This window comes from Strix uralensis, chromosome 4, assembly GCF_047716275.1.
Source record: "Strix uralensis isolate ZFMK-TIS-50842 chromosome 4, bStrUra1, whole genome shotgun sequence".
Classification (NCBI taxonomy): Eukaryota; Metazoa; Chordata; class Aves; order Strigiformes; family Strigidae; genus Strix; species Strix uralensis.
The window spans coordinates 79,658,237-79,802,415 of NC_133975.1; the positions used below are offsets into that span (position 1 = coordinate 79,658,237).

Sequence of the window (144,179 nt, forward strand, 5' to 3'; positions counted from 1 at the left end):
TAAGTACTAATGGTAACACTTTTACACACTGTGGCATAATCACTATTACCTCATGAAGTGCAGGTACAAACACAGCTGTTCTGCTAAAAATTTGTAAAATGACACTGAAAAAGATAAAGTAAAAATGTGATCATCAGTCTTTTTTACTTAGATTTGTATTTACGTAAAAAAATAAATTAACAATCCATTCACGTATGGCAGTTGTGACATAGTGCCACACATAGGGCGTACAGACAAATTACAGTCTTGCTGCTTTAATTAAGTAATTCAGAATTCTTTGCTCCATGTAGCTAAATAGGAGGTGATGGGCAGCTCTCTAGCTTTCGCATTGCACTGTGAGCTAAGCAAGATTTTTATCACAGTGAAATTTAAGCTCAGCTATAGTAATAGACTGCAGCAGTCAATTATATATATGTATAGTAGTCTTGCAAAACTGCTCTGGACGAACCTTCCATTCCCTCCTTTACTATAGAGGTTTGTGTCACGAAAAGCCTAAGGATTTGCTCAAGAAAAAGGTATAGCCATACGGTATCAGTGTGCAATTTTAGAAAGCAATAATATCACTTAATCTGTTTGGATATTTTACACCTATAGCTCTTAAGAAGCTAAGCGCTATCCACAAATAAATTTAAATTTGGAGATTATCCTCCATATTTCTTGCATCTGCTCTTGGCCTCTGTGTATTGTACCAAACACCACTGCTTAAGGTTCATTTCTTGTTGTTTGTCTTATTACATGGGAATACCAATGTGGTCCGTGACCACAAAAAAATAAAAATCCTTGTCCAGCAATTAGTGTGATAAATGTTCCACAGAAACATTTGTGTTGATTGGGTGTAGGTGAACCAAATACCTTGTTGTGAGGAACAAGCAATTTGGGTGCAGATCTTAACCTGATGAGGTGCACAGTGGAACAAAACAAAAAGGTGTTTGAGATGGTTAAGAACAATGTCTTTGACATTAAAAGTTTCCCAGTAGAGGTTTATGGTTCAGCATCCTTGATGTTAATTTTCAGTAACAAAAGTGGGAGAATAGCAGGTATTGGATGCATGACTAGTTGAAAGTCTTTTGCTATGTCGTTGTTAGAGCTAGACTGTTCTGATGCCAGTGGTTTTCTTTTTAGATGGTCTTTAAAAGAAAATTCCCATGTTTTATTTGAAAGGGATGATCTATGTTTGCTTCAACTTTTTTATAAGAAACAAGTTAGCTGAAGTGTACAGTTGTGTAATCTGCAGTGTACACACATAATTTAAGAAACACTAAACATTTTGGTAAAACCAACTTGCAAAATAAGTACCTCACTGTGATGCCAAATTTAGTAAGCCAATAGAATTATTTTTCAGTTTCTAAACCACAAGACATGAGCCAATCGATGCCTTTTACTTCTGCGTGTAAGAACAAAAAGTAAATGTTAGAAGAACTTACTAATTTTGAAATATTTTAGTTTACTATGGTAAAGTGGAATAGAAAAAAATCTCATACAGTTTAGAATATAAAATACGAAGTTGTTAAAATGGAGGCTCTCAAAATTTTCTGGCAGTTATAAAATCAGCATTTGTGGTAATCATTGTGACTTACTCTTGAAGATTCTTACAGATCCATCATTGTTGCCGAGTCTTTTCCTGGTAAGTTATATCTGCAATGAAACAGTAAGAAAATGTGTGTCATCAATTTTGAAAAAGGTCAATCCTACTATTATAATAAGGTTTGATTAAATGCTGTTAGAGGTTCTTTTTGGCTGGTGTTAGAGTGTGTATGTGGGGCTTGCACAGGGTACCCAGATGACTTGATGCACTTTGGGAGAGGGTGTGGCAATCCAGTCTTCTGAAGGTATTTAAAAGGTGCCATACAAAGTAGAACCGGCTTTAGTATTACTTTTAGAATCAACTGAGTGCTTTTAAGTATGAAATAGTATGCTTTTGATTTAGAAAAATAAAAGGCTCACGGTAGGGCATCTCAATATTTTATTCACGTTTAGCTGTAGACATTGCAGGAGAGTTGAGCTGTTCTTGAACTAGCTTGTAACTAGCTAGTGACTAGCTGTATAATTGAACAGTGCCACTGGATGCCCAAGGAACAACTTAAAGCTACAGGTGAAGTATAGATTTCTATTCTAAAAACCCTGTTTACAGAAAATACATTGATACCTGGAAAGCTGATTATTGGTACAGAATGCGAGCAAATATACCTGGGCAGCTGAAAGTTGCCTTTACTACATTTTTTTTCAATCAGATGGCCAGAATAGGAGGAAAGTATAAACATGCCTTATTTTTCCTGAATTCCTACCTGACTTTATATAAGATTTCATATTTTTATGCTATTTTCAGGGAATATACTTTAAAGGAAGGAATCACTACTTGTTTCTTTGCACTTGTGCTGTGGATTTACACACTTGTAAACTAGGCAGACTAATTGAAATGTGGGGTTTTTTAAGGATTTTTTTTCCTTTACCTGGGAAATCCATTGTATTCTGAGGAGCAGACTTTAATACTCAAAGCACCAGTGTATCCTGTTTAAGTAAGTGGAAGTTCCAAGAACTTTTTCAAAATAATCTCATTTATACTCAGGTATATAAATATAAGTTTAGGAACTAACTTCTAAAAATACTGTTTGTGTTTTAACTATTTTTTTTCTTGCATAAATGAAAGAAGCGGTGATCCTGAAGACATTTTTACCATTAGCTCTCCTCACTGACAGCTCAATATGAGGGAGCATGGCATAAACTTAACTCTTAAAGAACTTTTTTAAAAAGAAGAAAAAAGGAGCCAACCAGGAGCAGGATTTAGCCTCTGATCTGCCTTGCTCCCTTCCCCTTGTATGCTGTGGAGTGCAGCTACCCCTGATTCCAGCGCTCAGCTTAGAATTGGGGACAGAAATTGTGTGACCAGTGCCAGAGAGTCACCAACGAGCTCTGGAAAAGTGGTGCACTTAAAAACTATAAGGAGTTGAAGCAAAAAATTAGTTTTGGAGAGGGCTGGTGGGTGGTGGTTTTGTTTCCCCCTTGTAAAGGAGTAAGATAAAATTTAGGATTGGGATGCAAGTACCATGGGTACTAGCCTTTTCAGGCTGTGCTGCATCTTTCTGTGAATTTAATTGTTCACCCACATTTTTTTGTAGTGGTATCTGTGGTGTCTGTTTTTTGTAGAGTATCATTGTATTTGGTGTAGCAGGAGGAGGGCCATCTTTTAAAGTATGGGACTAAGGGTCAGAAAATGTTGGCTGCCACCCTTTCTCGAGCCAGCCATCCAAGCTGCCCTGGGATATAGTCCCATCAGAAGCCTTTGGCAAGAAGCTGAATAGGTGCTAATTTATGGTCAGGTCTCGTCTTGAACTGTGAGATGTTTCTGTGCAAGCTTATTCTGGACCTAGTTCTGTGATAACACACTTTGTGGTGTGTGACTGACCACACAGATTCATTAGTAGTTTCAACCTTTTTTTGTCAAGGTGTACTTGAATAAAAGTTTAGGGATAAATTTCCAGTTGATAGTTCTAAGATCTTTCCTGAGGTTTTCTTTTAATGGGTGCGTTGTGTAGAAAGATGGAAACTTAAAATTAAACAAGCAGTTACTGTAAATGGGATTAAATTCTGTTTTTTTTTAAAAAAAAAAAAAAACAAACCACAAAAAAACAAACTACCAGAAAAAAAACTCAAAATAACCACTCAGCACTCAGAAAAGAACTTGGGTTTCAACTGTTTATTTAGTATCTTCTATTTATAGGTCTGACTATCTTCAGGTAAACCACAGCTGTGCAGACCTTTTCTGCTTCCTTCAGAAAGCTTCCTTTCTGAACACCATCAGTTCTGTTGGCTGGGGCTTTCTGCTCAGGGCTGCTGAAATACCTTTGCCTGCCTGACTCCCTTCTGGTCAGATAATTCTCTAAAACTCTTCATTCTGGGCACACAGTCTGTCAGATTTTTCTTTTTTCTTAGCAGTTTTTATCTCCCCTGTATCATAATTACTACATGATCTTGAAGGTCCCTTCCAACCCAAACTATTCTATGACATTCTGAATACACGCTGTTATGTTTCCCTGAGACTTTCTTCGGTGAAGTCTTACTTTGTTTTCCTATGTCTTTCTGATGTTTGGTTTTGTTTTGTTTTTTTTTTTCCCCCAAATATTCTGTTTAATTGAAGGAGGTTTGGAAAAGAATTACTTTTATAATAGCTGCTGTGTTTTTCATGAGCGAGCGGAAGATTTTTTTTTTAACATATCGAATAATCTGTTATACACAATCACTAATGCAGAAAGGAATTCAGATAATGTATACAAACTAGTAACTCAAAAGAAGTGAATATAGCCTCACACAAAATGTGTATTCATGTCTGATACCAAGGACTTGGAAAATAGATGTGACACAAAGCAAGCATAGTCTACAGCACTCATAAGAGCACACCATTTTTTGCAGTAAAAACTGCATTGAAAGCCCCTATATGTCCTAGTTATTCTGATACTATAGTTACAGTAAAGTAGGGGGCAGATATTTGTCAATATGAGTTAAGTGTCTAAGTGTTTTTCAAAATCTTTAATGAGTATTTGTTTAAATACCTGAACGAACACTATGGAGAAAATTGGCCCAGGTGGCAACTGAGAAGAAACAAAGCAGGATAAGAAAGTGTTGTGGTTTAAACCTGGCTGGCAGCCAAACACCACACAGCTGCTTGCTCACCCTCCCCTGCCCCGGGGAATGGGAGACAGAGTTGGAGGGGTAAGGAAACTCGTAGGTTGAGATAAAAACAATAATTGAAATAAAATAATAATGTCAATAATAATAGGAATAATAGAAGATACACGAGTAATGCACAATGTGATTGCTCACCACCCACTGACCAATGCCCAGCCCATTTCCAGCTAGTGATCCCAGAGAAGAGAGGATCCTGAAACCACCATCCCCAAAACCTGAGTGGAGCTTCCTAATCCACCCTTATATATATATACACTGAACATGACATTACATAATATGGAATATTCCATTGGCTAGTTTGGGTCCGGTTCTCTGGCTGTGCTCCCTCCCAGCTTCTTGTTCACCTGCACAGAAGCAGGACATGGGAAGTTGACAAGTCCTTGATCTCTTAGCAACAACTGAAAACATCAGTGTGTTATCAGCGTTCTTCTCATACCAAATCCCATATTGAATCCAAAACACAACACTATTCTAGCTACTAAGAAGGAAGGAGAAAACAAAACAATTAGCTCTATCCCAACTGAAACCAGGACAGAAAGGCAGGAAAACCATGAAAATCAGATTAAAATGCTGTGGCAGAGGCCTTGCTGTAGCAGAGTTGGGTGTACGGGCAGATAAGATACCTGTGTATAAGTAGAATCCCACTCGAACGCTTACTTTCATGGATAAAATTACAGATGTAGTTTAAATAGAAAAGTTAAAGCATTGCTTAAGAAAATTCTGGTTTTGATTTATCCCTATCTATCAGTGAAATCCAGGTTTATATTCAACTAATCAAAATCCCTTTTTTGCTCTAAGAATGACGGCACCAGGAGGAAGTCAGGTGGCTTAACTGCAGTGCCAGCAGATGGAGGAAGTGACTTTGCAAGGGAGCCTCTTTGCTTTCATAGTCTCACTCTGGTTGCCGTGCCACATGGTGAGAAGTGAGCTTCATGGGTGCAAGCAAGCAGGGTCAGGGGAGAACCCGACCACTGAGAGGGAGGAAAATACGGAGTTTTGAAAAGGGAAGGATCTGCGTGTGTAATGAAGTGTGTGTGTGTTTTATACATTAAAATGTTTTTTACGTATTTTTTCAAAAAAAATGCATTCTGGTTGAACCATTTCAGTCAAAGCAGCATGCAAATAAAACCTAAAAGCATTTTATTTATTCTGCGTTTCTTCTGTGCTGCTTGTCACAGAATCTTCATTCTTTGAGGATTTCTGTGCCAAGCATGAGCAGTTGACACTATAAGAGGCTGTTTTTTTACATAGGTAAACTTCAGTGATCAAAGGGCTTGTTTTAAACTGGACACAAGCAGAGTCTGGCATGCTCTGTGGATGTGTTGCTGTTACCAAGTTTTCACTGGTTTGTGGTTGTGCAAAATTTGGAAGATTTATAGTCTTCACGTGTCACTATTGGACGTTTGTTTTTTGATAGATAGACCTAAAACATAGTAGGCTTACAAATGTTTGTTACAGGTTAACTCAGTGCTGTTTCTTTTGTCCAACCGTTAATTTTGCTAGGATGGTTACACTGTAACTTGAACAACTTCAGTGTCCTCTTCACAAGTACTCTAAAGAGCACACAGATAGAAATGTATACACTTAGATGCGGTAAGCTCTAAAACATTGTTTCCGTTGCTTTAAGGAATCTACCGAAACTAATGTGACTTTTGCATGTGTTGATTTTGGGGGTGGGTTACAGTGAAAATCAGTGTGTTACCAGTTTTGATGAAGCTGTACCTTTGATGATGGGCAGAGATTTTTTTATTTTTTTTTTTTTTTTTAACAAAGCATGATTTTGATGACTGATTTCACTGCTGGTTCTCTGTGTGTGTATATATAGCACCTGTTGCCTGCAGCACCATTGATCTGAGACTGGAAGTAAAATAATGGTGACAGAAAAGTGATGGCTTTGAAGTAGGCCTAATTATATTTAGCTTTGTATGGAGTAGTCCAGCTCAACTTCAGTGTTGTGTGGGGCTAGAAAAACTGGCAGTATCTGATCTCACTTGTGTAGTATTTTACTTTTGCATTTTAACCAAAATTTTAAAAAACAACAACAAAACCCCCTCAGATCTGAATGCAAGCCAGGCTCTCTCCCCTCTCCTACCTTCTAGAATCCAAATGACTGTCATGTGTCTGATGGTGTGACCACAAACAACTCTATTTCATTCCTTTTGTTTCCCAAACTTTGGGAAGATTTACAGTGTTGATACATGCGCTGCAATGCCTATTATCATAATTGCTGCACAGTTAATAGTATCATTTAGAGCTGCTCTCACTTGTGGTGATTCAATTTCTTGTTTAACAAGAAGTCATCTAAAGAATATTAATTAAAGTTATGATTACACAACTAGGCAACAAAATTGAAATATGTCGCCTGAGAGATTTGACAAAAATCTGTAATTAAAACTGTTCTTTAACTTCATAAGCATGTTAATAGTTAGTTGTCTCTACAGTTTAGTACTGGCTGAGGGAGGATTTTTTGCCTTACTGAGTATTTGACCATATTTTGGTGTTTTCAGCACATTAGTAACCTTTCTCATAAGCTTCTTTATACTTCTTGTTGCTTTTAACTTAAGGTCTCTATATTTGGGCTCTGTAGGGACTGTTATGTTTTTGTGTGTTCATGAGCATCTTCATGTTAACTTGGAAAGTCCTCTTTCCTGTTTGGGTTGGGGTTTTTTGTTTGGTTTTGGGGGTGGGGTTTTTTTGGGTTTGGGTTTTTTTTTTTTTGCATAGTCTTCTGCTTTCAGGACTGTTATAATTTCTAAAGAAACTTAGAACTTTTAGTCTTACTTTCCACTTTTGACAAGAGATTTTATTATTATTGTTATTATTATGTCTGTGCTCTGTACTTGTTGGAAGTCTTAAGAGTTTGCTTTAATTTTGCCTCTAGTTGAGCCTTTTCCTCTGAGCATGGCGGAGATTTCAGTAACTCTTTCTGCTGTTTCTCTTCACTTGGAAATAGCTTGTCTGAAAATTCTGAGGTAGGTGTTGACTCCTAGTGATATTGCTCTCTTGCAGTGATATAGGGTCCATGGCAACTTTGAGTAATACTGAATAATGAAATAATGGATGGATTAGAGCTAGAGCTAGGATTTTTGCTGAGAAGTGAATCATCTATTCAGAAGCATTTGGGTCTATAAAACTGTATTTCATTTCTATTCTGTTAGGGTTATCCAAAAATACTCACATGATATTGGAGGTTGTATACAACTGCAAGATTAATTTTTTTCTTTTTTTTCCCTACCTCTGACATAGAGAGAGAGAAAAAAGTATATTGCTGTTTCTATTGTGGAATTAAGATTTTGGCCAGGAATATTTTTTGATAATGTTTCACCTTTTGTGAATGAAATATTTGGGGCTGGTATTTTCTTGCATGTTAACTTTGAAATTTAAGTAAAAAATAGTTTATGGTAAAGGCAGAGTTTCTCAGGAGTAAGAGGAACGGAGAAGGTAAAGCAGTAGCCAGGAAGAGAAGAGAAACAATTTTCAAGTAGAGATGAATGATAGCATATTAACATTTTCTGATACCAGGCATACAAGTATCTCAACACCACCCACTGATGTGGTGCTGTTTTATTTTGCTGGATGGCCAAATAAATCAATGAGATTTGGATGGAGGTGGTGCTTCTCTCCCTTCTCCCCTTACTAACTTTTCTCACCCCCTCCACCAAACCAGATCTTACCTGGTGATTTTAGTCTGATTATAAAAGATGGTGTTGAAGGTGCTGAAACATCCTCACCTCTCTTCCTAAATGCCTGACTTCTTCCCCGCTTTTCTTCAACCAGTGATCCTCCACCTGTGGTTTTGTTTGAGTGCTTTGCAGGGGAGACAACAGAGTGCAAAATGGGGGGGGGGGGGGGGGAGTGTAGCTTGCTTCCCGTGCTTGCTGACACTCCACACCATGCAGACAGCACTGCATCACCTGAAGCAACTCTAGAAGAGGAGAGGGGGCAGAAGCTGAGGCAGAGCAGATTAAAACTGGACATAAAACTATGCTGGCATAGTATAGGTGGCTAAGCTAATACAATTTAGTGTATAACTTGCTGCTGCATATATTTAAAAGTTAAAGCCGTCTCCCTGAATGCAGAGAAAATCCTTCAGCAAAGCTCAGGGATTGGGTTTTCATCTGTGATAAGAGATGACAACAAGCAGTGGGAAAATATGTCAGTAAACTTGTTATTACTTGAGAAATCCTATTCTAGAAGAATTGAGATTTTTCTGGGAAGTTATTCTGAGTAGTTTTGGCAGAAATGAAGTGACACAGTCTTTTGGAAATGTCAAAGCTAATCATTTCAACTTCAAAGAATTGTAAAGGATGTCTGCAGTAAAAACAATGGAATGAAGAGTTGTAATAATCATTGCAGAGATGCTGCTACCTTCATGGTTACAAGAGTTTCTCAGGACGTGGGAGACGCAGCTTCACAAACCTGTGGAATACACTCACTGCCTGCATCTACATTAACACTCCTTGTGATTGCAGATATGGATATAACAAAAATATAACAAACCTGCAGGAGTAGATCTGTAGAGCAATTCAGCTGATGTGGAGTACCCGTTTGTCCACACCGTGTACCACTCGGGGGACTTTTGCTTCAGACTAGCTCAGGTCAGGCCCTTTGGACTCAGCCTCTGTTAGCAGTTGGAGCGCAACAGTGGTGCTTTTAAATTTACCTTCCTGTACAGTTTCGTCCATTTTGTGCACTCCAGGGTGGTTCTGGGATGTGCACCCTGGGACGTGGTACCTGGCAGTGTTAAGTGGGGGTGATCAGTGAGGAGCATTCCTCGCCTGAGCAAAGGTTTGTGCTCAGTCATGCCCTGAGGCAGGGGTCTGCAGCCCCTGCTGGCTTCAAGACAGGAGCAGATGCTGCGTTTTGTTCAGTTGGTCTATAAAACCGTACCTCTATACCTGCCAACCTTGTCTAGCGAATAAAGTGAGGGAAGGTGACTTGAGCAGTTAGCTCTGGCACGCTTTTTGGTGAACATTCAAGTCCTATTCAAAATTCACGCTTCTTCTGGAGAGATGTTCTATTGCAGACATTAAAAAAAGCACTTGTTTTTATGAAGACCTGCTCTTTGGTAGCAGTGGTGTCCTCCTTGCATTGTATTTTAAAGAGCACACCAGTTAAATTTTAATAACAAGCCTTTGTGACCTTGTCAAGAGAGCAGCACTGTGATGTTAATTAACTTCAGCCCATCTCTTGCTTTTAACAACAAAAAATCGTGATGAGGAACATATACAGTAGCACAAGTGACAGGAAGTGATTTTGACTTTGCACAAAGTTTCCCTTATTGGTAATGTTCCCTTAAAACACAGTGTAGTCACCTGCTTTAATTACACACTCTTGCAGCTCCAACACGGGTGCCAGGAGGCCGCAGAGGGCTTCACCCCGGGCCCAGGCCCCACCGCGGGGCTCCCGCTTGCGCGTCGCGGAACGTTTCTTGGAGGCTCTGGGGCGGCTGGTTCCTGGGCCGCAGCCCGGCCCCCGCCATGCCCCCCCCCGGTTCTCCCGCCACCCTCCCTCAGCGCTGGGCGGGGCTCCGCGCTCCCTTCCCGCGCTTGGGCGGCCCCTCACCTCCACCGTCGGGCGGGCGCGCGGGGGGAAGTGACGTCACTGAGCCCCCTCCCGGCGTCGGGGGGCGTTGCCAGGGCTCCCTCCACGCAGAGGCGAGGCGGCGGTTGGCGCAGCGCACGCGCTCCCGCCGCGCCGGCCGCGGGGCTCTCGCGAGAGCGGGGAGCCGGCTCGGTTCCTGGTTGGTGGGCGCCCGCCCGGAAAGCCGGGGCGGCAGCGGCGACAGCAGCGACGGGCCTCCGCCGGCGGCCGCGCACCGGGCTCAGAGCCCCGCTTCCCCCCAGCCCCAGCGGCCCGGCGGCCGCCCTCTCTTCCGTCGGACGCGCAGCTGGGCGAGAGGGCGCGGAAGCCCGGGTCCCGGCGGAGCATCGTCTTGCGGCGAGGATCATGTCCGCCGGGCAGCAGGCGCCGCCGCCACAACCGGACGAGCTGCCCGCGCCGCCGCCACCGCCGGGCGCCAACAGCGGCGAGGCCGCGGGGACGGCTCCCTCCGCCGCCGGCCCGTCCAGAGTCGACACCGAGATGGAGGTCAGGCGCCTTCCCCCGGTGGGGACACCCCCCCCAAACACACGCGCGCACCCCCCGCCCCCCCCCCCCTCCCGAGGGCTCGGGGGCGCAGCGGCGGGGGCGCGCCCGGCTGCGCGGCGGCAGGTGCCCGCCATGAGGGACGGCGCCGGCGGGGCGTCCCCGGGCTGCGGGAGACAATGGAGGGGCGGGCGCGGGGCTGTGCCGAGCGCGGCGGCGCCTCCGGGGAGCTCCCGGGCCCGGGCGGGAAGGAGGGAGGGCCGTGGGGCCGGGACACGGCCCGGCGGTGGTTAGGGAGGGGGTGTGGGGGGCTCCGACCCCCGTTCCCCCTAACGGGCGCCGCAGACGGGCCGCGGGCGTCGTGTTCCTCCGCCGGCTGTTGCCGTGGGGACCAGGGGAGGGGAGGCCTCGCCGCCAGGTCCCTTCGTGTGTGAGTATCTTCTTTGAAGCGGGGGGGGGGTGCTCCTCTCGCATCCGCCCGCTTTGGGGGTGGGGGCTTCATCCTCCCACCCCTCCGCACACACGCTGCTTAAGCACAGAGGTTTTTCTAGGTTCGTTACCCGCTTTTTGAAAGTGGCCTTTTCCTCCTCTCCTCCCTCCCTAAAAAGCCTCCTCATCCCAGCCGCAGCCGCCAGCAAGTCCATCTTCTAAAAAACTAACGTTTTCTGTCTGCCGAAGTGGTTCAAAACTTTTTTCATTTGAAGGGAGTTTTTTTTGGCAACAGGTGCTTATTCCCGAAATTTCAAGGGATTTGAGCGATTGCCTGGAGATGCTAATTTTATCGCAGCATTGTTTCTTTAACGATCCGAGGAAACTGGTTGGTCCTGCTTTCAGCGCTGGGTGTTTTGTGCTCTTGAGTCACGCTGTATAGTCCAGCCTACTTGATCTAAATAAATTTGCAAATACCATATTTCTGGGATGAGCAAGTAGCCAAAGCACTGTGGGTAATAAGTCCTGCTCGAACCTGCAAAAATAGGGCAATTCCGGGCTGGGTGAAGCGCATGGAGGCTGTGAAACGCGTGCTCTTGAGGTGCTCTCCGTGCAGGCTGAGTTAGTTCCTTTTCCCGTGGGGAAGGGGTTACCTTGCATAAAGGGAAGTTGCGGTAGAAATAGCTGCTTGGAAGTCCTGATCACCTGAGAGACTGCTTTTCTTGCTCTCCAGCTAAATTGCAAGGTTTTGTCATCTTTGTTGCACGTGACGAGATCGGGTGGGTGCTGCTGCGCTTCTGTGCTTGGCGCATTAGGCATTTGAGGGGAAACGTGAATTTTGTACAGAAATTCAAACAGTCCAGTGCTTATGCTCTCTGGTAGGTGGGTGTTGGCCGAGTCCAGTGGGAAATGAGTAAGAAGATTTGGGTATGAGTTTAAAAGATCTTTAGCCATAACTTGTTATGCTTAGCTCTTTCTATTTTGACTGGTGAACAAAACGTTTCTACTAGGGTTCTTCTGTTTCCACATGCCTTACCTGCCTGTTTTATGAGGAAATGCCCACCCACAAACATCCCGTGTTTTGCCTGCCTTTGTTTCATGTTGTTTCTTACTTTCCTGTTCCTTTGTTCTACACTGGCCAGTAAAGATTGAATTTAGCTCAGTTCTTACTTGGCTCAATTAAACAGACAGTTAATAATGAGTTTGAAGGCATCTCGTTTGTTTCCTTTTCTCACCCTTTCAAGAATTATTTTGTAATAACTGCCTTAGCGTGGTTCACTAGGGAAGGATCATCCCGTTGTTTTTTGTTTTAAGAACAGAAGACAAAATTACACGTGGGACGTGATGGGGAAAGAGTTAACCTAGTAACAGGAGAGACAAGGATAAAAAAGCCCTGCTCTGAAAGAATAATTGAAGGCAGTATGTCAAGGATTTGGCAGGAAGGGGGGTTGAGGGAGGACTGCCCCCTCCCAACCAACTCATTTTTCTGTTAGTAGTGGTACAATTATTTGATTTAGTAAACTAAATAGGGGGAAAATGCAGTTTGTCTAAATTCCTACTCTGCTTGCAGTCCAGGTTCTTACTTAGACTTGTTCCCTTGATACAGAGTGATGAAGGATTGGGGTAATCTGGAAAAAGGAAAAAAACTTGAAACTACTCTTGCTTTGGGACCTGAGCTAGTTCTTTCACAGCAGTCTCCAGAGCTAGCTTTAGGAGGGTTTGGGCTCAGCACCCCAGAAGCGGCATGCTGAGCTCCTGGACCACAGCTGTCTGTCTCATTCACATTGATGTGATGCTTTAGTGATGGAGCTAAATCGGATTACAGAAATCTAGCTCTGTCCCCCACCCTGTGGCAGGGATCTTTGATCCATCTCCAGGTAATTTTACGGTAAGTAATAGAAAGCTGACTATATCAAAGCAGCAAAAGATGGCTGTGCCATCTGATGTGGATAGATAATAATTTGAAACAAGCTTATTTTCCTTTTCATGGGTATCTTCCCGTGTTCAGAAAATATTTTTTTTCTAATTCTTTTTCATCTCAGGAATCTTTTGATGATACATCACCAGGAAAACAAAAAGAAATCCAGGAAGCAGATCCTACGTACGAAGAGAAAATGGTATGTAGTATTTGGGACTGTGTACAGCTATCCAGTACTTAGGCAACTGCTTCAAACAGAGTTTAGTTTTCTGCTTGTTTGAAATCTCTTAACTAGGTTTATAAAACTTTGTCTAGTTACTCAAAAATGTTTAAGTAACTTGAAACCAAAAAATATCCAGAAAAAAACCCCTCAGACCCTCCCTTCTCCTTTTTAGCATTTTGCTCACTGGTCCTCTACTCTTTCTCTATTTCCACTGTAGTCATTTGTGGGAATAACTGTTAAATGTGTTTTGCTGTTTCTAGGAAGTATAGCCCTAGCAGTTCTGAGGTGCTCTAGATTTACAAGAATGGTGTAATGGGAAATATTCAAATGTTTTAGGGGAAAAAAATGTAATGAAAAGTTGTCAAGATGCTTTTGAAGTTATCTATAGAGTTGTCCTTCCTGTAAGCAAGGGGGATTATGAAAATTTGAGTATTCACTTTCTCAGTCAGAAATGGAAGGATTATCTAGGAAAGCGTCCATGAATAAAGGGCTACTACCTTACTTTCTAAATGTATGGAATCAGCTGAAGTCTAGGACATTTTTTATATCACTGTTGAATATGGGAAAATAATTCCAAACTTACTTTGAACTGCAGGAGTAGCGGTCCTTTGTAGGAAAAGTATATTGATTTCGATTTGTGGGGGTGAGCAGCAAAAAGAAGGGTTTGGCGTAAGGCTTTGAGCAGGAACTGCATTTTTCAGTTGAAATATGCTTTAGTAGGAGGACTTCAAAATAGGCAAATTCTTTCAAACAGTACGGTTTATGAGTCAAAGTAAATAAAAGTTAGCTTTCAAAATTCACAGGAGGCTGAGGAAAGGTTTGCTGTTTAGGACAAGTGCTGACTGTAAGCCTTGGCCAACTTTTCAACACTTTCACTTTGTCTAGACTGAAAAGGAGTTTGTTAGCTTTTTCTGAAATTTAATTTGTTCTTTGTGAAGCTCTAGTTAGAGTCCTCGAGCTTTTGAAGACAGGTGATTCTGTGCTTCATGGGTTAGCTAGGAGAAAACTTACTGTTTTCCTTATTTTTAGTTTTTATAATATCCTGAATGTAAGAGATGGAGTCGTTCACTCCTCGCCATGTCATTGCATTTTCTTTCTCTGTTTCTCCATTTTCCTTTCTTCCTGTTTGTAATTCCAGTGTCTCTGACTGCATGTGGAATTTCTTCATAGGAAAGTGAAACTGTTTCTTATAATTTGCTGCTTCCTGTGTTGTTTCTTCTTGCCGCTGAAAATAACCCAGCTAATTTCTTTGTGCTACTTCCTGGCAAACTGAAGAAAGTTGGAGTTGTCTCTTCTAGTCTCTAGACAGGCATGATTACAGGGAGGATTGTGTTTTATTGTCGCAGTAGTTGGAAGATGCACTGAAGAAAACGGGGAAGGTTCCTCTGTTGGTAGAATGATAGCTCAAGGTTGCAGAGTACAAGCAGTTCTTGTCTGTGTCCTGTCTACAAGATGCAAATGTTTGTTTGTCTCTCAAAGGAATGTAAATGTTTGTTTGTCTCTCAAAGGAACGTATGTTCCTTTTTACTAAGAAAACTAACTTCCTCTAACTGTGCAAGTTGCTAAATACCAGGTTATGTTGTGGCAGTTGGCAGAATGACAGAGTGGTTGCTGTTAAGCTCAGAACTGGTTTTTGTCTTGATTGTCTGTTCTAAAGCCTTGATGTGGCCTTGGGAAGGTGTGTTGAATCCAAATGGAACCTTTCTCAAAGGAACTGAACCTTTTAGATACAAATATTGTCTCCTGTGATCTTTTTTGCACAGCAGAAACAGCAGCCTATATCAAAGGGGGCAGTCTGACAAGTTAGACTGAGCATATCTAAGAGGTCTCTGCTGCTGAAATAGGCATTCTGGCTTCTACTATGGGCTCTTCTGCCCACTCCACCCCCTTTCATGCCAGCTTTTTGCTTATCTGACACCGCAGTGAGGTGGTGTATCTCACTGAGCAGGCAAGAAACTAATGTGGTAGAAAATATTTGTTGCCAGGTTGATGAGATGAACGAGTTCATTGAACGATGTTGTGTGTGCTGGGTGGGGTTAAATTTCTGAGAGTGGGACCATCATTTTAGATAGGAAAGCGTTGTTAAGGGGACTCTGGCCTTGTCTGGTGACACTCATGCAATCTTTGTGCCAAAGTCAGATTTCAGTCTTAGCGCAGATCTGTCTTGCAACTTTGATCTTACTGTGGAGCAAAGGCTAGCCTTGACCCCGAAAAAGAATATTGGATCTGTCAGCAACAGTTATATTGTTGATGTTAATCATTTCTTCTTTGTTGTTGTGGCTATTTATATACAGAAATGTGAATCTGTATTGTTTAAAAAGCATTTGTTAGCTTTTTCTTTTGAATGAATACATACTGTGATGTCTCACACTTGTTCCACTTAATTTTTCTTGTCAACAGCAAACAGACAGAGCAAACAGATTTGAGTATCTGTTGAAGCAGACTGAGCTGTTTGCTCATTTCATTCAGCCTGCTGCTCAGAAAACTCCGACTTCCCCTTTGAAAATGAAGCCTGGACGTCCACGAATAAAGAAGGATGAGAAACAGAATTTACTGTCAGTTGGCGAGTGAGTGATGACATGTAGGCCAGCTTGTACTGTAATTATGGATTTTATTGTACTTTAGAAGCGTAAGTTAAACTTGCTAGTCTTTTGTCCTATTTTTGGTGTGTGTTTTATGCTGTATAATTGTGGGGTTTTTTTTTCAACTGCCCACCTGTAAGTTGAGGGTTGTTTAAGAATTCTAGGAGTTACAAGAATTTTGTGTTGGTGGTAAAGCACTATCATGATTAAATGTATTCCAGCATGAAGAGAAGCGGGGGCAGAAGTGTAGAGCATTTGTGGCTGTAAGTTGTAAGAGTTCACGGAGAACATCAGTATGCTGATACTGCATCTTAGAGGCAGCTTGAAAATCAGAAGTGTAGAAATTTGGATTGCCTTCATCGCAGCTCATATGGCTACAGTATATCTAGCATTTGGCAGATGTTCCAGAGCTCTTAAATACAGTGTCATTCCCTGTCCTGTAGTTAAAGGCCAGCACTGACGCACACAATTTATCCCTTTCCCGTCACTTTGCTCTAATATTTGAGCCTGCTAAAAATGTGCTCGTCTTATTTTATTAAAACGATAGTGGCTCTAAAGAGTTAAAAAGCAGCATTTCAGTTGATCAGCTGCAAACGAGTTGTTTTGAAGAATCTTGCTGGAAGCTTCTTTGGGTGTTTGCATTCTGTACTGCAACGATGTCATATTTAATTTTGGAACAGTTTCACATCTTTTCAGTTTAGCCAGAAACTTACTTCTTTCTTGCACTTTTTCAGCTACCGCCATCGTAGAACAGAGCAGGAAGAAGACGAGGAGCTGTTAACAGAAAGCTCCAAGACAACTAATGTCTGCACTCGATTTGAAGAATCCCCATCATGTGCGTTTCGTCGTCTTCTTTTTTTGCCCCTGTTCTTGTCCTTCAAAATGTTGTTCAAAATGAAGTTTATTTTTATCCTTCCTAAGGACAATGAATCAATTCTGGGGGACGGGAGAAGGAGGAAAAAACCCCAGCACCGGTCTAATGGGACAAAACGTATTGGCGAGGGACTGTTTATTTTCAGTCAGGCTAGAAAGATGGTCCAGTGAGCCTTGCCCTTTAGCAATCCAGTTGCTATACTTTAGTTACTAGGAAAGAGCTAGCTGTTTTTAAGTCTGCCATCTTACAATTTTTATATATGTAACCTATCTTCTGATACAATTTGAAGTACCTAACAGCTTCCAGTTCATTTAACAGAATTCAGTATTCTGTTGTTTTAACGTTCGACTGTGTTCTGATTTGGGGGGTGGTGATAGAGTTAGAATTTCTGTGTATTTTGGGTTCTTGCAGAAAATAAAGCTGTTAGAGCGGCTTGCAGAAACAAAATTAACATGTCACTGTCTCCAATCTGCATTGTCCTTGGAATTTACTGCATGAAATTTGCTACTTGGTTTTGTTCTGTAGCTTAGATAATCAACGTCAGCTAGCAGGCAAGGGATGGTGAAATTCTGTGTTAAGTTTTTACAGATCTTTTAGTCTGTATTCTTTCATATCTTGTAGATGTTAAGTGGGGAAAGCTGCGTGATTATCAGGTCCGAGGACTGAACTGGCTTATCTCTTTGTATGAAAATGGCATCAATGGTATCCTGGCTGATGAAATGGTATGCACCTAGCCCATGTTTCTGGGGACTTGTGAACAAATGCGATACAATACAATACAATTTTAGTTCAGCTGTATATATGGGGGTTTTAATAACACAAAATGCAATGTATAATTTTCCAAATCTTCTAGTGTATTTTAAGTCACTAATGTTAAAAGTGTCACAGGTATCTTAGTATAAATAAACTGTGCCAGCAGTTTAAGAAATAGTCATATCAAAAGGGAATCTGTCAACCTTTAGAAAAGATAAAATTTGTTGGAGGGGAGTTGTCCCATAGAATGACGTGTCCTCTATTTTTTTTTCCTCTATAAATTGCAGCTATTCTGTAGTTATTTCTGCAAAAAATACATGTTACAGTATTCTCAAGCTGCCCTTGTGAAGAGAGTGTCGTGTATGAGAAGAGCAACAAATGTGGGAACACTCTGTTGTTGTTAGGGTAAAATGCAGATAGCAGGATATGAGTGTCCTATATGGACTGATCTCACAGCAAGGGCTACTCCAGTGGGAAATCTTCTGCAAAAAATGATGCAAAGATAGATGTAGCCAGAGAGCTGTGTTAAAATTTCTTTCACACCATGACCATGGATATTTCAGTCAGCACTGGCTGTAGTAGCTTTTGCTTCTGATTTTGTTCTTCTTCCCTGAAAGAGAAGGGATGAATGCAGAAGAAACTGTATTGGTTCATCAGGCTGATATGTTTTTGTCCTCTCAGTGATTTTAGTCGTATCTGTTTTTCATAAGGAGCAGATAAGGAAAACCAAAAATCTACTTTTATTTCAGTATATTGCATTTCTCATATCTTCTGGTAATTTATTTTCTGTGTAATAAAACCTCTTCAAGATAACTTAGAAACAAATGAATTTAAATTACTGTTCAGTAACAAGTTAAATTTCAAATATTTTCTTTGACATAAGTGCTTATGATTAGAGGACTTTTTTTTCTGAGTGCAGTTTTAAGTGGAGCAGGCTTGTTTTAACAAAAACTTTGTCACTGGATTTGTCATCTTCCAAAATGCATCTTGCGTTGAGGAGTTTAAATATTTACCATTAAACGTTTTTTGATTCGTTCTTAAATATTAATCCTTTTGAACTTATTAATGCCTTTCACACAGCTTGTAAACAGTTTTCCACATCTTACACTAGGTGGAATGTGGTTATTTTGAAGACAAAAACTTGAACTTTAGAAGTAAAAATAATGTGCACTGATGGTTTTTGGGTTTTTTAAATCCCATGTGTTTGTGTCATAATCTTTTTGAATTACTTAAATGATATGAGTGATCTGGTTTTTGCATGTCTTCCTCAGTTTTGTTTTAATTAAAATTATATGCTGAAGATAGGAGGTTTTAAATATTTCTGTTGAATAAAGAACAGAGCCCTTAAAGTACTTCTAAAGAAGCTTAGTATTTGTTTTCTTCTTTGACATATGCAGCTGTTTACATTTATATTGGGCTTTCTTCTTGCAAGAACTGACATCATGTCGTAGCCTATAAAAGCCTCCTTACAGGGTTCTTAATTTATTCACTTTATTTCAAGTTTAAGAGAATGCATATGTCCAGCTTGTAAAGTTCGTTGACCTCTAAATAAATAATATGAATACACCCTAGTCTACAGAGCAAAATTTTATGAAATAATGTTTTCTTGCACTTCTAAGAATGTGTTTTATTTGAAGGGTGAGGCAAAATTCTAACTTTGTAATCCAAGGTTTGAGAATGTTACTTTTAGTTGTTGTTTTGTTTTGGGGTTTTTTTTTTGGTAAATTAAATGGGGGAAGCCATAAAAGGTTTTCCTAACCAAGATTTTGATGACGCTTGTGAGTAGCACTGTTTTTAATATATCTCCTCACTTGTTCAGTCTGATGTGTCTTCCTTGTTGTACTCAGAGCTCACTCTTGGGTTTCTTTTAAAGGTGTTTCCTGAGAGATTTTTTTCTTCTGACACGTTAATGTCTCTTACAGGGCCTTGGAAAGACACTGCAAACAATTTCTCTCCTTGGGTATATGAAACACTACAGAAATATTCCTGGTCCTCACATGGTGTTAGTTCCTAAGTCCACTCTACATAACTGGATGAATGAATTCAAGAGATGGGTACCTACACTTCGAGCAGTTTGTTTGATAGGTGACAAAGACCAGCGAGTAAGTTTTGATACGGTTGTTTTTCCTGTGTAAATCCACCACGTGATCTTGCTGTACTTCACCTGTACCTTTCATTCACAGGGAAGGATATTACTTGGATCTGTAGTGATCAGATAGTAAGACCTATGAGTGCTACCTACTTAAAATATAACCAGTTTAGAATTCACACATATGTTGCCCAGATATCGCTTCATCACTTTACACTCATAATTTCTTGTCCAGAGATTTTCCCTCTCCTTTTGTGAAGGCAATACACTCTGTACACCAACAAAACCTGCTAAACCTTAACATAGGAAAATGAAGCGTTTCGTGTAAAGTGCTGTCATTTGTATGAATATCTAAATCTGTAAAAAAGTAATTTATTTTCTACTCGACATAGTACAGTACGTTGTATTGACTGTAACAGCAGCTCTTAAGAGGATTATGGGGTCTGTCACTAAAGAACTGTTTTCTGAAAATAGTTGTCAGCTTAATGATGGAGGGGGCAAGGTCGGTTGGTTGGTAAAAGTGGTATTCAAATGGATCTTATTTGGTGTGAATTTTGTCAATTGTAAAAGAAAATATTGTTCAGTCTGTTATGGCCTTACTATTTCAAGCATTCCCTTCTTGTAACTTCAGTGTCTGTTCTTTGCTACTTTTTTTTTAGCACGGCAAAGAAAACTTAAAAAACATGGAATATGATGATACATCTGTAGATTTGTCAACTGGAGTTACCCATTTATTTATGGAAGGAAGAGTGCCATTAAACTTCTGCTTTTGTCAGCAGACTTTCGTTTGTTTTTTTATTCTAAGGACATCTATCTCTATTTTCAGAGTTTGTTGGGTTAGAAATTTACAAAATATTGATGAAACTTTAAATAGTTCTGGAGGTCATTGGTCCAGGTCTGATATCTTGTGATTTTTTTAGTGCATCTTTCTGGAATCCAAAAGTTCTTATTATTTCTTCAGTATATTTCCTGCTTATGAGTTAAGTTCTGCATTTCGAATTCTGACAGATTACCATGTCCGCTTTTAACCTTGGATGTTAGCATTCTAGAAATCGTTCAGTTAGCCAAACAAAGTGTGCTTGGATTTATTTTTTATAATCAAAACCTACCATTTTAAAACTTAAAACAAAAAAGAACCCAAATCGTACCTACAGAAAATTAATTTTGAGTTCTGATCTTCTAGTTCAGCTTTTGAAAACCTCACACGTGTAGGTAGTCATCTGCAGTTTCCAAAGTCAGAAGTTAGAGCTGAAATCCTTTCTCTGCTCTGCCCCCAAGGGTTTTAGCATCTTCAGCACTGACAAAATTGTCAAGCTTTACAATGGTTGTGTGTTATAATGCCTCTCTAATTAATTTTATCTTTTCTTTCAAATTTAGTAGCAACATTGTTTTAAAATTTTAACAGTGCTAGTGTGTTCCTTTTGTTTTAGATTTGACAAAGCCTCAGTAACTGTCACCTTGTTGTCTAGGCTGCATTTGTTAGAGATGTGTTGCTGCCTGGAGAGTGGGATGTCTGTGTAACATCATACGAAATGCTGATCAAAGAGAAATCGGTATTCAAAAAGTTTAACTGGAGATACCTAGTTATAGATGAAGCCCACAGGATTAAAAATGAAAAATCAAAGGTAATTTATACTTTCACTGAAAGAGAGATTTGTGGGGGTGTGGGGACTAGTAATTTTATATTTGCTCGTGTCTCAATGTCCTTCAGTTATCAGAAATTGTGAGGGAATTCAAGACTACAAATCGGCTGCTATTAACTGGAACTCCACTTCAGAACAACTTACATGAACTCTGGGCACTTCTTAATTTCCTTTTGCCAGATGTCTTCAACTCCTCTGAAGTAAGTCTTCATTCCTGCTAATCAAATTAAATTAACTTTGCTGGTTTTCCAGACTTGAAAATAGACCTGAATATGTATAGTTAGGAGTATCAGTTACTGATAACGGTAGATTGACAGTTAGAAATGTTTCCAGAATTGTGAAGTATAGTAGGGTAGACTATTTTTCTCAGCTTGGCCATTTTTAAGGGCTGTTGTGAGCTTAGCAGATGTAAGAGGTATTTAAAATCACAATGTGAAGATGATCCCCACTGCATTTCAAAATAGGTTTAAACATTGAATGGCTAAACCAACTAATTCTGTTCTTATATTTAACTATAAGTTACCTTATTGTTTATCTTAAGACTTCTTTCCTGTGAGTTGGGAGATACGATATAATGAGCAATAGACTTCACAAAGTGAAGGATGTGCTTAATTGTGTTGATGAATTGGGAGTGTAACATCTGTAGAAAGGGAAGCCTTGTGGTGCATTACACCAAAACTTTACTTTTTCCTTTTCATTTTTCATCAAATGCTGCAGTAGTATGCTTCTTCCAGATGGAATTTGTCCAGTGGAGTGATATGAGTGAATCTTTTTCAACAGAAAAGGACTCACATATTGAGTAATTTTTTTTTTTTTTTTTTTTTTTCCCCCCCCCCAATGGTGTGGAGGTTTGTGGGTTTTTTGTTCTGTTGGGTTTTTTTTGGAAGATGGTCTGTAATAGAGCTTTCCATAAAAATAGACTGAAGAGGGTAATTTGTTCTTTTACTTATCGCCTGCCTAAGAGAATCACTTGAGTTGTATTTATTCACCATTGTAATGACATTGCATCTTGAAAGGAAACCTCTTACATACCAATGATTTTGTTGATACAGGACTTTGATTCATGGTTTGATACAAACAACTGTCTTGGGGATCAAAAGTTGGTGGAACGTCTCCATATGGTAAGTCTTTCTGCTTTTTGTGTGTTACATTTACCTAAGTTAAGTTCTAAATAATTCTTCTAATGCTGCTTGTGACAGAATATTAGGGTTAGATAGCTTATTCCTAAACTATGGTAGACTTACCTCCTCATGTGAAAGATGATTTTGGCCCAATCTTTGAGTCTTCCAAAGAAAGCACCCATATATACCCATGTATAATAAATAACCTGTCCATATAGACTGCTTTTTCAGATGATCTGGTAATAGGTCCGGGGTTTGAACATTCAAGATAGAGAATATTGGCACTGCTTTTGTCTGTTGACCCGTTCAGTGTTTCAGTTGCCAAAGTACGTTTTACGATTCAATCTCTTTCAGGTGCTACGACCATTCCTTCTACGTCGCATTAAGGCTGATGTAGAGAAAAGCTTGCCTCCAAAGAAGGAAGTTAAAATTTATGTGGGTCTCAGTAAAATGCAACGAGAATGGTAATTCGCATGCTTGACTGTGCTGTGGTTAACGCTCAGAGGGAATGTGCTGCTTGTGACTTGATTATTGTGTGGAACTTAATTCCTTCTGGTGTACTCCCAACTCATACATGTTTCCTTGTGATGCTTTTGTGATGACAAAACCATGCGTATCGGGGAGAGCTACCTGATGAAATGAGGGGGAGCTTTTGATTATACTTATCATTTAAAGAAAGGCCAACTTTGTTTTAGAGTTACAAAAGTTTTTTCTTTCTTTGATGATAGGTATACGCGAATCTTAATGAAGGATATAGATATACTGAATTCCGCTGGGAAGCTGGACAAAATGAGACTGTTGAATATTCTCATGCAGCTGCGAAAATGTTGCAATCATCCATATCTGTTTGATGGAGCAGAACCTGGTCCACCTTACACAACAGATATGCATTTGGTCACCAACAGTGGCAAAATGGTAGTATTGGACAAATTGCTACCTAAGTTGAAAGAACAAGGTATGCATCTCATTGTTGTTGTTTGAGAGTTGTTTGGTTCGATGATAAAAATGAGCCAGTGCTTGTTAATGTTTCCGTGTATCCTGAGCAAAAGCCAGCACACTTTAGCCGGGATTATTGTTGGTTTCTAGCGTGATACCATAAATAGCTGATACAAAACCAATTTGTGAAGTGCCTTCATAAAGAATTGGATCAATAGTCCATTATGGCTTTTTATGATGGTGAAGTGTTTTGGGTTTTGTTTTTTGGTTTTTTTTATTTTATTTTTATTTTTGTCCCAACTGAATTGGGACCACAGAAACATCAGTTGGTCTGGGCCTTAGGTTTTCTTTCTTAGCATTATTAGCTGTTTGAAACATAATCATGTGGTATTTCAGCCACTCCTTTGATTTGCCATGAAGTACCATTTCAGATTCAAAGTCTTCATGTAGGGTTAAAGTCAAATCTTTTGTGAAATGTTGGTCTTTCTTGCTGGGTATGTTTTTGAGCAGCACCTGAGTTTTTTTCAGTGAATTCTTTAAGGCACACAAACATGGGGGAACACTCAGTCATTTTAAAGTTATTTGATGGTACGGACAAAGCTCTGGAATACATTACTGTAAAACTCAGTTGCCACAGAATTTTTTACTCTGAAATAAATTCTTAAGTCATTATTTAATGACTTAATGAAGTAACTTGGCTAAAGGAGTGGAGGAAAGTTTGTGACTAGGAGACGCTGCAGAATAATAAAACCAAGTCCAAACCTCAGCCTTAGGTAATATAGAAGTACCCTGTACTTTGTATCCAGGTATCATTCAAGCAGCTGTGGCGGTACATGTCATTGTAAGACTGAAAAAGAAGAATTCAGTGGTTACTGTGCTTTTTTTGATCTTGGTTTCTTTCTGCTAAGAGGCTTCTTGTTGAGATGTGGCAATTAAATCGGCCTGGTCTTAAATCAAGTGATCGACTTAAACAAAAGAGAGTTCATTATTAGACCTTGAGTCCGAAGGATGAAAAAATCATATTAAGAGAATATAGAGGGAAGTGGAAGGTTTGTAATAATCTGTGTTTTACTTAAATCTCTCAAGTCGGTTGGAAATGGTTGTGTGTGTATATCCATACACACATTTTTTTGGAGGTTCTTGGCAGGTAAGTAAACTGACCATTCTTTAAGAAGAACTTACTTCATTTCTAGATATCTAAATCCAAAACAAATACTTAAAAACTTCATTCTTTACACTCCTTGAAGTGTTTATATTTGTGTTATCATCTTACTCTGCTGTGTCTGGGAACATTTTGATAAGCAGTACAACAGAAAACAGAAGGAAAAAGGCAGCCACTAACTAGACTCTAATATGCAGCAGGACAAGCAAGCTCAGGAGCCTGCCAGTTAGTAACTAAACAGCTCTAACAGCTGTGAATTCAGTCTAGCACACTCCAGTCACTTCTATTGTTATCTGGAACCCTTCAAGCCCCACGTTGGGCACCAAAAAGGACTGTTTTGGTTTAATCCCAGTAGGTGGCTAAGCCCCACACAGCCGCTATGATAGCAGTGGCTGCAGCCCTGCGTTATATATTGGGTTCTGAAATTCTTAACTACTTTCCTTCTTAGTATGTGGAACTGCCCTCCTTCCCTTTCTGGTAATGCAAAGTTGCAGAGTTTGATAAATCTTAAGCTTTGGTGAAAACAAACATAAGAAAGCTTTTTACCGAAACAGGTTCAAGAGTCTTAATCTTCAGCCAGATGACCAGAGTCCTTGATATCTTGGAAGATTACTGTATGTGGCGAAATTATGAATATTGTAGACTGGATGGACAAACACCACATGATGAGAGACAGGTATTTAAAATTTCGAGTATTTTATTTAAGTAAAAATAGTACTCGTAAAACATTTGGTTCAACTGATATGTTCCTTTTATTTATTTAGGCATCTATTAATGCGTATAACGAACCTGGTAGCTCAAAATTCGTTTTTATGTTGAGTACACGGGCAGGAGGTCTTGGAATCAATTTGGCTACTGCTGATGTTGTAATTCTCTATGATTCAGACTGGAATCCACAAGTAGATCTTCAAGCTATGGTAAGAATCCAGATGGAAATTATGTTCTTCTTTCTCATGGAACTTTCCTAGAAATGTGTGGCGTGATGTAGTATTTCCAAAATAAATTGGTATTTTTCCTGTTTTAGCACAGGAGTAGTATTTGTAAGACTAATTTTCAGTTCCAGTGCAGCTTCCACTGTGTGTGGAACCCTCAGTCACTTTCGTGCTATACAATGTTTTATGCAGTGGGAAATGCTGGGTATATGCTACAGTACTCTTAGTAACATTTAACAAAAATAGCCTACTTTGTTTTTTTAAAAAAAACGATGATGTGGCATGTTAATTCCAAAACTATAAAGCTTTACTTCTGTCTTGAAAGACAGAAAAAAAGCGAGAAAGAAAAGCTGAATTAAACTTTTCAAAAACTGCTTTTATGGTGGTAAACAAGCTCATTTTAGCAACCATCTTTTCTTTTTTTTGAAGTAGATTTGCATGCATCTCTAACCTCTGGACATACCGAGAACACTACTGATCACATAAGAAAGTAAAACTATTTAAAAACTAGAAGTGTTTTTTGACAAATAAGGCCTTTCAGTGACAAATCTTGGATATTTCTTTTTAATTATTTCAGTTAAGCTATAGATTCTCAAGTATTCTAGCAAAAATTAGTTCAAAAGAATGATGGAACTGGTGTCTGGAAGCTAAAGTGAGATAGTTCCAGCTACCACTAAAGGTGTATGTTCAGAATACTAATTCTCACAGTGGTTAATGATTTGCCAGTCAGGTGAGGTGGTGCATTGTATTTTTCTTGAAATATTCATGGCACAACTGGACGATTTTGAAAAAGGGAGCTTTTGGTCAGTACAGAGATAATTTCTTAAATACTTTGATTTTACAGAAGGTTACATAAGGTCAGGAGCATCCAGTCTTCTCCCCTGTGTGATTTAACAAAAAAACCCACACTATTTTTAGGTGTGACATCTAGAGATGTAGTCATTGTTGATTTTATTGAAAAAAACGCCACAAAACTTGCAGTGCAGATAAGAATGTGCTATCGTGGGAAGTCATATTTAACTGGATGTTTATAAAGATTTAACTAACCTATGCTATTGTGCTTTGTAAATTAGTATGTTGAAACTAATGAGAATTTGAAGACTAATCATGTAGTCATGCTGAAAACCAAGTACTGAAATTTTGGTACCTACTTTATGTTACTTTTTTTTTTTGCCTAGGATCGAGCACACAGAATTGGCCAGACAAAGACTGTTCGAGTGTTCAGGTTTATCACAGACAATACAGTGGAAGAAAGAATAGTGGAACGTGCAGAAATGAAACTCCGACTAGATTCCATAGTCATTCAGCAAGGCGAGTATATGACAGCAATTTGTTTGTATATATGATGTGATTCTCTTCTTTTTTTCACAACTTGTGAACTATGGTGAAAGCAGCTAGTAAGAATCAATGGGAGTGCTGCTTTTGCCTCAGCTGAACTCCAAAGATGGAGTGCAAAGGCCTGATCCACTTGAAAATCTATTTTACTGTAGGGGTAGGCTTTTCCTCGCTAACTTTTTGATTAGCTCCCTAGTGATACATTACAGGCAAGTGGATACAGTCAGATTTTTTTTATTTTTTAAAGCACTATCCTTTGAATGGAGAAATTAATGCCTTTTTTTAGTAGATGGGGAGAAATGATGACAATGTAACCTTCTTGGTTGGCTTGACTGGAATCAGTAACTTTATTTCTGAAAAAATGATTCAATAAGGTTTAGTCTGGAACTTGTGAAAACATGCACCATAACAAAGCCAGTGTGGAAGACCTCACATCCAAAATGAGGTTTGTTTGAACACAATTCATGTATAATAAAGCAAATATATGTGATCCCTGGCTAGATTTTGCTCACTATTTTTTTTTTCTCCTTTGTTTTTTTCTTCATTTGGAATTTCCTTTACTGAGAAAAAAGGCTATACCTTTAATGTGGAAATGTAAGGGGGAGGAAAATCATGTATTTCTCCTTCCATAATGTAAACTCTTTGGTTAGTTGCTATCCTCCAATGCTTTTATCTTCAGGAAGACTGGTGGATCAAAACCTGAATAAACTTGGGAAGGATGAAATGCTGCAAATGATTAGACATGGAGCGACACATGTGTTTGCCTCAAAGGAAAGTGAAATTACAGATGAAGATATTGATCACATTTTGGAAAGAGGTGCAAAGAAGGTGAGATGAAGTTTAAAAAATATAGAAGCCCACTTGTGAACTTAAATTTGATGGCAAGATAGCATATCCCTAGATGATAACTTTATTGTGAGATGGAGAGAATAGTAGCTTTGCTATTGAGGGTTTTTATTGTCAAACATGTTTGGGTTTTCTGCTGTTGTAAATGAGATGGTTTATAATTAAGTACCTTTCAAAATGGCTCCCGTTCTTTTCTCTCTCCCCCTTCCAAGACTGCGGAAATGAATGAAAAACTTTCAAAGATGGGTGAAAGCTCGCTCAGGAATTTCACAATGGATACAGAGTCCAGCGTGTATAATTTTGAAGGGGAAGACTACAGAGAAAAACAGAAGGTTACATTTAAATTTCTTTTGGAGGAAAGACCGGAGTGGTGTGGTTGAACCATATTTATTTAAGAAGTGTTGGTTAAAATATAGTATAATCTATGAAAATAGTTTATAAGTTTTATTACTTATTTAATGAAGTAGATGTAGAGCTAAGTTTTATATAAACTTGTAGGTAGTCTGAATATTTTTCAAGGCTAATATTTTTTGGGGTGGTGGGATTTGTTTTAATAGATGGCGTTTACAGAGTGGATTGAACCACCTAAACGGGAAAGAAAAGCCAATTATGCTGTGGATGCTTACTTCAGAGAGGCTCTTCGAGTCAGTGAGCCAAAAGCACCCAAGGTGAGTTGCCCAATTGCATGATAAAAAGCTGAAAGTGAAAAATTAGTCTTTATTCATAAAAACTGCTCTATTCACTTTTATAAATTGGGAGGCAATTTAAATTTAGAAAACTCCAAAGGACTTGAGACAGGCTTCTGTGAGAAAAAAAGAGCGGAATGAAACTTGTAAGATGTTAGGAGGGCAAGACCAAGGCGTTTCTTATTTTATTTTTATTTAAGCAGCTGTGAATTTTCCTTACTTGTGGAAGATTTCCTTATTGCTGCTCAGAATACCTGAACTTTGTTCAAGGGGATGCATGTGTGACTCGTTCCCCAGCCTCTTCCTCCTTCCAGAAGACCCTCTCCCCTTTTCTCACAGGTCTTTTACTTTTAGAATTCTTCATGGTTGTAGTTGTCTCTTGCATGGTGTGGCTTTTTGTTTGTTTTTTAGTTAAGACAGTGCACTTTTGTAACAATAAAGCCTCTTTTTTTTTTCCCCCTCATAAACTGAAGTCAGTTATTACAAGCAAACACATTCTGGAGTCAAATTTCAAACTTTGTATGTATTTCAGGCACCACGGCCTCCAAAACAGCCAAATGTACAGGACTTCCAGTTCTTTCCTCCACGCCTGTTTGAACTACTGGAAAAAGAGATTCTTTACTACAGGAAAACAATTGGATACAAGGTAATTGAAGAATTCACACCTTGCTACAGTTTACTGCAACAGTAGGAGAATATGTACTTGTGCTGCCTTTCACACTAATTTAAGTAAAATCATGTTGAGCTGAACAAATTATTAGTTCTGTTAAAGAGAAGAGAGGCAATTATCTGTGGAAAAAAACAAATTTTACAAAATGCAATCCTTTCAGGTACCTCGTAATCCTGATCTTCCAAATGCGGCCCAGGCTCAAAAGGAGGAGCAGCTTAAGATTGATGAGGCTGAACCTCTTAATGATGAAGAACTAGAAGAAAAAGAGAAGCTTCTAACCCAGGTATAGTTGGCTCTCAAGCGAGGAATCTGAAATCAGCTGAAGCTTGCTTTTGTTTTACAGTGTTATAGGAACATTTCTTGGTCTTTGATTCACTCATGCCACAGTTAACACAGCTGCAAATTTTGGTTCATACTGAGAAGAGGTTTAGCTTTTGGTTTTTTGTGGGCCTGGATACCTTTGAAGAAGATGCACCAGATGATTAGTTACTGCACTCAGATTCTGGTGAATCTGATCTATGTTCTGTGTATTTTAAGCCTAAAGAGCAAGAACTAGCCCAGTGACAAGAGTCTGGCTTCCCAAGTTTGCAGTGACTGTAGGCTGTGACATCTTTCCTCAGCTGTGTGACCTCACAGACCAGCTGCAGAGCTGAAAATGCTACTTAAAGCATATTTTCTGCCAAAGTATCACTGCCATGTGTAAGTGAGTCCTGCAGGGTGAAGGGTCAGTTTGCCTAAATGTGACTGGTAGTAGATAGTGTCCCTCCCTTTAAGAGGATGTAAGCTGAATAGGTATATAATTGGGTAGCACATACATTTACATTTAAGTTATTTAAAACAGGTTAATGGCTGTTATGCCTTATTTGGGTATTACATCTTCACGTTGTATCTTGCAGGGGGTGGAATTAGAGGACAAGATCTCTTGTTTGAGTAGTAATGCACTGGAACAGTTCACTATTAAAAACAGTGTAACAGTACAATCAAGTAAGCTGCGGCTAAATCATAACATCGCTGGCAGAATGTTTTTGTAAAAGTTATTGCTAATATGAAATTAGGCTATTTTGGCAGCTGATAATTTCAGTGTTACTGTTTCTGTCTCTACTGAGCATCATCACAAGATGGCTTTAGTCCTGAGTGAAGGTGAGCAGGGAAAAAGGCTGATGGCATCTGTGAGGCACTTGGTGGGCCTTGTCAACAAAACCAAACCATTGTAGAGCCTATTGCTTCACTTGAGGGATTTTTCTTCTTAAAAAGTGATCCCGTGTTCTCTTTCAGAGAATGTTGGGAGGAGGGGTTAATTTATGAACTGAAAACTTTTGTGCAAAACTAGTAGGTAGGTAGAGAACCAGTGCTAATCATTACGCAGTATTTAGATGCAGAGACTACAGTGACTGCAGTATAAAAACAGTTTTTCTACTAACCTTAAAGTGCAGAGGAAGCAGAGGTTTAATACTGTTGGAATGATGGAAGTGTTACTGGCCATTTAAAAAAAAAAAATCTATTGAAACAAACATAGAACAGGACAAATACTGAACTCCTGTGCAATGTTTCCTTTTGATTGTTATAAAGGGATTCACTAACTGGAATAAGAGAGATTTTAACCAGTTCATCAAGGCTAATGAGAAGTGGGGCCGTGATGACATTGAAAATATAGCAAGAGAAGTAGAAGGAAAAACCCCCGAGGAAGTCATTGAGTATTCAGGTAACTTACTTTTTGATTAGTCAACTCTGTGAGTTCCATATCTAATGCTGCTTTCCTAGTTTGGACTGCCTATGAACATGGTCACATCTTCTGAGAATTTCTTACACAGCTCTTGGAGACTTTCAGGGTAGAATTCGGTACTGACGGATTTGGGATCTACTGATCTAGATTTTACCATGTTTAGTCCCTGCATAATTATTAAAGCTGTGCACGGAAACTGTTACTGACCCACTTTAAATATCATAAATCTACTCTTAACTGCATAGTCTTCAATTCTTGTTAATTTTTGCAAAAGAAAAAGCTGAGAAACAATGCTTAGCTCGAGAGATTTCACTTTTCCTTGTATTTGCCAACCAGTAGTTTTCTTGAATCTTTACACCTTTACTACCTCACCCTCATCAAGAGTGGGATACAGTAAACATTATGTGACTGCATGTATAACGGCCATTGGTTTTTATAACTTAAGTCCACTTGGCTACTCACCTCTGATGTCTCAGAAGTGTTTTCTACTGTAAGGCAGCTGCAAGGGCCCAGGGCTAAATTTCTAAATGTATATAGTAACTTACAGATGTGAAAAATTATTTTAAAAATGCTTTTATTTAAACACCTGTCTTTTAGACACTTGCTCTTGTCTTCAGCCACTTGGTTGCCCTCTCACTTCCCTCTGTAACAATGTATTGCTGTTATATCAGTTTACATTTGAAGAAGGTTTTTTCTTTGAGGAGATCGGTTTTTGTTAGCCATTCTGGCTTGTATCGCACCTTGTTTAAACTGAAGACTCCTATATCTACCGCCTTCAAAATAGTGTTTGTAATACTGCAACACATGATATCAGGAAGTGAAGGTTCCTTACCAGGTAAAGGCATGCCTATTCTCATACAGCAGTAAGTTCTGGTGAAAGGAAGTAACAGCTAACATGCTTTTTTTTAAGGTGAAAAACCCTAACTTTTAAGATGCATGATAAGAAACTAACCAATTGTTCTGTTCTTAGCCGTGTTCTGGGAAAGATGCAATGAACTCCAAGACATAGAGAAGATCATGGCTCAGATAGAAAGAGGAGAAGCCAGAATTCAGAGACGAATCAGCATAAAAAAAGCACTTGATACAAAGGTATCTTTGCTGTGTTTCTTGCTTCCTTTATTTGAGATGGAGGACTCTGTGTCTAGCCAGTGTGACAACCTGTTGGGCATTGTACTTGCCTCTTTTTGCATGTTCCTCAGCAGTTGCTTCCTATAGCTTTTCCATTCTATAGAAGTGCTGTCCTGGCTAATAGCTGTGATGATAACTTCAGGTATGGCCCAACCTCCTGTTTGTAACAATCATCTTTATCATAGGACAAACAGTTGATAGTGCCATATAACAAACTCCCAGTAACTACATGCTTTTTGAAGAAGCAGAATTTCTTTTGGACCCATGTAACTGAAAATCCTATATTTATGTTTAGAGCACTTAAAAAGGGATGACTTACTGAGCAGAGGAGGTTTTTGTTCTGATCTGTTTCACCAACCAGGGTTTGGTAATGAACAGGTTTGTAGTAGATTAAGACAGTGTATCAGAACTTCCCCCCTCCACACACACACTTCAGGTTTGACTAGTTAGTTATCTCTTCTAGGGAAGTCAGGGGAAGAACAGGGTCTGACTCAAATTAACCAGAATGCAGCTGAACTGTGTGTACAGTCTTGTGTACCCTTTTTACTCTGATTTTGACCCCTCCTGAGGATTTGTATGTTAAAAGGATCGCTGCCATTTGAAGCCTGGCAGATCTTGACTGTTTTCAAATGTAGTGACAGGTCTGCAGTCTGCCGTAAATCAAAAGATCACAAAGCTGTGTGTTGTCTAAACCAGAATTTACCAGTTGAGATGCATCTAGAACCCACAGTTCCTTACATGTGATGACTTAGCACCAGAGATCATAAAAGATCTAGTTTTCTAACTTGGAATTGTTCATCTGCCTATCTTCTTGTCATGTATTCATGTATTTCTTTCCTATAAAACAGTTCCATGCTAATTCTGAACTATTTCTTAGTTTTATATGATCTTATTTGTTTTGTTTAGATTGGCAGATATAAAGCCCCTTTCCACCAGCTGAGAATATCATATGGTACTAATAAAGGGAAGAATTACACTGAAGAGGAGGACCGCTTTCTAATCTGTATGCTTCACAAGCTAGGATTTGATAAAGAAAATGTCTACGATGAATTACGACAGTGTATCCGAAACTCTCCGCAATTCAGATTTGACTGGTTTCTGAAGTCCAGAACTGCAATGGTATGTCTATTAATCTGGTTTGCTTTTTGTTCATAACAACACAGTCATACACCAGGCTAATCAAATAGCTTCTGAAATACTGAGGTATGTGCATGTGCACAATATAGTAAATTTGTATAGACTTTCCAAAAACTCTACTGGATGGCAAATGCAGTAAACTAACAGGTCTTAATGGGAGGAGAAATTCAAAATTCCAAGGTACCATTTTTCAAAAATCAACATGAATTTGAGTTAAATACAAACATGTTTTAAAAAGCAAACATATGCGATCAAATCCATTCCTGCCAGACAGTAGCTATCAAAAAATATTCCTTTTTTGCTCTGCCAAGGCACTACCTACAGGCATTTCTAATACTATAATAGGATTTTTACATTAAGTCACTGCCTAATGTAGTGAGTGACTATGTTGTGCAATTTAGGAGCTGCAAAGGAGATGCAATACGTTAATCACCCTGATTGAAAGAGAAAACATGGAACTGGAAGAAAAGGAAAAGGCAGAAAAGAAGAAACGTGGACCAAAACCATCTTCGGTAAGATTTAAAAAGGCATTTCTGTGGTAAAGCTCATTTGAAGACAGGGTGCTTTTCTCATTGTCTAGGAAAAGTGGTAGCTAAAGTTATTTAAAAACAACAACAATAAAAAAACCTCCTAGGGCAATGTTAAGAGCTGCTTAAAGTTCATGCTGTCATTGAGCTAGTATGGTTGTGGATGTCAAATAAAGGAAAATAAGTTGAGGTTCTAAACTGTAGCTCACACATGCTTTGGAGCAGATCAACTTGTTACGTTTTGGATCACTGAGTTGGGATCCAGCATAGGTTTACCCTGGTAAAATGAACCAGAGATTTATTTGGCCTTTTGATTAATTTTTATCCCTAAAGAAATGATAAGTTTACGACTGAGGGATACGTAGGCGATGCAGACCGTTCATTCCACTCTGAGAATGCTACAGCTTGTGGACAAGCGTTCCCGTGTAGGCTCTGCTGTCTGCCACCACTTCCCTCGTATGGGGGGTTGCTCATGAAACGGGCTTCTAGAGTTGGGAAAACAGCACAGATGCTTGACTGCTTTCTTTGCTGACTAAATTCAAAGGATTGCTAAATACACAGGCCTGTTTTGTAAAGGCAGTACCAACTTTACCCATTTTGTTGCCTACATTTGTTGTTTGAGTAGTTGTATCAAAAACTTAGACACACAGCTTAATTTGCAGATGTGCAGAAACCAGTAAAGAGTGGTGGATTAATAAGTCTCTTAGAACAGTTCACAGAATATTTAAACAGGTATTTAGAAATACCCTTTCATAAACAGGAAACTTTATAACATCCTTATTTGTTTCTATACACTTTTTACCTCTGTGAAATCGTACTCTTCCAAAACTGGAAGAATACAAAACAACAGCTATCCTGAGGAGCATGTGCGTATTTGCCATATTGCAACAATTGCAATTTATCACATTTTAAAGCTGCCAGGGTGTAAATCGTCTCCATCTGCTTTGACTTGAAATGCATTGCTTGCTTACAGTCTTTTTGTATCACAGTAACTTACTAAAAAACTTACCTTACAGGCACAGAAGCGCAAAATGGATGGCACCCCTGATGGTCGTGGAAGAAAAAAGAAGCTAAAGCTGTGAATGCAGAATTTTTCTAATCACTAAATTTAAAAAGTAGTTCTTTAATTTACGGGTCTTCATAAGATGTACTGTATAATGCTCAACTATATGTCATTAAAGGACATCGGGTTCATCTGTTTACTGAACTAGAAACATAGTACTTAATGTAGTTTCACTTTTTTAAATGCAACAGCTGTGCTGAATTTTTTTTACCATTAACACTTGAAGTAATAAATAGGCTTCATTTATTAATAAGGCTTCTCATGACTTTTTTTTCCTTAATGTTTTCACTCGGATACCTATTTGTTTAGTCATCCCCCAATGTTTTTTTTGTCTTAGGGTGTTGTGAACACTTTTTCCATTATGATCAATAGAACTATGTAGTTGTGTTTTCTTGTTACAAGTCACCCAGTCAAACCCCATTTCTGTAAATTCTGTACCTTACCTTTATTGAACTTAATTTTTCTGCACGAATGGTTTTGCCATTAGTGGAAAGGTCAGGTATTTACCTCAAGAACTAACAATCAGCATACGTACAGACTGGAACAAAATTATAACATTTTTAAGCCTAAGAATGGTAGAATTGTTTTTACCAGCAAACAGCAACAAGTCAGAACAGAAAAGGTAACAATATATAAAAATAACCTGCTTAAATGCAGAGACAGTCTTGATTACTGTGAAAAGAACTGGTGCTGACTCTGGGGTGCAAGACTGTAATTGTCTGGCAATCCACACTGTTCACTGAGCTAATCAAACGGCTGTGCACCAGCGTTTCCTACACTGTCCTTCCTTTTCTATGTATCTGGCATAGAATAATTGAGATGAAATTAACTACGTTACAGGGCATCTATCATCTAATGTAGCATAATTTTGGGATTTACTAGGGAAAAAAACCCCACAAAACAAATGCTCAGTTTGCATTGAGTAATCTTTGCTGGTTTGGCCCTTTTAAGAACACATATCAAAAAGCATCAGTGTTGTGTAAACTGGGAGAAATGCATCCCTGAAAAAAAATCTGCTTTTTGGAGCTTAAGTATTTAAGCAAAACAGGACATAAGAAAAAGATCAGATTTCACACATGTAGATTTCATGTACAGCAGTACAGTTCTTACTAGTACATTAAATTAGTTTTTATTTGCAGGTGACTGAGTTGCAGACACCAGCTGAAAACAGCTGGAGTAACCACACATTCTTTTTAAAAAAAGTCAAAAGAACTTGGTATGTACAGCAGAATTAAGAGCCAATCTACACCACTTTACAAGTTGAATTGTCATTGGCAGCCCTAGAAGACCTCAGTCTAACTCCTTACACTTAGTGTACTGTAAACTGGAATGCCGCAATGCTGAAGCCTTCCTTTAAAAGCATCTCCTTTCACAAAAAAAACCCCAAGCACCATCAAAACCCCAAACTACAACAAGCCACGATGGCTTGTTTACAACTAGCCTAAATAAAAACCTTTAGAGGAAGCAGAAGAGAAAGATTTATTAAGTAGCTGAGCAGCACTTCATTTGTGCTAACAATTCTCAAGTGCCAGTACACAGAAAGCGAAACGAACTGAACCTAATCTCCCATATGGCATCCTGCTAGTTATAGAAAATCCATTTTCTTTCAAGTAGAAGTAAAAAGCGAAGCAAAGTATTCGCTCTAGATGCTACAAGTGTTTCCCCCGTGCCGTCTGGCAAAATAAGGTATCTTTTAGAAGTATTTGCCTGTATTTTCATGCTATAATGTCTGTATCAAGCAAAGGAAGATGGGCAATTATTGTACAGCATGGGAAAGCAGTCATTAGTATTGTTCTGAAGTACTAGAATCTGTTAAGCATGTTTGAAAGCACTTAACATACTATTTTTCTAGTGTGGCTTTACAATATAGCTCTAATTCACAGAATGGTTTGGGTTGGAAGGGACCTTAAAGACCATTCTAGTCCCACCCCCCTGCCACAAGCAGGGACACCTTCCACTAGACCAGGTTGCTCAAAGCCCCGTCCAACCTGGCCTTGAACACTGCCAGGGAGGGGAAACCTGTGCCAGGGCCTCACCACCCTCACAGGAAAGAATTTCTCTTTATACCTAAATCCAAACCTGCCCGCTTTCAGTTTAAAACTGTTACCCTTCATCCTGTCCCTACACTCCCTGATAAAGAGTCCTTCCCCACCTTTCCTGTAGCCCCTTTTAAGCACTTGAAGGCTGCTCTAAGGTCTCCCTGGAGCCTTCTCTTCTCCAGGCTGAACACCCCCAACTCTCTCAGCCTGTCCTCATAAGGGAGGTGCTCCAGACCCCTGATCATCTTTGTGGCCTCCTCTGGACCCGCTCAAGCAGGTCCGTGTCCTTCTGATGTTAGGGACCCCAGAGCTCACAAAATTCTCACTGATCGCATGTAATACTTTCCTTACAGATAATTACAAGTACAGCCTTACCTGTGTGAGTCTCCCACCACCATACAGATGTCTGAGGTCCTCATTAAAAGTTGAGACAAAACTGTTGGTATCACTCAACACCATCATCTACTACCTAGCTTCTGTTCTAATACTACTACCTTCTTCTTTCCCCATCAATAATTATTTAAAAAAAACAACAACAAACCCCACAAAACCAAAATCAGTTATATAAAGCTAGATACTGTACAGGTAATCAAAACCAGCATCCTTCTAAGCACCAACCTTTCATGGTGGATATAAGGCACATTTACAGCTGCATCTATTCAAAACATTAAAAAAAACGTAGGTTTAAAAACCAAGAAAACAGCATCAACTCCCCTTCATGGAGTTTGAATTCTATAAATAAGTCACTCACACATGAACCTACCACACCAACCCTATCAGAAATAGCTGCCCAGTGCTAATAATTGAACCAGTGTTAGAACAAGAGCAGCCAAGCATCTGTGCAAAGGAGTCGGCCAAGAGCTAGGTTTGAGAGTCTGCTTTTTGGTGAAAATACATCTTAAAAGACAAGCACCCAAGAAATTGTCTAGACTTCTGAACTGTCACTGCTGTCATGTCGTGTGGTCATAGCATCACTGCTGCTGGAGTGGCTGACAGGCACTTTGCTTTTCCCAGCAGAGGGCTGCTTCCTCTGCTTCCACAAAAAAAGAGTTACAACCACAGCGCCCAGCAGAAGCAGCAGTCCTGTCAAGCCTCCAGTAATGGGTACAAGCCTGTTTCCAGGGTCCCTGCTTGTGATTTCCAGGACTGGGCTGTGATGTGTGATGCCAGCTGGGACCACGGCTTTCTGGATGACAACGGCTTTCTCAGAACGGTCAAGCGCAATATGCTGAATATTCGTGCCCCTGTTTTTATCCGCGCCGATGCCCTGCGTGAGGACCGGGATGTCTGGGTTGGCTCTTCTGCTGCGTTTAAAGGCTGTGGTGTTAACGCTTCCTTTAGCAGAGGACAACACGTGGTGGTAGTCGAGGCTTCTTTTGCCATTGTGCCTGTGTGCGTTCTCCTTCGATCGGACCGTGTAAATAGTGTGAACGTACCATTCTCGCCCAGCTGCCACCTTAAAAAAACCCCGAGCACATGAAAACCAGAATAACCTCCCCCATGCACATTTAGTATAAACCAGAAAACACCAAGCATCAGATTCATCCAGACAGACGTCCCAAGTTTGCTGCCAAATATCTCTAATTAAAGTCAATGGCAGAAATAGGCACTTGGAGATAGGATTAATCTTTTCTTAATGCAGACTGCTGAAGTAGGTCAGATAGATAAACTATGTTCTAAGAGAGCCTATTTCTTTCTAATGTTAATGCAGAAAGGCATTAACATTAATGCCTTTAACCTGTTAATGCAGAAAGGCTACTACATTTACCTAACAAAACACTAGTCCTAATTTATGCAAGAACCACCCCACTTCAGGAGACCAAAAAAAGACTTCAGGAATTTGAATTAATCTGACTTAAAGCAGGATGCACAGTTCTTTTTTTTATTTCATATCATATACAAACCAAGTATCTTTTTTTTTTTTCTCCTTTCTCCCAATTGCAAGAAAATAAAGTCTAATTTTTTAGTTTTCCCCTGTGTAAAAAGGCTCCCATGGTAAGCTAAACCAGTGACTTCTGCTCCCAGTCAGAGATGTACATGTCTGCAATAGCAGCAAGGCTGCAGAAGGGTAGCTCTGTGTTACAAAGCAGTGCTGTCATTGTTTCTGCGCTGTTAGGGAGAGGGAACAAAGTAAACGTGTTGCCAAAGTCTGTCGCTGACTAACATAGTGCCCATGATTACCTACACGCTCTGTTCTCCACCTCAGTCATCTTCTAGCATGAAAGAATTTCTGTGATATACTTATCAGACAACTTGCCTGGAAGAGTGGAGCAGATGACAGGCTGAAACCATCAGAACCAGGCTGTTTTACTAGAGGAAAAGCATCTGCATGATCAGCTGCTAATGCAGCATGAAACTCCAGGTTCCCGAAGGCTCTTGTTTGTGTCTCAGGTTGAGCTTTATCCTAAAGGAAGTAAGTTTAGTATTTCCAGACTCACATGGAAATGAGGGATCTAAAAATGCATGCTACCATAACTCTTTGGTTACGTACCAGGATCTTGAATCTGTACAAGAGGGAGGGTGAGTCAGCCAGGCATCCGTATTCCTGATGGTCTGGGCTGTACTTGGGCACATACCCATCGGCACCCGTGCAGAGGAACACCTTCTCGATGTTGCAGCTGAAGGAGTCACCAAGATTCTGAACTGGATCCACCATCACTCGGCCGTAGATTTCAGATCCTAATAAAGCAGATTAATACATTTTACATTATACCAGTCAATTTAAAATTATTAAATCACATTATTACCAAACCACTGTTGTTAAAAATTCTCAGGACAGGAATTATCTAGATTTAAGTGTATTACCCTTTGTACGTGAAGACAGGATTTTCCATGGCTGTTACTATTAACTTATCATGGGCTTTAGTCTTATTTTTCTGTTACAATTTGTACTGACTTGTGATTCTTACAGTGCAACTCTTTTTTAAGCAAGCCCTTCCCTTCTCTTCACTAGATGGCAACCCATATTCACATATAAGAAACTATCCAACCTGATAGTATTATATCAAGCAAAATAAAGTTCTTAACTGGACATTTGGATTTCAGACTGATAACCCAAATATGGGACTGATTAAACCCAAAATTATTTCTGGTCCAATACTGCCATTACCAGGAGTTTCCCTGGAACTTAACAGCTCCCATCAGCGAGTGAGTGAGTACAGTGTGTACAGTGAGTGACTGAGTACAGTGAGTACACCTGCCAGGGGCCAGAAGTGGGGGGGAAAAAAAAAAAAAAAAAAAAAAAATCAAGAATGAGTCTGAGGAGCTTGGCTGAAGCCAGCTTCAGTTATTGTGCATCCAGTCTGCAACTGAGAACAGCTGCATGACCGAGTCAAAGAGCCTCAGGTGTACAAGTATTCAATTCCTGCATTTCTGGCTAAAATAACCTAAGGACTGAAATTACTTAGCCCTCTCAGAATGGGGCAAAAATTTCTAGTGAGGGCAGCTTCGAAGCAAAACAACCAGAGTGAGGGGAATATGTGATTATGCAGTAACTGAGCAAGAGTTTTCAGAACTGCAGTTTCAGATATATGCACCTACCTTTGGAATGCTTTTCCTCTCAGAGCCCATAAACAGACCCAAAGCCTGTTTCAATTACACTAAATTACATCATAGTTTAGTGCTTCTGTATTTTACTTTTCCGCAGCGGAAATACATAGACCATGCAGGGGTTATAAAACTAGTAAAATATTCAGCTCTTGTTAAAAGTGGTTCTGTTTCAGCTTTCATAATATGCTGAACGTACAATTGACTTTTTACCTTTAGTGAAGGCTACATCAGCTCCTTCTCCAAATCCCATTGATCCATCCGATATCCAAAGCTCCTTTTTGGACAGCAGAAACATTTGAGTATTTAGACTGAACTCTGCTGCCACTGGGTCACTGACCTGTGGGGAAAAGTGAAATTAAATCATCAAAAAAATGCCTTGGTCGTAGCTTTACAATGATCATGGCCATAGTAGTGATGTGCTGATCACATCTTTCAGCAGTGCACAGCATTTATAAGAATCCCTCCTACAGACACACATATATAAACCTCCTGTCGTGCTTCCCATCATGACCCATTAAAACACACAATTGTAGTGCTTTATTTAAATGTTGCCAAGTAAAACAGCAAAAGATACCGGTTTCCTCAGGTATAGGACAGCAACGTATCTGTTCAGTGACACTTGCAAAAGTTACTGGGAGAACAGGGCTGTGGGCAAGAGGCCAATAAAACTAGATCAGGACCAGAACCTAGCTCAACACGACCTATTTCCCCTACTCTAAACAACAATAAACATATTCAAACCAACAAGCACAGGATGGGAAACCTCATCTGCTTCTACTCACCCCCAGCTGCACTGTGCATGTCCTACTTGTGACCTAGAAGCTGCCTGCAATTTGCCCAGAAAAGTAACCTGGCCTTTGGCCCACACCTGAGGACAACACAGGAGTTGTCCTGCAAGTAGGTTAACTCAATGGTAGGTGGCTCCCAGTCACCACGTCTCTGCCTTCCCCACCACAAATGCCTCACGGCTGCAGGAGCCCATGGGAGCCCAGCACATTTGGATGGAGGACGCTGGCACCAGGTCTGTGCCGACCCCATGACTCTGACACTGCAGAGTGCTGGGAGACCCACTACACATGTAATAGCAGGGAGATGTAAAGGGAAACAGAAGGCCAACAGCTCTCCAACACAGAAATAAAGGACTAATCCTGTTGACCACAATAAATCATAGAATCATCTAGGTTGGAAAAGCCCTTGAAGATCATCCAGTCCAACCATTAACCTCACACTGACCGTTCTCAACTCCACCAGATCCCTCAGCCCTCGGTCAACGCGACTTTTCAACCCCTCCAGGGATGGGGACTCCACCACTGCCCTGGGCAGCCCATTCCAACACACAACAACCCCTTCTGGAAAGAAATGCTTCCTAATATCCAGTCTAAACCTTCCCTGGCGCAGCTTGAGGCCATTCCCTCTTGTCCTATCGCTTGTTACTTGGTTCATCCCCAGCTCTCTGCACCCTCCTTTCAGGTAGTTATAGAGGGCGATAAGGTCTCCCCTCAGCCTCCTCCAGACTAAGCCCCCCCAGTTCCCTCAGCTGCTCCTCATAAGACATAATAAGCCCAGCATCTAAGGTAACAGTCAGCTTCCATCCCACAGGGTGTGATTAAATTCACAGAAGTGCAAAAATAACTTCACATGCAAATGCCACCACAACTCCAGTTATTTCCTTCCTCATCAAATAATTTTCCTTTTCCTGTGCAGTATTCATGTCTTGTGTAACAAGGTGGCAGCAGGAAGGCTATTGCTGAAGCAGCATCTTTAAATTAAATTCAACGCCAATTGTTTGAGCAAACAAGACAGAAACAGTCAGCTAATTTGCTGTAAAACTCCTTCTGAAGCCATCTGAAATACTCCATGATTTTCTCTTGACAACTGGTACTGGATGGCCTATGCTGGAACATTATTTCAGTGGTTACAGAATACCTCCTTTCAGCCTAAATTTGCTTTTGGCTGGTTTTGCCCACGAGGCTTCATGGAAAAATGTGCAAGCCCCAAGTAAAATGGTGTACCTGTTGGAACCTGATGTCCATATCAAATGCAATTGGGTCCCGTGGGTTGCAGATGACAGGAAGGGCATATTGCTGACCAGGTGCAGCAGTGCAAGGGATGAATTTCACAGTGTAAGTACCCGAGTAATCTCGTACCTGCAAAAGGTTAGAGAAATGAGCATTTCTCCACAGTCTCTGAACGATCTCTTTTTCAGCTCACATTGCCCCTGAGGTAAAGCTGAATTCCCAGCAGCATCCTAAAGACTTTCACTATCTTGGACATTGCTGTTTACAATCGTGGGGCTTTACCTCATGCAGGAAGCATGTGCACCACTGTCAATGCACTTCAGCAGCACAGGCAAGGCACTGACACATGCTGTCTCCCCTCTAGTTCTCTGTAAAATAAGGACTAATACAGAATACCTGCTATCAGGCCTTTGAGGAACTGACCTTGCTGTGGTGGTGGTGGGAATCAAACATGTCAGTGTCCAAATCTAACATACCCTCTGAAGAGAAGCTGATTTTGGCTGGATTTTTAGTGAATGCAAACGGCTCCTTTCCTGCCAGCTCAGTAACTGAACTGTGTCCCTCTCAGAGAAGCAAGACACTTTTAAGCAAGACTCTTCTGGCCTATTAGAGGCAGAGGTTTTGGGGTCACAGTAGTTCCCACTGACTCCTGAGCTCAGCAGGAGCTAAGCAGCTTTGTGGGGAAAAACCCAGCTTCTCAGAACAGCAACAGCAACTCCTGGATCAGTTTCCTGACAATGCCAAGGGAGATAACGTTAGGGAAATTCTTCAAGAGAGGCCACAGCTCCATGAATGGTGCCAGCTAGCGCGAGCATGAGCTCAGGCCTCCGAACTCAAGCTCCAGGGAAACCAGGGACTTCTGACTGTTCATTACGTAATGAAAATACATAACTGCATCCAAATAAGTTGACGGTTACTGATATTATAGTGCTGACGACTGCATGGAAAGTATGTTAAAAACTGACATTCCCTTTGCTTCCATAAATTCAGGTCTGAATGCAAACTCACAGCAAAGTCGGAAATAAAACTCCACTGCTGCACAGGCTGGTGGAAGGTCGGCTCACTTCGTAACAGACTGAGCGTAAATGTGAGGCCAGGGTGGTCAGTAGACATCACCATTGATGCCAGAGATGTTTCTGAAAGAATAAAAGGCAAATTATAATTTGCCATAATTAATACTGATGCCTGGCATGGTATAAAGTCAGCAGACAAAAGCAAAGAAGCCAGAGAATGGAAAGGCATTAACTTACACCCCAGAAAAGGAAGCGCCTCAGTTACTTACTCTCCTTCTATACCCAGACAGACCCTTTACTGTGATACCCTTCTCCTCTGCCAGGTAGACAGCACTACAGATGCTCTGGCTAGCAGAGGTGGACAGGCTGGGCACGCACCTGGGTGGGACATCACCAGCTGGCCCCGGAAACGAATCTCCGTTCGGAAGTTCACCACTAGTCGCCCTTCGTCATTGATCCGCATACTCGTGGGATAGAGGGAGCCTAGGGAGGAAAAGACAACGATTTTACCACCAACATTTCCTGAGTGCATTTTTAAAGGAAGACTCTTCATGTATTTTCTGCATCTAGAGATCTGAAACACTTTACCTAAACTCTGGTGCTCTTCACAGATACCAATAATTGATTATTTTGAGACAGATCTTCAAATCCACCAACTTCAGAAGAAATGCACTCATTTACACCTGCTAGTAGTTTGAGGCATTAAGGCACATTCTTTTTTTCTCCCTCTTGATGACATAAGACCGGCCTCACCTGAAGTATATCCACATAAGCTGATATAACAGAGTGCAGGCAGGAGAAAGAAGGTGTCTGGGACTTTTTGTCACATGGACACCAGGGCTGCTCACTCCAGTAAGGTCCCTTTTACAGGCACTTCCCCTGCACAGGGCTGTGTAAATGCTTCCGTTGCCTTGTAACTGGTACCAAAATTCAGCACTGGAGCCTATCTCTCCATAAGAATGTCTGCTTTAGAGTTGGTCTGTGCACTAATTTATCTCATTTTTTATAGATTCAAAGCGGTATGCAACTGAGGGAAGATTCAAAACATCTAGTCTAGTAACATAGGGCATTAAAAAACAAACATAATTGTCCTTTGGGTGGGTGTTTTAACTGAGGGAGTCAATGTGCTGCTACTGATTTCGAGATTCTCAAGGATGAAAAGCACTGAGTTATTGACCATATGTCTCCCATCATCAGAACGTTGAATAGGATGGAGTTTAGAAATGATGGCATCTGAAACAGCTCACCTTGGAGCTCTGATTCAGGAGGGCTGCCTATCCCATCTTTCCATAGGATAGCTGTGTCATACACAAAGGTGAGTCTCAATTCAGATTGCAAATCAAAATGTTGCCAGCCACCAATGGCAGCAGGGGAGTAGAAGACATAGGAGACATAGAGAGGCACCCGCAGAGTTACATACGACTGCACCAGATTTAAGACCTGAAAAACATTGAGGTACAAGGTTACTGCAGGTTACCTGGAAAAAAAAAAAAAAAAAAAAAATATCACTGCCAACTTTACATTCTCATGAACTGCACTCTTTAAATCTAAGCAAAAAAAACCTGCACAAAAACATCTTACATCTGTTACTGACATCACTATTATTTCAGGTCCTACAAATCACCTCACTAGAGAGTGTCCTCAAATCTTTGCCGGTGTAACATAACAGGGGTTGTACCTCTCCAAAACAAGGACCAAGATTTTGTTTTACCTTGGAATTTAAAAAAACAAAACAAACCCACAAACCAAAACTTTCAAAAGAAGCTCCATAAAAATTGAAGGTGGCCTAAATTAAAATTCCAGATCAGAACTGCCAGATCCCTTAGGCATTCAGAAATCAAACATAAATTTAAAAATGAGTCCTGTAAGTAACACCTACTTTTACAATAGATTGAAGTCTATGGATTATGGCACCCTGAAACACTGCAATTTAAAATTATGGTCTGAGTTAAGAAGCTCTCTCTCTACCAAGTGACTAACAAGCAACCAGAATGGGAGGCCAAGCAGATAATTAGTAAATAAATCTTTGACCACTGAGCATCAACTGAGAAGGTAACAGTTGAGCACCTACAGAATGGGAAAGCTGCTGAGCCAAGGCTGATTCAAAGTGGAGTCTGCACAGAGGCTCTACAGCCCCCTGGAATTTCCTGTAATGTAAGTGCAATTGCTGTAGGGTGCTTGTGCGCTGGGTTATTTTCCAAGTAAACACAGTATGCTGGCAGACACTACACAGGGGAGCCACCGTGTGCTCTGTGATTGATGTTGATGCAATTCGTATCAAAGACCTGGAACGATGGCCTGTTTTTCTCAGGAAAATTAGGTGTGTGTTTGTACCTTATCATTCAATCTTCTATTTATAAAAATCTCACCTACTTGACAGCTCTGCCTAAAGCCCAAACACTGTAAACCTAAATTAGAGCTTCTAATTAAAAAAGTCTTTTAGGGTTTTTTTCTTGTAAAAAAAGCATTTTTTTGTGTAGCCTTAAAACACACTTCTAGGGTCAATAATATACTTTACACACATGGTTTACTTCTATAAGGCAATAAAATTGGACCCTCCTTTTTGAATATGCTGCTACACAGACTTTGGGTGATAGCATAAGCAGGTACACAGTTTGGAAAAGCTCTTTGGGTCAAAAAAGCAGTTTCTAAAATCCAGACTAGGAGCAACAGCCATGCAGTAAGCTCAGCTACCGGGAAGATGAATCATGTCTGTGCGCAGAAATACAGGGCAAATGTGTACATCTAAAAACATTTGTGCTAACGGAATATGTATCAAACCGCCTGCGCAGTGACTGAATCCTTTCTCATGCAATCCTTAGTAACGCTTTCTGTTGGACTTGTGCTTCCAAAGCCTCCTGTTCAGAGAGGAAGGTGCTTCAGTGCCACATACCTGCCCATCTGTGCTAACAGAGCCACCGCAGTCATCCAGCAGCTCAGACATATCGTAGTAACTGTTGAACTCCCAAAGGCAAGCCTCAAGGTTGAGGTTCTGGTAGAAGCGCAAGGTTTTGGCAGACCGCAGAGCAATGCTGTACTGGTAAGGGGATGTTTCTCCAACCACTTTGGGGTTCTTTGTTTCCTCTGTAATAAACCCATGTTTGGTCTGGATCTCATTATAGTCCAGTAGGTTGGAGCACTTGTGGTGTCCCACACGAGTGCCATCTGGACTAAGTGTTAGCTCGAAGTTGGATAAGGGGCGTGTGGAGATAACCGGCAGCATTCCTGAAACATAAATATCACGTGACCCATTAACAGCCTGAAAGGAAAAGAACAAATGAAGTATTCATTAACTGCTTGTGAACGTATTTTTAGAGGTGGAGTCTGGAAACATAGGAGCTAAGGAAGCCCAGTGTTTCATCCATACATTAAACCTTGCAATTTGCAAGACGTTCATTAAACATGGATTATTCATGGTTCTGCCACAATGCAGCAAACAACTGTGGAGACAAACCTGTGCGAGAGGAAAAGCCCAAAGCAGCATGTGTTAACTAACTCTCACCACTTGATGCTTACCATCCATATGGGGCATTGTGACTGTTAGTCGGATCAGATTGGGATGGTCAGGATCATCTGGACCTGTGTAACGAATTTTAGCCGAGAAAGGTTCTGCTCCTACTGTTCCTGGGATGCGAGGTTGGCAAAGACCTGAGCGAAGGGAAAGACAGGTTGTGCGATGCCTCCTAAACTGTGTCAAGGAGCTTGGAGATGCCTGTCCATAGAGCTAGGTCAGAAAAATGCAGAAACATCAACACACTAATTAGGGAGTTCCTCACTGTTCTGCCCATGCTAACCCCTAGGGTCAAGAGGTCCTTTTCCAGAGAGGCAAAGGCAGCAGTATGGGAACCCTTCAATGCCCAGCAGTGGCTGAGGAACCAAACCTCTTCCTGAAGAGGATTTGTTTTTCCTCCCTAGAAACTGGGAAATGGCAGCTTTAGATCAGCATTTACCTTGGCTGCCATCACTGATGGAGGTGAAGAGTAGGGTGGTTCACAACCACACCTGAGCTCTTGCCACAAAAACCAGGCTGCCTGGGGGGACCCAACATCTTGCAGACAACAGCTAACTAAAACAGAGAGAGGCAGTTTGTGCTGTTCTGCAGGATCCACCACTTACACTGGAGAGGTATTTCAGGTTTGTTCTTTTTCTGTGTATGACTGAGGCAAAGATAATATCTGATTAAGTTACGCAAAGATCTGGCATTTTAGGAGCATAGCGGTAAATCCACAGAGGAGTTATGGTGCATAATGGCCACTTTGGACCTATAAATTTAACACTTAGGAGCCTCAGGGAACCTTGAAAACTTCACAGGCTATTGCCTAACTTGGTAACAATGGAAAGTCTCAAGGGAGCTACTTTTCAGCCACTGAGCATGAACATAACTGCCTAAAACCTGATGGATTTCAGTCCAGATTACATCCCCAAAAGCTTCCCTTCCTTACCCAGCTTGTGATCTTAACAAAAATTACTGCCTCTATCCACCAGCTTCGTCTTGTCTTATAATGACAGGCCACTGCCACTACAACAGGACCATCACTAATACCCTGGTAACACAAAAATTTTACAGTTCTTCCCACATAGTTCAACCCTACCAGGGGTTTTGCACTGCGGCTGGAGGAGATGGAGAGGAAGGACTCCATGTAGCAGAGGAGATGTAGCAGAAGGTCTGAGCTGCACAAAACATGTGAGGTAGCACAGCACGACCTATTTGCATAGTCAGTGAGCTGACTAAAATGAGAACACTTTAGTCTAAAGAGACAGAGAAGAGTCACACCCTAGCACCCAACAATTTGGCCCTGTGAATCCTGACATGCTATAAAGTCAGGCTCCTGCTTTAATTTGGACAGACTAGGACTTTAAAATAACTCCCAAGTAACTGTTCTAGTCACTAGCTGATTGAGCAAAAAGATGCATTTTCCTCATTTGAATTTCTGGAAGAAAGCAACAGATTTGACATACACATGTAAATACGGATCACAATTAAGAAACCTGAAGGATGTGGGCTAAACCCAGAATTAAGGATGTCCCCTTGCCTTCTGAGGCATTGCATAAGTTCTCAGCAGAGTTATGCATGCAATGCTGCAATATCAGAGTTTCCACATGTATTTCATGCCCCCACCCTTTTCCAGAACTTGTATTTTAACTGTCTTTCATCTGCAGGTCTTTAGACAATATCAAATTCAATACAGCTACAATCTGCTCTCGGTGTCGGTAGCTGTGCTGTTTAAACTAAAAACACTTTGAAATAGAGGTGTATTTGAAATATATATATATATATATATATATCTGAGAAAAGCAAAGGACCCAAGACTGGGGAAGTCAAATTCTGCTCTAGTCACTAGTCTAATTAGGTGTAAAAAAAATCATTATGACTATTACACAGCCACTAGTTACTTACACGTGACCTACGATGGGAATAAACTCACGAAATACCACAGCTGATGAGATGATAACAAGATGCTTTTGCCTTTCACTAGCAACAGTGCCGTGTGTGAATGAAAAAAAGATTAACTAACATACAGGCACTAATGCCCTAAAACAAAACACCCCATGGCAGACCTCCATCAGCTGCAAACACTACCTCATCTTTTCCCAAGAGAGGCTACCCAATTCCCATCATTAAAAACTTACCTTCTCCTCTGTTAACTGTATAAATTGGACTTAGCAGCTCCAGACCAGCATCACCGTTGGCATTCACAGCTCGAGCTGCACACTGAAGCCTGGAGCCTGCCTGAAAGTATATAGAGTCCAGGGAGATGGATTTGGTGCCGGTAAAAAAAGTGTTGGAGTCTGCTTCCCTCATGGGGCTGGTGACACCATCACTCCCACTTGGAGCACTGACAAGCCAGCGGTACAGGGTCAGAGTATCATTGATGTTTTCCGTGGCGCAGATGGATCCGGTTTTGTCGTAGTCTGAATATTTGGGATTGCATGCCTATGGGTTGGCATTGACACAAAATAAGGGGGTTAAATATTCTTACCTACACCTGCTCCAGGCAAGCAAACTGTTAAGCATTATTCTAACAGTACCGTGCTTATTACTAAAACTGTATTAGCAAAATAAGATCTTCATGCAGGCACACTATTTTCCCCTTAACTGAGGAGATATGAATGAATGCCATAGGGCTTTTTAAATTGAAAAGAAGAACAAACAAACAAAAAAAACAAACCCCAGATAGTAGTGAGTTCCCGTTACAATTCATGTGCCACCTCTGACCATGCAAACTTGGAAAATGCTAGTGCTAACTCCAAAATCTGAACTCTTGTTTGACAACATCAGTCAGTTCTCCTAAATTTAGACAAGCTAGCTTGAAAAATCCCAGTTTGAAACCACTCTAATAAATTAGAAACTGTTAGAAACATAAAATGAACGGGCTGAATTCATACATCCCCGGCAAAGAGCTGCCAAGTTACAACTGCACTCCTCCCAGCAGTCTGTTGCTGCTCTCCCACAACAGAATCAAGCAGGAACGAAGATGAACGTGTGCCTTTTGCTAGTGCGAAATTCAGCTCTTCCCCCCCGCCCCCCCAAATCATCCTTGATCAACAGTTTAAAACACCTGACTTTACATAGAAGCGGCAGGCACACAAGTACGTGTCCCTCTGTGTGGGAGAGCAGTCTCCTGCAGATGGGGCAGATGGCTGATACCAGAGGCTGTTCAGTCAGCTTTGGTCAAATCTGCTGCCCAGCTGCTCATGGCACAGCTCTGCTCACAAAGCCCAGGATGCAAACTGTTTCTGGAAAGCACTGTATGGCCCAGCCACAACCCTTGTTTGGGCAGCACTTGGCTCCTCTTCACCTTCCTGCCTGCTCAGCTTTGGGTTCAGAAACCTCTATTTTTCTGGGCCTCATTCCATGTGCCCAAGTGATCCCCTGGAAGCGGGTATTAGTTTGGCAGCACAGCCCAGTACCAAAGACCTATTCAGATCAGCAAGAAACACTCACTGCAGAAACAGTGACCCTAGGGGCATTAGTGACCCTCTCTTGGAAGCTCTCCTTCTGAATTAGGTCAGCAGAAAGACTTACACAAGCGTCTCTGACACAGTAACACCTTGCTGCTTTTAGTTGTCACTTTCCAGAATTGAACACTTTTTCAATTTTCTTACATGATCCAGAGCATGGAATGAGTAAGTTGGACAAAAGCATACAGAAACAAGCCTTACCGTTACACAGACAACAGGATAACCAGTGGGAGGGTGTGGATTCTCCTTGCTTTTAGCAGTATCATCATACATCAGAAGTGAGACAACCTGGGGCACAGCTGGAAACGTCACATCTGCCACGCTGTCCATTTCTTCAATGTACACAATGGCTTTACTCATCTGAGTTGAGAGAGAGAAAAGGTTACTGCTGAAAATAAGGAACGGAGAGGGAAGGAGAATTTGTGCCCACAACTTAATTTCTGCCACCAAACTCATTAAGGTTTTACCCAGGATTCTTTGATAAAATGGTGCTTTGTATTAAGGAAGATTCACTCCTCAGCGGTTTTTATAGGTTTTCTACTTAAAACCTGTTCACCCGCAACCAGCTAAAAATTAAGGAAGCATTAATTCCGCAAGCACTACGAAAAGGGAAATAAAATATTCCCATTTTTCTTTAAAAAAAAAAGTTAGCCTTGGCACAAACACACACCCAATTCTCACTCACTCCCCATCTTCAGCATGGCAGGAGGAAGAAACAGGATGAGAAAGCTCATGGGTCCAGCTAAAGACAGGGAGATTGCTCACCAACTACACTAATGGGCAAAACACACTCAACTTGGGGAAAATTAATTTAATTTATTGCCAATTAAAGTAGATTTGGCTAGTAAGAAACAAAGACAAACATTAAACCACCACTTTTCCTCCTCATTTTCCCACACTCAACTTCACTCCTGACTTCCTGTCAAAACCTTGCCACAAACATAAAATACAAAAACAAACCCCAAACTCTCCTAATCTAATTCCAGAGACCATGTAGTAGCTTCAGCCTACACATCAATTTGGTATCACTTGACAGTCAGCTTAGGCTTTTACCAACTTAAGACTGTGTGTAAACTTTAGAGCCTCTGTTTTTAAAAGTGCGGCCTACAAATTTACCAAGTATGATGTAATGGATCACAGGGCCATAGTTTCTCTGCATGTAGTAATTTAACGTATATAATACTGAAATAAGAAGTTGCTAGTGTTTGAGTCAAATTTGATAGCCCAAAATGGCAAGCGGTGCTCTTCAGAACTGTAGTAGCGCTAACACTTGCTGTGCTCTCCTCTGCTTCACCAAAATAAAGGAAGAAATGGGAGACAAATCTATACCCATGTGTCCCCATTCGTGCCTTACTCTGGAGCCCACGAAGCGGTGCAGAGCACCGATCAGAGCACCACAGCATGGCTGCAGCTGCTGCTGCCACAGCTCAACGCACACCTTTAGAAAGCGACCAACGCAGGATCTCCGTTGATCTGGGTCTGGTAGCAGCCAGAGACACTATTAATACAAACAAAACCTGCCAATCACAGCATCTTGCTTTCTTTTTTTATATTTTTAAATCTTTGATACTTTTCACCATCTGTAATGGGAAAAGTCAGAACAGGTTTCTGCAAGCCAATTAGTGCACCATACTTTCCTAAGATGTATACCAAAAACTTGGAAAGAATGAGAGCGCTCTCCACTGCCAAACTATCTGTGAAGCCTTTAGTGGGTCGCACATAAAACTTGTAATTCAGTGCTTCTAGACTTTGTTCAAAGCGTGTGGATTTTCAGCTAACTTATACAGGTATGCCCCAAACTAACCACAGGAGCATATGAATACCAGGGTGTCATGCATGCTGTGAGTACATGGGCTTTTAGATGTTTTTACACAAATAAAAAAATCATCATTACAAACGGCAACTTTTGTTGTCAACAGTGGTTACCTGTGTCTCTGCTACCATGTTCTCATCAGCTTTCAGGTGGACTGTAAATGCTTCTCTCATTTCTCTTATGCCGTCATACAGAATCTCTACTTCAACAAAATGCTCAGTTTCTCCTTCTCTGAATTCAATATCTGATTAAAAAAAACCCAACAAATTAATGCAAAATCAAGAGCCAAACAATTGTTTTCTTTGGTAATTATGTTCAAGTACAGTATTCTTTTGCAATAACATGGTTTTGCTCTAAGTAAAATGTAGTAGTAGACTGAGCTGTTAGTATCTGTTCTTCAGCACAATGACCAAGTGAAAGTAACCTGCTTTTGCTGGACAGGAAAAAAAACTACAAGTTGATATTGATGACTTGTTGGAAGACTTAAAATAACATCATAACATAATATCCTAACATGATTTTGTGCCAAGCCAAATAGCTTTCTTCCAAACAATTCCTGGACACAGTTCAGAATTAGTGTGGGCCAGGGAGGCAGTCTGCATGTAGAGATGCTGCTTCAGTGGCAAAGAAAGTTCAACAGAGTGGATCTGCATGTCAAGGAATGGTCCCACGTACATTATTATACCAGTATGGATACTGCCGCAGGCTCCATTTGCAGTGCATGTTTAAGTAGGATCCAAAACACCCGCACTTTGAGCCGAAAAGTCAACATACTTGGCATTAGTTAGGTCTTTAGGAGACATGAAATCCCAAGACAAGAACGGTCTATTAGAAATAGTCATCTATGGTCCTTCCTCTGGAAAACAAGTGGGGATTTCTTGCTAAGAGTCAGGAGGAAGTGGTACTCATTTTTCTGACACCAGCCCAGTCAATAGCATGAATATTCAAGAAATGAGAGACCTCATTTTACTTTCATCATATTCAAGGTCATACCTCCCTGGGAGACACTGTAGAAAAGCTAAACCCCTAGGAAGTCTGCATAATCACCAGGCTATAAACTGTTCCTGTGAGGGTGACACTCCATCAAAACCATGTCACTATGAGGAAAGCAAATCGAAATGCAGCGGGTCACATAAAAAGAATATGGGTCTGTAACCTCAAAGTCTGGACTCCTTCCTGGGAGACAGGGGACCCAGGTGCCAGCTCCCAGGAGTGGGCTTTCATATGAAAAGCTTGCCACCACTGGCAGCTTCTTACTGTACATGCTTAGGGCGGATCTCTATTCCATACTGCAGGATGATGAAAGCAGAATAAATCTAGACAATTGCCTTAAAACAGTAGAACCAGGAATGTGAGCCTATTTCTGTATAAACTGTCTATCGTAATATCCCAACCCTCTGCCACCTCAGGGGACCTGAAGGCAAAGCTCAAGAACCAAATTCTGCTCATACACATGACTTGGGTAGATAACAGCCTGAGCTAGGCTGAACTTTCATTCTTATGAAGAAATCAGGAGTTTGCATTCCAGGTTAGGAAATTCTAAGTATCCCAGAGCAAACAGGATCTCACGTCCAATCCTATACTAATACAGTCCCTTACAGGTCCCACAATTACCTTGGAGAAAAACAAAAATAGACAACGCTCAAATCTCCGATTCCAAAACACACAAAGTGAAGCAGGAACTCTTAGTCTAAAGTACAATACTTGCCATTTGGTTACCAAGACAAGAATTCAGCTCCCTGTCCAGCATTCATTTGCAGGAAGGAATTTTCCAAAGTAATGTTTCCTATCCCTACACCCAATGAAGCCCTTACCTTCTGACATTGGATTGTAGTCTTCCCCTGAGGTGGCTGAGCCATCCTTTGTGTGCACTCTGACAACAGATACTTTGGAGCTATCACCGAGGCGTAGAACATGGATTCTTACTAGTGCAATTTCTCCAGGTTCCTGAGGCTCCTGAATGCTGTGTTTTATTTCAGACAATTTAATCACTGGTTCTAGACAAGAAAAAAAAACACAACAGAAACCTGAATGTTAAAAAAAAAAAATAAATTTACTCATGTAAACTAGACCAAGTGCAAATACCTTATCTGAGAGTGGATAAACCAAAGGAAATGAGAAGGTCATAACAAACCTGAAAATTCAAAGTGATTGTCTGGCTATTAATTTATTTGGTTTATTGACTGCAGTGTGGAATGATAGAAGGGAAATATTTCAGAAACTGGAATTCAGATAGACATTTGTAGCTGTAGGGAGTGGCGTTCAGAAGATCTCGCGATGTACGGAGGGAATAGCTGTAGCCCCCCCTTGTTACGAGGTAACGTGATGGATAGGCTTGTAACACTAAGGGCACACCCACGAAGGAGGTGCTTGGCGAACGCATATATGTAAAATACACAGTTTAATAAACGGACATTTTGTAACCACCATATTGGTGTTTGTGCTGATGTCTCCAAGAAGGTTTTAACCTCCCGCGGTATTAGTCCCTGCAACCTGAGCACCACTGACATGTGGGTTGGCAGGTTTAAAGAAGCAGAGCTAATTACAACATGTAGCTATTATTAAAAGGAGAATACGTGGTCCTCTGGTGTTTGCTTCAGTGGAGCCTAGAGTGGAATATTTAGAGATAAAATATGTTTAGCTTTTGAAGAAAGCAGTTACTTTTATAAGTTATTTATTCTAATGCCTTGTCAAAGGTATGGGATAAATCTGATTTTCTTAAATTACTCTCCACGACTTGTAAGGTGTCCATTTTACAACATTATCAATTATGGTTTTTGTTTCGTTGGGGTTGTTTGGTTTGTGATGGTTTGGGGTTGTTTTTTTTTTTTAACACGTCTTTTGATATTTTCAGATGCATAAACTGTACCATCCGTACATAAAAGTCCCTATTATATTGCTGAAAGTTTTGTGAATTTGACCCCAGGCATCCATGATTCTTCAATTTAGTCAAATTTATGATACTGTTATCAAAGCAACACATACAGAGCAATAAATGGAATGGAAATAAACAAGAGGATTTCTCTTCCCATTATCTCACAAAAGGCAGAGCGCCAGTGATGCATTCAGAATAGATTAAAAAGGTGCAAATTCAAAACATAAAAATAAAATACTTGACAGTTTGTTGAAAAGCTTGGTACTGGGTACTTTGAAAACTGTTGAACTGAATGGAATTAGTCCCATTTTCCTGTTTGCAGCTACGTATATAATCAACAACTAACACAAAACTCACTGTCTTCTTCATCCTTAATCTTGATCACGGTCTCCTTCTGATCCCCAATGGAAGCACCAAAAGTAGAATTACTTTTCGGTGTTCCAAGCACCAATCTGAATTCCTCCTCCTCCTCATAAATTACATCATCCTCCAGAGTTACCACACAGGGCTTCTCAGTTTCTCCTGCAGAAAGGTATGGACAAGAACAAGACACTATCTTCATAGGAGCGCAAAAAACCAGGATAAAAACCCCCACGCTTTTTCCGGTTTGCCATAGAAAAGACAGTCTCAAGAACACAGAAGCAGAGACTAGTGCTGACTGGAATCCTTCAATTTTTTGTTGTGCTTGAGTCAATCTCTGCTAAGGAAAAATCCCAAGGCTCTGCCACAAGAGGAACTAAGCAGCATCCCGTGCACCATTCAGCAGGGTGTTACATGGCAAAGAACCGGCTGCTCTGACTCTCCTCTGATGAAAGCACTGTATCAATGTCATTCCTGCTTATTCTCATGAACAAGTGCTATGCTGAAAAGCATAGCAGAGGATGGTCAGTATTACCGAATTCTTTATTGTCCAGCTTCAGCCATAATAGCATTTGAAAGTGCTGCTGTCATAGTCACAAAACTGTTAGTTAAATAGTCCTGTGTCACCTTCTTTATCCACAGAAGCTTAACTGGCATAACAACTCCCAGAATGTCCTGGAGGTCTAGCTCTTATTCACCATCAGATTACTTGTCAGACAAAATTAAGTTCAAATTCCAATGGGAAAAGCTTACCTGGGAGAAACACCACTACAGAATCATCTGTATTTGGCCTCTCACTGTAGTCCATCATAACTTGGGCAGAACCCTGGCGAGTATAGCAACGCACTGTGGATTTATGGTTAATGTCACCACTTCGATAAATGAGGGCTACCAGCTGTTCATCATTCTCATTTGCCACGTACATCGGTTCTTTGAACTGGACTTTGGGTACTGACAACAGAACATGTTACGCAAGTTGAAAAGGACCCTCACACATGGGTAGAAAATATTAATCACTTTCCTCGATTAAAAAAAAAAGTAATAGTTTTCTTTAACTTAGCATTTTATTTGTTAACCTTTTACAGTAAACTGAAGAAGGCTCAGATTTACACATGCTTTTTAAACACAGATTTTGAATCTAGACAAATTCAAATACTTAACTGGTCTATGGCAACTAATTGCCAATTTAGTACTAATTCTGTCACCAGTCTTCTCCAGTAGCTAAAACTTGGTGATTTCACAGTGAAACTATAACCACTCTTCAGAGTTCTGTTGGAGAATGAGTTTTCTAAAACAATATAGCTTTTTTAAGTCTTTGAAGTGCTGTGAATTTGCAGAAACCTGAGACCGCTAAGAGTCAGCTTGGTTTATTTACCAACTGCTGGAGAACCTCCCAAAATTGTGCTATGTTGAGTGTTGCTGGCTTTTAAAGTTTTACACCTACCTTTTTTTCCCCACCTTAATGCTCCCCTAGAAGAGACAACACAGTAAAAAGCTTCATTCAATAGCATGAGCATCAATATCTCATTATTATTTGAAAAACTTAGCTCCCTACAATTTTTAGTGTTCAAATAACTACACTAGGGAAAAAAAGTTTAATCCCTATGGCTTCTCTACCTTCCAAATTAATATTCATTCAAATAGCCTTAATGCACCAGGCATAAGCAAGTGTACTTTTAGCTCGCAGCACAGCTCCACTATTATGTTAACTTGTCCAAAACAGTGTCTTCAAGTACATAATGAGAAGGAAGAGAAGACAGAGTAAAGAACCTGCCCTACACTATAGCCCTGTATTCCAACTTCAGGTGTAGCACACAGCTGTTAATCTTTATAATGTAGTTGGGGTAAATGATATATCACAGCATATATACACATAGTAATTTATGCTACTGCCAAAAGAGCTCTTCCACCTTCTAAGTGCACTTAAAACACTAAGAGGAAAAATTCTTGAAAAAAACTGTCCCCCACTCCCTTTATACTTACAGTCAGTGACAGTGTCATTGATAAAGACAGTGGCTTTGCTGGGCTCTCCAAGCACTGCATTCGTGGGCATGCAGAGAACTAGTTCAAACTTCTCGGAACCTTCCAGAATAGGCTGGCTCAAATCATCAAGGATGATCACTCGAAACACTTGCATGTTGACTCCCGGTGTAAAATCCAGGTTACGGCTGATGCCCACGTAATCAAATCCAGCTGTTTGGGAAGCAACAAGACTTGTATGGTCAGTTACTACTATATGTTAACATTCACTTGTACATTTGTGAAATGTGTTCATAGCTGTTTCTACTGCTATCCTGGAGAAAATTCAATTTAGATTTTTGTCATGCACAAATAAATTTGGGAACAATGAATATACAGTGCAAAACACACACAAACGCCTATCTGGATCACCATTCACTCTTTATGCAATCAGCACAATTAAAACTTGTTTAAGACCCCTTAAACCGCAGAGTAACAGGCTACAGCATCAACAACACACAACAGACCTCATAACCACAGCAATTTAACCCTTTCGCTCAAGTCTTGACTACATACATGGGGTTTTACTCAGTTATTTACCTTTAAAGGAGCAGATGTCTGTGCCAGAATAATTCCAGCTGTACCCTAAGAAAAAGTGTCTTGCACCAGGCTAGATCACTGAGCTTAAAAATCATACTGTTACCACTGTCTCATCACTAAAAGAAGGAGGCAGCTTCAGTGCAGGTGAGAACACCTAGAATGACTTTTTGTGTGTGTGCATGAGACTATTAAATCTAAACTGGAAGATGTATAATGGTTTCACTTCTTCCTTCCTCTTTGTCCCATTGTTTCACTGAGATTCTATTTCCATAATTTTACATTCTTTTTACCCAGAGTGTTCCTGCCTATCCCCTTTTAAATGTTCTACTTGTTGCTTGTAATGACAGCAATTCCTTCCCTTCTTTGTCACAGTATGTTTAAATTTACATACTTAAAAGCAACTGTGCCTTTTTCTTTTACATATCATTTTGCAGCCTCTGGATTAGAGGCAAGGAACAGTTAACCTTCATAAAAGCTGACCTCCCTGGTTGGATCTGTGCATTATGAAGAACCACAGTTCTTGCACAGGTTTTGTTTTCCTTAATCAAATACTGTGCGCATAGGCGTTTCATATACAACCATATTAAGATTTTTTTGCATTTAAAACTCTATAAATACTTAAAATTAGGAAAAGATTTAATGAAGAGGGTATTTTTTCCAAATCTCATAAGTAGGCTTTAGCAGAAGTGATTTTTTAAAAAAAACTAAAACCACAAGTTTAGAAATGCAACATTAGTTCGCTACTTTATGCACAACACAGAAAATCCTGTAGGACCCAAATATATTTTTTCACCTGAATAGTGAGTCTTCACATATTCATCACACACATTGTTTATTTTGCTAACCGCTTTTCTGTTCCTCAGTAACTGTAGTCAAATTCTATTTTCATATACGTACATTATAAGTTAATTAACTGTACCTTCAATCATACATGCTGCATTACTAGTTGCTTTAACTCTTTGTTATTTTGGTAGCAAATCTGATCATCTATCACACACATATTAAAAAAGACAATTTTGCTTTCAGCTTGATTAATACGAAAATTTCTGAAGCCTTACCTGTCTCTTGCCAGTGTGTCATCAATTTGTCGGGCTGAACAAAGAAATTCTCATTAATGCAACTGATTTCCTTGACACCCAGCAGTTATAACTGCTCCTTAAAATTAATTTAGCAGCTAGCAAGTCAAGCAACATATTTAAACAGCACCACAAAATTTTGGCCAGCCTAAGTATTCCCGAAGTCTGATAGCGAAAATGACTTTTCATTGGGACTGAGAAACAAAACAAGGGTTTTACAGACACAGTCACCAGATTTTGGGTATTTTGGGTCAGTGTTGGATAGAGAAAATCCTTGGAGGTCACACTGGTGGTGCCTTCGAGAATTTCTCCCCACGGTAACTGAGGCACCCTAAAATCTCAGCTATACCAGCTCTCACAGATAAATAAAGCTTCCTTGGCTACTGTACTGATAGAATCATTTCAGGGCAACCGCAGGTTTATGCTGTAAATTCAGTTTTATTCCAGGGAAACACAGTGCTATAAAGACAACACTCTCTCTCGCTCAAGTTGTTTCCCCCAATGTCTGCCATGAGTTGAGGTGCAAGTAAATTAATGATCATTTTATTCACATTCAGAAAGTCAGTGAGCTTAGCTGAGCTGTTCTTGCCATACACAACGGGGTCACAAATATCATGTTTCTACCTGATAAATCCACGTCTTATGTCTTTTACTTAACTTTTCCAGCCCATATATACACTGAAGATAAACAAGAGTGAATGCCAGGTATCCCATTTCCCATGCTGTCACGTCCCTCACACATGCTCACATACTCCAAGGCAAACTAAGCAACATTTTTACGTAACTCACCCTCTGCTGACACTGGTTCTGTTTTTCTGGAACGCGCTGTGACAGAAGCTGCTTTGGACAGATCTGTTCCAGTCCTCCAGACATGAATCTCCACATAAGCAGCGCTTTCATCCACTTGATATTCAGTGTTAGCAAAGTACAAAATAGGTTCTAAATACAGAGAAAAATGCATATATTTTTGAAAAAGCTTCTTTGGCCTGCTCTTGTGCACATGTGCTTCAACTCTCCAGTCTGACTTTTAGTGCTTAAACTCTGCAGTTTGACTTTTAATATGTTAAAAAAAAACCAACCCAGAATTACCATTTTCCCCTGCAAATTCCAGTAATATCTACTGTCCGCTTACATAAATACACCTGCCTACAACTTAACATAAGGGGGTTTTAATCCTTTAAAAAACAAAGTAAACACTCCTTGAATTAAGTAAATAAAGTGTTGTATCTAAATATTTTTTATCTTATCTGCAGCTGATGGAGATCTTCCACAGCCAGCTGTTTACCTTACCATCTGAAGTAAAACGGCCACTTCAGGAATTGTGATAATGTAGCATAACATAGACATAAGATATGGGATAGTTCTTCCATTACATTTTTGCTAAGTAAAGTAAGGCAGAAATTTTTTTGAAATTTACTATTAAAGGAAGTAGATACCTAAATATACCTTCCCCTCTCCCTAAAAGATAAAGGCAGTTGAAGGATTTCAAGAGTTTAGACTTTTTTTTTTTAAATTGTTTTCAAAGCATACATTTGACATCGATGTAGCAGATGAAAGGGTTACAAGCTGTTTTTTTCTTCAGTGTGGTAAACTGACTTTAGTTATTCATAGGGAATACAAAAAGTTGCACAATCCAGGTCATGCAAAAGGTCAATATTAAATCGGGTTTAAGCAGACTCTTGTTTAGCGTAAGAGATCAAACATCACAAGACTCTCAAACCAGAGCCAATTTAGCTGCCTTTCTGAATACCCATCAAGAAGAATGAAGCAGCACACACTGGAGACACATTATACCTGCTGCTTTTACTAATGGATAGTCTGCTAAATTCAATACATGGCCTCCTTTACTTTTGTCACCTAAACAATAGTAAGCTTTATCATGCTATCAGTATTAATAAAGCCTGACACATTTTGTCTGTGTTGTATATTATTACTAACCTATATGAACACAATGTAGAGAACCTCTCCAATACCACAGTAACATTATTTTAGCACAATAGCCAGTATCTTCTTTAGTGGAACCACCAGCAGTTGCACAAAAGCCTGGCACTCATCTAATACACTGCAGTTCTGTTGCACCTCTTGGGGAAAATCAAAGAACTCTGAAAAGCTTTAGAAGTCGTGATCGTTGTCTCTTACAGTTAAGGAAATGGAAGCTTAGAGTAAAACAACATGGTCCATAAAGACTTTTTAAATTTCTGGTGTTTTCCAGAACTCAGTTTATTACTGGACTTAAAGCCAATTTTACAGATGGGACAAACAGTTTTCAATTACTCAATGTGCCAAATAGAACACAGAAAAATACACAAGATTTTGTACATAATGTCAAGCAATTCAATAATAAAGTGCCTCATCCTAGTAATAATTTTTTTACATTCTGGATCTTACCTTCCCAAACATAAATAAATGATCTTTTGCGAATGGGGGGAGGATATCTAGCTAAGTTCTATTCTCAACAGGGACAGACTGTACTGCTCAGCTAATGTGTGAATTTTACATTTGCCTAGAGGCACTATCTCCTTCTTCCATGTATATATAAAAACATCAGAACACCATCTGGCCCATACCTATATAAAGATTGCCACTCCAGCTTGCAGGCACCTTTGGATACTTACGGTAATTTTCTTGAGCCACTGAACTGCAAACCTTCACATTACCATCAGAGCAAACCCTAATAATCACAAAGACTTACTGTATAAGCAGATAAGATCTTCAGCACACAGTATTAAGGAAGGTACAAATGTTCCAAGCAGGACTGCATTAATATTTATTTTCAACCTTTTGATAGATTACCCTTAAAAAGGCTGAAACAATTCCTTCCTTAGTCACCCAGCAGGATGTCTAACAAAGCAAAGCTTTTGGATGCAAAACTCAAGAGAAAGGTTGGAGAATGAAACCAGACACTTGATGGTGGGTTAAATAGTTTAACAATACACAAAGCTCTTTGAAAATGTGTTTTTCTGAGGGATGTATCTATTCATCAGGACTGCAGAACTTACTTCTAGCTAAAAACTGCAACCTGTGGGGGACCAGAGGTGTTGGCTTTCTTGAAAAATTGGTTTTCATTTCTTGAAGTATTTTTGTGTTTTAAGAAGAAGGGTATCACAACTGAAAGTCAAACTGAATGTCTCATTTTATGTCAATTAAATACTTCAAGATGTTTTCAAAGAAAATTTTGCCTTGCCTAAAGCAGTATCCCAACACAATTTTTTCTCTCCACCTTCCTCCCACCCCTCCAATCAGCAGTTTTAATCATCAGTTATTTGCCAGTTTTGGCATTTTTCCCCCTGCCATGACAGGTAAGAGTTTGAAGATGATCACATTCCCTTCCCACAGGCTATGCATTTTTAACTATTAAGTCTTCTCCACATGGTGGGGAGAAGAGTAGGAGTCTAAATATCCAAACTTACATGCCTTTTTATCACAGCTAATGGATTATCAAGTGACCTCTGATGCCCTATAAGTCATTACACTTCTGTTTGTGTAAAGCACAGAAAGAGTAATTCCTCACAAGGCAATGGCAACACTGCAGGTTATATTGGTGTCACTGGGACCAAGATCCTACTTCAGTGAGTGGGCAGAAAAATCATTGGGGTCCTCCACCAGGAATGGAAAAACCATTTGGAAAAATACAACTTGACAAATACTGTTACAATTTTGACTACATTTCATGATGATGATCACTGCAAAGTATTTACTTCAGCAAGAGTAATCAATAGTCTTTGTAGTTAAAATTATTATTCATATTTTTTAAAAACGTAAAAAAAGTTTGTAATATATCATCTATTCTTTCTCATTTCTTCTTCCCCTCTGAAAGAACTGTCTGAGATTCTAGATTAGTTTAAAAAGTAGACTGGTTAATTTTCTCTATTTACATAGAAATCTGCTTTCAAATATCAAGTCCATCAATTTCCTTTAGGCACAGCTTAATGGATTTTCAAGTACAGGTTGTAATTCTTTTGAAGTTTTAAGAGATCAGGCAGTTCAATTTATTGCAGTCCATGATAACTGTCTTGAATTGGACTTTAAATAGCAACCTCCTTAATTGTGAGAGTAAATTTTTTTCCCCCTTGAATGCGCATACTGTTTGTACAACTGTATGGACTGTAACATTATAACTTCAGATGTCGGTGCTGCTCCTTTTGATAACAAGCTTTTTGTTTTGAAATATGGCTTAAGGAAATGCAATAATCAGTCGTATCATTCTTATTACAGTCATCTTTCCCATTTCTATTATCCTTACCATAATTTGTCATTTTAAATTGTGCTGAGCTTTTTATAATTCTCCTGCTGAGAGAACTTGAAATGCTTCCTGCAACAATCCAAAGTCTCTTAATCTTATTGTATTATCAATGAAAAATACAGAGTAAGCAAATACTTTTGTTCATTTTCGAGACAAGCAGATGAAAATAAGATAAAAATAAGTAATGCTATAATTTTTTTTTTTTTTAATCTTCCAAATGAACATGTTTCCCATGTAAATATAGTACAATGAGAGAGAATTGTTCCTCGGATACTGTGACCATTGATATATTCAACAGTATCTTCTGTGTCTTCAGAGTTTCCGAATGTCCAATCTAGATACACCTACTCTCCCAAAAATAGTAGGTATAATAAACATCAGTCAACAGGCTGTTAAACACTTGAGGTTCAGCCCTCAAGGAAGATGACACTTGTGACTCAATTATTACAACGAAGTAATCACTTGTCTCTGAAACACAACCCATTCTTAGTAGGAGCCCAAAGATAACCTCAGTACACTTAAATTCTACCAAGGCAGTATATTTTAAAGACACATACCTTATTTAGGATTTCAAAAGCTGATACACCAAGTCAAAAAAAAAAAAAAAAAAAAAAGAAAAAGGAAAAAAGAAAAGCAGTTTTAAAAGGGGAGGTCATTCATGCATTTATACTCTTCTTTCCCTTTTATGATGATCCCTGAAGAAATCATTACATTAATTACTGAACATTTAACTAAGAAAGCAGAACAGCATCTGAGGTAACTAGTAATCTTTAGTAAACAATAGTGATTTCAATCATGAAATACCATAAAACTATTAATTTAAAATCAATTTTCCTTCATAAAATAATAGCTCTAAGTGTTAGTTTGGCCTGGAAAGCCAGCCAATTTTCTAGGGTTTTTTTGGTCTTTGGGTTTTTTTAAGCTGTGGTCCTGAAACCTGTTCTACCTGTGATGCCACTTAAACACTCAAGCAAAGAGCTAACCTGGATTTCCACTTGTTCAGAAAAATCACAAACTGTTTGCACCTAATTCTTCAAAGCTGTTTACTGAATAGCCAGACCCTTTGCTCAGCCAGACACGGACAGGACAGCATGCTCCCAGGTGCCCACATTACAGGAAAATGATACACAACTTCTAGCTTACTGGTTTAGGATCAAGGGTCTACTACAAAACCTGCATTGTTCTCTGGCTTGGAGACACCCTAGATCAAAGGATAGACTTTATGTCTTGACTATTAACTTGCTGTTTCTTTTTAAGTCTTGAACTAACACTTTCCTTTATTTGTTACCATGATGCTATGAGAATGTGGAGTAATAATTAGAGATATTTAAGTTTTAAACTTTTTCATGCACTAAGCTATATGAAACTGGTGACTTTGAAGACCTGAGACCTAATGAGTTATTTCTAGTTTTTATGTGCATATAACATGATTCTGTGAGGAGTTATGGATCTTCACTGGAGGCAGCCTGTGGGAGGCCTCTCCTTATGACATTGACAACAAAATTTTAGGACTTTTTTCTTTATAAAGTCATTTTTCTCTTTAAGGAATCCCTGGGCGTATGCCTCTCAAACCATACTTCACACTTGGATCTATGCCTTCCTCCATATAATACACAAACCATACCACACCTGAGTACAGATGGTGGAAATCTGAATCCTTCAGATGCTAAAGAGGGATAAGTTTTACAGTTGTAGTCTGAGAGATGAAAACAGTCTCGTGTACAGGTAACACTGAAAATTTTCATGCATTTCACAGAAAAAAGCCACTGCAATGTGTGCTTTATTTTCCAGTATAAGGTCGTTATACAGAACCACTTGTTTAAAAATGCAGCAAGACAGGGCCTTTCAGAGAGGAAAACCTATGTGGAATATACGTAAGAAACCTTGAACCCTGAAACAGTAAAACCAAGAAACTGCTTTCTCCTCCATCTTCACACACACATAGCACCATGGATACCAGTGATCTCACAAGCTTTATGAAGTTCTCATGAGACATCTCAACAGAACGGCCAGCAAGACAAAAGTAATTTCCATTCCTGCCTGTGCTCTGGTATCTGACTTTCAAAATGGGAATAGTGACTAAGAGAATTTAATAACGTTTGAATGCCTGGTATTTATCTCACCTTACAGTGACATTATATTTACTGCTAGAATGTTTTTTCCAAAATATGTTATATACTTTGTGAACCACTCTGTATAACTACTTAAACAGCAGTAATTCTGCTAACAGAAACTCTGACAACATACTGACTGCTTTCCTTGATGACACTTCAAGTGACTTGCCTTCTTGCTGTAAAGCTTAATTGCCAGGAAAACATTTAAGATTGCTTAACATAACTAATTCTTCAACTTCCACTGACATGCACCAAAATGATTGACATTAAAGTTGTGGCATTTACATACAGCTTTCTTTGGTCTAAGAAGCTTGAGCCTTTTCTCTCCCAAATGTCTTTTTTTTTTTTTTTTTTAAATTGTTGACAAGAAATGTATTTGTTACTTCAAACCTTACCAATGTTAAGCAATACCAATACTAATATCACACAATAACCTGCTTTCTTTCTATTTGATCATCATCAGATGTGGAATGCTGTGAATAAAATCAGCACAAGATATTTGCTTTTATATATATGACAGAGAGCGTTCACAGAATCTCATCATGGGTGAACAAAGGAGCAAAGTAATGGTTCCCAAATTACTTTTATTTAGAAAAAGTGTGAGGAGTACTTCCTGTGCTGCTTGTTATAGCAAGGAACACATTCATACTGCATATATCTGTATGTGGTCATAGCTGCACACTTCCCTACACTGTCAAAAAGGCTTTATCTCACTATCAACAAAAGCTCCATTGACTGCACTGATGTAGTCTAACACCTATGTCGGTATCTAAGCACTTATGATGTAATTATTCAAGCTTATCTGCTATTGTGCCCTTTACTTAAACCCAGCTATATTTTTACCATCTGTACTTACAAACAAAGGGGTTCAGAACTCAGATCTTTCTGGTACTTGCCATGAAGGACTATGCCTAGTAGTTTGCTGCAATGTTACTTACTTTTTATTTAAGCTGTTAAGCAGTTCATAAACCTGTAAAATTCTGGAAGTGGTGCCCATATTATGGACATTTCTGTAAAAATTTGTAATATAAAAAAACCCCACAAATGCAAAAAATGTGTGTCATGTTCCAGGCTCATTTATATTAAAGCTAATCATGGCCTGAATCAACATTAATTTATGCTGTGTATGGTCACATATCCATACAAGTAGTTTTGGAACACTATCAGATCCTAATAATAAAATTTTGCATTTTCCTTTTCTTTTTCTAGGGCTGGCTAACACAGGATTATTATTATCCCTTAGGGCTGTGAATAATTCTACTAAAATATATTTTAAAGCCTTTATCTCTCAATTAATTTCTTTTTCTCCTTGTAGGATTCTCCGGTCATTGTTAGAGGCATCACAGCACACCTCATCATAACTAACTTGACCAAAGGATTGTGTGAATAGAGTCACATCCCATATCAAAGCTGTGCTCAGCTTTTCTCCAGTTGGAAAGAGGCACCTTCAGGTTTACTATTGCCTTATTCCTTTGCTGAGTCTAAAAATCATTCCAAGTTTGGTCTGCATACTTCAGCTGTTAGCATATTGCACTTTACATTGAGAAATGTTATCTGTTTAAACAACCTGTTTTTCCCAGTATTAACAAAAACCCTTAAGTGTTCCTCTTTCAGACACAACCAGGCATATGGCTATGAAATCTTCTTTTTCACTTTAATGGACTGGAGGACCATCCACTGTAGGAGCGGTAAGTATACATACTTATCCACTGTATATACAGTTACAGTACTGTATAAGAATTAGAAACTTGGTGGATCAAGGTGCCATTCTGCAGAAAAACAAAACTGGTGAAACTACTCTTTGAAACTCAAATTTTACACATTTGATAAAGGAGGTTGTCCAGTTTCTTATCAATCAATCCAATGCCAGCAGTCTACTTCCAGGTCAGATCAAAATAGAGTGGCAGCTTCTTTTCTGTCTGTTTATTCAAAATGGAAATAGTCTTACAAAGTGATGCATTCTTAAAAGACTCTTCATTTCAGAGCACACTTTAAGAAATTGAGCTTCAACCCTGGCTATCTTTCCATATGACATAGGCTGAGTCCAGAATTACCCAGAATTTGTCTGATGATAGGTTATTAAGTATTTTGCTGGATGGTACTCTTAGAAAGAAAGCTTTGTAACAAAGAAGGAAAGAAAGTGAATATATGATAACCTATCAAAGTTGTATTGAAAAGTAGAAGCATGATAATTTTCTGTCAACTAATATAATTATCTATATGGTAATTTAGCTTTATGTATACATCAAATAATTTTCTATCTATTGAAAACTGCATAGGAAGCAGTTTTGATCTGCTGATAATAAATGATTTTGTTTTCCATGAAAATGAAAATCTGGTCATTGAGTCAGGTAAAGAAAACAATTCTTTCCTTGCCACAATGGCTTAGTTATGCATTATTTTCTCTTCCTATTCTCTGAAAGAGATAAAGAAGCCTTTTGACAAATCTCATCAACTTAAAGACTGTGATACTCTTATTAACTTCATTGTCATGGCAAATTCACTTCTGATGTAAATCCTTTGGCCTCAGAGAAATTACACCAGTGATAATTTTGGCCCATTCATGTTTCCTTTGAGAAAACATTTTCCCCCTCACCAATTTAACTGTGTCTGTTTTGACTAGTTGACTTCTGCAGGACTTACAAAAGGGTAGAAATAAACAGTAGCTAATAGAAATATTCTCCTGCGTCTTTAGCTTCTACTTCATATAACAGAGTGAAAATTACTTTTTTTATTGCAGGACACAGAAATCAGCCCCCAAATTCTCATTATTTATGAAGCTAATCAAAAGCTCCAAACAATCAGCTCAGTATATCTTAAATACTGAACCTGACCATGTATCATGTATCATCGTGTCTAATCACAGTACAAAACTCCTGCCTTATTTAGCACAATTATATTCACAAGATTGGATTAGCAAGAAAGATTTAGACAGGGACTAGAAGAACAAACAGAATTATGACAATAAAATACATGGCTTTTCTTCTGCTTCTGTCTAATAGTATCAATTCTTGAAGTGAATTCTGTGTCTCAAATTTTATAACAAAAAAGGAAGACTTGCATTTCTACCTTAAAAGTGCACTAGTCTTGACACTCTAGGAATTACCATGCATGGCAAATTAGCCTCTATTAATTATTTCTTTAGCTTTATCTGATAGTATACACATTATTTTCATCTAAAATACTGTCACAAAACTAATCCTATACCTGTGTAAACTACTGTAATCACGGGCTCTGCTGCAGTAACAGTAAATCTAACCCTCACAGATCTACTTCAGAGTAATAAGACAGCCATCTAGTCCATGCCAGTAAAGAAAAGAAAATCTAATCCTCAACTCCTACTGCAATAACAAAGCAGCGTAAGCTAAAGTGCATGACACATATTTACACTATATCTTAAACACAGTTCACGTCTGTTCTGACAGTTTTTCTGAGTAAGAAAATCATAGACCCAAGTTTTCAGGTGTTTAAAAAACAAAAACACAGTGAAAGAAATGATTTAATCAGTAAAACTTCCAAAGAGGAAAGCCCCAGCAAAACAAAATTGCTTCTTTACACTCACCATCATCTGTGTCAGCCAAAATTATTATTTTAGTGCTTGGGAATTCAGTGCCAATTTGGCCACCCACTGGCATGCTCAGAGAAATATTGAAGGTCTCATCTTCTTCATAGAGAGAGTCATCAATAATGATAACACAACAGATTTTCTCAGTCTCATCCTTATTAAAATGAATGATGCTGCTATGATCTTCAGGACGTGAGATGTAGTCAGAGTAAGACAAGACAGTGGATGGTACTGTGCCAGTAGCAGAACCTATGGGGAGAGAGGGTAAAAAAAATTAATTACAGGGACTCAGGACTTTAGAGAAGTGGAAAAACAACAGGCCTTTAAATGAAACAAACACAGAAAAAGTCTTTTATGCTGGAACTGACTAATAAATGTGCTTCGGTAACTAAACACAAGAAATTACTCCTATTTATAATTACAACTTCTCCAGTAGCAAAGTGGCTCAGAGAGCTCTTATTGTCACCCAGCACTCTCATGAAACCACTCCTGCTCCCAATTCACCATTATTACCAGTTATCCTGACTCAACTTTTTTGTGGGGTTGCACTTCAACCAGATGAGACAAGTGAGTCAACTAATTCCTCAGTGGCCAGCCCTGGGTCCACAGGGATTTTCAGGGGACAAAAGCCTGAGCAACCCTGTCCCACCTCACAGCTGCCCCTGCTTTGAGGAGCAGATCTAACTGAAGACCTCCCAAGCTCCCTTCTAACCCACATAATTCTGAGTACATTAGATAGCTTGATTTTCAGAGGTCATAAGTACATACAACATGCATTGATTACACTCCTTTACCACAGACAGGGGTTAGTAATGTGTCAGACACTTAATAAGCAGGTTGAGAAAGAGTAAATGAGAGACAATGTCATGTTTACCATGCTTATCACATTTAAAACTTTGCAAAAAATTATTCTACTGCAGCATGTTTATGAAAACAATTACTGCAGCATGATCATGAGAACAATTACAGCAATTGTGCATTTGGGTAAATGGCTAGCCTACAAGGACAAAAAGCCTTAAATAACTCAGTAAGATCTTCTGTGCCTCAATACACGACAAAAGAGGGGAACATTCTGTTAAGCCCTTATAAGTCACTGATGAAGGAACAAATGACCTCTGAATGCCTTATACTCTGAAGATTCCTGCCAACCGCTCAGGCTGACTCTTACAGGTAAGGGTAAAATAGAAACAAAAGGTGTTAAAAGGATTTTCTGCACCAAAAGTTTAAACAAGTCACAGAACTGAGTATGATCCCCCCATTTTCCCTGCCCATGAAGCGTACAGAATGCTAGTTATCTCAAGCTATGACTAGCGGATAGAAGACTTCTATATGAAAACCATTTTTTTCAATCAAAATTTCTATATTTCACTGCTTAGGATAAAGGCTAACCTCTATCTGAAGCTTGATTTCATTTATAAATGCCGTTACCTTATCTTTATTAAATCTATTTTTGAATGCATATTTTAGTTTTGATTAAGAGTTACCTGATATATTTTATAATATCTACTATTTTTACAATATCTAATATTTTCTCTCCTCTGCCATCTTGCTTCTTCACTTTATAGCAGGCTTATTTTGTAGTCAAGAACTGTATTTGGAAAACTTAGGATTTAAATGAGTTGAAAAAAGAATCATATTATCAATTACCTGTCTGCATTAACTATAGTATGAGTGACTATCACTGTGCTGAAAGTCAGTGCACCACCACAAACTTACATTCACACATCTCTGAATATCAAGTGAAGACAGGCTTGTGATCTGAACTTTGTATCTGGCCTCTAACCTAACCAAAATCCCAAAACCTCATTTGATTTTAGAAATGTTTTCGTTTTAAATCTATATCTCTTCTCTGTGATTCATGACCAACTCCATATATCGCCTTCTTTGATAACACAAATTCACAAGTGAGATAAAAAGCATTATTAAGACCGATCATTGCTTCATGCAGCCTTCTGCATCAGTTATGTTTAAATAAAAAGTGATATGCAATGCCTGTAGCCTGTCAATTTTGAAATACTAGTTCTTGCTGAATCAACTGAAGCCTTGACTTGGCTTACTGCAGCTACATAGTCAAAAAGCAAAACACTGACAACAGGAAACACCCCCCCACACACAGGGGTCCTCAGTTCTCATTCAGGGTATATAGAAAGGTGCAGTGATCGGTCAGATCACAGAATCACAGAATTGTCTAGGTTGGAAAAGACCTTGAAGATCATCCAGTCCAACCATTAACCTAATGTTGACAGTTCTCAGCTATACCATATCCCTAAGTGCTATGTCAACCCAAGTCTTAAATACCTCCAGGGATGAGGACTCCACCACCTCCCTGGGCAGCTCATTCCAACACCCAACAACCCCTTCTGGAAAGAAATACTTTCTAATATCTAGTCTAAACCTCCCCTGGCGCAACTTGAGGCCATTCCCTCTTGTCCTATCACTTATTAATTGATTAAAGAGGCTCATCCCCAGTTCTCTGCAACCTCCTTTCAGGGAGTTGTAGAGGGCGATGAGGTCTCCCCTCAAGCCTCCTCTTCTCCAGACTAAACAACCCCAGATCCTCAACAACAGGAGAGGTACAGGGCTTAAGACTGGAAGAATCCTTTTTTCCCTCTAAACATTCAGTGCAGGGACAGGCATTTCCTCTTCAGTGGAAAAAAAATGGTGCCTCTTCAAAAACGTATACGTACATGTATACGTATATGCATGTGTGTGCATACACACACACACACATATTCTTCTGTTTCGGGCTTTAAAACATTCTCTAAGCAGAGAACTAAACGTACATAAGTTGCCTGCAAAAGTCACTTGTTCCAGCTACTGAAGTTACTGGCAGTACTTGCTGAGTAACAACAACTGAATTTGCTCTCTTACTTACCTAAACGTGAACATTATGCTGAATAATCTGTTACTTAGCTAGATAACATACCTTGGTGTGTAGAACAAATGACCATCAGTTCTTGACTGACATCTCCAGATCTTCTAAGAGGAATCAGCAATTCACCTATATCTTCCTCTATTCTGTATTCCAGTTGAGGAATATACACTGTAGATACTGAAGAAAAACATGATGAGAGAAGGGGGAGCACCAAGGCTGAACACCTGTATGACATTACATACAGAGTATGAATTTAGCCAGGGAAGAGATTTAATAAGAAATACAAATTCCTTGTTCAGCTAAGTGAAGCTTTAAGACAAGGCTGAACCACAAGAGAGCAAAGACAGATACAGGTACTCACAGGACCTGCAAGTGAACAATACTGCACCTAATCACAAATTCTGAGGGAACAAGAAGTGATACATACCATCACCAGGATCCACAATTTCAACTGTTGCTATTGCTGGAATCTCAAGAGCAGCCATAACTGGATCAGACAGAACAATCTGGAATGTTTCAGATGCCTCGTATTCATTGTCTGCAAATATCCTCACTCGCCAGGTAGCTGAAGCCTGTCCTGGATTGAACTGGACCTGTTTCTGAGGTTTCCCCTTGAAGTCTTTATCCTTTACTGCCGTACCATCTTTGGTTCCAATACCTGCATAAAAATTTGGAGGAATTATTCTCCATTCATTTCAAAATTTTAATAAAATTAAAGGAACAACCACAAAAAATAGTTTTAATCTGGCAGTTACTTCAGAAAAAATTAAGGATGGTTACATCATACTTTCTCTAATACTGTTGCATAGCTCATGAAAAACAGGTAATTAGAGTAGGATCCTGCCAACATTTGTGTGTGTAAAGAATTGTATTTGCATGAAAAATTCCATTGACTTCGCCTGCTGGGCACTTAAAACCATCAACAAAGTTACTGAGGCATGAGGTTATTTATCAAATACGACTGAACCGAACTGTTCAACAGGGCTAATTTTCCCGTCTATATAAAAATTCATGGAACAAGTTTTCCAGTTATGCCTTCGGAAAAGTTGTATCAGTCTGTTAAGAAATGGATTTGTCAATTAAGATGTCACCCACATAAAAAAAAAACAAACCAAAAAACAACCCCACCGCTCATCTCTTTCAAAGAGAAATTAATCATTATATGTTTAATACTTTGTGATTACAGTTTCCGTTACTACTCTGTATCTGTGCTGTACTTACACACATTTAAGATCTGTGAAGTACCTTTATCACTTTCACCTGTACACTAAATGACCTCTAAAGACTTTTTCATCTGTCCAAGTCTTGCTTCTGTAGATGCTCTCCTAGCTAAGTGAGTAAATAACTTGTCATTTGATGTAGAATTGCAGCTCAGTGAGACAGAACAACATTCTCAGAATTTACTGGGCCCACCACATTATGCAAATTTGCTGCTCTCTCCCACCCCCATTTTTTCTTCCTTGTGTAACTCTAAATTGCAATACTTAGTCAGATATCCATTCTCTCTTCTGGGGTATTATTCAAGCAGAATCTTTTCACTGTACAGGTTTAAAAGACTACACATTCTCATCTTAACAAAAAACAGAGAGCGCAGTTACATACAGATTCTAGGGCTAGAGACGTATCCATTTAGTTCAAAGTAAAGCAGCAAATGAAGATTTAACTCAGTTTTGTTTGCTATTCAGATCAGACATTTTTTTGCTGTAGCAAAAGAAAAGGATGACAAACCATGAATGTTTTGAAAGAGCAAAAAAAATATCCAGAAATCTGAACATGCCTTATTGGAAACTCGCATGCAGGGTGCTACAACTGACATAAGGATTCATTCAGCTTTTACTACTTAATGCAGCACAAGCACTCATTTTTTTGATTTTTTTTTTGGAGACTGTTCCGTACATAAAAATATATCTTAAGAAGGTACTCCAGAAAATATTTTTTAAAATAAAAAGAGTTGTTACACATTTTCAAGCCTGCATATTTTTATAACTATGTTTCTTCTTTGTTTTAAATCAAAGGTGCACACATACTGGCAGAATCCAGCTGTGGATGTAATGAAGTGAAGATCTGTAACTCACCGTGGGGTTTTGAAATTCATTACTGCCTTTGGGTTTCAATCCAGCATTCATTCAAATATATGAGCATCTTTATATTAAGGTTCAACGCCAGCAATTACAAGTCACTTTACCTCCCCAGTTGAGAATGATTAACCCTTCTAAAATCAATGGCCTACGTGTTTGTGGGAGAACCTGATGGCTAGCAAAGAGCTTCTGAAGGCTGTGGAGCGTGAAATCATTCCTAAATGATTTAATTCCTAAATCATTCCTAAATTCCCACCATTGTTCTATTCTACAACTGTTTAAATGCCTGATTTACTTAATAGTCAGATGACAGCCAGATGTACTTGTGTTGCACAAAGCAAATATTGTCATGCATGGGTTCAAATGATGGAAAACCTGAAACTTTAAACCTTTTTTCTTTTTGCTTGTTTTTAAATCAGGGAGAAAAAGACCTTTCTGCTCAGTGCTCCTTGAGTCACTCCATTGGTGCAAAGATTTCTGTGACTCCTACTTTGCAGAACTGTCACGACTGGGTACTCTGCTATCCCATAATAGCACACTCATAATGTCAGTGTGCTCTACATCAGCCACCTCTGCTAGCAGACGACCCTTCGAGAATTTCTAGTAGCTTTTGGATTTTCTCATAGCAAAAAGGCCAGCATAATGCTGCCCTTGTAAAGTGAGTTTAAATAACTTCTCCACAACTTGGTTCTACAAGCAGAGACCAGCTACTTCAAGAACTTATTTGTTTTCTTATAGCTAAAGTTAATGAATTACAAAATATATGCTCCTGCCAAAATAAACAGAGTATCCCAATTTCTGTTTTGTTGTCTGACAAGTGACTTCAGGAAACAGACACTGGGCAAACAGAAGTTCATTATATTGATTTGTTCTTGTATCTACTAATACACATACTCAGATTTCTTGGTGTCAGCAGTAGAAAATGAAACACATAACCATGTCTGAGTAGTAAAAACCTATACCATTGTTATTATTTGGAATTTATTATGTAAACAGAGGAACAAGCAGCTATGGAACAGCTCCTTAAAATAACAGCTGCCTTTTCTGGTGCAAGAAGCTTCAAACATTAAAGATTTACTTACTGATAAAAGAGGTTTCTCGCAGATATCCTCTGCGTCTGATGGTCACCTCCAGATATTTGGAGTTCTCATCTACAACGTAGTTCTCCTTCTCCAGTGAAATCCAAGCCCAGTTCAGTCAAAATGGCTGGCTCTTTAACATATTCCCCCCTGTGTCACAGAAAAAGTAGCCTGAATACTACATATAGTTTGCAAAACACAACTAGAATTCCCTAAGGTCATTGCTTAAGTATATTTGTATCACCTCAGGAAAAAGCCAGCCTGATTTTTCACCTGCAGATATGAAGGACAGAGGTGCATCACATGAACCACAACGGTCCACTCTCCCAGACCTTCCAGAGTTGACAGTCATATCTTCCAAAAGGCTGGAGGCTAGTTCAGGGATCACAGCCTGTGTCTTAACACACCAGCTACCTAATTAAGCTACCTATTAACTCTCAAATATTACTTTTGCAAAGTTTATTTCTGTCAGGACTGGGATTAAGCTGTGAAAATAAATCTCTGGGAAGTTTTAGGTGGGTCACATTGTAGTCTCGCATTACTGACTCTTTTTAATAGTGCTAGTATGTGCCCATCAACGTCAAACATGAGCACAAGCTGCATTCAGCATCTCCTAGTAAATGCAGGCAACATGGAGTATCACATAAGGACATATCATATCATGAATTCTATATTGATTCATTGTGCAAAAATATTTGGAAATTGTGACTAAGCTTCTATTCTTTGCTTTCAGGAAAATAATTTATTAAAAACAGTAGTTATTTTGAAAATTGTAAGCTGTTAGCATTTTTTTTTGTTAAAAATTATGTTGGTTAACATTTGTCTTTTAAAATAAAAATCACATTTTGCTCTATAATTATATACTTCCGTTACAGAAGGGTGACAACATGAGATCAACTGACTAATTCAGCACTGGATAAAATAAGCACTGAAACTTTTGGATTAAAGGATCTAATCCTCTATTGGTACCCAGTTGACATCTAATCAAAATCACCACATAATTCTCATTTTCTTTAATGTTAGTATAATTTCCAACATTATATCTACGGGATTTGTCTCAGGCTCTTAAAAAGTGTAGGGCAAAGTCCAGCATAGGCTTCTCCTGCTAACTGGAAGCAACCCTTGCATTTACATTGCAAGTAATTCCAGTAATTAGTGAGGTTACAGCTGGGTAAAAGCTATGAACCTGGAATAATTTTGAGATGTTTTAAGTAGTTACAGCTTGGAATTAATTGTGTCTTTGAACAAAAAATGCAAGTCATTCAGCAAGATTGTGAAAAAAGCATTGAAGAAAACAGATTTCTGAAAAATCACCTTAGTTGCAAGCTGAAGCCTAAACCTATTTATTAACTGGAATATTTTCAGAAAACTCTAGTTATGTCTGGCTGCTGCTTTGGCTTACACTGTATTGCTGCACATAGACTGGAAAAAGACCTCTGAAAGCATAATTCACACGTGCTTCTTGGTGTCTGCACCATTATAGAAAATAGAAAGGCTTCTTTTTAGCCTAGAAACATCCCAAAGAATGACATTATTTCTGCTGAAAAAATGCTTTTCAGCATGATCATTATGTTTCTGCTAGACATCTTTCCTGGTGACTGTTTCACAACTTTCATCTCTTGAGAGACATTGGTGTTTTGGTGTTTTTTTTTTTTTTTCCCCTATTTTTTACAAATAAGACTGAACACACTGTGCTCCAAATTAACAAAGATTTATCAGCCTAGAAATGAAGGATTGGAAACAAAGGGAAGCTCTGACTTAAGGCTACATCAAAACTAAAACCAATGAAAAGGTTCACAACATGAAAAAAAATTTATTTCAAAAATAAATTAATGATAAACCGGCCAATGTCCTACTAGTCAACAAATGCAGTCAAAAGCTAGTTCTCAGGTGTGAAATTACTGGTGAACTGCTATGTAGATCTATACAGTGCTAAAACCCAGATGTGATGGGATCACTTCTGCTCTTGTTTCCAGTCACAAGTACCAACATCTTTGTCATCCGTTTGCACTGCAAAGCCCTCCTACACATATAGAAAACACATACAGCCTCCTCATGCATACATACAAAACACACATATATGTACAGGTAAATATACTATTATATATGGCTGTTTAGCAAAGACATATTCATCGTTCTTCAGGTATTCTACAGATATTGTCTTTCAGAAATGCCTGCTCCTACTACCAGAGCAGAAAGGGTTTCAGGAAGACTAATCTATGATATAACTACCCCCAGACTATTTAGTCACAACATAATGTTGCTGAAAAACTAAAGTAAAACACACACACCCCCCCCCAAACTGTTATCGTTAGAGTGCAGTACATGCAAAAAAACATAGTGTTGGGAAACACTGTGGGGAAACAGGAAACAGAAGCCTATTGCATATGTTCACCTATAGCATCAGCAAGCTCAGCACAGTGTGACCACAGGATCTGATGACTGACTGCTGGAACTGATGATACAAAGCAGCCACTATGAATTGTTAGAAAATATCTTTTGCTGTCATCATCACCAGGAAAGATCAGAGAGCAAGAGAGCTAAAGATACACATAACTTTTCAGTGGTATGTATATCACATACAACTGAACTCAATATCTGGCTCTTTGTGAACTCCTGCATTAACAAAATGATCCCAAAACCAGAACCCAAACTCTCTGTAGGCTTAAAATAGGCTCAAAGTAGACTCACATAATTTCTTACTCCTGGGAACATCACAGGACTCAGCATCCTAGAAGATAAATGTCTGGAACACCCTTTGTCCCCATCTTTTAACACACAAACAGAAAAATACCCATTCATACTCCTAGACAATTTTTTCCCCCTTTCCAAACAGACATCTCATTCTGTAGGTGCACTTCCAACAGCAGGTTCCCAACCTTGAGCTGCTTAATTTCAGTGAAAATCAGATAGCTGAGGAACTCGTACTATGCACAATACTAATACGAGGTTCAACACTTGTTTACCGCCTTTCAACTTCACCCATTCCTTATTTCAGAACTGAGAAAAGGTTAGAGCAGGAGGCAGTTAAATTTTTAACGTAATATATTTCTGTAGTTTTTAAGAGATAATAAAGTGTAGTCTAAGGAATGCATTCTTTATGTTGAGGATTTAGTACTTCTACTTTAAAAATTACAAACAGAAGAACTTGATTCTTTAAAGTGTATTCCAAATATACACATAATACCTCTATTTTCTAACTAAACCACAAATTCATTAGATTACTTGCACATGCATCAGAAGCTGTAAAATCTTGCAGCTTCGCATTTTGCAATTTTCAGGAAGAATATATATGCAGGGGTGACTGCTGAAAAAAATTAAGCATTCACATTAAATATTTTATATTAAATATTTTACATTTGCATTTTTCAGAGAAACAGAGAACACTGCAAATGACAACAAACCATATCTTAAAAACAGGCCAGTATGAAATTAGATGGTTGCCAGTTCTGCAGTTATGATAAATGGAGTACTCCAACAAGACATTATAATTAATAAGGCCCCTAACTGTTTCACTACCCAGTCCATCAGCCTTTTCCTGGCCAAAGAGGGAAGCCTTCAAGGGATGTCTCATACCATCAGCTTCATAAACTGAACAAAGCCAGAACTGGTTTTCTCTTGTAAAAGAAAATTTCATAAAAACCTCCTGAGGTTCATAAAAAAGAGCCCTCCATTTTCAGTGTTTTCCTAAAAATACTACCCTAGTTACTGCTTTCTTGGTTTTATTACCACTAAGCAAGGGTTGATGTCGTGCCAAGTGTTATTAGATCTTGGGGAAAGAGACTAGATTAATAGAAGGAGGTAAAAGTTGGCCATGTGCTTGGCACATGGGTCCTGCAGGCACTGAAACATAGTTTGTCTTTCTGTACCCCTCTCAGACAGCATAAATGTATATTCAGCAGTTCTAAATTAGTAAAGAATAGTACATTAATAACCCAAATGGCAGGACACTTTCTTTTTGCTCTGGTGAAAAGTCCATCTGACCACCATCGCAGACGTCGGTTTAGCTTGGGTGGTTGGCAGTGTTTCTATCAACTCCTTCAAGTGAAGTTATGTTTCTTTACAACAGCTGCTCTGTGGATGCAAGCATATTTGCAGTTGGCTTTGATTTGCTGGATAGCTAAAATTTACTGAAAGGGATCAGAAAGACAGAAAGCAGTTCAGGGGAATAAACAGTGAAGGAAATAAAAGGAATGAAAAGTTGGAGAAGCACAGAAGGAAGAAAGAACAAAAACCTACCAGCTCAGAAACAGAAAGTAAATATACATAAGTATAAAAGGGAAATAGTTCCAAATGTTGGAAAACTTAAAAAGGGAGATGAGGAGGGAAAAAATCTGAATTAATTTGTAACTTTAAGCTAAAAAAATCAAGAGGTGGCAAAGTCACAAATGGATACTCATCCCCCTACCACCCAAAAATCTTCAAAAATTCGTGGGCAAGGGACAGACAGCAGGTCAAGAAATGTAGAGTTTGTTGGGAACTAGGCAGTTTTCCTTTTTGCCTTTATTTTGAACAAAATTAATCTTGTACTATGGCTCAAGGAGTTATTTTTTCAGAGAAGTCATGTTCTGAGAAAAAAAACCTGAAAAGACACAACAAAGCAAAACACCTCTCCTGCCCTTGACATCTCATTTTCCCCTGTATTTACAGAGATGCCGTTAGAAAGGGTTTCGGTCATTTTTCGTTTGGTGTTTTTTTGTTTGTGTGTACCACAATATCAGGCTGTATTGTAATGAGGGAATATTCACAGCCTGATATTTGTAATGAGCAAGCATTCTGGCTCAGAAGGAACAAGTGGCTGTTCTGAGCAGACCAGCTAAAACAGCTGCCATTAATCCCTAATCTTCTTTTATCTTCCTTCTTTGCTGGCATACACAGGAGGTCTAACATGCTACTCAGAAGCAGCAGGCAGGCATACTACTAGACTCAAGAAAACTTTGTTCTCACAGAAATATTTTCCAAGAAACTTTAAATAAATAAATAAGCAGCCAGCAATAACCTCAGACTGAAAATTCAGAAATGGACTTGATGTTCCTAAAAGTATTTTTATTTCTATAAATTGTTTCCATAACATTAATACTATAAGCACAAATTGCAAAATTAGAAGATGTAAAAAAGGACTAGTTCTTTCTCTGTCTTTAATTTTGATGTAATTAGTAGATTTTCCTCTCCTGAATGTCTCAAGAGCTGAAATAAGAAGCACAGGCTATCGACCTAGAAAAAAACACTTTTTTCAGTGGTCTATTCTAAGCAGCCACTTTTATCTGAGCTAAAAGAAAATCTAAAGAAACATCAAATTATTGGTGAAATGGCTTTCTAAAGAAAATGCATCACTCTGGTCTCCCAAATACCTTAAGTCCGATTATAACATAAATTCCATTTTAAGGACATGCCAACATTTCAAAAGACACTAGAGTTGACTTTGAAGAATATACAAATAAAAACAAAGAGTAACCAAGTTATAAAATCACTTTTTTAAAAAAAAATGCCTAAATGCAAAGTGCAGAATACATATCAAAAATGGCTGCTGTATAGTATCACGGTTTTCTTTAAGCACATGCAAGTCAAAAATAAGAAAAAATTGTAGGTGTTGGAGAAGAGCACTACCAAAATTAGGTGACAAGAAAGTACACCTGATCATTTTGAGTGCACAAATCTAAAACAGCGGTACTGCACCACAGTCAAGACTGTTACATTAAATCAGTATTTAATAGGTCTTTTACAACTCATGCCTGATTTCAGTTATCAAGAAATTTTGAGGCCTTAATGAATCTACAGAAAGCTGCTTATACTCAAGATTTTTTTTGTTTGATGTGGTTGGACAGCAAGGGTTAAAGGAACAGACATGCTGTTGTTCATATTGCATTGGAGCGACTTTCATTATTGCAGCTTGTGTTGGAGGGTTGGTGTGCACGGGTTGAATCGCCTTGTCTTCTGCTTTTAAATCTAACCCAATTATGAGGATTTTGTCTTTTCATCCTCCCGAATTCCAAGAGATCTGGAAGTTGACTAAAAGATTTGTAATTTGAGAACGATGAGCCCGTGCCTACAGTGAAACATGAGGCGAGCCTGTACAGCAGGAGACCAAAAGTCATACCCCATTCTTGCCTTTGCTTGCCCACCCTTCCCCACTCCCATTCCAGGACTCGATATAACAAAAACTACATGCATTTTATATTAAAAAACCTGATCTGCTCCCATGTTCTCGATCACAAAAGAACATTACTTCATTTGTGGCTCCACTGTTTTTACGCATGTTCTTTTCCTTAGTTGCTTTGGCCTGTTTTTTTCATGAATTAGTAATCTTTACCCAGACCCAGTCATCCTCCACCTAAATCAAGTATTGTATCCTTCTGTTAAAATTTGCTATTTACACCGTATCTCTATAGTCTATAGTTTCTCTTTCAGGAAGCCATTAACTGAAGAGAAAAAATGTCCTTAAAGCCTCACAATTACATGCTTTGCTGCACTACGTGATTCTATACTAAAACTATTTATCTGGTGGAAGTCATCATCACACACTGTTCATCCATGCCAGTGTGGAACACAAAAGCCATGCTCCAATTTGCTGTATTAGCATGGAGGAACATGGTTTAGCCTGCATGGTTGGAAGGGTGTTTTCCATCACCTAGGCCTTCCCAGTTCTCAGAGTTTTTCCAATATATGAACATACTACGAGAGATCAGATGGTAAAAGGAGCTCTCAAGCAAACTTACTGCTTCTCCAGAAACTGTAAATATTTTCCACTATAGGAGTTCACGAGAAGCCCAAGAATTTTTGTTCTGGAAAAAGGGAACTTGGTATTTGCAACAAACCATTATCGCTGCACTTCTAAATAAATTGGGTTTGTTGGTAGAGGGAAATTGCATTTAATAGCATTTAGTAGTACAATCAGGAGAAAAAATAAGGAGAAAAGAAGTTTTGTATAACAGGCTTGTCTAATTTTTGTCTAACAGCCTCAGTCATGGATAACTGCAGTCTAGCCATGACACATTCTATTTAGAAACATTCCCCTTTTTAGAAAGAGATGGAAAATTTAAAAGTGGAGGGTTCAAGAAGGGGAGATGGGGCAGAGACTGAGACAGAGGTACAGCAGAAGGATGTGTGCTACGAAGACACAAATACACTCCTTACCACCATCCAAGGAATTTCCAGTTGTTCCTGAGAGCAACTTTGTATGATTACAGAGTTACAACAAAATTTATTAGAGGTCATCACATACATAGTCTTATATACTCTGCTTGTTATGAGTTAAGTCTAACTCCTACTCTTCATTTAATTTAAGAACAAATTAATCTTCTTCATGTAACCAGGCAGCTCAAACAACAACAAACTACTCTGAAATCAGGCCTATGGTCCAACAAGATATATACAAGACAGATGGGAGATAGGAGATTTCTAGCTACTATATTTCACAGAAGTCTCTTTGTCTGGAAAGACTCAGAGAAAAAAAAAAAAAAGAGAAAGGAGACAGAAAAGCACAGGCAGAGTAAAGGAACATCAGAATAGTGAAGTTAACAACAAAAAACCTAAAAACCTGGAACATGCTCCTGAGAGAAGCTAAGAGTGAGCTCTTCAGTAATTTTTCACATTAATTTGAACAAGCAGAAAAATGAATTTTTGTCTAACCATTTCTGTGCCAGAAAAAAAAAATCTTCAATTTCAAAAAAAGGAAATGAAAAACTTCCTTGTCACTTGTTTGCTCTGGATGGTTCTTGGATTTTTATTATGCAGAAGACTATTAAAGAAGTACACTGTCTGCAAAACATGATGAGTGTTCCTTGAAAAATGTTTGTAGGTAAAGCTAATACTAAAGCCTCTGCTTTTCTGGACTGTATTTGGCCTGAAAGAAGTCACGTGGGAATTTGTTCTTCCACCACCATCCTTTTTTGCATTAATTATATTGAGAACTATATTCCGAGGAATCATCTTCATTTCCATGTTTAAGTTAGTTAGAGAAACTACCTGCCATTGTAGAAGAAGCAACATCAACCAATTCATCTAATTAGTCTAAACTGTGCAGTATTCAGTTTACAAGCTATCCATACACCAAAGTCTATTGTACCAGACCTTCACAATAACACACACATTCAAGAATTCTGCAAGCCATTCGAACTGATAAACCAGCAAAACATGTGTGATAAATTCTTCATTAGAAGCTTCCTTACCCAGCCATCATCTTGCATATGCTCTGCCTGGGCTTTGATCCTAATCCAACCTAATACATCTGATCTAATTCCTCAGTATCAGTTGTTTCAAACAGCTATCAATCCATTTGCAAGCTGTCATGTCTGATTACCTATACAAATGATTTGCCAAATCACTAAAATATCATGAGAACAATATACAGAATATGATTTTTAGCAATGATCCTTTTATCATGAGACTATAAGTGCCTTACAGACTCTAAGCTTTTTAAAGGGCAGTATGATAAACATGTTTTATGGATGGCAGTACAGCGCAGCCAAGGGAAATTAATACAGGAAGTAACAAACCATAAATGAAAGTAGAAAGACTGGTCAGCAGGCTCCATAGACACCTGTCTAAATTCTGGAGAGGTGCCAAGAGATACCACAGAAACATAAGATATGTTCCTTTCATGCTTCAGAGGCCTTTCCTTTTACTCCCTGGTGAAATGCCTGTTCAGTCTTAAAGATCATTGCAATATGGCTGTTTAGCAGAGCATTAGTAAGACCCGTAGATGAGGACAGATGATGGCAAAAAGGTTTCCTTGAACCCTCCAGCCACGTTGGCTGAAGTTCCACAACAGGGTAATAACCTGGAGCCTCTCCAGGAACCTTATAGAAATCGGTATCTGTCTAACAAGGATCAGCATTACAAGAAGTGATGACTGCCTCTGCCTCCTCTCCTCTTGATTTTCTGCCCCTGTAACTCGGTGACAGTCTTGATTTCTTCACACATGAAGGCTGCTTGCCCAAACACCCAGTCCTTTGATATCCTCAAAAGGGAGTGCCATCTGGGTTGCCTGAAGAAGCGTGCTTATTGTGTTTCAAAAGACTGATAATTTTTTATGTAATTACATTTTAGAGACAATAAAGAGAAGCACTGGAGCACTGTGAAAGGTGTTCATGTTATCACACTTGGCCAGGACATTCTCTAGGCAAGTCTGTGTAAAGGAAGGTAAAGCAGGTACCCAAAACAGAAATGAAAGCTTCTGAATACAACCTCGCTCATTTCTACTCACAGAGCTAATGAAGCAAATAAGTTAAACTTGGTAAGAGCTTCCTCATTACTTACACACTGCATCACAGTAAAGAAAGCTTAATAGCAATTTCATGACATGGCAAACTAATGATGCCAATGACATTTAGTCATGGAGCAGGTTGAAATTAGGAGATAACTGCTGAAAATCTAAGAAGAGCCAAACTGCACAAATAAATAATTGCCACTGAAGAAAAATTGATGACTGAATTACTGAATGTGGTACCCAAAGGAGAAGAGGTATATCTTCTACCTATGAATGTACTGATTTGGTAAGTATTTCCTTTATGCTAATCCTTGAATCTGCAGAAAAGATTATTAAATAACTGCAAATTAACTAGTGCACATTTGTTTTTCTAAAAATACTCTTTAAACTTCTGTCCTAGAAACTACATTACTCGGCAGAGAAAATCTTTGGATCTGGTCTTAAACTATCCCATATCCCTTTTGCTAAAATGAAATTAATCCAAAAGGAATCTCTAACCTGACAGTGACATCACCTGAACTTGCAGTCTCCTTCCCAACAGCTTAGTCACTGCCTATGACTGTGCTAGCATATAACAACAACAACAAAGTTATCTGATGCCTCACATTGACCAAATTTAATAAAAGGTATAGTGTCATGTTCCAGTCATGGTAACTATGATGAATTGACTATGCATTGTAATCTTACAGAATATAAAAATTCAAAATTTAATACCTGGATTGGAAGAAAACTCCACAATTCTTTCAAGTGAACCACAGGCCTGATTTTGAGGTAGACTACTATCGTTTGAACTGCCTGATTCCATGAAGAAGCTTATTTTGTTCACTATGCTGGGATGAGATCAAAGTGATGTAGATAGATATATACAGCTGAGTGGATATACGTGACAATCTTAAAAAAGGCTGTTCTTTGTGTGCTTGTTCTTCAAACAGCACTCTTCACACAGTTAAAAATGCAATCCCTGTCTCAGAGAACAACAATTCTTTGAATCTGTCTGGCTCCTTCAGGAGAAAGCAGGGGGAAAGATCAATGGATGCATTCATTCTACCCAATATTCCTGCATACTCCATCCTGAGCAAAATATAATTTCAGTTATGATGTTACATTGTCGGTGCCAAAATGCATTACGTTTCATAACCGTCAAATTAAGTAGAGAGGAAAGATATATTACCAAGTTTACCATTCTCTGTGCAAAAATAACATCATGACTGACAACACACATGTTCAATGCACAAAGGATACAATTATCTTATGCTAATCATAACTCAGAAGTGCAGAGCTTTCTTTATAAGCAGAAAGCCTCTACATTTTCCAAAAGGTAACTTTCAATGTGTGCTAGCAGGAGATAAAACCACCCATACATAATGCAAATGGTAACTTTAATCATAAATTAAGTTCCTCCCCTGAATCAATGCTCTCTTACAACATACTTTAATACTCTTGACATTTCAGGTCCCTGAAAAAGCTGAGGCTTCACAGTGAGACCTTGGAGGTATAGTAAATCAAGGACCAGTGCAAGAGGTCTGTGTTATAGTTTGACATTTAAGGTGTTCCAGCAAGAGGCAGCTGACCGATCCATAGTTTGAACCTGCAGGTTTCATAAGCGTGATGGTTGTCTTGGGAAGTTATGGCCTTCATAATTCCCCAAATTACATCAACATGTCAAAACTAGGCAACACAGTTGATACTACAGGCAGTCATTAGGGAAGGCTTCGTAAAGTGCCATTACTAGGTAGAGGCTCAGGCTGAACAATGGACAGTACCTTTGAGAAGTGAGAAAGAGCTTTGCTACCTGAGAATTATAAGAATATTTTATTCACTTCTTATCTGCAACCACAAAGAAATGTCATAAACCTCTACAACACCGATGAAAGCAGCTGCCTAACTTCAGAGATATTTCTTTCCTAGATAAGCCTTATGTGATTGTTGCTGACCTGTGGAGCCATTTCCTGCATAACAAAAAGTGAAATACATACTGGGTAAGAAGGGCACAAGCCACAGTAATGGACAGGAGCATGGCTGACCTTGGAAAGTTTGGTCTCATCACTGGTGCCAGTTAAGTTCAAATGACATGAGAGAAGTCAAATACCTTAAGAAGTATTATCCTGGTCACAGCACTGGGAGTAGAAAATCCTGCACTCTTCCTCCTCATCCAAGCAATGATTGACCAGATGGGGCAAGGCAGTGTAGGCCCTACCTTAGGAAGAGCACAATGTCTGTTCCCTCTGTCTACATGGAAGATGAAGCTAAGGAAGGAGAATCTGCACCACCTTCATCAAGGCTATTGCTATCAATGCAGCAGCTGTGTCTGTCATGAGTTCTGGAGACTCAGAGACTTGCCTCTGGGGACACAACCCCCTTATAACTTCCTTTGGAAGATACTGCTTTGAGCAACATCTGGTCTGCATATTCTGTTCATTAAAATACCTTCAATTAATTTTTTACAGATGAATAACAATACTGAAATGCATTTTCTAGTGTTTCAGAATAGCTGACTTTTAAGAACTGATAACAAGCTGAAACAAATGGAAAATATTAGACTCAGATATCAAAGAGGTTAATACTGAGAAGCTCTGTGCTGATACTGACAATGAACTTCAAGGAAGTTTAGGTGAAACCAGATAACAAATTTTCAACTTGTCACTATTTCAATTTCCATTTTGCATAATTCAGCTTGAGTTCCAAACATCTGAAACTGAATCCCATAGTATCCTAAACAGATTTTCAGTACTGTAGGAGATGCGTGTTGAGCAGAACAAATAAATTTGTATTTTGTTTGAGACAGACATATTATATGGAACAGATTTATATCTTCTTTTTTCTTTCCCTAACTCCTGGATAGTGACAGAGAAAGGAATAACCACACTTTCCTGAATGTATCACACATCTAAATGGCCTGATCAATACCTAATAGAAAAGCACATAAAAATACATTTTAAAGTTAATTAGCTCTGTGTTATTTATAAATACCTTCTGGATTCAGATTTTGTACTTTGGAACTCTACTTCAATTCCTAATTGCCCATCTATGTATTCAGATGATGCACCAGTTAAGGGAATTACAGGCCCCTCTAATTACAACAGGTTAAACCAGGAGACATTCATATTTTGAATGCACATTTAATCCTCATGCTTAAAATTCCCATCGCTAGCAACATTTATGGAACAGAAATATGCTGTCAAAGACATTAGAAAGACAAATCACAGACCCACGTGAACCCTGAACACAGAGACTGTAGTTGAATTTATTTCTGCAGAGCTTACTGATACATAACATATGAAAAAAAGGAATGAGGTAAAGAAGAGTTGCTAAAAGACATGTAGAAGAAAAAAAAAATCTGAGATTTGAAAGAACCAGAGGAAGAGAGAAAACTGCCCAATGCATGTCAGGTCTTCAGGAAGAAACACCATGGTCCATCAAGTCATCAATTTCAGCAGCACTAGAAAACGACATCCTTTAATTAAGTATGTCCTATTCTGGAAAACAATCCTCCTTAAGTGATAGGTTTGAGAAATATTTACTCAGTATTTTTAGGGGAACTGAAATCCAGTATTACCAAAGATGTCAGGTAAGCAGACAAAAAGAAACTAACTTTATCTGTTGTCCAAGGAGTTGACCTACATCAGCTTCCTAAAAAGAAAAATCTTATCATGCCATCCAGGAAGAACTTATCTGCTGCCACACATTAACAATGCAACATCAGATGACTGGGGAAACTGTGTTTTGCTTTAGTTTCCATTGAACTTCTATTACTGTTTTGAAGCAATGACGATTGTGTCAGTTGCCTGATATATCTTCTTGATATGTTTTACATACCTCATAACAACAGGCTGAATACATCAGATACTAAAACATATGCATGCCTGTTTACCCATACACATTCAAGCAAACCCCAAAGAATTCTATTATCTCATGTTATAGTTACAACAAAACATCTATGGAACACATTAACTCATCAGTAATGGGAAAGGAAGGAAAATGCATAAATTTAATTAAAAAAAAAAAAAAAGCATGGTCTAAAGCTTGGTTAATTTCAACAGTAAGTTATAGAAGTTCCTAAATGTCTATTAATGTTATCTTTTAAATTTCTTAGGCTAAAATTGTCAAACTTAAACAGATTGAGACATGAAGAAATTCTAATCAGTGTCCGTAGACAAACTGCAAGAGACAGCCATGCCACAGACTTCTCCTTTCCTATAGTCTTCCTTCTTTCTCACTCTTGTGCTCTCTCATGTTCTTTTAAATTTTGTCTTATGGCTAAAAGGACAGAGAAAGACCCTTGTAGCAAAAATAAGAGAACTAAGAAAAATTATGTTCTGGTGCAGACAGGTATTCTGGATTTGATTAAGTTAGTGCTAGTAAGAAAAGGAAGATTTTGCTTTAAAGCTTTTACCATTCCCTTCTACTGCAAGCACTGAACCAACCAACCAATGAAAAGAATAAAACAGACCAGCTGAATTTTCCGTAGGAACCACCAAATTAGTCAAGCCCACTGAAGTAGTGTGATGTGGGAAGACAGGCCAATCAGAGGGTTTCAACATTTGAGCGAGTTATAGCAGTAACATATGAGAGCTGATCTGTAATAGCTCTGTGTACATGCTCTGAGTGCAAAAAATGGGGGGCGGGAAATTACCATAGTTCCATTTCCTTGAGCTTTTGTAGGTGTTGAGAGAAACACATGGAGAGCATATGAATCCACGATATGCTTGAAGCCATGCTTTAAACAAGTGTGAAGTACCATTTTGAGTGTGGAACCGTATTTGTAGAACCCACATCTTTCTTACATTCTTGGGTATCCATCGGGAAAATAACCAACTTATGAAGCCTGAAACTCTAATAATCCCTGCAATAGTTATACAAAAAATACAGAAATTGATCTGACATTCTGCTTGACACAGTAATGCTATGTAAACTGGCAAAACAGGTTAAGTGAAAATCAGACTTGTGGGTTGTTCAAAGAAAGCAGTTAAATCTATGCAAAGTTGACTGGAAGAGGCATTGGCCTACCATAGGTGATAAATGTATTTGCTAAGGAAAGAGGGAAAAAAAAAATATATATATATATTTTTTAATAGTCTGCTTATAGAAAGTACAAGAGATTACCATGGCTTTTGAAGGGCAAGATGTAAGTGTGATGGTTTGACCAATCCAGGCCCGGCCCTCCAGCTGTGCTCCCTCCCAGCCCAAGGAAAGTTAACTCTATCCTGGCCGAAACCAGGACAGTAGGTTTCAGTACAATTACTATATAAGCAAGAAGATAGTATTTTTATCTTAATCTTTAGTTCAGTGAAAAGATACCAGCTAGAAATTATTTAATACACATGATTATTTAATACACATGATTTTGAAAAGTTAACAGACTTCTCTGTACTGTGTTTTGCATGATTAAAAACAAGTAGTCGGCCATGAAATCCTTATGTACAAAGAAATGTACCTTACAGCTTGCCAATTTCCTGTGCATTTGTTTAGTTTTTCTATACTGCACTTTTTAAGACATTTTTAAGACAGTTTCCTTTTCTATTAACATATATCTTTACAGGTGCATATGCTGGTATTAGTGTTTAAATATGGTATTTAACTTCAAACAAGCATGAAAATGTTTTTGACAAATGAAATAGTAGTGTTCAGGAGCAGTTCTCAGTGTGTACCTTTACACATGCATAACTGGGTGGTCAGATGAAGACCAATGAAGGCAAAAGCCTAGTTGCCCTCCTTGCCCCAACAATTAACTCAGGCACTATGAGAACATAGCTGTGCAGACGACCCCAGCTACTTAACAAATTCAAGGTTTAACACTATTCACTGTATTCAGTGCAAACACTCTGGGGAATTTTAGTTTTAGCTGAATCCCAGTAAGTAACACCTGGACAACCACTGCACTGACAAGAAAACAGTGTGAAAAAGTTTGTTCTCTAGGCTGCAAAAATCCCTTTATTGCCTTTTAAATTCCTTCAATATGCTCAAATAATGATGAACATAATTAATATTTCACAGTTTAGCTTTCACATTAAGGTTTTAAAAGCTTTTAGTGGAATATCAAAGATCACACTCCAAAATGAATCTGAACTCTAATATAACTGCAGCTAAAGCATATAGGACTTTTGTGAAAAGCCAGGAAAGAAATCAAGAACTTTTTCCTAAAAGTCTGTATTACTGTTTGAATTTAGCAAACTTATGGGACTGAAAAGTAATTTCTGAAAAGCCATAACATTGGCAAAAATTCCCTCCCAGCTGACATCTTCAGAAGCAGGTCTTGTTGTGACGCTGATAACGAATAGGTTCTGTGTGAGAGAATTTTCAGGATTTACAGAGCCCTGGTTTTAATCTCATTCACACTGGCACAACACTAGAACTACTTTTTAGCACCCACCTTTAATTTCTTAAAATTCTTGAAATTAACAGTTCAGTCCCAGTCAAATCTCATCTAAATCCTAGGTGTCATATGCTGTTATTATTAGAAGAAACACAGTCAGTGGAGTAGTATCAACATGAGATGAGGCTCAGGACACTCTCGCTTTTAGTTGAGGAAGTCCTCAAAAAACACACAAAACATACTATTCTCTTACTAGATGCATGGCAAGTGAGCAAGTAGCTCTCAAAGCTGGTTCAGCTTCAGAGTTGCCAAAGCATCTTTGCTGCTTCATCCAGGCCTTGTAAAACGTCAGAGGGGAAAAAAAAAAAAGTTCAAGCATAAAGGCAAAACAGAGGGCAGCACCTTCACAATACTTGCTTTGCCTGTGGAGTTGCTTCCATACAGTCAGCTTATAGTGTAAATAGTACTACCCTGGATGTCTGCTCCCACTTTGTTACACACACACAAAGGGTACAGATTTGAACCCTATGGCTACTGGCTAGAGAAGAATCTTACTCTGCAAGGACAGCTGTATATAGCAGAAAATAATGAGGCTTTTACAAATATGTCTTTCCAGCTTTTAAGAACCAAAGGTCTTAAGTACTAAAAAGCCATGATCAAGGAGATGGCAACTCTGCAAATCCCCAGCATGTCTGACTAAAGATGTGAAGGCAGCAATTTGGAAAACAGCAACACATGAGCTAATGAAAAACAGAGAGCAATCAGTGTGAAATAGAAATTATCAAGTGCTGAGTGTCAGGGTTATGATTGTATCCATTCAAAGGAGATGATAGTCTGTAAGTATTATGCCTTTGGTAGCCGTTGTTGTCATCAGAACAGAACTAGTTAGCAGGTAGAGATCATCTTCTTTAAGCTATTGCCTGGTAGACTCTTCATATGCTATTTTCTCATCTCTTGTTTTGGGCCTGCCTTGACACTGGGTATTGATAAGGGACAACAATACAAGGAAAAAAAAATTAACACTTGTAAATCAAAGAATCATTCTTTCCATCCCCAAAGATTCAAAACCTAAATAACCACATCATTTTTTACAAAGAGATGATTAAACTACTAATGATGCAGGAAGGACAGAAAAGTTCAGCAGAGATTTCGTTTTTATCAATAGAAGCAGACTGAGGGCCTTGTACTATATGAGAAGGAACTACTTTCTAAAGCAGCACAGGCCAATTTCTAAACTGCCACTAGAAAAGATTGAACACCATATTTTTAAAAAACAACAAACCCATGGGCTCTTCAAACACATGTAGTAGGTACCAATAATAAAACAGCTGGCAGACCTTACTCTCTTTCAGAAACCACTATTTCTAATCAGGATTAACAAAGATTGCTACAAACTGGGATGCTAGTCTGTTCCTTTTGTGATCCAGAAAGACAACATCTTTTGTGGCAATACTTGATGATAACAGATTGTTAAAAAGGTTAAAAAAGAGAGTCAAGGACAGGGAAAAATTTGGTGAACTAAATGAGCTGCTCAGTTGATAGAGTCTATTAAAACAAATCCCACATTTCAATACCTCCAACTGCAAAGTTTTACAGACATTTCTGAGATCTTATCGAAATACGAAGTAGATCGTATGTATGGAATGAGGCACGTTGTCCTGGAAATTTCTGAAATGGATCTATTATGCAAAGCAGAAAAAGAAATCAATAATAAATCATCTTCCACTGCAATACTGGAGCTAGAGAACCCTTTGTTTTACAAAGGGGAGAACAGCAATTAAATTAAATTCAAGGTTATTTTACTTCTCTACATTACTAAGAATCAGAACTCAGCACACAGTTCTGCTTTCCACAGTTAAACAAGACCTTGGAGAAAGCAGGGTAGACACAGCAAAAGGGACACAAGACTAATTACTGCCTCATTGAAAAAGTACTTCATATTAGGAATGAAGAACATATAAATATCTACATTGTGTAAAATAATGCTGTGGCAAGAAACCTGACAGCTCTAGCTGGCAAATAGATTTACATATCAAAGCAGCACCGTGCAGAGGTACAGGTTTGGATTCTGACTGGACTTCAAAAGCTCAGTCAAAAGGAAACCAAAAGGTACTTTGACTGCAGAGTAAAAATGTTTTTTCTAGGACAAAACCAAGAGTGATAAACAACTCTTCAATCTAGCACTGTCATGAGAAGAATTCGTAGCCCAAAGGTGAAGCTAGACTACTAGAGCTTTTGTAAACACACACATTTTCCTCAGTAAGGATGAGGAATTACTAGAACATATTAGCATGGGAAGTTATGTTTTTCCTTTTACTTATTTATGCTTTTAATCTAAAAATCAAGCCTAGATATTCTATGAAATGTGTTAGTTCAACTAAGAGGCTTCTGGACCCAGTAAAGTAACTGAGAGAAATTACCAGGGATCCAGAGCAGAAGAGAGCAAATCACCAGTGTCCCCCTTCAGCTGAAAACACCTGGCTTGAAGAATTTACAGGAGAGTGTTTGGTTTCAACATAACTGTTGGGTTTTTTTAAAGACCACAGAAGCCATCATAGCAGGGAACTAACAGAAGGCTGCAAAGTTGGATTGGTGAGGGAAGAGACAGCAGTCAAGCAGCTTTAGGAAGTAAAGAATGGAAAGGAGACGGAAAGAAACATGGTTTGGGAAGGAAGGAACATAAAACCTTGTTGCAGTGGTAGTTCAATATGGTAAGGATTAATGATAGAACCTAGTAGGTTCTGTCAGGAAACAGAGAAGAAAATGAAACTGAAAATGTTCAAATAGGGATGCCCATTAGCCTCTGCATCTTTTTGACTCTCACAGGCCCAACAAGTACCTCGAGACGTCGATAATGTTCATATACATAGTGGGGAGGCAAAATAGACAAACTTGTGAATTAAGATGTTCTTGTGCCCCGCAATTTATTCTCTTCCAGGCCAGGCATCTTACATTATAGGGGGTGTTAAAAGTAAACTTTGCTAACCATAGTGGTAAAGAACACTTCAACTGTTTTCCTCTTACCTGTATTAACAAATGCTATATCCTTTCTCTGTCCCCTCTACTCCAGACTGAATAGTACCAAATCCCTTAATCTTTTCTTACTGGTCACATTTTCTAGATCTCTGGTGATTCTCATTTCTTCCCCCATGACAGTTTCTCCAGTTTTTCTACACCTTCACAAATTCAGACAAACTTTGTACAAGAAGTCTAGTATGGGACTTTCTACCACTGAGTAGAACAATTATTTCTTGCATCTTAAAAATAATACAGCCATCCAGTTTCTCTTTTCTAGTACGATTGCCCTCTATTACACAGTAAAAAAAAAAAAAAAAAAAAAAAAAAGAAAAATCTTGCATCAGCAGAAATGGTATCCAACCCTTCCTAAGGGAAGATTAAAATAAAATAAAAAATAAAGTCTTTAGGTGTGTAACTTTATTCATTTTGGAAAATTTGGCTTTAAAATTGAAAACACTGTACAGTGCATATCTTGAAACAGCAGTAGATGAAGGGATGAATCAAAGTCATGTCAGAACCACTTCAATGTTTTCATTCCACAATTGCTCTGGTTCTCTCCTTTCAGCAGAAACATAATGCCTTTGCAAACAATTGTATCAAAATAAAGCCTCCCCACCTAATGGCTTTTCATTCTTGAGGTCAACACAGGTAAAATGCATCATTCAGTGCTGTCAAGCATGACAGCAAATTAGAGCACACCAAAAACACATTAAAAATGGAAGGCATTTTTCCACTGAATTCAAAAGATTCCTGCAGTGCAAGTTATTTGACAGGTTTTGTTGTATAAGAATTCATACATCTTTGCTGACTAAATGTTTTCAAACTTTATTAAAAATCCAAAGTTTTTGTAAAACCCTTAAAATTCTATTTAACTTGGGAGAAGTGTAGCTTTGGGTTTGTTTTAAGGCTGCTTGAAAATGACTCATCAGTTGGAAACTCTTTGCCTCTTAAATGATGCACCTTTGTGTCTGAAAGTGCTTAAATTATACCACTGCAACATCTTTTGCAGGTCTGCAAACTGTTCTCAGATTTGTGGATGTGAGGAGATAGATGCACAAAACCTGCCTACTAAAAAGGAGAATTATTTAGCAAGAGGATGGTACGCTAACTTGTATATGGTAACACGGAGTTGATTTGTAAAATCATTAGTAAAATTAGAGAAATATTACCTCCATGTAAGAGTAGACAGTTGTTTTAGAAGAATACAGTCATTAACACGCACAAATCTCACCAGTAACTACATTCTGCCAGCTTAGGTGATCAAATTCAAACCAAGGATTGCTAACGAGCTGGCGAAATTCTGTATTTGTATTACAAAAGGAAACAACAAAACACCATTTAATTCTGCCGAGAAATTAATTTTACACTTGCATATTGTGCATTAAGAAGAATACCTATTCTTAAGTGACCAGACAATATTTCTGGATTTTATGAGCAAGCATGTGACTTACTATAATATTGTATTAGAATCTGTGAGAACTGTGTAGCTCACAGCATTACGAAAGCCTGTATTCTTGTACCTTCTTAGGTGTCAGCTTCAATCAAAACCCTGACGGGCTATTGAGAATTAAGGAGCCATACTCCTTGCCTGGAAAAACATTAAGAAGCTTAAAAAGGCTGAGGCTCCTTTTATCAGCCTCAGGGAGGCCTGGATCAGCCCCTGAATCAACTCTCTGGCTGAACAGTCTGTCTTTGAAAGCTAAAGCTAAGAAAAAGGTTGGAAAAAAAAATCACATACTACCAGAAAACTGCTAGGTTTTCCTTCAGGTTTTCACCCAACACACCTCTTCCATGCAATTTATTTGCAGTAGCACCAGTCAAATACTGGTGAGAAGGCCTCTGAGTGAAATCCCAGGCCAACTAGAATTAATAGCAAAGCTCCTGCTAACTTTAGCAGGGTCAGATTTTCACCCCACAGACCTGGGATCACATTGAGCAAAATGCACAGAACAAATTTACACTTTAGATCATATTCTAAATTTGTCTTTCTACAGAGCTATTTTTTAGTAGCTAAAAGTACATAACACAATATTTTCTTTAATATTTTAGGGATTGCAAATACTCTTTAGTGCATTTCAGTAGGATTCCTTTATTCAAAGGGAATTCTAAGTTTTAAAATTGCATTCCACACAAGGTTTGAAAGAAGCCTGAACTAGTCCCACAAAGTTCACATCAGCAAAACATTGTAGCTTTCCGTATCAGCAAGCTCTCATTATTCTTTTGGCAACAGTAATTGAAAACAAGGTCTAGAGGGCAGCAATGACAGGAGTGTCAAAAGGTTGTGTACTAAAATACTACAAAATAAAAAAGGTGAATTCTACAGGTAAACAAAAGTGTTACTCTACAAAGTATCGCTGAACATAAGTCAGGTGCAGAGGCATTGGACTAACCAAATCTAAGCTGATTTTTGCATAAAAATCACCACAAAAAAATAACAAAAGCTTCCAAAATCAAATATGGGTTAAAAATAACCACTCTAAGTTTACTGCATGTCATTGCTCGATTACAAATCTTTGAACAAACTTAACATTATGCTGTCTGTCTACTTACCCCAGGAATAAATCGTTAAAACCAGCTGAACCTTACCTACTTTGCATTTAATTTGTACCAACATCTGTTCTGTGAAATGAACGGCAGGCTCAACCCTGAACATTCACAAATCGGAGTTGCCAGCATGCACCATAATTAGTAGGTTAAAATTCTAGTACTTCTGCCCAAATTTTTAGTTTAATAGCAGGAATGGGAACAGTTTCCTCAAGTTAGAGGGATCAACTTTCCCGAGAGCTGCCAGCCATTCTTTCTCATACGTCACTGATAAAGGTTTCCCAGCAGCTCTCTTAAATAGCAGGACAAGTAGTTATCCAGATAAAGCACCTAAAGGAATCTTTCTTACATTCAGGTTAGACAAAATACTATTATTCAAAAGGTATACTCTCCCATTAAAGGGTGAAACTTCTGCCTGGAATAACCCGATTGTGTCTGTGCAAGGGAAGTGACGGGGCAGAGAAAAACGCACACGTTTTTCTCCTCACATTCGATACGTACACACACACGTTTCAGTGCTCAGAGTTGCCTTTGTATTGATGCAAAATTAAATGCTTTTAAGAGGACTTTAGAAGCTAGAACATAAAAACATAGAAAACAGCAGGCTCTTTCTTGAGTGTTGCTGAAGCAGCTGCAAACTGTACTAAAGCAGAGCACATTCTCTCCTGCTGCTGGGCCTTTAGGCGTTTTTGCCTGAGTTGTACAACAGCGATTACAGTTGTGCCTTCTTTCAGGCACTCTCTTGGGAGGTAAATACCCCTGAGGGAATATATTTAATGTATTTCTAAGCACCAAACCCATCAAAAGAGTAATCCAGATAGAATTTCTTTTTAAAGTATTTCCTTGTGCTATAGTAGTAATGACAGTATTGAATTTTCAACCTTCTTTCCCACACCAAACAAGTTTTAAGTGAATTTCCAGATGTTACTCGCTCAGCACACCTTCCTGTAGCCATGTATTCTTCCTGTAGTTGTGCCAGTCACATCAGTATACAACCACCCTTCAGTCAGTACATACTTTTGTTACTAGCACAGCTGCACACATTTATTGCCACAGCTTTTCTTACTCTGTTGATATCTGGGACAGATGATGAAGTAATCTAGCTGAAAGAATCACTCAATTTAGCAGAGACTGAAAGTGTTGTTAATGAAAACATCTAGCAACTGTCTCCTTTTGTGTCCCTGGGTGTATAAGGAATAAGAATTACCATCTGTTCAGTCACGTCATTCCTTTTCCCCCATTGTATCTCATCATTATTATATCACCCCACTTAGTCGTGCCACAAAGACCTGTATATTGATCAAGTGACAGCAAAGTAAGATGTCTGTAAGATACACAGGTAGCAGTTCACAGCACCTTCTCCTGTGTGCTAAGTGAAATGCAAGAAAAATAGACAAAAAATGCATCTCCAACCTTTCTTAAATTAATATCCCCGTTAGATTTTAATTGCATTGGTTGCACACTACTTCAGAAAGAGCTAGAAAATAATTGGCTAGTGAAATCTAGCTTGTTTTTTCCACCCCCCCTCAGCTGGCCAACGTTTTTCTTTCAGTATAACCAGAGAAAACACAAACCAAAAGCCATTTTCAGCCTGTCATAGCTTTGTCTCCCAATTACTGTACTGGCTTCTAAAAGAGATCCTTCTAGCTGTAAAGTTGCCAAGCATACAAAGTGCCAGCCCTGGGGAATGGGTTGGTGCATTCTGTGCTTATGAAACAGGTCTTCCAGTTTCCTAAAGCCCACTGTAACAACAACTGAATGAAATTATTTACTTACCCAAACCTTAAGTAGAAAGGATATCATTTCCTTCAAGCTATGAATACTGTGCACATTCCCAGCTGCCTACTATTACTTCCATCTTCATTTGTAAACATGAGAAACTTGCCCCTGACAGGATCACAATGAACCAGAGGTGTGGTTGATCTAATATTGAAAATGTTTTTAATGTCCCTTAAGCTACATAACCTTTCATATATGAGGAGAGTGACAATACCAAACAATTGTTTCTAAATGTTCAATTACTTCTTGGACAATCAAAAATAAACAAGTCACATCTCATTGTTTTGCTAACAGATACCCTCAGTGCACTGCCCAAAAACATTAAGTGTTGCCCTACAGAGGGGATAAAGAAAACAATGGAAGTCATATCCAAGCTGCTCGTGTCATTGTCAAGTCATGAGTAAGTTCACCTCAGCTGACCAAAATGTCTCAGCTAACCAAAGTGTGAGACAGTTCTTAATCCATAACAGAATGCTTACTTCTCAGGCACACAGTTATCTGTGGCTGGATTGGTTTATAGAAGTGGTAGTCATAAAACTACAATGATTTATACTACTACAAGAAGAGAAACAGACTGATTATAGATAGAATGTAATAACTGGTTTTCAAGAGAAGATATACATTTTCTGGTTTGCAATAATCAGAATAGGAAGCCTTAGCAAACTCAAAGAAGCTGTTGCTTTTCAGTGACTATTCTCATAACTATCAATGCAGATTTCTTTTATCAAGTCTGCCCATTCAGGACAAAATATTTTAATGGTGTTTCAGAACTGTTTTGAGGCCCACTGGGAAATACTCACAAATTTAACTTTCTGTCAAATGCTGTGTTAGAATGCTATTCAGACATGTTCTACACCTTTAGGATTACATCAAACTATTCAGGAAGTTTACAGAGATTATTGTGAAGTGAAGGCAGATCCTTACACAGAGTTATTTAACTGACTTGCAAACTTATTTTACAAACCTTCCTGTCTGCCTTTAATTAAGAGGAACTTGTGTCAAATTTTGATGAATTCTCAGTGAACTTAATTCACGTGGATGATTGGGGAAAAAAATGCAGCCTACAGGAAAAAAAAAAAAACATAAACAGAAAAAAACCACATTTACAAATAAGATTCATCAAAGGAACATGCAAAAAAATGCAATATACACATATCAGTTGATATAAATAATCACTGGTCCGCTGACGCCTTTGAAGCAGTAACAATCTATGCAAAACAAGGATGTTCTTCTGTATAAATAAGAGCAAAATGGACTTAACCAGCCTATCTTACCATTTTTCCAGGCTCTCAGACATGTTCTAGATCAACTGAACTCTCTTTATGTAACAAAGGTTAGCATTCATTTTCTCTTTTGTTTCAGTAGTTGGCCCTGATTCCAAAATCACCAAAGCTCTACCTTGTACCGTTGAAATTTTGTACCATGTACAGCTGACCACGAGGGATTGACTGTTACTGTCAACAGTCCTCCATAAAGGCCACTGAACAAACAGTATTGTGATAACAGTATATCCCACTAAGAGTTCATAGCCTGCTATAGCAGTTCACATTAATTGTGACATTATATGTTAAAATGAATAAAATATGCTGATTTGTGTTCCTATGTGTTCATGGCATTTTTCATATTACTTAAAGAAATAATAACTATTTGTTTATTTAATGTGAACTATCTTCCAGATGGTGTCATTCTAAGATATGTATAATTAAGCATCTTAATCTTACCATTGTCTTCAATGGAGAAATAGAAGATGTCACTGGTAGCATTATCACCTTCCTTCAGGACGTAGCTGATCTTCATTTCATCAATATCAGCTAAGAAAAGAATATGCTAAATGAATCATCACAGAATTTTGCTACAGAACATAGGACATAGTTCATTCTACCTTTACTGTTTGATTACTTACTAATACGTTGGCTAATTTGTCGATAAAGCATTTCAGCTACCAAACTTGTATAACGTGGCATGGCTTCTTACACTGGTCTATACTCAACAACACAACATAAGTTTAGTTATTAGCTCAAAGAACAATAGCAAAAAGACAGTGAGATACAGTTTTACCATAAATATTTATTTTTAAATACTAAAGTCACAGCCTTGTTTCAGCACATTAGCATGAATTACTTTACTATAACTAAGTTGAATCTGTTGGAAGTAAAGACCTGCCCATTTTTTAAAGATCAATTTAATCCGTTTTTTAAGTTTTTCTATGATACACAAAACTGTTGCAGGTACATTGGAAGTGAATATGAGAATGTATTAAACAAATCACAAATAGCTCTAAAAGTGATTAAAATTTTTATTAGATACTCCCAGAGAATAAGGGAAAACTATCAGGATATTTCTATTACCCTAAAGTTGCAAGTGTGTTATCCTGTGCCACATTTCATCAATGCGAAGGTTTCAGAGAAGTCTTTTACTTTTGCTTTTATTTTAGTTAAATAAACAACAGTTTCATTTGATATAAAAATGTTTGGGATATACCTAAGCGTTCTTTATACTCCATTCAGCATTAAGCTGTTCTGACCTATGGAGAGACTTATTCCCCTGCGGTTACCCATTGCTCTTGTCCTGGCATGGGAGATTTGGGTGCTTTCTGACAATTGAAAACGTATGAAACATTCTTGAATGAATGGCAAATGATTTTTCACAACACTGTAGCTTGGCAGATGAACTGAGGACTTTTAAAAATAAATTGTGTTACCATAATCTTAAAGCTAGAGCCTGTCTGGAAGTTATAGATAAAGACATAAAATGGAGATAAAGACTTTTTCTCTCCCCAGATTGTTTTCTCTTGCTAAGGAAAGGTAACACACCTGAGCACATAAAAATCATGGAGACCTCTAATCCTATTATAGCCTCTAACGAGAACTTTGGTATTGTCCCCCTTGCTGATAGTCAAAGCACACTGGAGGTAGATGAAATCAAGGCTGGAAGTTTCCTTGTGAAAGCTTTCAACATAGTGTTCTACCCTGGAGAGATGAATGACAGCCCTAAAGCCAGCAAACTCCCTAAGATCGGCTGGAGCACAGGGACATTTATAGAAAGTCTGTCTGCTGTTACTGTGCCCCACCATCCTCTAAGGCTCTTCCCCCTGCCCAGGTTTGGTGGAGCTGACCTGAGGGACACCTCCCTACCTACTGAGCTTTCTCTGTGGAACAGAATCGCACAAAATGTCACCCAAACTACTGAGGCTATACTGGGTTTCCCCTGCCCCCATCCTTTTTTTTTAAAGATACTAGATCCAGTGATATACAGAACTGTTAAGCACCTTTTCAAACAATTTTCTCTGAAGGCAAATAGTGGTTTTTGAGCCTGGGTTTAATTTCCAGGCAAGCAAATGGGTACTTCAGTCTTCAGAAAGAAACTGGTGCAGGATCTGCAAATCACCATTTCGGATTTTATCCCACCTTCTTATGAGCAGTGCCATGCTATGTATATTTAACACACGGTAGAAAACACATTGATGCATGCACATACAACACAGAACTTTTCTATTGTGTTTGCATAGGTAAAACAAAGCTTCATTTCTAAAATGCATGTATTATAATTCTGATCATTTGCATATACTTTGTAGTTTAACAGACATTACTTTCTACAAACAAAGATCCAAATGATATAACACAAAATAACAGCTCATTGAGCCCAATGTTTCTAAGCAAACACAACCATTAGCACCAACCTTGCATAAATGTTCCAACGCTCCCATTTCCAAGGCCAGTATTAATGATGAAGCCATGCTGCGGCCCATCTGTTATTTTGTATTTCAACAGCTTGTGAGGACTATCTCGATCTTCTGCCTTTAGTACCTTACTAGTGATCAAGAAGCCTAGGTGCCCAGCTAGAAGCCTTCTCAGAGTAGGGGCACCCTTGTTCACCACTAACTGTGGCACTCTGTTGTCCAGTGAACTGATCTGAATCTTCATCATCTGGGATTGATGGATCTCCTTGCTAGTGTCAGGGAAAACGTAAAAGTTTGTGTGGGTCCCATCAGTCACAGTGAAGGAGAAACTATCCTGGCTGGTTTCCGTACCATCATGTCTGTAGCTGATAAGATTCTCACTCAAGTCTTGTTTGGTGAAGCTGGTGACTGGGTAGCTGTTGTTGTACAAAATCTGGCCATGCACTGGAATCTGAGTGACCGTGAACAGGAGTAAATGGTCAGGCGTATCCCCGTCTTCCACGGTCAGCTCAAATGGGGTGATCAGCCTGGTCTCCCCTTCCTCAACAACCAGGTCACCAATAGTTAGAATTGGCTTTTTATTGTCCACATCTGTGATAGAGACCCTGAAGGTACGGAAGACTGGGTTATAACCATCCGTCACTTCAAACTCAAAACTGTCCATCTTCACCTCATCCTCTGCAGTGTGAACGTAGTAAATCTTGTTGCCAGCAAGTTGGAGTTGAGTAAAGGAAACAATGGGTACTCCAGGACTGTCTGAATTCTCTAGATGGCCCCGGACTGGGGACCGGGTGACACTGAAACACAAATTTTCATCAGGACTGTTAACATCACTTGTGCTGAGCAGATCAGTTGTGAGTGTCACTTTTCCACCTTCTTTCAGAGTTACACCCTTGTTGATCACCTCAGGGAAGACCATATCAATGCTACCAATGGTAATATAGAAGTACCTGTCTATCAAGGCATTAATACCATCAGTGACATCAAATTTAATCAGATCACGCACTCCGTGTAGGCCAGTATGAACATAGCGGATAAAACCCAGATCTAAATCATCTTGTGTGAAGTTTGTGCCTTGTGTAATGTTGCACAGCACTTCGTCTTGTCTGTTCAGATGCTGTAAGAAACCCTGCACAGGTGCCAAACGGATGACATAAACAAGGCTCTTGTCCTCTGAATCGATGTCTGTGGCTTTAAGGTCTTGACTAGAGATGACCTTTGACTTGCCAATCTCTACTTCCAGACCATTGTTGATTGCCATCCTGGGGGTCTCATCATCTACCAGGACCACCATAATCGGCACGTTCTGCTCCACTGTATGGTGTCCATCAGTCAGCTGAATTTGGAAGCTATCTTCTTTCGTCTCTGAGTCATCATGTTCATACACAATGCTGGAAGTCTCCCGGATTTCCTCCGGGGTGAAGCTGTGAACAGGCACGGTGCCTGTGGACAGCTGCTGCACAATCTGCCCATGTTTAGGAGGGACAGCAATAACAAAACGCAGCTCATCTGGAGGCATGTCTGCATCGGCCCCATTGAGGATGGGCGTGTCGATCACCAGGCTCATCCCCTCAAGCACCACGAATTCACGCACAAACAGCTCCGGCTTTTCATCGTTGGTGGGGACGATGACAATGGGGAAGAAATGGTGAGGCGAGAAGTTAACACCATCAGAGCACTGGAAAGTGAATCTATCCTCCACAGGCTCCACCCCTTTGTGAATGCTCTGCACATAGTTGACATGGCCCAGACGAACATCTTTGATGGAAAAAGCACTAATGGCACTACCAGCTCTAGACTTCTCGGACCCTGGGGCTGGAGAGACATTTTCCAAATATCCTGAAGTGGACTGAGCTGTGACAACGCACAAGATGTCATCTCTAGGAGTATCTACGTCCTCTACATCCAGCTGATCCAGAGTTAGAGTGCTCTTCCCTCCCTCGAGGACACTGAGCGGCTCTGCCGCAACCATCACTTCAGGTGCAATGCTGTCCACAGGCAATATAGTTACAGCCACACGCACCCTTTGTACTGTGCTGACACCCACCACCCGTTCACTGGAGAGGTCAGAAATGGTGAGATTGAAAGAATCATACCTCTTTTTCAAGCCAATCTCTCCACTAGTGTGAGCGTAGGCTACTGTTCCGCTGATGAGGTCATGCTGGGTAAACTTTTCTGATTGCACTCCATCCACGAGGATGTCACCCAGCTTGGGTGGATCCTGCACAATGAAGGTCAGCACCAAGTCATCTGTATCCTCATCTGTACCCTGGATAAGTGATGTAGTAATTTCAGTAGCACCATTTTCCAGGACATCAATGGCTGCTCCCACCCGCCTGTGACCACCAGGGAGAGCAATACTTGGGTTTTCATCATCCACAGGCTGCACAGCAACCTTGACTGTGATTGGCACGTGGTGGACTCCATCACTCACTTCCAGCTGATAAGAATCACTGGCAAACTCATCACCACTGTGCTTGTAGGAGATGCGCCCACCAGCAATATCATCTAGCAGGAAAGATTCCCCTTGCAGGATCAGACCCTCCTCCAGATAACGTAGATGGCCGTGCTCCGGAGCTTGAGTTACAGTGAAGACAATCTGGTCTGCAGACGTGTCCTCATCTGTGGCATCCAGCTGATGGCTGGTGAGAAGGAAGCTGTTTCCTTCAAGCACAGTGAAGCCTGTATTAGTGATCTGAGGTGGCTGGTTGTCCACTGGCTGCAGGAAGAGAGTAAAGGTACCTTGGAGAGAATTGCCAACTGAGTCCTCTACAAGGAAGGTGAACTGAACCACCCGTGGTGTGATCCCCAGCTCCTGCTCGGGGGGTCGATAAGCTACCTTGTGGTGGTTGACCTGGGCTTGGGTGAAATGTGTAATGGACATCTCAGGACTGTCAGCCAACACAATCTCTCCAGTGACCACAGAGTGGTTCTCATCTGTGTCAGTTGGGGGTGTCAGTAAAGTGTATTTCAGCTCCCTGTCATCTGTATCCAGGTCAGTGTACTGTAAATAGTGCTTCTTAAAGACAGTCAGCTGGTATTCCTGCACTGTCATCTGCAGGCTAGTACCAGGGAACAGCGTAGGGGGCAGGTTGTCTACAGGTTGGACTTTGACAGTGAGCACATGCTCCCCTGACCTGTTAGGGGGGTCGTTGTCGTCCTGCAGCCAGAACACGACACGGCCGGTCACCGGGCTGGCGCTGTGAGCTCCCGTGTGCCGGAAGAACAGCCTCCCGTCGAGGATGTCCTGCTGCAGCCACTCGCTCACCACCCTCTCATACACATGTTTATCCTCCACAAAGTGCCAGGGGGAGGAAGAGGAGTCACTCTCCAACCCTGCTCCATTTTCTTTGCTCTCATGAGATGCCGGTTGCTCCGCCTGACGCAGCAGCAGCTCACCAAAGGGGTGGGAGTGTAATAGGGACACTGCGGAGTCCCCAACCAGGACAAAACGGATAGAGGCATCATCAGAGTCAATGTCTGTGGCACTGAGGACAAAAGGTGAGATTTGGACAGTCTGGTGCTCGCTCAGCACCAGCCCCGTATTTGCGTTAAGCAGCGGTGGCTGATCATCATCAGGGGAAATGGTGATGGGGTATAGAAATTCGACCTGGTGCTGCCCGTCTGCCATGCTGAAAATAATGTTGTCACTGTAGCTGTGCTCACTGCCATCGTGCTGGTAAATCACTCGCCCTGCTGCGAGCTCTGCAGCAGTGAAGTGCTTGCGGCTGGGCGGTACACCCAGTACCTCGAGCTTCCCGTATCGCAGGCCCCGCGTCACCCAGACCTTCACCTCTTTCAGATTATCCTCATCACTGATCTCCAAGTTGCCAGACAGGGGCCGTGACTGGCCCTCAAAGAGCATCAGCTGCGGGCCAGCCACGCGACTGAAAGTGGCCACAGGGGCCAATGTGTTCATGGGCTTTACCAGGATCACGAAAGCAAAAGGCTCTGAGGCAGCGCCGTCAGAGTCCAGCACTTCCATTTCCACCTGGAAAAGCCGCTCGCGGTCCGAGTCCAGGGTAGGGGGCTGGTAGGCAATCTTCAGCTCCCTCACCTCCTGCTGCGAGAAGGCACCGAGGGGGCGGCCGGGGTCATCGGTGCTGAGCAGGAAGCCTTGCCGCCGCGGGTCGCTGGGCCAGGCAGAGATGAGATTGAAGATCAGGAGGTCCGGGGGGGTCTCCAGGTCCTCAGCAGCCAGCACGTCCGGGGTGAGGGCCGTGAGGGCGAACTGCTCCACCTCCAGCATCAGCAGCGCCAGGAAGCTGGGCTTGGGCGGCGTGTTGTCGGCCCCTTCGCGGATCCGCACCAGCACCTGGAAGTACTCCCGCTGCCCGGGGCCGGCCGACACCCTCGCCGGGATGCGGTCCCGGCCGGGGGAGGCGGTGGCCGCCGTGTGCTGGTAGCGGATCCCGGCTCGCAGCACGGCGGAGCAGTCCCCGCTGTAACCGGCGGGCAGCGGTCGGCCCTCGGCGTCCAGCAGCCGCCCGTAGGCGGGAAGGGGGCCGGCGGCCTCGGGGGGCAGCAGCGTGAGGCGGCAGCGCCAGTCGGGGTCCCCCTCGGGGAAGCTCAGCACCTTGCCGTCCAGGGGCGCGCTGAGCCCCCGCAGCTTCTCCACGGGCAGGGGCAGGTTGCGGCTGAGCAGGCGCAGCTGCTGGAACAGCACCTCCACCTCCAGCGTGAAGGGCACGACAAGGGTCCGCCGGGGCGAGTCGTAGCGGAGCTGGAGGCGCAGGCGGTACCGGCCGGGGCTGCGCGCCCCGAAGTGGGTGTAGGTGACCTGCCCGCGGGCGAAGGCGCAGGGGAAGCGCGGGGGATCCACGGCGCCGGCGCGTTGCGGGCCCGGCCCGCTCCCCACCGCCGCCACCGCGCACCGGTCCCCCGGCCGCACCCGCAGCACCAGGTCGGCCGCCGGGTCCAGCCAGACGGAGCGGCCGAGGGGGACGCGCAGCCCCCGCCTGGAGACCAGGACAGCGGAGGCGTCGGGCTCCGGCGGGGGCTCCGCCGCTCCCCGCGCCCTCAGGGGCCCGAGCAGCAGCATCGCTGCCACCACCGCGGCAGGAGGCCCCCGGCACCCCCCGGCCATGGTCCGGCTGCTGCGGCTCTGCGCCGCCCCCCGCCCCGTCGTGGCTACTAAAGGGCCGCGGCACCGCCCCGGGGGTTGGGAAGGGCCCTCCCCCCGCGCTGGGGCTGGGGTGTGCCCGGGCGAGCCGCGTCCCGGAGCGGGGGGGGGAGGGCAGCGAGCCCGGCCCTGCCCCCGGACCCCTGCCCGGCCGCAGCATCGCGGACCCTGGCGCAGCATCGAGGGCGGAAAATAAGGAGGGGGGGAGATGAGGGAGGAGAGCGGGGCTGGAGGAGCGAGGGGGAGCTGCAAGGTGAGGGAGGGGGGAGCCGGCGCTTCGGGCCGAGCCTTCCCGGGCGGGGACAGGACTCCTCCGGCTGCCGGGGCAGGGCAGCCCCCAGGGGCTCCCGGCCGGTGCCTGCCCGACTGAAAACCCGACATAAATGTCCTCCTCTCTCGAGGGGGGGGGGGAAGCGAATTCAGTGGGAAGAGCAGATGCAGGCGATCAAAGCCAACACGACCATCCCCCTTCGTGCTCTAGAAGGGGCTGTTGATATTTCATCACGAAGTTTCCTCCCCTTCACCCCCAAACTTGGCATACAGCTCGTGCTAGGTGCAGACAGTAAAAGGGGGTGGGAAAGGAGGATATCGGCAAACCACGCCGACTTTAGGAAGTTTGCTTACTGCTAAGCGACTTCCCCCAGCCAGACAAACGAAGCAGCCTCGGCAGCTTCCCCTTTACTGGGGACCGTTCCTGCCCAGTTTCACTTGCTCAGTCCTTGCTTAGGCTCTTGGCTGAGGACAGCAGATAAAAATGCTATTGGATTTTAAAAAAAGGTTTCTGTTGGTATTACTACTGCACTTTTTAATATTTTGGACATTTAGCCTACTGTTTCATTAAAGGGACAAGTTGCTTAAAGCTTTATTTACTGTTCATGATTTTTTTTCTAATTCTTCAGGAAAATATCAGCAATTTACCGAGTCCCACTGTGCATGAAAATTAATTGCTTACCCATAAGCTTAACTACCACACTACTACATTGCTTAAGTACCATAAAATAGGATTGGGCTTTTCATTCTTAGGTGTGTTCTGACATCTTTATCAATAGCAACACATATTTAAAAATAAAGTGCCTAGGGAGACCAAGTACACTGCTCTGGTTTAGTACAAGGTTTATACAATCATCTGCTATTAGTTATCAATGGCACTTTTTTTTTTAAGTATAAGAACTTTCTCATACATGAGTTTCCATGTACACCAGACAACAGTTCTGTACTCCATGAAAGTGTTCTCTGGAGTGAGGACTGAGCCCCTGGCATGGTTGACACTAACGAGCTTTTACTGGGACTTGTCCTTTCAGGAACACAAATATATCCAGCTTATTTTCCTTAAGCCAGTGGGATATTTCTGGGCAAATATAACTGGACTAATCAGTAACAAAGACGTTGCTGAATAATCACAGATAGAAAGGGGTTTTCTGTTCTTGATAGATTCAAAGACAATATGCCAAATTCCGTTCTTTGGTAGAACAGTGGAACAAATACCCCAAGTGAAACCTGTGCGTACATCTACATATATACACAAACATGCAAAGTTCACAAAATTTGCATTTTTTCCATCCTTAATCAAATCTAGGTGTTTGTTCTATAAGGAACAGTGCCAGAACACAAGGTCCTTGTAAAACTCAATGACTGTATGTTGTTGCCATCAAGTTTCCTGGAAGGTAAGACAAATTTTCCCATTAAAATAAATGGAATGAGAAATGAGATAAAAATTGTAATTGAACACAAGAGTGTTGGGCAGGAGAAACTGAGGAATTGGTTTCCCATGTATTTGTGCTCAACCTACTTCTATCTTTCAGTTTGTTGTGAGGTAGTATAATTTATCAGAAACATGAATGCACATTGAAAAAGTGGATTATGTATTATGAAGTTATGGAAACCTGACAATAAAGCGTTGACAAACTAAATCCAAACTATATGCAGTGGTTCTGACTGCCTTGCTCATACCTATTCTTGACTTTGCGCACAGCATAAGAGTCATTTTCTCCTCTTTCTGTTTTCACTAGCTTTGAAAATATTTCATCTTTATGTCACTGAAGCCCAGACCTATAAGCATGTAGAAATAAGTGCTCATATTACATGTTAAAGTTGTTGGAAATGCTTTTTGCAGAAAAGGAGTATTTGTTTTTCCAGCTCTTACGACCTGATTCAAAGCCCTCTGAGTCCTGCAGTCACCTTTCTGTTGACTTTGATGGGTTTTGGATCAATGGTAGTTATAGAAGATATTTAGAATCAAGTTCAAAGAATTATTAAAGACAGACAAAGACTTGCTCAAGTGGCTTCATTGTGCCTCATAGTCAAGTGTCTTCCTTCCTACAGTCATATTCCAGTTAAAAAAGAAAACAAACACTGTATTTCAATATTAAAGCAAGTTATGACTAATGGTAGAGATCAGACAGTCAAAAAACATGGATGCTTGATATCAGTGAAAGATTCTAGAAATCTTGATTTATCATCATGTTAGTCCAGTGTTACAGTAGCATAACTACAACTAAAAAAAAGTTGCCCATTTTTTCCCTCTATGCTCTACATCTTTTATTAATACTCCTGATCCCAAATTAGGCTCAAGAGCATTTCCGCTCTACTTTCACATAAGAGCATAAGGCATTCATAGCTAGGAGACAGTCCAAACCTTGCAGCCCAACATACACACTAGGTCCTTAAGTTCTAAGGCTGTGTCATTTTTTTTTAAAAAAAAAAAAAAGGAAAGCAGAAACAGCTGCTTGGAGGGTTCATTAAGCTGGAAAATCTCCACCTGTTCCATTAAAAATAGTATATCTTAGTTTAAGTGTTACGCTGACAAATTGTGTTTAAAAAAGCAGAGTTAAGGAACTCCTTGCAACTGTTCCCTTCTGAATCAAAATTTTCCTTAAAAAATAAAAAAAAAAAAAAAAAAAAAATCACACAACTGTAATTTTGGATATACAAGCACTGATGCACATGTTGACCCCTACTAACCAAGTAGGTTGAGCCAATCTGACAGTTCACGGTAGCAAACCTCCGATGTGTTGAGAGTTAAGGTTTCAGAGCCAATTACCATGGAAATTATGACTTCCAGTCCAAAACAGCAGACTTTCCAGAGAACTAGACTTAATAATTGCACCAAGATCCTTTTTCAGTCACACAAATACACATAAAATTGAAACTAGAAAGATGTTTGAGATAATATATGCTACATAAGTGAGGTGTGAGCACTTTAAAAACAAACAGTATGTCTTCCAAAAACTCTTTCTGATGGTTATTTCTCATACTTAACAATGAGCATTATAAGCAATTCTTAACAAGCATCAGTTAAGTGTGTGGAAAAATACAGAGATACAACAATAGATTGATATTTTTGCTTACCTTGGAATTCGTTGCCCACCTGTCTCTGAATTCACTATTGGTTGTATGGCTTCAGCTTACTCCAGTTTAAGTCTCCAGTCTTACTGATTGGATCCTTCATTGTTTTGGAATGGTCTTCAGTGGTTTGAAACATCTAGTTTGGTTTCAAGTTTAAAAAAAAGAAAAAGAAATTACTCAGCTACTAGTGTTAGTCCATCTTTTTGTATATCGCATCTTGAAGTGAGGTAAGAGGAAGTGTTTTCTTGGATTGATGGATATGTTGGAGGGAAGGGACTCTTAAAGTTATTCAAATCGGAAAACATGAATGAATCTAAAAAAGGCCTAAAAGTAATTTATTGAATTAAACTAATGAATGTAATCGTTTCACTAAGTGCATAACTACATCTGCTTTGGTTTTCTTTTAATATATGTTTCATTTTTGAATGGCAGTATGAGATGCAGCAACGACCAAATTAGACATCTGTTCCTCACCTTGGAAGTAATTAGATCTTAATTCCATAGTAGTACAGAAGTCAGCAAGGGCTCCCTTATGCAGATGAGATGCCCTGGTTTGGAAGCGTCAGGACCCTGCGCCATATCTTATGAGAGTTTTTGCTGTGTGATCTGCCTTCTGCCTGCACATGAGGTGCCAACACCCCTGTTTAGAGGCTGCTAGTAGTACACCAGTCCCTGGCACTGCACAACCAGAGTTTCTGCAGGCATACTGACATTATCTGCATGCTGCCTTTGAATTTCGTATGGGCTTTGCCCCCCCTCAAAAAAAGTAGTTCCAACACTGTCACATTTGTCTTCAGAAGATATTAAGCTATACTGTATCATGCCATAGATGAATGAATGAGAGCACACTTGTACCTGCACTTTCAGGCAGCAAACTTACTGCACTTTACAGCACACAGGGAACCAAGTACCCTAGAAGAAAATAGAGTGGATCTGCAAGATCTCATACTATGAAATATATGTACCTGTTCTGGTAAAATAAGATGTTGAAATTCTGCTGTCGTACATTCTGCAGTGCTCTCTACTGGGAACTGTTGTCCTGACCAGCTGTCTGTGTGTGTATAGATAAACGTGAGTGTGTATGTATGTACAAATTTGGTTTCTAAAAAACTCAGCAGCTTTATAGAACTTTGGGGATGGCAACACTGTAGTCCTTAAGAACTCAAGAACTAGAACCAGGTTATAAACCTCAGTTCCAGGCTAAGAGAATTGCACTACTGTAATCCTTTCTTCTGTTGTATTCTAAAGAAATTTAGAAATACTCATACAAGTCAAAAAAAAAAAAAAAGCAGAGCAGTAACTTTTGGAGTAGAAAGCATCACTGAAGACCCTTCCCTAAATTCAGGGTACATAACCATCCAGCAGAGAACAAGGCCTGGAGATAAATCAGCCCCTAGAATCTGGCTGATCTGGCTGTATAGATGAACAGCCACACAGTCAGAAGAAGATCTGCTGCAACTTCCCATATAAAGCGTATACTTTTGAGGGTTTTTAAAAAAAAAGTGTGTGTAAAAGCCCTTTCACAGTTCCTAATGAATTTCCATTTGATTTCTGCACTGGCTGAAGTCTTGTCAGCATAAGGAGGAATAGCTGGTGATTCTTAGGAACTTTAGCATGAACCCAGAGCTATCCACTTCTGCACCTTTTTGAGAGAGAGATCTGGGTCAGTAGGCTACCTCTAATGTCTAAGTGGAATGCTAAGAATATCCTCAGTAAGTAGAAATCTACTTATAGCAAAAAACCTAGAAAAGATCAAGTTAATTTGTGCAGTGTTTAACTAGTAAAGTTTTATGTTTCACTTCAAATAAGTAAGCATTCCACAAGTGAAGATTCAGCTGATGCTTGAGTGTTTTGTTGTATCAGTATAATGACTCCTCACTTTTTAAATAATCAGAGGTAAACAAAAGTATTCAAGAGACTATTTAAATTGCAATAGGAATAACCTTAAGACTAACATCGTTGACTCCAAATCAGCCTCATATTGAGGGGTATTGGGACCTTGCACACTTGTTCATTCTTCCTTCCCCTCCCCACTGTAAATCAAGAAGGGTGTCACGGGATCCAAAATGATCATTCATGCAACACCCCTCACCCCAGTCAGTTGAAATGATGATTTACATACTTCACGTTAAAGCACAGGGCTCCTTGCATTCTGGATGAGCAGATATGATAAATGAAAGTAAACCAATGCACTAATTAGAAGCTTTTTATGTAAAATTATTTTAGGGTTAGATCACAGTATTACTATGAGAACATAAGGTACTTAAATCCATGTCTAAGCTAAGAGAGCTCCCTCTGAAGTTTAAGTAAATTGAATTGTCAGTCTTCACTTAGAATTAAGAATCTTCCAATATTGTACAAGTGCACACAATGGCTTCACAATGTTTGCATAACAATTTTGCATATTATTGTAAAAATACAATTACTATTAAAGAACTTTGTAATTATTACAAAACTATCACATACATTGTGATGAAGTTTCCTAAGCAAACTGTATGACCAGCTAAAGCTACATAAAGGTTCTTCCTTCTACATTAACATCGAAAATATAAACACTAAGTAGTCCATCTATAATATTCTTTTCTTCACAGACTGGTTAGTTCTTAGTCAGATGTAATTAAAAAAACAGGTAGCAATTTGATATTGAAAGTGATTGAATACTCTTTAATTTTTAGAAGGGTCTATTCCATTTAAACAGAAAAAAAAACGATGCTGCAGCTGCCATCCTCAGGACCTCTTTATACCCTCTCTGTCTTGCAGCTGCAGAGCACAAATGAAGTCCAGGAGCTCCCCATGGAACACTCCAATAGGCATTTCATACCATAACTCTCCCCTACGATGGAGCCAGTGGCTTCATTGAGTTTGACTGACAGGGTGGAGCAATTGGGCAGTGACACATACAAACATCAAGGAAGCTCCCCCGTGCACAAGGCTCCTAAATTCATGGCTTTGCTGTCCCATTGCTAATTTGCAGTAGCATTCTGGGGGACATTGACAAGGCTTGCAAACAGTTACAGATTTTGAAAAGACCAACTTCTTTCTTACTTAAACATTAGCATCAGATTCAAAGCATTCTGCCCAGGCAAAATGGTATTCTACCACAAGGAAAGGGGGAAATAAGCTGTCTTTGGTATCTAGTTCCAGATACACCCTGGGGCAATTCTACCCAATCCCCCCCACCAGAGGCAAGTTCTTCAGAATGAAGGGGAAAGGCAGTCACCTAAAACCATGTGCTCCTGCACACACAACAACAGTTCAGCCCTGTACGTGGAGTGCAGCAGCATTTGCCTTTAGACGCATTCCCAGACTGCCTGACTAGAACAGGCATGTAACAACAAGAAAACCAACCCTTCCTCTTCTCTCCGAGAAAGTTAACGTCTCATGGACCTCACAGTCATTTCTGCAGAACACAAAGGTAGAACTAGAGAGCTGTATTGGGACAGGCATATTTTGAACCAATGTGCTTTCCAAATCAGTTTAACGTAGTTAGAAAACAATGAGCATATACAGTGACTATCTGTGAAAATAAGGTCAGGGATAAATTCTCTAACCACATGATAGTCCAGAGCAGAAACAGGTATTGCCTTGCACCTCAATTAAGAGAGGCTAGACACTGCTATTTCATACATTTATATTTCTATAAATACATGCGACAGTCTGAGAAGTTTACAATGTCCATCTTTTAAAACTGTACTTATATACAAATGCAGCGAGACCCCAATGGTTATGTGCACCTTTGAAGAGGTATAAAACCAGAAAGTAGCCTTTTATTCTTCTCACTCAAGTTTCAAAAACTTTTCAGTGTACACACACTTCATCTGTGTTTGATTTCTGGTGGCCAAGCAGCTACCCAGGCATGTTTACTGAATGCACAGCACTGGTTTCCTTCCCTCCTTCGTGCTGCAGGTGTTCCCTCTGTGACATTTCCTGATTTTATAGAAGACACACAGACAAACTTCCGCTCAGGTAGGTCAGGTTACTGATTTATCTAATACTCTACTGCCTATAATCTACTGCCTATAATCTTCCTTCCCTCTTAAACAAGTAAATCCCAAACCATGCATTGGGTTCTTTGAAATGAATAGGCTAGTCCTTTTCTTCTTAATACCTCTTAGTACTCTTTAGAATAGGAAAAGGTCAACAAGGTTGTTCACATGAGCACTACCAACATCAGAGAGGATTACAGAATTAATAGCTGCCCTGAGAGATCTGCTCAGGTAGACTAGCCAGCCTTTCATGCAAGCAGCCCACCACTCCAGGCAAAACTACTCTGACAGGAGAAACGGCTAGAAAGCTTTAACTCTTTCATGCACACAGAGGAGCTGCCTGTTCACCTCTGTATGGAGCAGACGCAAAAAGTTTGTGGGGTAGAACAGGAGCACATTTGTGAGCCACTGTTCACTGTAGAGGTTTATTCAAGAGGTGTGGGCTCCTCTAGCTGTCACCCTAGTGGAAGAGAAACTATGCAATTTTAGACTGCATCTCACCACCTATGAAAGTTGGTAGATATGAAAAATAAACAAGTCAGTCAAAGGAAGTTAAAGAAACCTTAAGCTAAAGCAAATGTCATGTATTTTACCACAATACAGAAATAAATCATATCCATTAAATATTTATGGATGAAAGGTTTTTTAAAAAAATCAAATACAAAAAAGTTATAAGGTATTGACACATCTTTCCAGATTTTGTCACTGTAAATTCTATTTCACATGAAATGAAAATGGCTGATATGCCAGATATTTTCTTCTTATCTTTGCAGGACAGATTACATAAATTTCATCTTCCATGGCAATTTGGCCCATTTTATCAACTGGTTTTGTTTTCATCAAATCTGCAAAGTTTTATTTAGATCCATTCTTTAGCAGAGTATAATTTGATAACTCTTTGCTCACCTACAATTGTTAGAAGCTACTGCCACTCTGGAGACCTGCTCCCTATATTTACAAAACCAAAAGCAGTTGGGAGGCTCTAAGAATTTGTCATTTCTCATATTTTAAAGGAGAAAATGGCATGATTTTGTAATATTTAATGACTGATAGATTAAAAGAAGGTAACAAGCAAAAGAAAGAAGAACAGTGGGATCGGTCAGAAGTCCTAGGAAACTGAAATTAATCCCATTTTATTTGTAAGAGCCACTACTTTCACTCTATACTGTTATGTAAAACACAATTATTATTCTTTTAAGTGTAGCCCAAACTTAGAAATCTGAGCTGAATCTATCCCTGAAGATTTCCCAGCCCTGTAGGAACTATTCAATTGTTCTGAAGCCAAAAATCAACATTTCAATATTCTACTAGGAATGGACTTGAAGTTGTCCTGTTTTTGTATCAGTTTTTCCACACAGATTTATACAAACAACATACTGTGGATTTTTGGCATGTGATGTGCTGCTACAACGATGCAGTGATATGTCTGCTTAAGACCTATGAAACCAGATGCTACCCATCTTATCTGCACCATCTCCTCTGACATAGATATCAGAGGATCTAAGTTCAAATTCTAGCTGTTGTATGTTAAATATAAAGAGGATTTAGTTAGCTCCTAGTCAGTGATGCCATTCTGCTCTAGGGACTCATATGCACACTCCAATATTCAGGGGATCTGATCCATATCCTTGGGACAAAGATTCTTGTGTTTCTTAAAAAAAAATTAAAGCAAAAGCGCATTGCCAGATCACAGCAGTGCTTTTCCAAAATTCCTATTCTGTGAGGTGAGAAATAGTTCCTACTTGTTTAGCTTCCCTGTAAAGCAGAAGAATACTCTACTGTTGATGCTATTTGAAAAATAATCCCCTTTTTCGCCACCACAAGATACCTCTACTCATATGCAATCTTTAAAAGATTCTAGAATTCGTCTTCTTACTTCATTGTTTTTATTTATGTTAAATGAGGAAGTTATTAGATTCATAGGACAAAAGAGACCAAATGTAGGTGCTTGTAATATTACCATGCTACTCAAAACAGCCCAGAGGGGAGGAGAATGAAAGCAGTAATACCACTTTCCAGGGTTTATGTGTCAAGTAAGTAAGTAGACCAGGTTCACCTGGAGGTTTTGCTTGTTTTCTTTTTTGACAAAAAAGTTTTCTTCCAAATGGAAGCACTGATTTGATAGGAAAACCAGCTTTTCAACACAGACATCTACTTCAGAGGTATGAAGTAGATACTTACCAGGCAGAGACCACTCATTAAACCAGTGGAATCAGCTGACTGAAGGCAGGACTTGGCAGACAGATCCAAGCCTGGGGTCCAGGCAGCACAGCTACATGGGACAATGGTGCCGGAAAGAAAATCTGTGGCACACATCTCCCAGGCAGCCTGGGGCAAAAGGCATAGGTGAGCACTTGAACATGGGTCTCCCACATCCCAGGTTAATATCTAGACTAGATCAGGTGAATCCACTCCCTTGGACAACCTCAGGTTACCCTTAAGACAACATCACATATTTTAAGCTTTTCCCCTTCTGACATCTCAGCATGCCGTTTCTTTCCTACTCTGGTCATCAGATTGTTGCGAAACAGCAAGAGACTTGAAAGGTTCACTTTTTCCATGCCCCAACTTTGAGAAAATAGTTTCTGACTTAACTCTTTTAGAAGACCAAACCTATAAAATCTACAAAAAACCCCATATACAGAATAAATATTTGTTGACATGAATGTCCACAGTAGGATGTACATGTGCTCTGCACATGCACCAAAATTAGCTGTTTCACATTCCAAGGTACAGTACAGATGTTGCAAACATGACTAGAAGGATGCTGCTCAGTGAGAGCACAGGCAGAAGAAATAACTAATGCTGCATCTCATTTTGCTTGTTTTTCCACCCTGCACCTCCAAGAAGAGAATCACTTTTGCCTTTTAATGAGTACATCTGACTTCACATGCATGCTTGTTTTAAACAATTATTCTTCTGTTACCAAGAACTGGCACAATGTAAGTAAAGGCTAGGCAACTTTGTAAAAAGGAAGACTATTCACAGTAAGATTAAACAAATACAAAGCTAGATTTTTAAAAAGAGAGAGAGAGAAAGATTTCTCACTGAAGCAAGAAACCTCTTTTAAGCATTTCTGCTTAGGCGGGGTCACCACCACTCATTGATCAAAGCATCACATATAAGACATTATGCACAAAACTGTCAGAATTCTTCTCCCATGATCCCCAGCCATGCATGGAAAGCAAAAAGCTAAGCCCCCAGCTAAGTTAGGAGATCTATCAACCCATCCCTCCAGTATTATATTGCTAGATAGTCAAATCATTGACTTTATACAGTAGTCACTATGCATATATTGATTATATATAGTGAGTCAATAATAAAGCAAGAGATTAATCAGATGCTACAGGCATTGTATGAGCCTCCCATAACAGTCCTACCTTATTCCAAGTCCTCTGTCCAGAAGTCAACACCATCAATAGAGCAATAACAACTTATGCTTACCATTAGTACCTCAACACTGTATATGTCTAGACAGCACTATATTAAATCTAACTCTTATTGCCAGTTTGGTCTCCAAAAAAATTAAAGAATAAAGATAACAACCTTTACAAGTGCTCCCGATTGATTGACTTTTAATATATTTCAGCAATACATCTGAGATTCACATTTGGCAGTTCATTTTCCTAACATGGATGTTGTGTTTTGTCTCTCCAGGATGTCTCAAATACACACTCAGAATCCAACACTGTGCAAAGGTATCAACCCCTTCCTTCTGAACAACTCCTTCTCTTCCTAATCTTTAAAAACAATCTCAAACGTGAGATTTTTCAAGTTTGATAGTTCTATAGTCTGCAAACCAACAGAAGCACTTTATGTTGAATACATCCATGTGGAAAACTGCAGTGAAAGCTACCTCTAGATTTTTGTATATCTTATCAGAACTCTGTAAAGTTATAACTGTTCAAGTCAAACTATAAAAATATTAGAAAAGTCTGAGATGAACTGTTAAAGAATCATATTCTATTATTCTGCCACATTGCATTGAAGCTGGTAAGTATTAGGAAATACAAATCTCTAAACATCAAATGACAGTTCTCATGCTAGGAACTGCAGACAGTGCTTAAGAGTCAGGTGCTCCTCTGAGCTTTTTACTAAAGTAAGAGATCTGAAAATCTGCTCGGCTAATATTAAAATCCTCATTAACACCACTTTGCAGCAGCTAAGGATGCAAATAGGGTGTAATCTGATAACAGCCAGGAAGTTCACAGTAGCTCTAGCAGCAACAAGAACACTTTTGTTCCAACTGGAGAGTTTATTTTAAATTTGGAATACTTTTTCAAGGCTAACTGGTACAGTTCAATGGAGGATCTATGAAGATTAAGAGCATTCACTAATACAATACTTTACATCACCAGTGTAAAGAGAAAGACAAATACCAACATTATACAACATAGCAAATTTATAACAACCTAATAAGATTTGGCTATTGACACTACTAGTGCTCTTTACTTCATTCTATACTACCGAGCTCTCTTCTCTGTTTATTGATTGCATACCTCAGTAAAGAAACTGTTTAAGTACAGTGTCAGACCGAAACAATCATAATACATCTTCAGAAACCACTTATTTGGATAGGGATAATGAGTTTATGGACCATACTTGATAGCAACTTGCAAGGTCCACAACACATTCCAGGGGCCCACAGGCAGTTTAAACACATTAAGCAATCAGGGGCTGAAGCAGAACTGGCTGTGCACAGATCCAGCAGCAAACACAAGGCACCTGGTATATAATAGCAAGGTTAACACAAACGGGTAAGAGACTGTCAGGAGGTATAAAGTACTATCACTGCACCAAATTATAAACAAACTTAGAACATATCCTACTGTTTCTCTCCTTTAACCAGCCTCACACAGCAGCAGGCACTCTGACTCAGACAACTGGTATTTATTTGTATAATCTGTCACTATGGCCAATCAGAAGCAATTACCCCACTCACACAATAACAAAGTTTGAAAAAAGTTGTCATTTACAGCTTAAGTCTTTGAAAAAACCACAGTTTTAAAGCATCAGCTTTAAGTAGTCACTAAGTAATTGTACATTTTGTTTAAAAAGTAATATACCAGCTTACCATAACTGCAAAATATAAATACTGCTTTAACCCTGATAATAGCTTAATCAGTGAGAGACAACAGCTATGCTGATTTATTTGGCGATATAAAAATCAGACTGTGGCTGCACTAGTTCAAAGCAAGTTTGAACATCACATGGCATTTTAGATTCAACTGTTCATGCTGCATTCCCCAGGGCACACAAGGAACCTCAGTGGTACCGACACAGGAGACCGTTGCTCTCCATCTACAAACACCACAACTCTAACTGTTTCAGAACAGCAGTGAGCTTTTCCCAAGGTCAGAAATGGGATCTCTCATGGTGTCATCTAAGGGTTCAGCACCTAGGAAGTTGCTGCTTTGCAGCACATGCCAAAAGAATACCCTGCACTGTGCCATTATCACAGCAGGTTTTAGCTAGGAACATAACCACGACATGGTAGAAGCCCTAGCTAAAACAAACTTGGCTTTTGTATCAGAAAAACAATCTCTGAAGAAATAGAATGCTACAGAGCTTTTTTCTTGTTCTCTTCCTTGACAGAACAGCATTACATCATCTGTGTCGCCTAGTATTTCTCAGTAGAGTCACAAATATTTTGGCTAGTCACTTAGTCTAAAAAGAAAATGAAAACACACCCCCAACCAGAAAACAGACAAAACCTATTCATAATATGAAACAGAAACTAAGCAAGGAACAAAATTTTTAAGACTATTTTGAGAGATATTCAGTTGGGGTTATAAGTAAGACAAACCTTCCCAAGTTTAGAAATGCAAAAAAAATATGAGAGAAAACTTACTAAAATAATTCAAACCCGTAGGAAAAAAGAGCTGCCTACCTCTACAACTGGCAACAAATACTCATTTTCACAGACTTGCCAGTAGTCTTTTAAAAGTTCCACACCCTCAAGTTAGCCTTATCTACTAAACCGTGACCTCTGCAAAGTGCTGTGCTAAGGCCCGAGGAGGAGACCCAGGTGTTGCTCAGCTGCCCTGACTGGCACCAGCCTCCAACAACACCTGGGGAAGGTGCTGCCCAGCCCCCCCAACAGCTGAGGTCAATGGAGTCATCACATACATGAAACTGCCTCCCTGCTCTGAGTTTGAAAGACCAGAGGCTAAAAAAGAAAGGAAACAAGCTCTGGATCTAAACTATATAATTTCTTTGGTTTTTGTTGTTTTTTTTCTTTCTTTCTTTAAAGCTTATAGCTCTTGAGAGGAAGAGGCTTTACAGCAAAACCTTCTATAATTTGTAGCTGCTTTGAAGGCAGAAAGGGAGGTTTTTGATCACAGTATAATCACATTGTCACAAAGAGCCCACCACAAAGAGACTATTGTTAAGTCTTCCATTGCAAACATTGAAGTCCTTTATTTAAAAAAACAATCCCCCCCAACACTCTGAAATAACTCCCTCGTCAAAACTTCTTCTTTCCCCACTCTAATAGTGTGTTTGGAAACACTGAACAAGGGGAGCAATTCATTTCAGGCTGCAGCATGCATACAAGCCCTCACCATATCATATATTTGCAAAGTATTGGTTATTCTCCATTTACAGTGCTGAGCTTCACAACAGGTAGATGAGTTTATTAAGTTATGTGCTTTGATAAGCCAAGATGCAAGCTATTTTGAATTGGTTCATCTGGCAATTATTTAAATCTTTGATTATAACAACCACTCAGAGGTTATGTGGCCAAAAGTTCTCATACTGTACTGTACATGTACTTACATATTTCTAATTCTAACTATTTAGTTAATGTTAAGAGCATGATAAAGTTTATTAGAAGTATGCCACAGCATGGCATTTTCTCAAAGCCTTTACATTCCCTGTTTTCTAAGCTGTCTCTAAATTTAATGTCTTTCTTGTTATGATAAATACTAGAAATCTGCACTCCCAGTATCTGTGCTTGCCGTTACCAAAGCCACAAAAAGATGGGATCATCCTCCTACTTCTCTTAGTTACTGTCCTGGTTATACATCCAACATTTGCATTAACCTTCTTAACAACACTTGAAAACTCACACTGAGTTATGCTCTGGGTCTGCCTGCCTTCCAGGATATGGGCCTGAATTCCTTGATCTTAAATGCATGTTTCATGGTCCTTTTTTCCCCCATAAATATAGCCAAATATTTTGGCTAGTCACACAGTCGAAAAAGAAAATGAAAACACACACCCCCCAACCAGAAAACAAACAAGAAATTGTTCAGTAAAGAAATTGTAGCGCTGGTATGCCTGACTGGATCCACACATCTTTACAGTGAATACTACACACCCTTAGATTGATGTTATGATTTTCTACAGGCTTTTCTTAAGTAAAAAATTATTCCTTAAGTAACACAGGGTTGTGCATCATCTCTTGCATGTATAAATTGTGTCTCAACAGTTTGCTAGGTAGGATTTCTGATTTCTTATGGACTAATTTTTCTGAGAAGGCATGAAAAAACCCCCACATTTAGTGTTGCTTACCTAAAAACACACACTTTTACACATTTTCTTAATGGATATACAAAATAGCAAGGGCATCAAAAGAGCTTGGAACTCCTACATAAACTGTTTTAGAAAACCAAGCCCACCAGGATGTTCAGCACAAAACCCCTAAATAAACAAACCTCCCAAAAGACATAAAATACACTTCTAGGTCTCAATAAAAATTCACCTTCTTTTTATAGCTAGGTTTTAATTGAAAAGTCTACCCTGAAATGAGATGTTTTGGCAGCAGCATGAAGCTTACAGCTGGCTATTGGCATTCCTTTGTCAGTTTTTGCTCTGTCTGCCAGGGAATAATATGATACTTGAAACTGAGTGCACCAAACATTAATTGAAGCAGTAATAAGCAGGCAAAGGATATTTCCTGGACATTAGTAAGTGACTGAGAGAAGCTGATACCCTTGGGATTAACCTTAGGTGCTTATTAACAGCTAGGAAATATCCTGCATGGTGTGCTTTTTTGATTTGAAAGATTTTAAAGAAAAATCTCTCTTGTTAAGGTATTTTATAATTAACAATGGTTTTGATCAACAAATATAATACAGAATATTCCTAAACATTGCTTATATTTAAAACAATATGGGTTTTTTGTATTGCCTTAGTATCAAGTTCAGCAAATATTTCTCAATTTAATCTAATTAGTGGAGAAACTCATTTACTACTCGTAAGAGAACTCTTTTGTCTAGCATTTCTTCAAGAACTTTTAGAATCTAAAGGATGCATGACAGTTGTCTGTGAGACTCTAAAACCTTAAGATTTTAAAAAAGTACAGGGATTTCCATCCTGCCTACATTTCTGACAAGCTGCCTTCTCATCTTTGTAGAGCAGATAAGAGATGTCTGTCACCAGAAACAGAAGTTATTGTTAGCTGGCTTTAAAAAGATGTCTTTAGAGATATTTGTTCTGTATGCTAAATTTAGGGTTTGTCAAACAAAAGCATGCTATAATCTTCTTTAAGCACATTCTAACAACACAGTCCCAAGGTCCCAGCCACACAAACCCCTTAACATTAGTGAAACCCTGGCCCCTCTGAAGTCAACAGGAGCTTTGCAGCCAATTCCCACAAGTATATGGTTCATTAGTATAAAACTTCCATATTTCATTCATTTCTTTGATCACCTATTATGCCCAAAGTACAGAAAAATATCTTTGCAGGTTTCAGATATCTGCATGCTTGTCAAACAGGTATGTTCAGGCCAGCCAGCAAACACCTCTGGAGTAGCAGGTCTTGAGAAATGGAGAACATTGTAAAGCTTTGCAAAAAGGTATTTTACTATATCGGACCCATCAAGTGTTGCAAGTGAGGTGAGAACAGACCCTTCTTTTTGGCAAGTTCCCATTCCCTAGAATACTTGTCTAGAAATAAGATTTCTTTTTTAATCGAATGAAGAGCCTAAAAATAAGTAACAAAAGTATGAAACATTTTTTTACCTTTTAAAGGAGCAAATGACAGCAGTCATTTGTTTCATTTATTTCCATTCATTCATTTATTTCCATCTGATGGAAAACAGATGAAGGGAGGAGAGGCAGGCATTTACACTGAAACCAATAGCACTTCTCCCACCATTCTTGTCTAATTCATCTTCCCCGACACATAGAGTTTCCAACTATATTAGTGTAGGCGTACACATCTCATCATTTCTGTGTAAATTTTTGCCCACACAGCTTTGGCAGTTGAACAGCTGAAGTTATGGAAGCGGTACAGGGCTCTGGCTGGCTGTGCCTAGAAAGTAGCTGCGGCATGTAAGAAAAGGAATTCAGGTCAGAGTCAAACCACAGGATAAGCCTCATTCAGCAAGAAAGGTGTAGTTACAACATGATTGGACAACATATTTTACACAGTTTGCCGGTTTGTAATGGTTGCATGCATGCGCTAGATTAACATGAACTCCAGACCTTGTCCTCATCTCAGCTACCCTGGTCTCCTGTTGCCTCCCTTGAACACAGCTCTATCATGGAGATGACCCGATCTTTCCAGGACAATCTCACTTGGCTACACCTTTGAGGGCATCGTGACAAACTTCTACACCAGGACTCAGCCCAGTCACATTTCCCCTAATGATCCTACTCCCCTCCATGTTCTGCGATCACTTTCCCTGGATCTGCTCTCAAAGTCCCCTCAGGTTGTTTCTGTGGCATATCCCAGAGCTACACAGGTCACTGCAAACCTCCTCTATGCCCCTCATAATCCACATGTATGGAGGAGGAGCTATAGGGTTTAGGGGAATCTAAATAGTTTGGTTTTTCCTCCCCACTAACATGAGTTCTTGCAACTTTGCTCCCCCAAATTTCCTCACAGCCGGTCAGCTTGTTTGCCTTTTACAGAACCTTATTGACTGACTTACTTTCACCCATTTGAAGCCAGTATTACTCAATTCTTCAACAGAGGAAGGTGAACCAGAGCAGATGCAACTCAGCACCAGTGCCAATCCACCCTGTGATGCTACCAACAGCCCAGAAAATAGGGACTCAAGCTCCCATGAATCTTGTAATTAGTTCCAAGGAAAGAAAAGCCACCAAAATTATCCAGAAAAAAAAAAAACCCTACCAACCAGTAATTGCTTCTTAATCACATTTTTCTGAAGATATTTTAGGGGTTTTAATTGTCTTTACCTGTAAGAAAAATGTGTTGAAGTTTAGATCCAACTCCAGTGTACTGTACAGTGTTTGAGAATAAAGTTGGCCTTTGAATGGAAATTGGTACCAACACATGACAGCAATACAGTGCAATAGTGTTTCTCTACAAACTAAAACTATCTATCAACAGGAAAAATAAACAGGCAAGCCAAAAAAGAAGGTACAGATTAGATAGATGTGATCAATGTAACCTATAAGTTTGGAGGTATGATAGTGTGATATAAAGTACTGTGCTGCAAGGACAATATTGTTTAAAATGAAAGATTTTTCTTTTCTCATCCTCAGAAAATGGCTGCTTGTCATCTTTGAATTTAAGTGAACTGATTTTTTAATCAATTTTTAGTATTCATAAATGATAATTCATTGTTATAAGTTAACACCATACTTCCAAAAGAGGAAACATTTGTAGGGAACTATGTACAGTGTGAGCCTGTTTGCATAAGTGAAGAGTCTCCCTTTTTCACTCCCCCAAAAAATCAGAAGCCCCTTTCCTCCTTTACCATTTTCTCATAGAAAACAGTCAAAAAACTGAGCCATGTAACTGATCCCACTGTCTGCTCTGTAATCTCTTACATGAGGGCAATGACAATGCTTTGCTTTTAAATCAGCCTCATTTAGAAGGATCGGAGTGATTTACACAGGTAGGGAGAACCAGCAGACAGATTCAAGTAACATTACTTAGTTAACAGTAACAGTCTATTGGCAATGACACCTAAAAGCATTTGATTAATCTTGTTCTCTTTGACATGCTCTCTTTATGGGAGCAATACATAACCTCCAGTTTCCAGAGACTTCCTGGATATCTGAGTACTTCACCCTCACAACTGGCTGACATTCTTGTATCTTTAATGTACGTTTTTAACAAATCCTACTTGTGCCTAATCTATTCTCAGACAGCCAGTGGGTCCAATTATGTAACTTGAAAATTTCTTTAAGAGAAGTAGAACTCCAAACTGCTTTCCTCCTATCTGAAGTCTTGCTATTCATCTGTCTCCTGGCTTTAAAACAAAACTATAATCCATAGTCACGACACTCAACAAAAAAAAAATAATGGAGTGATCAATTAAACAAGGGAACAAATATCAAGGTACTTCATACTTAAATGACAATTCAATATGAAGCATAATGGCATCTGGTTGCCTTGAAAACCTGTCTTCACAGGTAGTGTAACAGATAAGTAAAGAAAAGCTCAACCAATTCAGTAAAACTCGAATTTAGCAGAATAGCTCACAGGCACTTCTGCATCCTGTTCATCAGCCAGGTACACAGATAGAGAAATATAGCTACTGTACATACACAAATAGGGTGGAGACAGCAGGGCAGGCTCTTCCCATGCTCTCTGAGAATGGCAGATGGAGATAAATGGCACTGACTGCATGGGCAGAAAATCTCATTTTATTCCCAGCACAGTACCAGATCCGAGGCGGGTCAGTCTCTCTCACTGGCCAGGTGTGATTTCTTTCCCCCAGTGCCACCTGACTGACTCAGCTCTGCTTACTCATGCTCCCAAAATTTTCTTCTGAGAAGTTGAAGACATGAGGAACTGTTCATACAAAACAGAACAGGTGAAGCCTGTTTGAAGTAGCCTTACCTTTGAAATGGAAAGATTTTGCCTGCTTCTCAATTAAATAGAAGTAATTTAGGAAACAAACCAGTCAGAGTTCTGCTGCTGCTGCTGGACACAGGCAGGAGGGACAGGATTCTGCCAAGGGAGGCGTTCATGTTTTTAACCTTTGCAGTTTGGAGCCAGTTACAAAATGGGATAGTTGTGGGTAGCAAAGACTGTCTTTGAAATTTCAGCCTACCTGTCTTGGGAAAATGCAAATGCAAAATGAATCTGTTAGTATTTTGTTCATTCTAATTTTTATTATAAAAATATTTTTTGCTTGAATATGGCCCAGTGAAGCACATTCCTGAATTCTGTGGGTCGGTCTCACATCTATTAAAAAAAAATGATTTTATTAAAATAAATTTTATAATAAAATAAAATAAAAATTATTTTATTTTATTATAAAATTTTTAAAAAAAACAACCAAGATGGGATGTTGGATATAAGTCCTTCTATGCACAAAGTCTTGCAACATCACTATGTAACGTCACTTTCAGGATAGCTCTTCAGACTTCACTGTCTGGGGCACTCCAGACATAATATTATTCAAAGGTCATTCATAAACTGCTTTACAGATCTTTAAAATAATGTCACAGGTCTGTTTTCAAAATACACGAAAGCCAGGCGACTGAGAGTACGGGCTGAAATAGCACTCCTAAACTTCCTCCTCCTGTCTGTGCGTGATGGCATGTTCAAGTGCAGACATACACCTGCAATATATAGGCAGGATGAAATAAATTAAGGATGGGGTTTCAGTCCTAATCCTAATTCCATGGGTTTTTTTGCAATTTAAGATAGACTTCTAAACCTGGTTTTCCTCATAGTCCTTTGTAGCAATAAAATTGACACAAGTAATATAGAAGAAAGAAATTGTGTTGAAAATTGATGGAAGGTCCTACTCCAGCTCACTGATGAGATTATCAGGGATAGATCTCCCCATTTACTAGGCAACTGGATGGTCAAACAGCACTTCTTTAACATATTGATCACTCATTTAAATGAAAGGTGACCTCTTTTAACGAGATTCACAGAATTTCATTCACAAAATAAGGGTCCTTCAGACAGTCCTTCATTTATTATATACCCCCAAGAAAACTGGTGGGAATATTCAAAATCAAAGACAAACGATTCCCAAGAAAATGCCAAAATTGAGTTTCTGCTATAGAGTTATCACAGGATTCAAAGCATTCACTCATGCTTTTAAAATTAAAATGCAACAACAATCCCCCCAAAGCCTCACCACCTTTCCCATCTCCCATATTATATAGACAGGTACAGTAAGCTGCCCACACACTAGCCCTACTTCTCAGACTGTGCTTCCTCTTTTTGTGCAGGGAAGGTGCTGGAAGTCTTATCCCAGCTGGAGCTGCTGGCAGAGGAGCTGAGCCCTGTGACTGCTGGGTGGAAAGGGCAGCACTGGGAGCGGGGCTTGTAGCTGCCCCTGCTCGCTGGCTGGGCTACGCTGGACTCACCCTCTGCCCCAGCCCGTTGTACTGACTTGTCTTCTAGTGGAGGTACAAGAAGGAAAGAGACAGCTTCTTTTACTCCAGCAATCTCACTGCACTTTCGTTAAGATGCTGCACTACAATATTTGTGAGGAGAAAATAAGAATAAAATTGGAAAGGAGGAAACAGAACCACTGCTTTTCTCAGCCTTCTCTTGATCTCCACGTGCATCAGTACAACTGCTAAAGCTCTTGGGTCCCATGGTTCCAAGGGTGTACAGGCTCCTAATTTCTACTCTGGTTTTGAAAGGAAGAGGGAGAAATATATTAATAAATAAGGCCCAAACCCAATTTGAGTTAGGGCAAGGAAAAAACAAGTGAGTGTAGGACCAAGGTAGTCCAGCCCCTTTGAGAAGTCAGGTCAAAATTCCTCACAGCCTCTTCCTCTTTTTGAGAGACAGTTGACACAAACAGGGCTGTCTGCTTTGGGAAACAGTGTCACTGTAATACACAGGGTCAGACAACAAGTCTTTAATAATAGTATAAAGCAGTAAATTGCATACATTAACTTCATTGCCAAGTCCAAATCCCTGCCAAAATGGGAAATATAAACCAAACTTTTTCCCTTTCCATTGTCTTCCTTCCTGAGTGCAAATAGACACGTGTGCACGTGCACAGACACACGTGTTTTTCTTCATTTGTTATGGGCCGTGAGTAGCTTGCAAGGTCTCCTCGGCCAACAGACACGAGTATCAATTCTTGCAGTGAGGAAATGGAAGCACTGGTGCAGAAAAACAACAACCCACACAATGATTTAATGAGAAAAGTGTTGACAGCGAGTTTTACTATTAAAAAAGAGTACATGAATACATGAGTACAGTCCTAACAGCACTCAAAAGGAAGAAATTAATGTATACACATTCAGTAGTGATTTGCAAAAAGACAAACCTCTAAAGGTGTACTGGGAGACCTGCCTCTTGTTTCAGGAGCTTTAAAAGCTAGTGTGGAGAGCAAACCTGGTGACCCAGGGGTCAGTATAAGTATTTGTTAGTTTGAATCGCTTACTACTCAAGACTGAGAAAGAAATCAATGTGTTGCAGGTACACTGATCTTCCTCTTTCACGTGCCCAAGAAGTCACAAAGGCCTTTGAGATTTCAGTGTTGTCTCAGAGAACCTTCCCCAGTGCCTTCCCAGCATAATAATCTGCCATGACTAATAGAATAAAATTATGAAAAAAAAAAAAAAAAAACAGAAAGAAAATTAAATAAACATTTCTGTAAATTCCCACCCACAAATCCAGAAACATCAAGAGTTAGAATAATCTTCAGCTGGAGTTTGGATTTTTTGTCCTAGGCTGTGTTGATACCTTACAGTTGTCAGCCTCTAAGAAGGGCTCCAAATAAGGAGAGAATAGCACATGCAAAAGCTATAGCCTAGGAAACACTCAAGTGGAAGAACGGATTAAATTCAAGCTCTGCGGATAAGGAAGTTTATACTAACAGACACAAATTTAGATTTTGCAGCTGCAGAGGACACCTTTTGCCTTTATGCAGCATTGCAACTCCACCAACTTGAGCGCTGAAAAGAAAAAGAAGCTGTTGAGCAGAACACTGAGGAACCAAATTTCGTTGCCTGCTTTCAGGTCCCTTGCCCTGAGGGTGACTTTGATAATTGTAGAGAACCTGGGGAGAAGTATTTGGAGAGTCTGGATCAGTGAGTGACAGATACACAGCGACAATGATCATAGGAAGGTGTTAGCAACACCCCCTGGACTACACAGTTTTGTCGAGATGCTTGGGTTTGGACTGTCAAAGCCTGGATTTCTTTAAGGAATAGGTTCATTTCAGCTGGAGCTTTGGAGCTTTACCTAAATTGGTTTAATAAAGTGCTAATTATTTCAAACTAAAAGTGCACATGAGATGTGATAACATATTTGGGATCAAAGCACAAGTCAGGTAATTCAGCCAACCAAAGTTTTGTACCACTGTTGCCAGATACAGTCCTACAGTTGAATACAAACATCATTAGGAGGGCAGAGAGAGATTAAAATACTTTTCCAGCAGTTTAGCAGTCTGAATGAGAAAATGCAGCAACGAATAAGGGTAAGTATTATTTCTCAGCAAAACTGCAGTTCTGATAACCTACATTCAGTAGACATTTCTTTTTTAATATTTTGAATATTTTCCTGAATATTCATTAGGTAACAAGATATGCACCTCTTGGAGCCCTTCCCTCATTATGCATGAAAAGTTTTCTTCAATATACAAAATATTATAATACCCAACGCTTGGCTTTTCATCATGTTTAAGATAAATGAGAGAACAAACCCAGTTTAAAATTGTGTATTCTACTCAGGGTAAGACTCAAAATGCCAATCAAGTCAAGTGTCATCCGGAAATAAGACACAGAATGAAACAGGATCCAGAGACAACTGTGAACACTTAGAACCTTTGAGGACGTTATTATGACAACCAGGCGATAAAATTCAGGATCACCAACACAGAACAAAAGTCATATGTGAAAACAACCTAAAAAGTTTTTGCAAGAGCAAAATTCTAGAACAATATACTAGTGCAAAAATATTTAATAATTATACTAGTGCAAAAATATTTAATAAAGCTTTAGACTGCAATTAAAGTTTACAAATAGTTTTTCTCATTTGAGACTTATTTTATGCCTTGGTGAGGTTTTTCATAAAAAATGCACACTAAGACTCATCTGTGATAAATGTAGTAAAACACAGTTAAGAATATTTATATAAAAGGTCATTTTCATTTTTTATATCATTGACAAATGTTCATTTTAGGCTGAAATTCAGTAAATTTTAATTATTCAAAAAAATTTGCGAACAACATTTTAGACCTGTACTGTGAGTCCATCCGAACTAGGTTTCACTCAGAAGATATTCTTACTGACTGCGTTAAATATAACCGCACCATGTGTTCTGATTAAATAATTACACAGTCGTCAGCCACAACATGTAGGTTATCTGGTAACACCCCACAAGCCTGGAAATACTTCCTCTTCTCTTTCCTTTCCTTCTCTTTCAAACATGTAATCCTTCGCAACACTACAAATATAGAGAACTGGAGAAAAGATGAGCAACAATTTGGAACAGTAGAGAAAAAATACGTTTTATATTACATCTTATTAATCTTATCAACTCGGATATTTGTTTATTCATCTTCCTAGTCCTCAGAACTAATTGTGATCCTTCCACAGTAGTAATTTACTTCATAGATAAAAATAGCTATGAGTAGGGCAATAGCTCTTCAGCTGTTATAAATGTAGCTCTTATACTATGAAATAGTTCCCCTAAATATCCTGTCTGCTCAAGTGGCAACAGGACATCAGATGCTTCAGAGTTGTGTTTGAAAAATTCAAACATGAAAGCCAAAAAGGAAACAAGATTTTTTTGATGATTTGGATAAAATTAAATCCAAATACTTATGGTTATTTCTTGTGAAGCTAAAAACAGTAAGACATTTTGCAAAATAAAAATTTGCCTGCCTTGCAACTAACAACTAAATGATGAAACTCCCCTCCTCCTCAGTCAGTTTATGAATTGCACTAGACAATTCAAAACACTTGAATTTTAAGGTGCTTGGGTTTTGTTGTTGGGGGTTTTTTTCTTTATTTTCTTTATTCTCCCTCACACTTCAGGATACTCAAACTAAAGATTATGCCCTTGCATGAAGGAATGACACTGTACTACCTTCCATAAATGTCATTTCCTGACAGCAGATTTACAGTTTCTTGTGAGTAATTAATGACCATAACCTTACGGGATTTGTTTGGCATCTGGTTCTCATTGAGGTTTACCTGAATTTCTATTACAAAAGGGTAGCTGAAGATTTGAAGTTATTCCCTGCTACTCTCTTTCTGTTTATCTGGTCCCTTGATTCCTTGGGAAAAATGTTTTACATTTATTTTCTCACTTGTAAAAATTTTACGTCTTTCTCACTCCTGCCTCCCTTCCCTCTGCCCTGGTGATGTAGGTTTGACTATTTTTCCTGTCTCCCATCTGAAGATGTTTCAGGTTCTGCTTGAAATCACAGTGATACTTCATGTCTCTTTCCCTCTGACCCTTTGGACCTATACATAAACCAGGGAAGGTTTAGACTAGATATTAGGAAGTATTTCTTTCCAGAAGGGGTTGTTGGACGTTGGAATGGGGTGCCCAGGGAGGTGGTGGAATCCCCATCCCTGGAGGGGTTTAAGAGTAGGGTTGACACAGCACTGAGGGATATGGTGTAGTTGGGAACTGTCAGTGTTAGGTTAATGGTTGGACTAGATGATCTTCAAGGTCCCTTCCAACCTAGATGATTCTGTGATTCTGTGATTATGGCCATTCCTTCCTCACAGCCTAACAGCTCATGTAGCTTTCTGGGAGCATACCAATAGCTTTCCTTTCCACAACCTTTTTTTGATGGCTAGCTTTTAGAGGATGAACTTCTGACCAGTAGTGATTAATGGTTATCAGCTCTACCTGACATATTTTCTAAACTGGCAAGCATCCAAGCTTCATACATTACTGAAACTTAAGTATGCACTTTACAGCAAATTAAGTACTCCAACTGAAAAGAAACCAGCAAGCACCAAGAAGCTAACCCTGCCTGCATAAGTATATTCTATATCATGATCACAAAAATATTACTATTTAAAAAGACATAATACTTTTTGTTAGATTTTATCTTGAGACACTAGACAGCAGACTCATTTTTTAATGTGCAATAATAAACTCATGTCATTAATATACAAACTGATAGTTTTATTTACATTTTCCCCTAAGGTAATGCTTCTCTCTTTCATTATAAAAAAATAGAATAAGATCTAAACTACAGTTTGTAGCAGCGTTACCTCAAAATAAGATTAAGAGACTGTTGGAGCTTCAGGATATTCTCATGACTTTTTGTGATGAACAATTTTTAACTCATAAAATATGCACACTAGTTATTAATTATTGGACTTTGTTGATTCCTCCTCCCACTCAGTTCTCCTTACTTATATCCAGGTTATACTCTTTTCTTCAGATCTGTTCGTTTGTTTGTAAGAAGCAAAAGACTATTACACACTGCAAGTGTAGGAGTCTGGGCCGCGCTGGGAGAAAGTTAGTGCAGACAGAAGAATGCAAGGACGAAGACAAGGCCAGCAAAATAAGGCTGGCAAAAACCCACAAGATAGCAGAGAAGTGAGAAACATCTGTGGTCAGCAAAAGCACACAAGTCTGAGCAAAACAGGGTATGAGATAAGGGAGTTTTGGCAAGTTTTGGGCTTTACGTACTAATTGCAATTAACCAATGCAAATGCTCGTAGAGGCGCGTGAACAGCGCGTGTAAATGACCCGTAGCCTATTAGAAGATAGATGAGTGCGTGTACGGAACTTAGTAGAATATAAATGTAACCAGAAAAGGAATAATAAAAAAAAGATGGACAACCTGATCATCACATTGGTGTTGCGTCATTTCTGTTCCCGCATGGAGAAATAAGGACCCCGGCTAATGGTGACCCCAACATGCAAGTGTCCACATTAGAGTGATAAGGATAGAACTCTTACACTGTTTACACTGGATCAAAATCAATTATTTAAAAAGCTTCTTTGATAGTGTGTAAGCATAAATAAGATACTGTTGCACTGAAATAATTTTGGCTGATGTTTGTAAAATATTTAGTATAAAAGCAGACTAATTTTGTATTCTGAAACTAGATGGTTCAAAACAATTTTAAGCAGCATTGCAACACCATCAAGCAGCCATCAGATGTGAGAATTGGTTACGCAGGCTAAGAGTGATTTAGACTTGGACTCTGAACACCTGTTTATAGAAGTAACTGGTTCCAGATACTTCTTTATGAAAATACTCTTTAACAGAGAATTAGGAAATCATTTTGCCACGGTGAAACATGTTTCTAGATACAAATATTCATTCTAAGCAAAACCAAACAAATAAATAAAAAAAAAAAGAATAGGAAAAGTGAGTAGGCATTTTGTTTATCTTAAAAATCTTGCCATATTTTACCTGCAAAATGTCAAGTACACTGAACTTTCACAAAGAATGAGAAATTAGTCTTGCAGTGTCAAAGCACATTTTTTCAGCTGTCTCTGTATGTAGGAACCACCAAGTCATCAGGCTGAGGAAATTTTGATTACTTTTATGTGCTTAGGATTACTACAAGAGATACCCAAATGTCCTGTTTAGCAGTAGGACAAGATGTTCCTTAATTAGGAAAGAGATCTTCTAAACCTGCTAGTGTATTGTCTAAGGTTTGCAGTAGTACGGTCTCACTGGCTTTCACCAAATGATGCTGCTGTAAATTGGAAATGAGATCAGCACCAGTCACTGTGCTCACAGTCAAACTTTGGGGGCCTTTTGCTGGCCTCCCAGCCACGTACCTATGTGGGTTTAGGATTGCGGGATGGTACATTTCAACACCACAACCGCCTGGACATCTTTACCAAGCCCTGCATATTCTTCCTTGGAATTCACATATTTGTAAGTGAAGCATAAACATGTTAACAGATATAGAGTTGGGGTAATACATTGGACTAAGGTCACTGGAGTAGCTTTGTGTAACTGACCCCAGGTTCGCAATCACATTCTGGAAATCTTCATGACTGTTGCACTATTACTTTTTACTGTTTACAGTGTATCTGCTTTTAAGCCACTGACCCTTTTTGCTTGCATGGAGACACTGGGACTTCATCATAATGAAAAAAAAAAAAAAAAAAGTTATTTCACACAGATTCACCAAACTTCAAAAAAATAAGTAAGAAACATCTCCTTTTTCCAGCCTTCTCTGATTCTGGGTTTTACATCCGATCTTATCATCATGAATTCACGAATCACACTATTTCCATCACTCTATCACAACCAACATTTTCCCTGTGCGGTGCATACACATTTCCACAATTCCCAAGCACCAGCCACCACTTCCCATGCAGAAGGCTTCTACTACCTTGCAAAGGTTCACTGGTATTTGGATCCGTCCAAATCTAAGCTCAAAAGTTTACAGACTTGGCAAATTAGAACAACCCTCCTGAGAAAACTGAGAACAGTTTCCTGGGGATGGTGAATGTCCTCCAAACTGGGAGAATGGTATACCAGGAATTTGAACTGCTAAGTCTCTGTACATCAAATGAGCCCCACAATCACTGGGCTAACAAAAACTGAGAGATGATGACAATCTTCCCTCCTTCTTTTTTTCCTTCCCAGATGTTTTAAACTTTCTCATCTCATCTGCATATGGAACAAGAATTGCTCTTGAAATTGCAAATATTTTCATGGGATAGAAATAGAATTTTCCACACAGTTTCAGGGAAATAAATTTGAGACAATGAGACAATCCTTTAGTAGTGCTACTTGTTGGTTGAAAAAGAACAATCTTTCTTTCTGTGTCTCCTGATTCCTTCTTAATGAAGTTACATTTTACTTTCTGTATCCCACAACACTGTTCCTTTCTATGCTTTAAGACAGCTCCACAGAATTTAACTGCTTTCTTCCTTTAATCACAAAACAAATAGTACTACAACATTTTCATGCAAGATCATGGTATTAAGAGGATACTAGTAGCCTGGCAAATATATTAATCTGGCAAAAGCAATGCTTCCAATCTGACTCCTAACTCCTTTCTTTTGACTTTTTCAACATGACCTAGCGACCTTTGGCCACATTAGGTCCAAAGGCCAAGAAGCCTATGGAAAAGTAGTAGGTAGCTACTTTTTCTTCCACAGCAGACTGGAGTATTCATTGAAAAAACTTCTGTAAACTACAATTAAAGTTATTTTAAAACATTTTTCCTTTAAAAGGGAGAGAAAATAATTTTAGTACTTATGCTTTCAATAACTCATTTTTTCCTCTTTTTTAAAATAAAATGAAACTGTAACCTAATTTAGTGCTCATGCAGCCTTTCTGGAGCAAACAATATAAAGAACCACACAATGTAAATATAAGAAATAAAAAATACAACAAAAAATGTCAAGTGTCTCATTTTTCAAAGCTGACAACTGGTTTTTGGAAAGGAAATTTCAGGGGAAAAAAAAGAGACCACCAGCAGGCCTAAGTATTCAAAACAAAGCAAGAAACCAGAAAAGTGTCATTATTTGAAACTCCCTTTTTTAATCTCCCTATTGTCTCCATAGTCTAAGAAGCCCTAATACAAAAACTGTTTGGATGCAACATAGATTTTTAAGAAGTGTATTTAGTGGTCTATATAAAGTATACTAGTCAACTTGTTAGAAAAGGGAGCGTACAAATTCTGGGTTTCAGTATTCTCTCTGAAGAAAGCAAACAGCTATTTTTTCAAGGCAGCCTTAAATATCTTTCATTCTAAGAGAGTAAATGGCTTTGGGTTTGGGTAAAACTCTTCACTGCCATGACAAGTGGCCCATCTTCTTTAATTTATTTGAAAGCTGAGATAAGCCAGGGCTCCTGTTTCACTGTAAGATACAGAAACAGTAAGTGATTTACTTAGCATTTTGTTACAGGTCTTCCACATTATTTGAACAATAGTAACAGGCCTAATAGGACTGTAACTTGCAGACAGCTTTTGTCAAAGAGATACTCAGGAAAGCAACACTGGAGTTCAGATTATAAATGAGCATAATTTAGAGCAAATAAATGAATATGAAAAGGAGTTTCTTGGCTATCAGGAACTAATGAGATAAAAATCTGTAAGCAAGCCAAATACCCTTAAAGCATTCAGCCATTAAGCACCAGCAAATTCTTTAACCAAAAGTCGGTATTCCTGAGTAAACCACAATATTTGTTACTTTCTACTGTTTTCCATGCTATGTGCAACTATTTGCATCTCATCAAGCTTTTCATAGAAGTTATTTGCTAGCCAGTGTGGGAAAAAAAGATCTAATTTTAAACATGAACTACATTCAATGCAACACTACTGAGATCCCATTATAGTTAATATCTTCTGTTTCTTCTTTGATTGCCACATCAATCTTTAAGAAAATTTGTATTTCACTCCCCTGCTTTTCAGTCCTATATATTCACTAGGTAGTCACTATATTTTTAAAATAACTTGGGAATTATCTTGGGATAACTCTGATTAAAGGATATTGCATCAATGCAAGAAAATATCCATGTATCTCTGGCTGAATCTACAGTGTTTCCTAACTAAGGGCTCTAGGTGATGATCACTTACAGCCAAGTAAGTTGTATTCTCTGGCACTTAGAGCTTCCTTTGGAGAAAAAGACATTGATATTTCTGAGCAAATACAAGATATTTTTAGCAGTATTTTGCTGTAGACAGGGTTTAAAGATATTGGCAGTGTTTATTGGTAGCTGGAAAAAACAGATAAATTTCCAGGCATACATCTGATTGTATACAAACATGCCCAAAGCTGTCTAATTTTCCTTTTTTTTTTCCCCCAGTTGAATTAATTGGAGATATTATCTCTACTAATAAACTTTGTCCTGACAGATATCTTTGGCATCCTGCCTTCTGGACCATTCTCTTAGTCGGGTCTTACTCATGCCTGTTGTCCAGGGCTGGCGCCCCACCATATTTTCCTAAACTGACAAACTTGGGCATGTTTTCTTCTGGATTAAAATTAGTGGCACAAGGCAGCTCTCCATGACTCTGCGAGCAGGGCTGAACAGGAGGACCATGACTAGCTTCTGCAGCTGTCAGAGGCCACATCCTTCCTCTTGGTTCTCCAGATAGGCACATCCTCTCAGGCTCTGTGTAGTGGTTGCCCATGGCAAATCTCTGCTTAGATTGTCCTCTGACTTGCTACAACATATAATTTTTGGAAAAGCTACTTGGAAAAGATAGCAAGGCTAAGAATAACCTCCTGAGACCAGCAGTTTAGCAAATCCACTATTATGTTAATTCTACGCAACATCGTATTTTGGAGTGATATTTTCCCTCAGTTATTACCCCATGAAATTCCAGTAGTGTTGTAATACCTGAACTAATGGTGTAAACCAAATTCACTGATTCAAGATGTTTGTCACTTTGAAAAAAAGGGATAATGGGGTTTCAGCTGAGCTGACCTCTCTAATCATGTGAGACATGCTCAGACAATTAGGGACACAGGATAAATACCATTCAGTATACACCACTGCATACATCTTAACACACACATCTTCTCAGGGTAATACTTCACTGACAGTCAGAGCAGAAGGTGACCTCTTCATTAGAAACCTATGAATTAAAATACAGTATTGGCAAAGACTCATTTGCTAATATTAGTCAAATTTGAGACAGCCCATTCAAAAATATTTCCTTCAATCTAAGTATTTCAGGCTGCTTTGCTGAAGAGATGAAGTTTTCTTGGTAATAAAATCCATAGATTTCTTTGTCTTCCATTTTTGTCCAAGTAATGGCTAATGTTCAGAACAATCCTTATGACAGCCCTTGCAATGAGAGGTCAGAAGAACAGCAAAGAAGGATCAACAAAGAGGATTCTGGAGAAGGTTAACAGCCCAGAAGATCACATTTCAAGGAGTTAATTAAACATGCTGATGTTGCAATAATGGAATAAAAATGGGATTTAGTTCTTTTGATATTTGACCATTTACAGTATACCTGGCAGAGAATTAATTTGTTTGTTGTTGTTGCTTATTGCCAAACTACTGCAACTAGCAGAAATCCACCTTTAAAATCTCTGTGGTTGTACTCTCTCCTTCAGTAAACTGCTGTACATTTTTTAGTGTATTCTCAGAAGCTGCAGGAAGTGAGTGTTGCTTATTGTCCATTCAAAACAACATATTGCTGCATCAAGTTATCTTAGTGGTGCTGAAAACAGTAAAATATTTTATTTTTGCTTGACTTTAACACCTTTCCTGAGGCCATTCTGCCACCTGTCTACAGCTGAACAGAACTGTAGAGAATACTATTTAACATTTGCAAGAACTAATTATGTTATACATATGCAAAAATATAGGCTGAAGGCATCAACCAGTTATGACGTTTCTCCATCTATATGTTGTCAGGAACACGTTCATAAAAGTTCTAGTTGACTGATAGAAAAGGTGCAACTGAGGGAAGTTGCTGCAATAATCTGTGGGGTAGAACCTCACCTGGGTCATTCACATCACAAGCAACTCTCACAGCCACCAACTTTGACAGCTGTCAGATTCTTCAGCTTGAGAATTTTCTGCTTGCCAGCTGGGTGTTGCTCTTCTGTCACCTTCTAAATGCCTTTATAGATTATTTCACCATGTGAAGAAACATCTTGCCATTCCACTGCTTCTCAAAAAAACATCCTTCCTTCACGCTCTGTGGGAGGCAGGACTGACCAAAGTATGTAAAAGGAGACAATCTCTGTTGGTAAACTGAGGAATTTCCTAACCCCTTTAAGTGAAGAAATACCCCATTTTTTTCCTCAAATAATTTTTCAAGACTGTTTAGGAAAACCTCATGTTTTGTTTTCTTTCTTCAATTTTTACTTCCAGAGTTGTCTCACAGGTGTTATACAGTATTTGGGAATATAGATTCTTTGCCACAGAGATTACAGTTATTGAAACAGTACTGGAAAACAGGCAACTTGGAAACAGATTTCTCTGGATATCAAATGAGAATGAGTGCAGATGGATGAAAAGTAGTAGTGTCCAGATGTAATTTACATCAAACTTTAATAATTACATTTAGAGAAATACAGTCCACCTATAGCATATCTCTCATATCTAACTTCTTTTACAACAGCTAGGCTCAAGGTCAAGTTGTCTTGAACAACTTGACAACTAAAGAACTGAGCTGGATAATGATTCAGTGCCCTAGTTCACTGTTAGCAGTCAGCCTGTAATAAGACACAATCGTAAATCTGCGTAATTCCTGAGGAAGAAGTACCACCACAACATTATTAGTTTTAATTGCAAGACAGTAATGTAGGACACTGTAGAAATTCTTAAGTGATAATAATGTGACTGTTTTCTCCAGGCTTTCCTTTTTCTCCAGACAAAGGAGATGGGCCTGGTCACATAATCCTCTCTCCAGCTGTATTCTGATTGGTTTTAGGTATGGTTACCAGAGTAAGGGCAAAATTTTTGAATTTCTCTTCTAGGTTTTAAATCCATTGCAATGGAATTTAATAAGCCAGATTAATTTAGTAGTCTTATTCATCTTATTCATTGCAAATAACCCTGGACCTTGAGTAAAACTCAAAAATACCCCATACAAGTAAATAGGTGTAATACACAATAACAGTAGAAAGACATTTTTGTCCCCTCAGTGTGTCCTGAGGGGGAAAGAAAAAAAGCTAACTGGGTGGAGATGATCAGATGCTCCCAGAAATTACTATCAGTTTGGTACAGCATGGCCACACCTGTTTTTTTATCCAAGAAATCTTTCACAAAAATTTTATTTAAACATCATCTAAGTTATCTATTTCATTACTTTTTCCATAGGAATCAATGGTCCTGGTTTAGATACATTTTTAATGCCACTATTATAATATTTCTAACGTAACCATTGAGCCATTATTTTTTTATAGCACATCTGAAATTTCCATTAACAATTCATAGTAATCACAAAAACAAAGAGCATCTTGTGGCCATTTCTACTTGATACTCAGCTACACTGGCTCTGCCAAGTGATTGCAAATATGCAGCCAAGTAGAACAAGCAAAGGAGTTACACCTAACCGAACATCCTCTCCTCACATTTTTGATCTAGTGCACAAAAAACAAATAGGCTGATTTGAAATTATGTATGGCACATTTGTAGTTTATACCATAAACTGATTGATTATATTCAGAAAGTGGACCAGATCACTTTCAAACACAGACTCTCTCTAGAACCTGAAACAACTATTTTCTAATAAACTGAGGAGAGTTACTCACTTTGCTAGGAGCCCTAGTTTTACAATTTAAGCCACTGCTATTCTTCCCTCATGCAGAATGTTTCTGTACAGTAGTGACACAGACAATTTCATGGCCTTTTTGAGGAGTTTAGACCAGAAACTGAATTCTTCTATGTAAGGGGAAGATAATCCTTTTGTGTTATGGACACCTAAATGAAAGTGAGCTGATGTCATGATTTCATTTTGTCTTTTGCTTTGTCAACTTTTCCAATCATTTGGCTCATGAATGGAGGCATTCAGATGGTGATATATCATGTTTTGTACTCAGCATATTCTACTCTTCTGTAAATAGAACTGCACCAATCTTCTACAGCCACAAGGACAGTCATACAAATGAGTTTATACACAGCTGCTAATAGCGGTCCCCATGTTTTGCTTGCATTTCCTCACCAGGCTATTTAGATGGTGCTTGACCAATAGTTGTTGAAAAGGCTTGCAAAGATGTACACTTTTTTTTTTTTTTTTTTTTTTTTTGGAGTGATGGTTGTGTCCTATAATCTGGCTGCTTTCTGAGAAATCTGGCTGCTTTTCTTCACAGACCTTGAACATTGGCCCATGTATGGTTCCTTCTGTGCTTCTCACTGCTCATTGCCACTAGCAATGTGATCTGATTCTTCAGGCTGTCTTGTTGTGGTTACTTGATGCTGTCTGAGTGGAAGGGACAGCAGAATCTTAGGAGCACCTGATGCAACCTGCTACAACATCAGTGATCAAGATAGTTCACACAGTCACAGAAAACCAGTGACAAATATAGATCACCACCCAAAATTCTAATAAACCCTCTTTCTAGTCCATTGTTTGTAAAACAAATGCTTCTTTCTAGATCCTTGCAATGGTTTGTTGGATGATTAATTTAGTTTTCAGAACTTGCACATCAGTGAAATTGATGCACTCTTTGCAATACCATTACTTTTCGTTCCAGCCTGACATTATGTCATTGCTCTGCCTCGTGTTCACAGAAAGTCCTAACCTTTGAGGCTTGGTTAGCACTTGTTCCCCTTCCCTTTCTCCTAAGTAGGAATAAACAACACCAAACGTTTTGCTGCTACAAGGTACTGGCCTAGTAACACCTTCCTGATGACCTGAGATCCAGATAGCGAAGGTAGAATTGCAAACTAGTGCATTGTGGGCACATCATGATCACAATTTCCTTGGAAGTCAAAGGGAGTTTATCTTGAAAGAAACAGAGTGAGGATTAGGTGACACAGATTCAAGCAGGTAACTCATTTCAGTATTACTGTCAGCGCTGTAATATAATCAACTTCAGAATTTATTTCAAGAATGTTTGCATTCAACATTGGAAGTTTTGTAAATGCAAACGTGTTGATTTGCATATTTAAACCTAATCTCTGAAGGGATTGATGCCAGGAGACTGAAGTGACCTTATGAGGTTTGCCTGGGAAAGTATATGCTCCTTCTATACAATAGGTAAATTGTGCTGTGACTCAGCCTTGTATCTTCTGTGGTGATTGATACGTAGCCTGCTTCGGGAAAAAGCTAAAATCCATATAAATGCTTATTTTGCATAGTTTAGATTATTCTATTAATACCAATCCAGAGCAGTAATGCTTGTGATACTTTTGAGAGAGGAGAAAAGATGGGGAAAGAAGGTGATACCAAATTCTACCTCTTAAGCAGGTCTGTCTGAACTGTATTCAATGGCAGAAGGCAGCCATGTGTCTTCAAAGATTGCCAAGCCTGGCAATGGCTTGACAGCTGTTCATTATTTGGAAAATGCAGCCTGAATGCAAGTAACTTCAGCTTTTACAGAAGCTGCATGACTGAGTGCTTAGTTGATTGAGAAAGTGAACTCATTTCAGAGTTATGGCCATCTGACACAGTTTGAAGTGAAAAATGTTCTTAAATGCTAGCAAAATTTTTTCTTCTATGACAGAATAAAGCCATAAGAGCTGTATGAAACCCAGCAAGAAAAGAGGAATATAGCAGTCTGCATTGGGTCATTTTAAGTTAGGAAACTGGAAAACACAAAACTTGAGTATCAAGCCTATTATAACACGTTTAATTACTGCACAGTTCAACAGACTCCTGCCTGTGCAAGTTTATCAAGTTACACAAGGAACTGACATTTAGAAACTGCTTACTGAGCAAATTTCATGTGTAATTTCTTTGGTCTAATATGCTGGCCACTTTGTATTGAAGTTTGCGTCTATGGTGAAGGAACGCTTAAAAGTAGGGGCAGCTGACCCAAGCACTTTTATCTTTCAGAGCTTCAGAAGCCATACGCTTTCCTTAATTACTCACCTTATCTGCTTTATGATTGTGTTGTGCTTTTGTGAGTAACAACTTCTTCTTAGGATCTGTTCAGACTTTGAGGTGCAGGTTTATCACATGGTGAAATCTATGTTTTGCATGTAACAATTGTTTTACCATTTCTAAATCATGACATCTTTAAAGTTCAATAATTAAGACGAAGCATAAAGCCAATCCCAGATGTTTTGCATATTAGTGTCAGTTCTAAGTGTCAGTTCAAGTTTCTCAGCCATAAAACTAGGCAATCCTGTAAAATTGTGCTAAGTTCCCGTAATATGCTTTACAATCTATTTCTAGCGTTCGACCTCAAACTAGTAATACACATGGCCCAAGGGGAAAAAATATAACATTCTGGTTGCTTCTGTGATTCTTTCCTCTAAACTTTGAGTTACACATTTTGAAAACTGGCAAAATAAGCAGCTACAAAACTGCAAATACTTGACTATCACCCTTCACATCCATGCATCCAAAACCCTATAGTGGCAATTCAGGACTGCTTTGCCAGTTTCCCATGGATAAGCCATCTATGAAAGCACTTTATAAGAATCCCCTCTCCCTGGGGTTCAAAAAATGCTCTGTCCCTATTGTCTGATAGGTTATTAGAAAGCTGAGTGCCCCACGTTACTTCCCTCATTGGCTTCTTTCTCAATGTCCAAATTTTTCATCTGTTCTGAGGGAGAAATCAAAACTCCATTAAGGAAAAATTCTCCACATACGAAATGCATGACTGATAAAGAATAAAACCGAAACAAAAGGAAAACCAACCAAAATAACTAAGGAGGAAATAATATATAAGGGAACCATTATTTTAAAAGTACTTTTCTCCCTCTAGCCCCAGTCTCACAGGACAAAGATTGGTATGGCAATAAGTTTTCTGTAGTCAAGTATAGTTCAGAATTATGTGTACTAATGCTATGACAATAAGTGTATACTGCTAATAGCTTTCCATCACAGCTTGAGTATTTCCACTCCGAGCTGTGAAACAACATAAAGTCCTACAGCTTATCTCAAGGGCCTGCTGCATTTAAAGCTTACACCATATATTCAGCTGTAGGTATGCATGTGTGGGCAAGAGCAAAAGATGAGGCAAGAGGGAGTAAAGTGAGGAAAATGCTCTGACAGTTCTTTAAACACATCTAAAGATCTACTGCACAGTACTCATCTACTGCTTGAGAAGCTGAAGCAGCCTTAAGACACCTGGCTTTTTGTGTTCTCTCCCTTTGCAAGGATGGAAAATACCCATATCCTTTCTATAATCTCTAAAATAAGGTTATTTGTTTTCTAAACTCACTAAAATTAGTGCTGTTCTCCCCAGTACTATGTCTATATTCCATATATTTCCCTATATTCCTTTGGCACCTTTTTCCATAGTAACACTCCCTCCCTCAAATCCACTTATTAACTGAGTATAGTAGTATTGTTACCCACCCAGGAAACCACATCACCCTGTTTTACCATGGGAGAATTAAATTTGGCAAAGAAATACTTGGATATAAAAAGATGAAGTATTTCTTTCAGGCTAACTACAGTCATTAATGTAGTAGCAAGTCTAACAGTTGGTTGTAACTTTAAACGTATATTCTAGGCCTGCCTTAAACTACTTAGTTGGTGAAAATAATCAAGCTCACTGGTTTTAGGAGCAAATTACTCTAAATTGGAGTATACTTCATTTTTATTTGTAAGCTTCAACTTTACTGTAGACAGTAAACACTACATTCCTGAATATTTCATTTTTTTATACACAAACCTGTATTTTTCCAGGCTAGCTGAAATTTTCCTGTGCTTTCAAAAATGATTTTTTTTTTTCTAGTCTACCAATGCCTCCTTGTTACCTCCTTCCCATTTCCCTTCTGACCAGTTCAGAGATGTTCTACTTTGAAAACTCCCCTTTAAGGATCAAAGTATTTACATTAATCATCCCAACAGGCTATTCAAGATTCTCTTTTTTAATCATGATGCACCCTTTCCCGCAACCAACTTGAAATGCTTTTAAAAAAAAAAAGGCAACTCCTTTTTCCAGAACCCCACAGCTTCTAGCACCCACTCCAATACTTTTTAACACATATGAAAGTATTATAAGGAGATAAGCATATTAAAAGATAAGC

The 144,179-nt window shown here is 39.3% G+C and overlaps 2 protein-coding genes across 3 annotated transcripts; one reads left to right on the forward strand and one right to left on the reverse strand.

The window, feature by feature from the left end:
- Window positions 1-10,412: 10,412 nt before the first annotated feature.
- Window positions 10,413-34,800, forward strand: SMARCA5 (SNF2 related chromatin remodeling ATPase 5). Of its 2 annotated transcripts, none has more exons than XM_074867392.1 (24): window positions 10,413-10,773; window positions 13,242-13,316; window positions 15,741-15,907; window positions 16,657-16,757; window positions 17,418-17,518; window positions 19,472-19,651; window positions 21,108-21,263; window positions 21,350-21,481; window positions 22,334-22,402; window positions 22,757-22,866; window positions 23,131-23,357; window positions 25,055-25,176; window positions 25,265-25,417; window positions 26,611-26,747; window positions 27,451-27,595; window positions 27,826-27,945; window positions 28,171-28,281; window positions 28,832-28,945; window positions 29,130-29,252; window positions 30,539-30,671; window positions 31,663-31,781; window positions 32,727-32,939; window positions 33,359-33,469; window positions 34,501-34,800. In XM_074867392.1, exons 1-24 carry the CDS (start codon window positions 10,633-10,635, stop codon window positions 34,564-34,566), a joined length of 3,126 nt encoding a protein of 1,041 aa, XP_074723493.1. In that variant the 5' UTR covers window positions 10,413-10,632; the 3' UTR covers window positions 34,567-34,800. The 2 variants fall into 2 exon arrangements, with proteins under 2 accessions (XP_074723493.1, XP_074723492.1); XM_074867391.1 differs by lacking the exon at window positions 10,413-10,773 and adding an exon at window positions 11,063-13,087.
- A 2,711-nt stretch (window positions 34,801-37,511) lies between these two features.
- On the reverse strand, window positions 37,512-106,393 carry FREM3 (FRAS1 related extracellular matrix 3). Its single transcript, XM_074864952.1, is given in 24 exon segments — window positions 37,512-38,042; window positions 38,844-38,990; window positions 39,078-39,265; window positions 40,346-40,472; window positions 42,148-42,282; window positions 43,162-43,289; window positions 43,545-43,649; window positions 44,414-44,606; window positions 46,060-46,391; window positions 46,683-46,814; window positions 48,798-49,101; window positions 50,331-50,489; window positions 52,056-52,186; window positions 53,757-53,939; window positions 55,175-55,339; window positions 55,931-56,128; window positions 57,161-57,370; window positions 59,602-59,751; window positions 68,732-68,983; window positions 71,661-71,786; window positions 72,037-72,267; window positions 74,770-74,916; window positions 99,350-99,439; window positions 101,308-106,393. Coding segments are annotated over 24 exon segments (9,450 nt in total).
- Between the last annotated feature and the right edge of the window lie 37,786 nt (window positions 106,394-144,179).

What these genes read in the sequence shown, in the direction of transcription:
- SMARCA5 (XM_074867392.1), top strand. Translation starts at nt 10,633, where the DNA reads ATGTCCGCCGGGCAGCAGGCGCCGCCGCCACAACCGGACGAGCTGCCC. An exon ending in GTGAGCCAAAAGCACCCAAG is followed by an intron (nt 28,282 to 28,831) that starts GTGAGTTGCCCA and finishes TATGTATTTCAG; the next exon opens with GCACCACGGCCTCCAAAACA. An exon ending in GTGGACCAAAACCATCTTCG is followed by an intron (nt 33,470 to 34,500) that starts GTAAGATTTAAA and finishes CTTACCTTACAG; the next exon opens with GCACAGAAGCGCAAAATGGA.